This window comes from Alligator mississippiensis, chromosome 5, assembly GCF_030867095.1.
Source record: "Alligator mississippiensis isolate rAllMis1 chromosome 5, rAllMis1, whole genome shotgun sequence".
Classification (NCBI taxonomy): domain Eukaryota; kingdom Metazoa; phylum Chordata; order Crocodylia; family Alligatoridae; genus Alligator; species Alligator mississippiensis.
Genome location: NC_081828.1, coordinates 40,811,131 through 40,955,309, shown reverse-complemented (window position 1 = coordinate 40,955,309; position 144,179 = coordinate 40,811,131). Strand labels below are relative to the sequence as shown.

General features: G+C 46.3%; 2 protein-coding genes across 2 annotated transcripts; one reads left to right on the top strand and one right to left on the bottom strand.

Annotated features, from left to right (window-relative positions):
* Positions 1-8,828: 8,828 nt before the first annotated feature.
* RGS4 (regulator of G protein signaling 4) lies at positions 8,829-16,191 on the top strand. Its single transcript, XM_006276158.3, has 5 exons — positions 8,829-8,996; positions 12,311-12,418; positions 13,588-13,649; positions 14,895-15,061; positions 15,673-16,191. Exons 1-5 carry the CDS (start codon positions 8,953-8,955, stop codon positions 15,922-15,924), a joined length of 633 nt encoding a protein of 210 aa, XP_006276220.1. The 5' UTR covers positions 8,829-8,952; the 3' UTR covers positions 15,925-16,191.
* Positions 16,192-48,457: 32,266 nt separating this feature from the next.
* Positions 48,458-111,595, bottom strand: RGS5 (regulator of G protein signaling 5). Its single transcript, XM_006276157.4, has 5 exons — positions 111,466-111,595; positions 87,688-87,798; positions 63,735-63,796; positions 55,029-55,195; positions 48,458-53,562 (listed from the first exon to the last, which is right to left on the bottom strand). Exons 1-5 carry the CDS (start codon positions 111,507-111,509, stop codon positions 53,401-53,403), a joined length of 546 nt encoding a protein of 181 aa, XP_006276219.1. The 5' UTR covers positions 111,510-111,595; the 3' UTR covers positions 48,458-53,400.
* Between the last annotated feature and the right edge of the window lie 32,584 nt (positions 111,596-144,179).

Sequence of the window (144,179 nt, the reverse complement as noted above, 5' to 3'; positions counted from 1 at the left end):
CCTGTGGCAAAGGTGGAGGATTCTGTTACTTTCCTTGTACTGTGAGAAGGAGAATATTTGTACTGTTACATATGATTTGCATCTACATATAACTCTGCCTCACTAATGTTCCTTTTTGCAAAATCTGTGAATATCAAGGAAATAGCATGGGGATATAATTAGTACCAGCCAACATGGTTTTATGTGAAATAGGTCTTATCACAAACCAACCTGATTTCATTATTTGATGAGATAACAACTGTGTTTGATTAAGGTAACTGCATGGATGTATACACTTAGGCTGCTGGAAAACATCTAAGTAAAATGGTCATACAGAACAGTGTGGAAGGCTTTGTGAGCTGGGGTCATTCAAAAAATGTGTTTTAATATAGTCAAATATTATAAATCTGGGACCAAGGCATGCAGCCACACTGACAAAATGAGGGGCTATATCCTGAAGAAGTGCCTCTGAAAGAGATTTAGGGGTCATAGCAGATGAGGAACAACCTGAGCTCTCAAAGGGATGCTGCAGTGGAAAGGATAAATGTACTACTTGGCTGTATATCCTGAGTAGGAGTGGGGAGGTGGTTTTCCTCGGTATATGCCATTAATGGGACTGGTATTGGAGTATTGCTCAGATTTCTAGTACCTTTATTGGCAAATAGACACTGAAAAACTGGAAAGGGTGTCAAAAGAGCCACAGAAGTTATTTAAGGGATGGAGAAAATGCATTACCGAAAGAGTCATAAAGAACTTAAGCTGTTTAGTTCATCAGAAAGATGATTAAGATGAACAAGAAATACATTGTTTATAAATATAGATATTTCTAGGGATGTAAGTACTGGGAAAAAAAAAGAAAGGGGAGGGGAGGGGGCGGTGGAGGGAATGCTATTTAGTCTACTTAGCTAGCCAAACAGTAGGGTTTCTCCATTTCTGGTCCACAGGAAATGCTGTTGTTTTGAAATCTTGCTTGGAGTAAAACCCAGTTTTTCCAGAACTTCTGGCAAACCAGTATTTCCCTGCCACCCCCTCCCGCTGCCTGGTGGTCACTAGAATTGACATGTTTAATCAGGTTCACTGCTAACAGAAGCTCTGAACTGACACTATCAACAGTTTCACTGGGAAGCTGCAGTGTGCTCCCACAGTCCCCAGTTTAAGGCAGACCCACAAGGGTTTGGTGGTTCTGGAAGCTGTGGGGTCTGCATGGTAATTGGTAGTTGCTCTTGGTGGGGAGAGGTGGAGTCTGCCCTGAGGTTGGAGTTTAGCAGATTCCAACTTATAGTTTCATAGTTGTTAGGGGCTGGAAGGGACCTTACAGATCATTGAGTCCAGGCCCCCTGCACTTGGGCAGGAAAGACTGCTGGGATCACATGACCCCAGCAAGATGAACGTCAAGATGCTTTTTGAAGATCACCAGGGTGGATGACTACCACCTCTGGGAGAAACCTGTTCCAAAGCCTTGGTACTCAACATGTGAAGAAGTTTTTCCTTATGTCTACCCTGAAGCGATCCTCAATCAGCTTGTGCCCATTATTTCTTGTCCTCCCCTGGAGGGCTTTGGTGAATAGATGCTCCCCCAGGCCCTGATGTATGCTCTTGATATACTTCAGCCCCATAGTCCTTCCTTAGGCTCTGGAGAAGTCCGTCAAACCTGAGAGGTGTAGAACAAAACATTTCAGACTCAACCTTTTGGGCACATTTCAATGAAGCCTTTGTTTCACTGGCAAAGTTCTAGCCAGAACTAGAAATAAAAGACCTAGTGACTGCATGATGAAGCCAGGCAAATTCAAATGGGAAGTGAGGCATACTTTTCTAACAAGGACTGTTTTATAATTGGAGCAAAAGGCCAAGGATCTCCATCTCCCTCCATCCCCATCTCTGACATTCTCTATCCCTTGACACCTTCAGATCAAACTGTAAGACTTGCTAAAAGATATACATAGCCAAACATATATTTTTGGGCTCCATAAGGAGTTAACTAGGTGAAATTTAAAGGCTAGTGATAAATAGTATGTCAGACCTAATGTTAATGTTGCTGGCTGAACTTAAGATCTATGAATCTATGAAAATAAAGCAGAGCTCAAGGTAGAGTCCAAGTTATGAACAGGCTAAATACAAGTCTTAGGGCCTGAGCAAACAAACAAGTTACCAGGAGGTAAGCTAGGGCACTGACTTCCAGTTCAGTGAAAGTGGGCCAGTCTACCTGGCATTTACTACTGGATATGAGTGTATACACAGGCAGTTACCACAGAATAGATGACATGCTGTAAATCTGCATTCTAGGTTACCTCACAGTATTGTGCCCATGTGCCCAGACCCTCAGGAACTGAGCTATATTGCTTTTGGAGATGGATTACTGAGTGAAAAATCACACATGGTGGAATCTCTCCATGAGATTCTCTGTCCTGGGGTATCATAGTATCATAGTGCTTACGGTCAGAAGAAACCTAAACAGATTATCAGGTCCGAGCACCTGCCCCGGGGAGGAACAAGTGTGGGGTCATATCACCCCAGCCAAATATCTGTCCAGCCTTCTCTTAAAGACCCCCAAGGTAGGAGAGAGCACCACTTCACTTGGGAGCCCATTCCAGAGCCTGGCAGCCCTAACTGTAATGTAATGTCTCCTGATGTCCAGCCTGAACTTTCTCTCTAACAAATTGTGACCATTTGTGGGTCTGCAAGAGTAAGGACTAGAGGACCACAGTGACCTGTTCTGGCCTGAATCAGGGTTACAACTGGGTGTAGTGTGTGAACTGGGGACGACAGCAAGAGGGCAAGGCAGTGGTTGGGGCATGGCCTTGAAGCCAACAGAACTGTACCTGTACCAAATTGCACTGAAAAGGACTTACCAAATGCCAGCAAATGTCTTAAGCTGCACTTCTTGGAACTGGGGGCCATTCTGAGCAGAGACTCAATGTTAATTATATTCTCTGCATATGATGTCCCACTTGTTTTTGAGTCATTTGCTTTTTCCTTCTTGGCAGCATGCATCTGTGTCTGGCAGCAAATCTACCTATTCCCAATGTCCAGCCTTACTTTATGCCTCTTACCTGCTTTTAAATGACTGGTATGAAACTTTGCCCCTCAGGTCTGCATGGCTATTCCATAATTGGAGACTGTTTTTAGCTGCCCTGGTCCCATGCTCTCCAGACTGAGTTAATTCAGTGCGAGATCTCTACTACCCCTTTTTCGGCATTGTGTACCATGCACAAAGCCTGCCTGTTTTCAGCTCCTCCTGCCTCAGGAATGTGTGGCTACATCATGTATTAAGCATAGCTGTTCTCAGCTCCCTTGGCCTCAGTGCTTTGTGCTGGCCCAGACTGTTCTTAGTTCTTTGTGTCTCATGCTCTGTCCTACCTCCAACCACTGAGCTAGTCTGTTCTCAGCACCCCCTGATCCCTGTACTGGTTGCTTGCCCCTTTGGCAGTATTCCATGAGTATTCTCCATGGGGGATTTCAGAAAAGTCTTTAATTCCTTTGAGAAACATTTTCCCCTATGAGGAAGCCTTTGCAGAAACCCTCTGGCTTACTGTATGACAAATACGCAGATGCAGTATGGTTGGGAAATAATGGGCCAATCATATCTAAGAGGCCGGCACAGGGCAAGACCTTGCTGCAGGCTCACAGCATGACTATGATGTTTACTCCCTGATCTGAGTGAGTGTTTCCTTTGGACACACTAGGCCTCCCCCGTTTCTTCCTCCCATCTCTAGGAAAGCTTGAGTTCTCTTTTTGCTTAGCCCTCTCTTCTGCCTCCCTTATCAAGCAGGGCCAGCCCGTCCTATCCTGAGGAACCTGTGGACACAGGGGGCCCCGCAGCCAAGGGGCCGTGCCCCGCTCAAGCCCCTCTGCCTGTGCCAGGTTTAAAGGGCTCAGTGTAGGCAGGGAGCCCCTTCCCGGCCGAGCAGGGTAGGAGTTCCCAGCTCTGCTCCCACCCTAGCCCCAGGGAGGGAACCTAGGCATCCCCAGCACGTGCTACCCCCACCCTGTGCCCTCTGCAGCGCAGCCCATGTGTGCACAGCCCGGCCCTGACTATTTTATTTCAGTAAGTTTATATTGCAATTAACCACAATTTTGATTTTTCGGTGGATAGGGGCCCCAAAACTATATCTTGCAGGGAGCTCCAAAAGTTTGTGGGCTGGTCCTGTTATCTAGAAACATGTCTGGAGGCCTATACCAAGCTGAAAGCAGCTCAAGGGAACCAAGAGGCAGGGCAGCCTTCTCTTCTGAGCCAGAGATCACCTTTCTTGCTTAGCTCCCTGTGAGATGAACTTGGTTGGCACAGCCTAGTCTTTGCTCAGTCCTAGCCGGCAACACTGAGGGTTTGGCAGGCTATCACCACTTTAGCACAATCCTTTGGAAAGTGGCCATCCGGGAATACTCAGCTTTACAGACTGTCCCAGAGGAACTGCCTCTTTATTGAATCATTGTGTTGTAGAGTTGAAAGGGAATGCAGAGGTCATCTCATCCAATCCCTGGCACAACCGGATGTGTTTTTTTAATACAATCCCAGAGAAACGCTTATACTGCCTGCTCCTGTAAACCTCCAATGAAGAAGACTCCACAACTTCTCTGGGTAGCTTGTTCCATTGTCCTATAATTCTTACCATTAGGAGATCTTTTCTGAGACTGAATCTAAATTTGCTTTGCCACAGAAGTAGGACAGAAAGCAATGGATTTAAACTGCAGTAGTAAGGGAGAACAGTTGTTCTCCTTCCTCCTTATGGTTGCCTTCCAAGTGTTTGAATGCTGCTATCACATCCCCTTTTAATCACCTTTTCTCCAAACAGTTTTCCTAGGAGTTCTTTCCTTACCTTGCTAACTTTGCTTTGGGCTAGGAAGAGTGCCCCACAATAGGCCAGTGGGAAGAGGCTTGACAAGACCTCACAAACAAGACAGCCTGGAAAATCTCCCCCAGGTCAGGGTATCACCAGTGCCAGTGTGACATTGATAGGTCATTTGTTCAGTCTTAGACATCCACAGTCAAAGATGGAGCCACTAAAGGTCAAGAACATAAACACTGACCCAAGGGCAAAAGCTGCTCTGAGGTACGTTTAAACAGAAACTGAGATTTAGGAAATCAAGATGGGTCTCACATAGCTCTCTGCTTGTCCAACATCTGTTTATTTTTATCTCTACTAATCTCAGACAACCAAATAATGCCAAACAGCTTATCAAGCGGGCGTAGTTCTTGGGACTATTACATGTCCCCCTGGTTACCTTATTGCGTGCTTTCTGTTCCCAAGGAGATTCATGGGAATTATGAGTAAACAGTAGGGCTGTGTGAAGCTTCAGTCCCTGATTCTATTCGGTGGAGATTCAGCCCAGTTCGGTGGCTGAATCTCTGAATCTGAATCAAATCAGAGGACCCTTTAATCTCTCTGAATTGAATTGGAACCCTCCAAATTGATTCGGAGAGGTTCGGAGATTCAGATATAGAGACAGTTTTAAATGTTTTTTCTACACACCTCTAGGTAGCAGGAGCTCATGAACACCGTGATGCTGGGGTGCATGGAGCGTCCCACAGAAGTGCGGGGTGCTCCCCAGCACGCACGGCAGCAGACCCAGAAGTGGATCAGAAGCACTTCCAGTACACTTCTGGGTCTGCTGGGGAGAGTGCGGGGGGCCTCTCCAGCTCGGTGACTGGTGCCTCCTGGGTCTGGGGGGGCACCCGGGGTCCCCCTGCAGCCAATCACTGAGCCAGGGGAACACGGAGGAGGGGGCCCCCAGCATGCTCCCCAGCGGACCCAGAAGTAGACTGGAAGTAATTCCAGTCCTCTTCCAGGTTCACCGCCGAGCATGTGGAGAGCCCCCCACAACAAGCTCCTGTGGGATGCTCCATCCACCTCAGCACTGCAGCATTCACAAGCCACGCTGGTACCTTGAGATAAGTAGAAAAAACTTTTAAAGCTGTGTCTATGGCCAAATCACTGATTCTCTGAATCAGCATCGAATCTTCAGATTTGGATTTGGCCGAATTGAATCAGGGACAATGACCCAAATCAACCAATCTAACCACTGTCCCTGATTTGGGCCGAATCCGAATCGAATAGGGCCCACTTTGCACACCCCAGTAGACAGCCATTACACAAGACATAATCAACCCCCACTCTCAGCCTTCTTCTTTGGCAGTCCCTCACAGCCGAGGATGATTGTTTTCCATGATTGTCTTATCTGTGTGTCCAGAGATGGCTGATGAGGCCTATCTGGGATGGACAGACTCTACTGTAACTCAGACAGGTGTTTCCGTGTGGGGTGGGTGGTGCTGTATTTTTGATTTGGTCCATCACACGCTGTTTCTGCCACTCCCGCTTTTCCATCTCCTGTTGTTGTCATGAGGTTTCAAAGTACTGAGATCCCTGGAGTAGACTCATTCTCCATTTGGGGCGGTCCTGGGCGATAGTCTCCCCTGAGTTGATATTAATGTTGCATTTTTTTAAGTTGGCTTTGAGGACATCCCTGAGGCGCGTTCTCTGCCCTCTTCTTGAGTGTATGCTTTTGAGCATACTCTCAGCTAAGCCATGGCTCACACCAAAGCCAGGGTGAGCAAATATGCCAAAGGAAGAATGTATTGAACTAGGCTCATTCTCGAGGTGGGCCCTGGAGATAAGCAGGCTAGTGTTCTGGAGGGCTCTGCCAGGGGAGGGGAACCTCTATGCCACTATTTTTCTATAACCCTGCTCTGAAGAGAAAGGAGCTGAGTTCAGTTTCAACTTTACTTTAAGGTGCAGTATCCCGTCCTCCAGGCCCCATCAGCTCAGCCAGTTAGGCATTTTCTCCTTGCCTTTCCCATTCTGCTTTGTTCAGGTCTCCTCAGTGCCACTCAAATGGCTGCAACACCTCAGGCATTTCAGAAAATCCCAGCAGACACCTATCTGCATCTTCAGGCACCTAAATGTCTTTAACAAGTGGCTACTAGAGCTAACACAATGGTAACCTAAATGCATCTTCCCTGTATTCAGTGTTTTGGAGTTTGGCCCACTGCTGCCCCATGCTGGAAGAGCCGCTGCCACTGCTGCCATGTTCCCTGGGTGAGAGCCAGAGTTGCCACTGCCATGTGCCCCATGCTGGAGCTGGAGCTACTGCTGCTGACACATGCCCCAGGTGCTGCCATCCAAGAAGGGTGCTCTATAGTTCTTCTTGGTTCAGCTTCTCCCAGAAACAAGTGTCTAAGGCAATGTCATCTGAAGGCAGCAGTAGCACAGCAGCTTGGAGAAACAGTGCCTCCAGGTTGAACTGGTGCATGTTTCAGCACCCTTGAAAGGGTCTTAACTGGTGTTAAGAAATTCTATTTCCTTCAAACTTATTTCTTTCATGGGCCCCTGTTGAATTAAATCATTGCAGTCCTATAATACCATCCTAGGATTCACCTACTGGTCCAGATCAAGTCCATTTTTGCCCCCAAAACCACTTAATGTGAGCTCAGTATTATTTTTTTAATGATTATATTTCTCTATCTCATCTCATGCCTTTGTTCGTATTAAAAGAAAAGGGCTTAGACAGGCTTCCTTCCTTAGATAGCCTTGGCTTCTTTGTTACCCTGTCAGTGATTTATGAATACTGCCTACTCAACATGAAAATGAAGAATTATTTCAATCCTGCACATACTTGAAACAGTAGCCATGACGTTATCTTCCCTTTCTTGCATAAATATACACAAACATTTTTGCTTTCAGGTGTGAGCACATACATTTGAATATACCTTCATGGATGCAGCATTTCCTTGCAAGGTCTGTACTCAGTACTGGCATGGCACGTGGGGTTTGTTTTTTCAGTCTTCCCATAGACTCTCATCCCATTTTACTCAAGAAACACCTCATATTCTCTAGGGCAGGGGTGGCCAACTTGTGGTATGAGTGCTACAAGTGATACGAACAGCCTGTGTGTGTGATATGTGAAGGCTGGCAGGCAGGGAACAGGCAGCACAGTGGCAGATAGAGTGGGAAGCAAACAGCAGCTTGTTCAGGGAGCACTGGGCAGGGAGCAGAAAGCAGAGCAGCAGATCAGGTAAAGGAAAGCACCAGTCCAATGCCTCAGGAACAATGAGGGTCTAATTTTTGGCATGCCTGCCAAAAAGGTTGGCTCCCACTGCTCTATGGGGGTGTCTACATGAGATGCTATGGCACAGTAGCAACGAGCTATGGCACAGTAGCTCGTTACCACTGCACCATAGTGTTGCCAGGCATGAACCATGATGGCAATGGTATGGCAAAGTAGTAACAAGCTCATTGCTACTGCACCATAGTGTAAAAAAAAAAGTTTAAAAGTGCAGGGACGGTATTGCATAGTAATGCTGGTTACTGCGCACTGCCACCTATGTAGCCGTGGCCTATGTAATGTATTTCTTTATTTCCCCTGGGCCTCTAATTTTTGCAAGTTACTGTCTATGCTGATTCTCTGGGGACAGAAGACATTTATTCAGTCATCTAACTCAAAGATGTTGCCCACTGTTTAGATTTATCTTAAATGTAAGGGGAAAATGAAATTAAGTAACTCACAAATTTACTCTCCCTTTTCTCGGTCACCTTTTCCCAATCCTCCCTTCCCCTTTCCCTAATAGATTGAAAGAAACAGCCCATCTTATGCAAGGCAGGAAACTCACAATATTTTTTTTCCACTCTATCCAGAGATTCCAAATCTGCATGTCAACTGTGATCTGTCATTTCTGGTAAGGTTTTCTTTTTCATTGTATCTTTTTTGTCCTGATTCATACGTCAGTCTCTTCCTCTTTTCCTGTTGTGTAGGCAAGGAGGGGGTGGCTGCTGCTGCTGTGCTGATTTCTGACTGGCTGGAAAAATGATGCTGGACTCTTTGGTCTAGACTATAAAACAGACCCATGCTGGAGCCAGCAGGCTTAGAAAACAGAAGCACTGAGAATTCTAAGCAAATAGCGCAGCAGGTAAAAACCCGGACACAGCCTCAGCCTCCTCTTGTACTCTTTTCTGGAATTGGGACAAGAACTCCAATAGCAAAATGTGCAAGGGACTTGCTGCATTGCCGGCCACTTGCTTAAAAAGGTAGAGTCTATTACTGAGCATTTTTATTTTTTAAGTTTATAGTCGTGTTGATGTATTCGAGACTGTATCTAAACGGTATTTTACAAGTGTTTCAATCAGAAATAATCAAATTTGAATCTGTTTTTTCTCCAAGATGATATATAATTGATTGTTTAAGGATTTCTTTTTAGGCTAGAATTGGATTGCATCATGGTTCTTTGCCAACTATTGTGAATTCTGGACTAGCTCTAGCCATCAGCATAAATTGCCTCTGTGCATTTATGCATTTTTGCTCTCCTTTATTATATGTTACTGCAGGGTTGTGTCAGCCTCACCCTGTATAGCAGAAGAGAGATCTGTTTTCATATTGAAATTCAGGAATGACAATCTATGTGCATGGTATTTTAATGATATTTGTTTGATGTGTAGCATAATTCCTGAAATAAATGTCAAACTACTTTATGCATCTAGCAAAATAGGTCTGGTTTATAATCATAAAGGAAGGCATATAACAAGAAAATTAAACAGCTGGCAAAAGCAGAAACCAGATGGTTGTTTTGATGGGTGCTAGGGGGACAAGGGCTTCATAATGCAGTAAGGTGCAGTATTATGTAAAACTGAAGATGAGGGGATGGCTGTGACCTGGAACAGGAGGCATGGAAAGAAATGAAAGAGCAGGTTCACAGTTTTGCGGCCAGAGGCTGTCTCTGTTTTTCAGACCTTCCCTTGGGGAGAGGATTCTAACAGGCTTGTTTTACCAAACCTGTTAGTTAAACATTAGCCATTTGGTGCGCGTGAAGTAATGCCTTATGGTAGGGCAGGTAGCTGTCAATATGCATCACTCCCTACTTCCAGGGCATAGAACAAATGCCTTGTAAATCAGCCAAAAATATGGTTCAGAAATCAACTCCCTCCCTTCCCCATTTCCCTCTAATTCCTCGAAAGCTTTGGCCAGGTTTGCTGGATTCTAAATTACTTTGGGACATTACTGTCTGAGAGTCTGGATTCTTTTCTGCAGTGAGTTGCCTCAGTTTCTCATTCTGACTGAGAGTGGGACAAAAAAAAGAGGGTCAACTAAGCAGGCAGATTTTGCAGGTGGAAGAAAGGGGATGTCTCTTTAGTCCTCTTCACTGCTATAGGATGCAGGAATCTGTCTCCAGAGTGACAATCAATCCACCCTGGCCATAAGCAAATCCTTCTGGACGGTGTGTCTCAGAGCTTGAACAAAGCTGGGATATGGCAAGGAGAAAGAGACGCCTCATCTCATCCTTATGGAGAAGTCCTATAGAACATCCCAGAGTGATGGCCTCTCTAAATCTGTCCTTGGGTCATCTTAACATAATGCAGAGTTCTGTCCCTGTCACTGAAATCTATAAATGGTTTTCAGAGCTATAGAAAGGACAAAGCACTTTAACTTTAATAGCTTCTAGAAGGAAATTCACTTTAAACCTAAACATCTCTTGTACCCCACTGGTTTCAAACTTGTACTGCTCTCTGGGGCTGTGCCCAAAGGCCTTCTCTTCAGACTCACACTGCTAGGTCCTGCCCATGTCTTGTTACATCTTCTTGTACAAGTTCTTCCAGAGCAAATCTGGCCTCTCTGCCCACCCAACCGTACCTCTGGGCCAAGCAAGCCCTGACAATTTGCCACCTTCTTCTCTCTGGCTTCGATGATTTAAAGAAATCCACACATGCTAGGCACAGCATAACTCTGATGCTAGGCAAACAACCTTAACTCTGATTACAGGAGACTGAGTGTAAAGATATGCAACTTTTTTCTTTTCTTTTATCTTGCTGTCGCTATGCCAGCACGAAGTCTGCACAGCTTTTAAACAGAGGCATATGTCAATATGCAATAATTGGCATATATGCATATTGGCTCATTAAATAATTGATATGCAATGTTGCATCTGGAACTTGGCACCTTTAGGAGGTGTTCTCTGCAGTGCAGCTTAGCACACTGACTGTTGACTGGATCATGGCCCTAGCTGGGTATATAAGACATAGTAGGGCAGAGAACACAGTCAACTGGACAGGCAGTCCCTCTTTGTGCTAAGGAAGTGCATAAGGCAGTTTCTTCCTGGGATAGAGAGGCACATACATCCCAATACCTTGCCATAGCTCAGTCCTGTGTTGTTTCATGATGCATTTTTTAATGGGTTCAAGGACCAAAGAGTTTTCTGATGGTATTAATGCCCCATCATGAGGACTTCTTTTCTCAGACTCAAACAGAGGCAGCAATAATATGTGGCACTAATGAATGGCAGCTCATTAAGCAAGTGGGAGACGCACACAATCTCTCTTGGGGACCATGAATTGAATGAAAATATTGGTACCTCATTGCAGAACTGCACACTGAGCAGTGGGAATGGAATCACTTAAAGCAAGGAATCCATTTACTGTTCCCAACTTTACTCTGCCTGTTATTAGGTTGGTCTTGCTAACACAATTTTCCTGTTTTATTTCCACTCAAGTGTGCTCAGAGTCAGAATGTGAACATGACAGTGTATTTATTTGCTGAGAGACTCTCAGATCTATTTTTTTTTTTTTTTTGGTACATAAACTGAATCATCACTAACTGCCAGGGCTGTGAACTCAAAGCTGGGTCTGTTTATTTTGCTATGCACATCAATGTTAGTAGTAAGAAGCTAAATGCAGACCCATTTTGAGCTGCCAAAACCAATGGTAATTGCAGATATTCAGCTCAGATATCCTGCAGTTAGCTAATGATTATCTCAATGATGCAGGAGGCAGAATAGAATCCAATACCCCCTGTTATTCCTGAATTCACTACACAAAGATCAGTGATGGCCTTACAATTAGGGTCTGTACTAGACTATAGAACATAGGACTGGAAAGGGCCTTGGGAGCCATTTGAGTCCAGTTCCCTCCATTTGTAGGCAAATATTTACCCAGGGATTCCCTAACAATGCCATTTCAAACCAAAATTGCCATTTCAAACCCACACACACAACACGGTGCAAAGCCAGAAATACCAAGGGCACCTTATAACACGGCATAGCTAACAGCAGGGGAGACTATGGCACTGAATAGTGAGGATCAGATTCTAATTCACATATTAGGTACTTCTCCAACTGTACTGTTCCCCTAGCAGTGAAGTGAAACAGCAACAACTGATGTGTTGGTGAAAGTCCAGAGGCTCTTTAATTAATATCATGATTTCATTTTAATGGTATTGATCTAAAAAAAGTGAACTCTAAGCTTGAATTGGGCACATGTCAGTAATAGCTCGAACTGGTATAGTCTACACAAAAAACCTGTGCACAGACTCACAACAGTTGTCCTCACAAATGGTGTCTCTCTGCTTGTTTCAGTGCCAAGGATATGAAGCATCGTCTGGGTTTCTTGCTGCAGAAATCTGAGTCGTACGAGCAGGGTTCTTCTTCCCACAGCAAGAAGGAGAAAACATCTTCATCCCAGAGGTAAGAGCAGGGCATGCAGAGAAATATCAGGACTTGAGGTCAAGCATAATAGTTCTCACTTTCCTTTAGTTGAAGTTTGTTAGTGGACCCTGAAGTACAGGTAGTTGATTTAAAACATGTGTGAAAAAGGAAAGAACCCCATTATCTCCTATCACAGAGTAGGATCCCACAAGACAGAATGCACTTCAGTAGCCACCACAACAGATCTTTGAGTCAGGCACAGATGATGCTCCAAAGAGACAGGAAATGTGGAATCCTGCACTGGGATCAACCTACCCACCACCTCACGGCTTCTTAGTAACGGGCACCACAGGGACTGTATTCTTCCTCTGCAGAGACCAAAGGACACTCTCCAAGACAGGGCCTTGGCATAGGTGGACCATGGCATGTCCTAATATTTGACTAAATGGTGTATTGGCCCACAGCACAGAAGAGGAAAGTTACTGAGTTCTTCATTGAACTCTTTAAGAAATTTCACCAGCATCTCTCTTGCTGTCAAAGGAAAATCAATTATTTAGGACTCCCTGGCTTGATCCTAAGAATGATCCCTACTCTGTGTTTTAGAGTAAGGCAAAACTAATCCTTTACTCCAGCCCAAAGCCCAGAGCTATCTTCCTTGAGGGGGAAGACGAGGGCTGAAGAGGAAGGGGGTTTCAGCCCAAAGCTGGTAAGTGTTTACCCTGGGCAAAGGACAACAGTTTCCATAAATTAAATCACTGGATCCTATTTGTCCTGAGACATTTCCAAATGCAAGATGTCCAAACCTATTTCTCCCCAAGGCCTAGTGACTTGGGACATCTTCAGGCACAGCCTCTACAATTTTCAGGGACTCTGATGGGAAAGTCAAACATGATCTCTTTGGCTCTTTATCTAAATCAATTATACTTAGCCAGGGTGCTGGGGCCCCCTGGGGTGCCACCAGATCTGTTGAAGGGTGCTGTGAGGTGTGAGGAGATAAGCTAATTGGATAAGCAAGCCTCAGGCTTGTCTCTTCCTGGATGACCCCTAACCCCTACTGCCCAAGCCCCTGTGTATAGAGGTAAGCATTGTTATATATATAAATTGGATGTTGCACAACTCACAAAAGTTATGGAGGGGTGCCTTGAGTTCAAAAAGGTTAAGAGCCACTGCTCTAAACCCTCTTCCCATCTCTCTCTGTCTCATTTCAGGGTTAGTCAGGAGGAAGTCAAGAAGTGGGCTGACTCTTTGGAAAACCTGATCCATCATGACAGTAAGTAGATGGGACAACTCTGAAGGGAACACTGTTGGTATGGATTGTACAGGGTGCTATAGCATGTCCCTTTGACAGCTGGCAGCATGAACGAGTGGGTGCTGATGCAATGTATTAGCACTTCGGCCAACAGCATTTAAAGCTTTACCTCACTTTACTCAGCAGCAACAATGCTTGGTGGGTGGGGGACTATCACCTGCTACCCATGCCTTGCCCAGGCAGAGATGAGTAAGGCTAGGTAAGGGGAACTGCCATGGGGCTTGAAAAGACCTGCCCTGCATGCTGGGGTGATTTTCCAGAGAGCAGAGATTGGGCCTAGTACTGAGTAGTAAAACAGCCCCGATTTTCTTGGGAACTTTTAGGAGTAGACAAGATCCCATCTGCAGGCCTGTATGAGGAAACCTAAGGTACTCAGGCTGTCTTCTAGACAGCTAATAGATTTGCCTTCATTCCAGCCTTCATCCTCTCTGCTACTGCCCACATGTGTCTCAAATGTCCATCCTAATCATGCAAGAAAGTCAACCAGTGGGGCAAATCTGACTTTGATATAACTCCACCGAAGTCTTCTGCATCTCAGGATTGAGGCTGGCCCATGTATTTTTTTGTATTTTTTTACTTCTGTGAGTTTGTCTCCAGCTGTTAGCTCCCTGGTTGTTTTCCTGGGGCCAGTGCCAAAGTGCTCATTCTACCATGGCCTCTGAGACCTGTGACTGTGACTTGTGTAATTCCAGTTCCTGTGTAAATCACTTCTTGACACAAGATGCACTGAGCCTTCAGCCCATCCAGGGTTAGGCGGCAACGGAAGACAATCCAATAGGAGACTCTCTCCATTTTGGCTTCAGGCTATACTGAACCCCCTTGGGCCTGTATCATGTCAGCAAATAAATGTTCCCATGGCCTGAGACTCTGCAGAGTGTTAAGTGCCTGCTGAGCCAGCTGGGGATAGGCTATTTATTTGTATTCTCAGCTGTCCCAGAAAAAGCACAGTATGGGCTTTGAGGAGCTGGGCTGCTTGATCTCCCTTGGGAGCCCTTTTGCACATTAGCCTCCTTTTGTCATCCGTTTGATGACAGTGGAAATTTAATGAGGAAAGAGCCTGCCAGGCATATGCTGTCACTGCAGTCAAAGGAGTTGCAGTCACTGAACTGCATGGGAAGAGTCCTGTGATGGCTCCATTGCTTAGGTTCATCTAGATGCTCAACTGACAGCCAGGGAGACTCACTGCTGCTGTTTTCTTCTAACTAGGTGGGCTGGCTGCTTTCCGGGCTTTTCTGAAATCTGAGTACAGTGAAGAAAATATTGAATTCTGGGTGAGTTGTGAGGACTACAAGAAAACCAAGTCACCTGCCAAGCTCAGCACGAAGGCCAGGAAGATCTATGATGAGTTCATCTCTGTTCAGGCAACTAGAGAGGTATGTATAGCGTTCCCCTGGAGAAGTCCCTTGAATATGGGGGGGCAGGCCAGCACTGTCTTCAACTAGTAGAACATGCATGCTGCATTTCACTTCTTATCAGGGTGGGTACAATACATCTGCAACATGCCACTACAGCTGTGTGAAAGCTATGCAGGAGGGAAAGGAAGCCTGGCCCTCATTCACATGCCACTACTCCAAATCTTAAAACATGATCAGATGGACTGCAGGTTTCCAAGGCCCAGACATGCCCCATGCAATGGTAGGTGATCTATCCTGAGTGATAGACCAACCTGACGCTAATGAATAAAGTGTGTCCAGAAGGAAAGGAAACCACCCCTTCTTGACTCCTTGTTATGTGATCAGCTTCCCATTAGGCAGCTAATTCCACCTGGGGATAGAAATCCCCATTGAAATCCCACTCAGGTGGATTCTGACAATAATTCAAGAAAAAGATTTTGCCAAGAGGGTGGTTGCTTGAGGGGAAGCCAGCCCCATTGCCATGGCAAACTTAATACCATTGCCAAGGAGAGTCACACAGGGGACTCACCAGTTTCCTATACATTATCAACCAAGCCAGACACTGAATAACCCTTCCCTCTCTCCACTAGGTGAACTTAGATTCCTGTACCCGGGACAAGACAAGCTGCAACATCCAGGAACCCACACTGACCTGCTTTGATGAGGCTCAGAGGAAAATATTTATCCTCATGGAGAAGGATTCTTACCGCCGCTTCCTCAAATCTCCTTTCTATCTTGACTTGATTAGCCCAGCTGGCATGTCCTGCAGCACTGAGAGCCACAAAAGAACCAAGGCTCAATCCTTAGACTGTAACTCCAACCTGGTCTCTCAGTGTGCTTGACTGAGCAGCAAGCAGGGAGTAGGCAGTGCTCCCATGACTCTTACTGGGCATGCAAAGCACTCGTCAGCAAAGCACTCATTGGCATGAAGCAACACAGCTGTACTCAGTAGATGTCTAATGTCCTTCTTGTGTACCTACTATGTCATGCAACAGCCAGCATTTGTAACTCAAGAAGACTCAGTTTATGTATTGAAACCTGCTGGTCTTCTCAGCAGCCATCAATAGAAGAGGCATTTCTCTAACATGTAAAGCAGGGTTAAATTGTTATATATGTCTGTTGTGTTCTTTTCAATTTGTTGCCAGAACAGGTGGAACAGCACTGAAAGTTTAGGTATGTCAGTTTTGTTAATCAGCACTTTACTACAAAGGCACTTTGCCCTGTGTTGGTTTGACCAAGAATATGGGGTGGGAGGCAGGGAGGAAGCTACGTGGCAGGCCTGATCCAATCTTGTGCGCCATATCCAGGCACAAGCAGGTGAGAGAGTGAGTGACGGTATGGGGCTCACTGGCAGGAAACAGCGGAGATGTGGTCTCCTCACAGATGCCTTTAGAATCAGCAGGGGCAGAGACAGGAAAGGCTTGCTACAACCTTGAGACATCCAGACAGTCAGGCACTACCTGGGGTAGCAGAACTGACAGGACATTTGCATTACCACAAAGGCCTGTGCAGTGCCCAATGCTGGTGACCCCAGCACAATGGAGGAGGAGGGTTGCTTGTACTCTTGCAATGCCTTATTCTGAGGCTGTGTGTTCTTGGGCATACCTATGCACTATATCACCATAGCTTGTTTTATTAACTAGCCTGTTTTGCACAGCCTTCTGGTTAGAAAGGCTTTTTGCAGCTTCTGCTCAGAGCAGGGCAGGGGAAACATTACACTATGCAAATTGAATTCAGGGATTATTGCAACTGTGTTTCAAAGGGAAACCATCAGGATAAAGTTTGGCAGTTTAGCCCAGAGTGTCCCCACATCCTCAAGGTCACCACAACCAGAAGGGCATGGCCTGCTCTCTGCTGCTCCTACTGGTTTCCTCTGTGATCCTCACATAGTCCTGACCAGGAAGCTGGCCCAGCGTGGCTCCCTTGCAGAGGGGCTGAATCTCCCCTTGAACCCATTTCTGCGCATTTATGAAAGCCGCCTCCCCCAGGACCCACCTACTGGTATAATTAATCCTGAAAATTACCCGTTCCCCGGGGCTTTCTACCGTGTCCTAGAGCATTTAGCAGAGTCTGCAGTTGGTAATGGGGGGCCGCTACCCACAACCAACAAGGGGGAAAGGCCCAGCTCCTTGGAGCTCGAGGCCCACAGAAACATTTAAAAATATTCTTCTTAGTATTATTTAATGGGTTTGCATTTGAAACATCAATGTTGTTAAGGCTTCTAGGAGGTGCTATGTCAGTGTCTTTATTACTCCAGAACATTAAATTACCCAGCCTAGGGTAAAGCAGTAGATAGCTCAATTCAACCTACATGGTTGGACCTGGCCTTCAGCTAGAGTTAGGGGACTCCCTCTCACTTCTGTTGGGGTTACTAAGAGCCCCTGGTGCAACCGTACTTGGTAGCACCTGCCTCGACCTGCTTAGCTTCAGGCTCACCTGCCTTTCACATCGGTCGCAGCTTTTGTTTGCAATGTGTGGACTGCTCCTTCCCTTGGATGTTACCTTCTTCCCCCATCACTTAACCTTTGTGTAGCAGGCAGCCTCTCTCATAGTAGTAGACATTTCCTTTTGTGGCTCCCAGTTTAGGTGGTTTCTCCCACATCAGGGATTTTGTCACAGGTTGGAGATTGGTAGATAAGACTGTTCTGATCACACCGCTACCTATTTATTTATTTATTTATTTATTTCTACTTTAACTTATTGAGGCACATGCTGATCTGCTTGTTTATCTAATGGATGAAGATGCTTGCTAAAGACTGAAGCTCTGCACTTGACAAACATGTTGCTACCTGTGGGGGGGGTTTCCCCCCTAATACCTAGAATTCTTGGTCAATTCTGCAATGAACTGTATAAATACTTTAACAAGAGTGAATTGATTATAAATAAAACATGTTTGAAGTAGAAACATCATGCTAAAGTACCGTTCCATGAATAAGCCAAAGGAGAAAACAGTAGTTAATGAGGGTGTAATGCGCTGGCTACAAAACTCACACGTTAACATAACAACATGTTGTAGTATCTAGCAGGACCTCTGACAGTTGCACACAGCAGGACAAGGCACTTTTACTGATTGATTTCCCCTCAAAGTATTTATACAAAATGCCTTGGCTTGAAATGGTGCCACCTTTATATCAATTATGTTATCCCCAATATGATCCAATTTTCTTTTAATCTCCCTTCTTAAAGCTGAACAAGGCCAGTATATTTTTAGAGAGCTTTTCTAAAGATTAAACTAATGTCGAAATTAGAGCTCATTTCAAATTATTTTAAAGAGAAGCCAGATGCCTTTGTTTTTCATCAAACTGGGAGTTTGCATCCATGATTTTTGTTTAATATTTATAATACGATAGCAGCCCAAGATCTGGACTGAGATGGGTGTCATGCAAACACAGATATATTATATGTGGCTTTTGATGTAGAACTATTGAGAAAGGCTTGGGGGCAGGGAAAAGTCTCCTAAGTATCCTGTTCTTGAGTTTCCCATGAACCACTGTAGTGCGTTATCACTCAGAAACCCAAACATCTTGCACTTAAGGCACCTAGCCAACCTGACCTCTGTCCCCATAGTGACAAAATAAGCAGACAAACTCTCACCGCCCTCCCCATCCATCCAGCCAAACAATTCCACCTCATTAGCAGGAACAGAACCCAGAATTGCCTTCCGCTGGAATCAAGCGGTGATTGTGATTTCTCCAAGCTTTTGAAAAGTCCCGAACAACCTCCAGGAAGCAAAATGTGCTTCCAACACAGTGCAGAAGAGGAAAGCTTTTCCACTCATCATTAGCAGCCATCCCAGGAGTAGACATTCTTCAGGGTCCCCGGGGTAGACATCATGAATGAATCAAGGACACAAGAGTCCTTGGATCCTAAGCAAGCCTGTTTGTGGGCACATCCAAGCACAAACCATGACATGCTAGCACTGACCAGAAAACGATATCTTTGTGTGAAGTCCCATGCATTGTCTTACAGACTCAACACCTATGTTCAGGCCATAATTCCGGGGTGCACATTTCTTACCATGCCCTGCTAGGCTAGCAGAGGGTGTGAGGAAAATCTAAGTCAGGAGTGGGCAAAATATGGCCCGCCAAAGGATTTTATCTGGCCTGTGGAGGGTCCCTCAGCCCCGGCTGGCCTAGGAGTGGGGGTGGGGGTGGGGGAGCAGTCTGGGCCATGCCACGTGTTGCCAGTCCAGCCACCCCAGGGTGTGTGCCGGAGCAGGAGCAGCGCGCAGCCAGACTCTGCCTGGCTGCTGCTGCCAGTCTGTCCTGCACCTACTGCTGGAGGTGCCAGATGGAGAGGGCAGGCAGGGTTTGCAAGAACAAACTGAAAGATCCTGTTTTCAGCTGTTCATTATTGGTTATTGGAAAGTCCCAATTTTGACTGAATTACCTTATAACAGGAGGTTATCAATCTCTGCTGAGTTGGAATATATCAGGAAATTTATTAACAACTGGGAAAAACACAAAGCGTTTTTGAAGAGTTGTCCTTGGAAGATCAAGGGAACCACTAAGGCAAAACAAGAGTTAATCAGGAGATAACAACTATCAAGCCCCATATGGAAAATGTCTCTTCCTGTACATAAATGTGAGTTAATTATAAAGAAATGTTTACCATAGTAATTAATCAAAGATAGACATTTAACACAGTCAAATACTGGACACATAGGAGCTTGCTTAAAATCAGCATGGGTATAAAATAAGCTGCAAGTTACACTTCATTATTTCTTTTCAGGAAGTCCCAGCAGAAAACTTACATCCCCTTGCACTATGCGTTTGTCATTAATGGTTTGTAGTTTAATTTTTATGAGTAGATTTCTTGGAAATCTAATGCCCATTCCTGGACAGTTTGGCTGTAAGATTTATTGGAACGTCAATGACAAACACTCTCAGCCTAAACTCCAGCCAAGCCAAAAAGCTTTGGCTGGGAGTTTCCCCATGAATTCTGCTAGGATTTGGCTTTCTATTGTTGGCACAGCATGTATTAGACACTAGGTGTGCTGCAGTTCTCCTTGACCCCCGTCTCTCTCCACTCCTCAGGTGACACAATCTGAAGTCCCACACTTAAACCCTGGAAACCTCCCCTTTTGACTGCCTCAGGGTTCCTAATACCATGGCCCAACAGGCATTTAGCTACAACTCACAGCCACAGCCCAACATTTTGCACATACAAGTAGTTATGAATGACATGAGCTCCACAATGGGCAGCATGCTTTCTTCTTCCAGGGGTCTGGGTGCCCATATGCCCCCTTCTCTTGGATGTTACCTTCTTCCCCCATCACTTGATCTTTGTGTAGTAGGCAGCCTTTCTTATAGTAGTAGACATATCCTTTTGTGGCTCCCAGTTTAGGTGGTTTCAACCGTGTCAGGAATTGGCCGTGGGATTATGTACCTATGTATACAAACATTTGCCTATTGCCTATCCTTCTTCACCTGCAGCATGTGCTAATTTGTCAGGTTAGATCTATCCTTTCAACCACAATGTCCACATGAGTTATGGTCCTGGCATAACCCTTACCTAAAAGAGCAATTTCTTTCATGGAATGGCCAGGAACTCCAAAGGGGCTAGGTCCATGTACAAACAATATGATTCAAGGAGTTCCTAGAAGCAAGACTGACAGTCTTTGCCAACCTACCTTGGCAGACCTAGCCAAAGCTTTCAGATATGTATGGACTGTTATGCTTGTGTTATGACAATATTCTGCTCTGGTGGTGGTTGATCTGTTGATCATTTCTGAAAGAAGTCTAGACAGGAGGCGCATCATACCTCCATAGCACATGCTGGCCAAACCTCTCCAATGCTTCTCCAGCCTGGTCATATAATAGAGAAAAGGTTCACAAGGAGTGTTAGTGACAGGTGCGAGGTCACACAGCAGGTCAGTGGCAGAGTGCTGCATAGAGCACTAGGTACTGAGGCCCATGTATTGGCTAGTCTAGGTGATGCTGGGTTCATGACAAAGCTGTGGGACTATCAGGCCACTGGTAGCTTTCCTGTGCCTTCTTATCCTCCAAGTACCCTTATTTCACATGTGAGGCAGACTCCACCTGGATAATCTGTTCTATTTGCAACCAAATGAATTAACTGCTCCTAATGCTAAGTCACATATTTTCCTCTCTCAGCCTATTGGACCGATAATGGTATTTCATCAGGGAGAGCAAATGGAGCTACCTCAGCAAAAAACAAACACAATTGAATCATAGCTAAGAATGCTCAGGCCATGCATGCATGGTCCCCATGCAATGGCACTGGCTTTTACTAACGTGTATGTTTTTCTATTGGCAAAATGGAAACAGCTGCGATTTCTGCAGCTCCTGGGAGAATGTGATCCCAGCTGTTAATGCTGTCCTGACTCCCATGAGCTCCTCTGAACTCCTGCATGCCAATTATCTGGGCAGCATCTGGAACGGCTGGCCCCTAAGCATGTAAGCAGTGCTTCTCTCTGGGCTACAACCTGGGTGCAGCACTAAGCACAAGCTGAAATGATAAAATGGCCTTGAAGTTTAAGTGTGGCAGCTGGAAACTTCCATCAGAGCTCCAAGAAGCAAATGGGGGACTTTGCAGTTCACCCACCACGCTTTCATTTCTTTGTGTGTGAATATCCATTCATGATTGGTAAGGTCCCAGAAGACAACTAGGAACATCTCATTTCATGTCTTGGATGACTCAGGACAAAGAATATCACACTGACTCCTGCCTCCAGCCCAGAATTGCTGCTTGAGCTAAAGTGGATCTATGGAGGTAGCTACCCAAATCTACTGCTCCACAGATTTTTAATTAACAGAGACACCATCATATCCATAGGCAAGTTGATCCAATGTTTAATGCCATTCATTGTTAAGAAAAATACTGAACCTCACTTCTAGTCTGAATTTGTTGGCTTTAGCTTCCAGCCATTTGGTCTCATTCTGCCTTCATGACTCCAGAGCCCTCAGCTCTCAGAAATCTACTTTCCATGGAAGTGCCTATAGATTTGATAACCTAAATACACTAACCTTCTGCACCGGCTCATTGCAGGATGGGTTTCCCAGCTCTGATATCAGGGCTTTTGTTTCTATCCTTTGTGTTATGCTAAGATCCTTTTTGAAGTGTATTCAGCAGCAATGGTTTGATTAGTATTCCTGCAATGCCACTCTTTTACTTTTAATTTAGTAGCATCACCTCCTATATGCCTATATCCACAAATTACACTAACTCTCTTATCCACAGCATTACACAAGGAGTTCATGTTCAATTGATGGATGGGAGAGTCCTACACGTGACTGAATGAGCATGAGCTCTGCAGAGGAGGCCTTGGAGGGAATGGGGAGCAGGGTGGAGGAAACTGTTCTTGAATTGTTTGGTATTAAGACTTCATCATTTGCATATGAATAAGATGAGCCTCCTGGTTCTGTCCTGATCCCTGCCACATGCCAGGCTACAGCCAGAACTGGCTGGAGGGTGACAATTCTACTGGGCAGCAAATTAAGAAGTTCTGACCTCTGTTTTCAGTACACGCTGGGACAAGATCCAAAGCTTTCAAACATCTCTGCAAAACAGAATTGGGCTGAAATGTCTGCTTTTTCAATTGCAAAACCTGAGCTTTCTGAATGAGGCCTCTTTGACTGACCACAAAACCCATTTTTGACAAAAAGCCTGGTGGAAACCAATACATCTTCATGAAACCTTTTGGCTTCCACAATAGTATATTCTAGCTCACCCTCAGTCTAACCTTTAGTGAAGCCCACCCCCAGCACACCTCTTGCTCTTGTGGTCTCCCTCCCAGCACCTTTTAAGTCTTTCCAACATGGTTTCCGAGTCTCAGCTACTGTAAAAACAGCCAAGAATTTGCCCAGAGATGTCTCAATGCTCTCTGTGATATGTTGGCTCAAGAGAAGCCAGTGGCAAAATCCCCAGTGACTTCAATAACGCCACAGGTGCAGTCTGGGTGGGGGTATACATTAATCAATTATTTAACTGGTGCCAGTTCTCTTACTTGTACCCAAAATGCTGCTAGTGTAAAAGTAGTTGGGCCTGTATGGCAGCAGGCATGGAGTGAGAGTTCTGGGGCTCCCTGGTGCTTCACTTCCTCCCCGCAGATCTCTTCTTGCTATCACTATTTGGATTTCTGAACTTCCTTTCCAACTGGAGAAGGAAGTTGGTTAAAGCCACTTAGGGACAAGCTGACACAGGTTGTGCTAAGAGGAGGTTATGCTAATTTTTGTGGTGTGCAGTAGGAATGCTTTGTCATAACATGTCCCACACAACACATGGTGGGAAAAGATGTAAAGATATCAAATGGCTCCAGCTGCTGGTTGTCCTCGAATAACAGACAGCTTAGGATCCCTTGACAAGTCCTGCTGTACAGGCAACTCTCAGACAGAGCTGGGTGTATCACGTAGGGCACCAGAAATCAGTTGCTTGGCACTAAGTTTGGCTTGTACCTCAAGTTACTTTAGTGCATTGGAAAAGCTTGGCAGGTACTGCAATGGGAAGAAAGAGGGTAACAGCAGTGTTAGTTGCCCCAGCACTTGTCCCCACCATAATACCACCAGGGAAGGTCCTCCAAAGATGTAGAGGGGACTTTGGTCTCCAATAACTCGCTGGTATACAAACTCCTCAGCAGGCTGGTGGATAAGGAGGCCCAGGATAGTATTTCACTTGTTTTGCTACATGGACCTCTGTCTGACACACGGCTAGACTGAGATTAGCAAACTCATTGCACAGGGGCCACTGCCAGCATGCTGCTTCTTTGCGCGGCTCTCTACTGGGCTGAGATGGGTGGAATCATAGTTGCTCAGCTGTGTATCTTCCTCTCCAGTGCTGTAACAACTGTGGGAGCTGCTCATCCAGCTTGGCCATGAAACCGTGTGTGGGGGCAGAAACATCTGGCTTCTAACTCCGCTGGCATCACAAAATCCTGGGAAATTGCATTCTGCTGGCTGGTGGCAAACACCAAACGCTGCATAGTTATGGCTTTGGCACATGGCCCCTGGCAGCAGCAGCAATCAGTGCTATGTCTCTGCAACATTTCTATGAGAATTTAGCTGCACATAAAGAAGTAATTTGCTAGTTGCAGTGGTCACAGCAGTGACTGCAATGCAGTATCAATGCACCTGAGCTAGCTTTAAATTCCCTAGCTCAGACACAGCATGTAGTATAGCTATAGGAAGAAATAGAGAGCTCAGCAGGGGCTGTACACCCACCTGCTTGACCAAGAAGCTTAAATTACTCTAAACTGAGAGGCTGCTGCAGCCAGACTGTTTAAAGTCATCTCAGAGTCTCTCTATGCTTCCCTGCAGTCACTGCTGTGTAGATATACCCTTAGGGTAGCCAGGAAAATAAATCAATCATTCCTGTGCATATCACTCATTGGCAAGGGCACCCACATACACTCACATGTATACATGCACGTGACAAAGGAAAACAAACACTTGGGCCCCAAGGCAGAGGCGTGACCGGGCAGGTTTGTGTCCTGGGTGACCTCAGTGCACAGGGCAGCGTCTGCAGCTGGGCTGCTGGTGGCATGGCTGGCCAAGCCAGTAGCATGGCAGCTGCTATTTTGTGCCCCCATCTAAGTCAGTGCCTGGGGCTGGTGCCATTGTCCCCCACCTTAATTATGCTACAGGCCATTAATTTCAGGCACCTAAATAGGAGTTTGCTGCCTAAATACTCTTGTGGGTCTAGGCCTTTGTATAAAGGTGTTCCTGTGAAGGCTGGAGTTAGGGGAACCTCTGTGGCAGCACCAGATGCTAGAAAGAGCAGATGGATGCTGTCAGCCAACTCCTCCCTATTCTGGGCTGCTGCAAGAGCAATGATGTCTAACCAGACACAGCAGAGCTGCAATGCATCTTTGATTCACCAGGGAAGGTCAAGCTGGTTCTGCTTATTCCTTCAGCAGAGGCTTGGTCTTCCTTCAGTGGACAAGTTTCTCCTCTGCTAGCTCTAATAAAGTCATACTGGCTGCTTACCATCCAACCCCTCCTCCCCCATGCTTTGTGCTTTGCTAGAGGACTCAGCAAACACCTCCAGCAGCAATGTGTAGTCAGAGCAGAGTCCCCACACAATGCAATGCAGGCAGCAGTGAGGGACTCTTGAGTGCAGCCCTCATGGCTGAACAATGTTCCCCAGAGAACAGGAGCACAGTCACAGCTTACTGCATGGGTTTGTACAGAAGCCCACAGACCTCCCAGCCTCCTCCTGGGGAAAAAACCAAACAGCTCTGTAGTCTGTCCTACTGTACGCAGACTTGACTTTTACTTTAAAACTGCCACCAAGAGAAATTTAGATTTTTCATTTTAAAACATCATCCCCAGACAACCTCGCTCATGAAAGGCTTATAGAGGGCATTTGACTAAGTAGCACATTACTTTTTTGGTTAATAAACTTGACCACCATAAAATCAATATTAGAAGTACAACCCTTCTGCCAGGTACTGATTGGCTGTAAGAAGGGCTGGGTTCAATTTCTAGGCACTGTCAATTGTAATGGCACAACCCCCCCCACCCAGAAACTTAGGAAAATCAAATTACACTTTTTGCATGCTGAGAACACACATACCCCCACCCCCCGACCTATGCACAAATAATCAATTAACCATACAGGACTTTGTTGAGGGAAAGGCAAAAACAAAGTCAATAGAGACATTTGGAGGACCTGTACTCCAGCCAAACAGAGACAAGACAACACCAGAATTCTTTGAAAGTAGTTTGGACCCAGTCAGCTGTTATGGAGAGATTAGTAGGCAGTTAACACAGCCCACCCTTCATTATACCCCACTCACATTTTGTTGTTTCAGCTTGGAGCATTCCCTTCCACAACCCATGTCAGTCCCTTGCAGTGGTAGAATTTACAGTGTCCAAGCACTCTACAGCTTCTCCTTACTGTAAATACCAGCTGCTAGGTTGGAAGATCTTTACCAAAGGCCTCTGCTGATGCTTCAGTTTAGCTTTTTTTTCTTTCTCTTTTTTCCCCTTATTAACACTTTTCATTAAATTCTCATGGGCTCCTTCAACATACCATAGTAAACTGCAGTTCTGGTTAGGGAGACTTCTGGCCCTAAATATCTTGGGAATAATTCACTTAAACACCCTCTCTTATGGTGTTTTGTCCACCTTGAACTCCTAATCCTAAAGATGTTATGACAAAATTAGCTCAGGCTGGTCTATACAAACACAGTATTAACAGAAATGCACATCAGCTGAGGTATACATTACAAGCAAATGAGGCACATACTGACTTATAGCCAGCCAACATACAAAGAAGGCTTACATACACATGAAAAGAAGCTATATGACAGGTCTTAACAGTAATCATCTACAAAAGGGTGCATTTCTAGTGGGATCCCTCAGGGGGTGGTTTGTGGCCTAGTGCTATTTAATGCATATCAGTGAGTGACCTTGAAAAAAACATGACATCATCACTGGTATGCTGTGCAAGTGACTCAGACATCAGGAGAATGAGAAATAAGGAAGAAGACAAAGCACAGTTGTAGAACCATCTGGCTTACTTGGTGAGCTGAGGCCAGGAAGCAATGTATGGCAACATATCAAGCTGTAGGTATTTAGTGGCTCAGTAATTAGGTTGTTTCTTTCATGCTAGAAATGTGGGTTTGAACCCTATCCCTACCAGTCCCGATGTCCTAGTACCGTTTTTATTGGGAAGTTAGACTAGATGACCTCCTGAAGGCCCAACCAGCCCTATATTTTTTCTGTTTTCCTACATCTAGAAAGAAAGGAGACAGGTCAGATTTGTGGGACTGAGGACCCTATCCTAGGAAGCAGTGATTATGCCAAGGGCTTCAGGATCATTCTGAATGATTAGATCAACATGACTTCTCAGTGTATTTCTGTAGCTAAAAGGGCTGATGCCATCCCTGGATGTATATAAACCATGGGGATCTTAAGTAGGAGCAAGGAGGCTCTATTGCCTCTGCATTTGGGACAGATGTGAATGAATGCTCTCAGAACTCTGTGTCCAGCGTCGGTGGCCACAACTCAAGGAGGAGGCTGATAAACTGGGTTTTGAGAAGAGCCAGAAGAATGATCAGAGGACTGAAGAACATGCCTTTTAGAGTGAGACCTAAGGAGCTCCATCTGTTTAGCTTTAAACAAGACAAGCTTAAGGTGACTTCCCTAATCATTCCTTAGTCCTCTAATCATTCTTCTGACTTTTCTCAGAACCAAATTTATCAGTATCTTTCCTGAGCTGTGATCATCACAATCTATAAGCACATCCATGGGGATCAAGATGTTTATAATGGGTCTTTCAATCTAGCAAGCAAAAGTGTAACAAGACCCAATTTTTAAAACTGAAGCTAGACAAATTCAGGCTAGAAACACGGGGCAAATTTAATGAGTGGAACACCACTGGAATAATTTATTGGATTCTCTGTCACTGGACATTTTAAAATCAAGACAAGGCATTTATCTATCAGCTCCATTACAGTTCAAAGAGGAATCAATCCAGGGAAGTCCACTGGCCTGTGTTATACAAAAGGCCAGACCAGATGTTCGTAGTGATCCCTTCAGACTTTATAATCTACGTGATGCAGCCTCTTGCCAGGAAGCTATGACTTAGGCTAGGGGAGAATGGATATTCTAATACTGCTCTTGACATTGGCTTGATGTGTGACCTTGGGCAAATGCCCTGTTTTCTCTCTCTCTCTCTGCATCTGTTTCTCCATCTGCTGATTGCTGGCACTGATATTTGCTTACTGTGAGTCATAGTTAACCCAAGTGCATGAAATGCTGTGTCTATGGTAAGACTAGAATGGAGACCTCTGAACCTACAGCTACATGCAGATCTCACTAGGAGCAGCAGCAGGAACCACAATTACCTTTTACTTTTCTTATGATTCTTTTTCTTCCCCCAAAACCAACTCTGGTTCCCAACACTGGCTCCCATAAAGAGTCTAGGACCAGGCCTGGGCTCAAGGCATCTTAGGATGAGTGCAGTCACACTGCTGAGGAAATAAGCCCCTCCTACCCCTGTCTGCTCTGGGTGCATCAGTCCTGCAGAGGATACCGCAGAGGATGCCCTGGTCACTGCACTTGATACCTTAGTTCTGGTATGCTCAAGAGCAGTGGCTCAGGGGCACCCTTACCACCTTGTTTCTTGATGCTTGTGAAGAGGCAGGTGGGACTTATACCTTTAATAGTGTGACTGAACACCCAACCACCACAGCACAGCTGTACCCTGACAGAGCCGAGAGGCTAGGGATAAGGCTTGTGCCTAACAGTTTTGTTCCTCAGCTGACATGGGACACTTGCACTGAGAGTGAGCTCATTTGTGCAACAGAAGACTTATTGCAGATCCAGTCCCAGACTGGGAGAAGCTCCCCCAGGAACTTGGACCCTTTCAGATCTCAGCCCCACTATGCCGCTCGTAGAGCTACATGTGCTGGTCCCAATCAGCCTTCCCTACCCTAAACATAGGCCAGCAGCTGCACCATCAAGCAAATTAAGAGAAAAGCTCTGCCTAAATAAAACCTTCTACCACATGTACAAGCTTTGCCCAGGGGCAAAGATGAGAGAGGGAACAAAGCACGTGTGACAGATGATAGTTGTATCAATAACACTCGGATACTGCCATGAGAAGGGTGGGGGTGAGAGGCAGAGTGGAACAGCTGCTGGTTAAGCCACGTGAAGGGCCTAGGGTGACAAGTACTATTGAGTGACATAGAAGTACTCCTTGTTATTGTGGTGGCTATTGATTGACCACACTGGAGGCTAGGGCTGTCTGCAGCTGGGCTCGGCTTTTGGAACAGAACATATATTGCTGAGGGGGAAGCTCGTGTGTCTGGTCCCCTAGGAGCCAAGCATTGTGCTGACTGGACTTCTCTTCCACGTGTTCCACCATGACTGCCCAGTGAATAGCATTTACCAATGTAGAAGTATTTCTACATTTGTGGCAGGAGTTAAACCAGATGACCCTTCAGGCCCCTTTCAGCCTTCCAGTTCTGTGGAGCTAGGATTCTACGCTTCTGGGAAGATTGCTCTCATAGCTGACACATAGCAGACAGAGCCCGGGACCTCCAGAGCCATAACATATGAGCTAAAGCACTGTGAGCTAAAGCACCAGAACTCTACAACTGATGTTAGTAGAACTCATTTCCTTTGTGGACTGCTCCAGAACATAAGAACCTCCATTTACTGAGTCAGACCATAGATCCATGTAATCACTCTCCTGTGTCACACAGGGACAGACAGTGGATGCTGAAAGGGAGAGTGAACTAGTTATGATCAGGGTTTTTTTACGTTGTTCCTCTCTCACTTTCAGCCTTCACCGTTAGAGGTCTAGGAAGTTCCGATTCAGAAGCCATGCCCCTCACTCCCATGCTCAATAGCAACTGATGCCCCTTTTCTCCAAGAACGTGTCCAATCCCTTTTGGAATCTGACTAAACTGTCAGCTTCTACAACATCTGGTGGCCATGAGTTCCACACTTTAATGACACACGGTGTGAGGAAGAACTTCCTTTTGTCGGTTTTAAACCTACTACTTACTAGTTTCATTTTGTGACCCCTAGTTCTTATATTGTGAAGACTTGAGCTTCACATTCATCAGTGGGTTACTCTGCCACTAGTACTTGATGCAGTGAATCCTTTCTCTCATTTTATGGCTCTTTCCACTTTGCACTGAGATTACCTTTGCCCTATCAGAACAGGCTGCAATGGTACCTCCTGGAAAGCGTGCTACTGGCTGCCATAATTTCTTGGCCACATTCAGAATGCTGCCCAGGACCTCTAACCCCCTGCAGCGGTTGGATCTGGCTGTCTACAAGGGGTATATATAGCTAAGAATGCTGAAAGGCTTGGTTTCCCATGTGCAAATGTTGCCCTGTGGGGTTAGGCCAACTCTCAGGATCTCGATATTGTGCTGTTAGACAGGAGTGTGGGATACAATTGCACACATACAAACACACAAATCAATTAGGTGCACACATACACACTCTACCAGCTCAGGCACATACTCATCCAAACCAGCCTAGGCACGTGCATACCTATCACCAATTCAAGCACATACACTATAGACCCTGATCACTAATTCATATATCATGCACACAATGACATATATACACACACACACACTCACCAGTTCACACACATACAACCCACCTACACATACATATAGGTAAGTTCCTAACTTGCGTGGTACAGTGTGTATGTGTGTGCTTGGGGTACCTGGGATACTTGGGGGAAGGTTAAGGTGAGAGAGAGTGTTAAAGTGTAGGGAGTGAAAGTTGCCAGAACCGGGATTAGAACCGGTGGACTACAGAGAAGCTGGCTGAGGAATTGAGGCTTGGATTTACTTATGGTAGACTGGGGCTGGAAACTGAGGCAGACAGCTGAGCTATTGGGTGGGGAGGGCAGATAAGTGGTGGCAAGGAGGAGACAGCCAGGAAAGAAACTGAGGCAGAAACCTGGTTGCTCAGGGGAAAAGGAAAAGGCAGTGGAGATAAGACAGTGGCAAAGAAACAGGGGGTTTGGAGGCAGAGAGGAGCTCAGGACAGGTGTTGGAGGTGGCAGTGAGCCAGAAGCAGAGGAGGGAGAAATGAGACAGAAGTTAGAGGGGCGAGGAGCAGAGATTGGAGCAGGGCCAAACCATAGTAAAGCAAAATCCAACTTAGGGGCCCAAATAACAGTTTTATTAAACAGACAACACACTACACAGCCCCATGAAGTTATTGGTTCCCACACACACACACACACACACACACACACACAAGCACTCACAATGGCAGAAGGAGAAAGAGACTCAGTGGAAGGGTTGGAGTCCAGGTAGGGAAGAGAAGCAGATTCCAAGTCCTTGGTTGAAGAGGGGTTGGGGCGTGATAGCTACCTATCCAGGCTGGAAAGGGTCCTTGTCTAGTAGATGTTGTCCAGAGGGGGGTCGCCAGCAGGGCCTCTGGGTGGATAGGTGATGTGGCATGGTGCTGGTCCAGATGGAGAGGGTGTCCCACTGGGTCTGTCTTCACTGCCCCTTTTTATAGGGGCAGACCTTGTGTGACCCTAATGACAGGAGGCATGCCCAGGCAAGGGCCAGCCCCTGGTGTACTGAGCATGTGTGCTCCATGCAGGGATGTGTAGTTTCGGGTGTCTGTAATGGTGGTGGGGTACAACGGTAGAGTTGCTGGTTCTGCAGGGTCTTTTGTCTTTCAAATGCTGGGTGCTTGTCTCTGTTCCTGGGTGAGGTCCGTGTTTCCTGGATGAATCAATGCAAAGTGATGGCCTGGTCATTATAGGCCATTCAGTAGAGGCCTGCTACCATTGTATTTCAATCATTCCCAATCACTCTCATTCATCCGGGAACCAATTTACATGGGAGGGGTACAGTTGCAACGCAGGGGATGCCCGGGCAGAGGACACAAGATGGAGACTTGACATACAAAATGGAAACTTGACATGACTTTGGTTCACTTACAAACACAGGCCTAAACCATACAATATCCATATGAAACAATAAAAATCAATAAGAAAATGATAAACATACCATATACAACAGTAAAAATCAATACAAACCTAATAATAATACAATATAAAACAGTGGATATCCAAAACCAAAAACTTGCTACCAAAATAAAAATATTAAAGCTTGTCTTAAGTCTGAGCTTGCTTATGCTGGTCTATAGGGAATAGAGAGGGAGAGAAAGAAAAGCCAGAAATAATTGGGGGAGGGAAGGGAATGCATATCTATCATATATATATATATATATATATATATATATATACTAAAAAAGAAAAACTGGGGGTTTTGCTACACAAAAACTCTTCATCAGCTCTTCTGTTCTCAAAGCTGCTGGAGCTTGTAACAGCAAACATACACATGCAAACATGTATATACCTCTGTGTATATACGTACACTACACATGATACACTTTCACAGACACTTGACTTTTTGTTGTTTCCTTTTTTTTCCCTTTTTTTTTTCATTTTCCTTGCATGTAACACACACTGGTTTAAACCAGGAACCATCATGCTGTTCTTTGCCCATAGAAACCTGTCTTTAGAAATTGAAATGGAAAAAAAATATCATTGATTCCATTCCAGAGTCTTTTTGCTACCTAGCTCCCTATACTTGAGATACCAAACTATAACCCTGGACACATTATTACTGATGTCACAGATTAAAAAAATGAGAGGACACACTACATACCACTCTACACTAAGGTAATTAAGTTGAATTTGGCATTGAATTATTCACTGAAAAATCAGGGGTAAAACTACACCGGGGTAAGTTATACTGATGTAGGTGTTGAATGTCCACTTCTATCCCCAAATAATCTTTTGCTCAAGATAAATAGGCCATTCCCTACTACCACACTACACAATAGCAAGGGACAGTGATAGCTAGCTGTCTCCTGAAGGCAGTTACTCCTTGATAGTTGGACATCTATCTGTTCCAGATTTCAGTGTAATTTACATTGGTCTGCAATCACAACATAAGTTACATTGCTGTAACTTATATACACTTGTCTTTTGTCCAAGCTTTGAGACACTATGCACGGCCACATGAGCTCTGTGGGGATTCTGGGCCTCAGGTTCCTTTTGATTGGGTCCCATATGTCTGTGGACTCTTGGACTTGGTTCTGTCTGTGTGGAGTCAGAGTGGAGGGTTCATTGAGTTTCTTATATTCTCTCACTTCCATCTTTTAGCAGGGCTAGCATTCCAGATAGATGTCATGATGTGGTCCTATCCTTCTAGTTGCCTGAATTAGATCAGTATGAAAAGCCAGTGAGGGGGGTGCTCTTATCCCATGGTCCCCCTCAATCCAGCAGCTCTCCCCATGATTAGCAATGCCATAAATACAATCTCACTGTACCACAGCTGGTACAGATGGCCCATGGTAAGATTTCCCTTAACCCAGTCTGCTCACACAAGCTAAAAATATACTCTCCTTGTGGCATACTGCTTATTTTTAGCATTTTGAATAAACTAGTGGAAAATTTTCACAGATTTTTAGGATAGGTTTTGCAGGATTACTGGTTTTGTTTTTTATTTAATCTCCATTAAGCATTTGTTAATCCCCTCTAGGGACATAAGAGAAAGAAGACATTCTCTGGGAGATAGCTAGCAATAACATTAGCCCAGAAAGTCTTTTTTAATAAATTTAGAGAGCAGAGCTTTAAATATTAAGTACATTAACAAGGGGATGAAAGATAGCAGAGATTTGCTCCCTAGTTGGAATCTCAAACTATTATAACTGGGAGAATAACCAATTAGGAAGTGTGAACAATATCACCCTGGTGAATGGAGATAATCTGTTATTTTAATTTCTGTGAAAGTGATGGGATTTTTGTGGTTCTCCATCAGTTGGTTTCTGGGACACTTTGGAAAGACAAGTATCTTGACACTTCAGATAGCAGAGAGGTAGTTAGCTGTGTTAGTCTGAAATCAGGCAGAAGGCAGGGCAGATATGTGTCTTAGTCTAAGGTGCATATCTACCTTGACTTCAAGCAGTGTCACTAGAAGTGAATGCCAGGTTTTGAGAGTTTGGAATGTTTCATTCAGTTGCATTTTAGCCACATGTTGCAACGTTGTTGATGCAAACGGTTCAAGAGTTATCAGACAGATCCAGGAGTATCATTAATTATGGCAGCAAACCATGAAGGCCGTAAAGATCAAGTCATCTTATTTAACTTTCAGAAGAGAGGATCATTGCTGTAATAAAAACTTTATCTTGTGATTACCCAGAATCCTGTGGGACAGTCCAACCCTGGCTGCACCCCACAGACTGCAATCCTCCCCTGTCCTTGTTTTTACAGTCCATTCTTGTTGAACTTACTTCCCTGCCCCATGGCGCACAGTAGGCCTGTGCGAGTAGGCAGGTATTCAATTCAGCTTTGAATTCAGCCACTTCAGATGTCGACCATCTGATCTGGAGCTCCGGATTGCTTTGCCACTTTGATCTGGCCGAAGTGGATCCGAAACATCGGAGCCGCCTCGGAGATCCAGCCATAGGGTATAATGGGGGATCAATGAAATATCTATAACTTTGTTATTTTATCTCTGATTTGGGTGAAACATGCAGGGGCACTAGCCTCTGCTGAGAACATGAAGTCTGCCAAGATTCAAGAAGATAGATATAGGGGTTTGGGGGGAACTGCACCCTAAATTCTTGAAAGCAAAACTCATGTCACATGTATGTGTTACACCACAGCAGGGTGAAAACTGCAGGGATGGTAGCCCCTGCTGAGGCCACAAAGCCTGCCAAGTTTCAAGAAGTTAGGTTCAGGGGCTTGGGGGAAACTGCACCTCAAGCTGCTGACAGGCAAAACTTATGACATAGATGACCCTGTGTGTGTTAAGGCGCAGTGGGCTGAAAACTGCAGGGGTAGCAGCCCCTGCTGAGGCCATGAAGCCTGCCAGCTGTGTGTGTCTCTCGCTGGGGGAGTCTGCCTTCTGGGGCTCTGCACCTCAAGCTGCTGACAGGCAAAACTCGTGATGTGGGTGGGTGACATTGTGTGTGTGTTAAGGTGCGCCCTTCCTGGCGCTGGGACCTCTGCACAACATGGCAGTGTGCGCCAGTGAAGCCTCCTCCTCCCCTACAGCCTCACGCCTGGTCCACCACTTTATGTGACAACAGGTAAAATAACTTAGCTGCCTCAACACCAGTAGCATCACCAGCAGCATCAAAGGTACCCAAACAGAACTGTAACAGAGCCTTTTTTTTAATAAAGGAATTGACAGCAAGAAGTAAAGATGTTGTGTTGTGTTGTGTTGTGTTGTGTTGTGTTGGACATATGATGTTTCTCTGGTGTGTGATGCCTTATCTTGTGTTTTTATGTCTATATGTGTATTATGAAAAAAAGGAGTACTTAAAAAAATGTATCTTTGGAAGTTTTAGGGTTGAAAACCCCTTTGTCAGGCTGAGGAAGTACTTGCAGTTGGTCCTGGATGGAAGGAATAGTAAAGAAGCCAGAGGCTGGCCTGGCCCACAACACAGGCAAGAAAGCCAATCAGTGAAAATGGAAATAGAGGCATTGGGGGAGGCGGGGGGGAGGGTCAGGCTAGGGTGGGGGGTGCAGATAAAAGTGCAGTGCAGATTTAGCAGCGCAGGTAAAAGTGCAGAGGTGCCTGGGGTGTCAGATGTCTGGCAGGTCACAGTCTGCCAGAACTCCATTGTGTATATTGAGTCCATGAGTTTCTGTACCTACTACCTAGGAGGCTGATGAAGTGCAGTTCATAGGCCCAGCTCTGAAAAGTTGTTTGTACATTCAAACAAGCACCTAACCTCATCACCAGAACTGAAGCCAACTTCCTACAGCCAACTTCCTGCCTGGGGCCTCCTCCTTCCCCATAGCCGCAAACCTATACCTGCATGTTCATCCTGGCAGGAGAATGAGCTCAGCAGGGACATGTTCTCCCCTGCTGGCTGGTGATGCAGTTAGTGCCCCCTCCAGCTGAGAGCGGGGCATTACTCGGCTTTTCAAAAGCTCAAAAAAGGAAATTGGTGCAGACGAAGTGAGGAGGGTGGCACTCAGTCTGTCTGCAGGTGGAGCTTGGGGACCCCCAGCAGGGGGAGTTTCACTTTTAGGAACACGAGCTACTCCACCAAAGCAGGATCCAAGCAGGTGCAGTGGGGTGTCACAACATCCCCAGCAATGCTGAACACCCTCTCACTTGGAACACTTGTCGGTGGACAGGACAGGTGTTGCCAGGCAACCGTGGCCAGATCCTGCCACATCTGGCTGCGGCTTCCCCAGTAGGCCAAGGGGTCACGGTCCAGTGGCTCCACATCCTCAGTGAGATAGGTAGCTACCGAAGCCCCGGCGCTACCTGCCCGAGGCTGGGGTCTGGTGCATTTGGACCCCAGCATCGAAGCCATGCCCATGGCCCACATTGGCAGTGGCTGGCATGGAGGAGACTAGCTGGTGCTGGTGCCGGTGCTGGAAGTGCTGGCACAGGAAAGTGGATCCCTCTCTTGCACATCCCCTTGCCTCTGCACTTCAGCCTCCCTGACTTTGTTGACAAGCACCTGCATCCAGTGATCAAGGGTTTTGGTACTGCCAGTGCACATGCTCCCCTTCACCCTTGGGACACATATGCCCACCATCATGTGGACCATACTGGACCGCAAGGGATCCAGCCGTCTCCTGATGCCCTCCTTCAGCCACCTCACCAGTGCCTGCCCATCTGGTGACAGCAGCCTGCCCTAGCCAGGAATATTGATCCCCTGGAACTTCTCCATTTGGTTCTCCAGTTCCCTCACTATGGGGATCACCTGGCTGAGGAGGGCATTGCCAGTGCTAAGGGTCTTGGTGGCCTCAAGGAAGGGCTTGAGGACCAGCAAGATCTGGGAGATGGTACCCCACTCAGCTCTGTTCATGGGGGCACTGATCCCAATCTCCTGAAGCAAGGCCATCTCATGGATGGCCTTCTGTTGCTCCATAAACCTTTCAAGCATCAGGTATGTGAAGTTCCACCAAGTTTCCACATCCTGCATGATTTTGTGCTGCGGGATGCTCAGCTCTACTTGTTTCTCCCTCAGCATCTTGCCTGCCTTGATGCTGCGGTGGAAGTAGCCCGCCATCTTCCTGCATTTTGAAATCAGCTGGCTTGTAGCGGTAGTGGTAGTGGCGCCATCACCGGCAGCCCTGTCCCCCTCCAAGGCATCCCTCACTATTAGGTGCAGCCTGTGTGCCACACAGCGGATGCCAACAAAGTTGGCATCATGGACAGCCTTTACCATATTGGCTCCATTGTCAGTGACCATGAACCCACGGGTGAGCTTGCCCTGCCCAACAAGCTGCCCCTGCACCATGTGGTTCAAGGGCCCCATGATCTCCTTTGGCGTGTGGGACTCATTCAGTACGTTGGCTTGCAGTAGAGCCCACCGATGGCCTGACTGATCACTCCAGTGCCCCATGGGGGAGAGGTAGCCATGATCGCCACCCTGGCTGCTCCAGATGTTGGAGGTGAAGTGCTACCTACGGCCCTGCCTTGCACAGCTCCTCCCTCAAGTACTCCCTGCATGCCTCATATAGGGAGGGCACTACCGCCCTGCTAAAGATGGTGTGTGTGGGCACTTTGTAAAATGGGGCCAGAAGTGCTATGAACCGCCTGAACCCTGGCCGCTAAACTAGGGAGAAGGGCTGGCTATCCAGAGCAAGCATCTCCCCAGTGATCTGGGTGATCTTGCTCACCTTGGGAATGCACCCCCCTTTCTGTCCACCTTTCCCCCACTGGTCCAGGGTGGTCTGCCTCTGCTTTGGGGGGAAGGGGGCTTTGGAGCGAGTGGGGGACTTCCCTTTCAGCACACTTGCACTGGTGCCAGGCTGAGCAGGAAGAAGGGCAAGGGGGTGTAGCCTCCTCAGATGCAGCAGCATTGCCGTGATGGAAAAGTGTCTCACATCTTTGCCATGGCTGATGTGCCTTTGGCAGCACTGGCAGATGGCAAACCTGGGATCATCTGCCAGCTCAAAATGCTCCCAAATTATGCTACTCACCTGCTTTTGGTTTCAGGCTGAGGATCCTATCTTATCCCACTCTTCAGCAGGCTGAGGCTCAACAGCAGGAGGAGATGCCTCAGCTGAGCCACTTACCTCCACAGCCTCAGCCTCCTCCAAGGTGCTGCTTTCCAGAGGAGACCTGGGTCTAGGGGAAATTTGAGGGGTGTGGAGTACAAACTCTGATTTCCAATCAATCCCCAGAATTGCTTGAGCCAGTGTGCTCAGCATCCCTGGTTCCAGCTCCTCCTCTGGCAATGGGAGGCTTATGCTGAGAGATGACATTGGGGTGGAGAAGACAGTGATTCCACTGCTGGTGCCTAGTTCTGGACTGAGGGGAGGTGATGCAGGTTCAGGGATGTCAGGTGCAGACACTGCTCCCACCTCCTTGCATCCACTGGCAGCACTGATGTCATGGCTGCTTGTGAAGAGAATGTGTCTGTGTTGGGGGGGACTTGCAGCTCTAGCTCTACCCCTACCCCCTCTCCCTCCTCTGCCAGAAGACCTGGCACCTGCCTTTCCAGCATGCTTCATATTAATCTTTCTTGTGCTGCAAAAGGTCTGTGTGTGTGTCACTCCTTTTGTGTTGTGTGTTTTATTCCTTCTGTTGCGTGCATGCACTGGATTCTTCTTTGATTGTTTGCTTCAGTGTTAATAGCTATGTAAAAATTGTGTGCTGTTTGTCTGTCTGTCTTCTTCTCCTATGAATATCTGATTTTTCTTCTTTATATTGTGTATGTGTGTGTGCAATCTGTGTGCCTCCCTGCACAGTGATGGATCACACTGGCAGGGAAAACACAGCTTTCTTTTTTCAAAGTTTGCAAAAAAAAAAGAAGAGCAAATATAAATTGAAAGAAATGAATTGAATAGTACTAAGAGATGCTAAGCTAAGCTAAGCTAAGTTAAATCCTACCCAATCCTTTCTAACAACAAAAAGGAGCAGGCAAGTTCAACTACTGAGTAAAATAACCAAGCTGAGATGCTTGAGTCTGCTAGAGTACCTTTCTCACGCAGTTTCCGAGAGGGAACAAGCTAGCAAAAGGCACAGCATGCCTCCAAACAGAGGCTTTGATGCTGCTTCAAAGTCCCCCCCCTCAGATGCTGTCATTGGAAAGGCAGCCAGAGAGAAATCCTTCTCACTGGCCACCTCCACGTGTCAGTCTTCCCCTTCCCACTCCCCCTCCCTCCCCCATTCCTCCTTCCTCTTCTAACTTTCACTTTCAGCATCTGAAGTGTCCAAAGCATCTGAAGATTTTCTGAAGCACTTTGGAAGCTCCGAACCACTTCAGACAGCTTAAATGAGCCTGCACTTCGCTCTGGGCATGCTGCTTTGGACGCCAAAGTGGCCAAAGCGGCCCCAGATCTGAAGCGGGATGTGAAGCCTCGCAGAGCCCTAGCACACAGCCTGTATGTTAGGAACCTTTTATAGTTGCTGATGGTGGTGTCATTCTCAAAGTGGTGCATTTCCCTTTGCAAATATGTGCCAAGAAGTCTGTGCTGTGTTGCTTCACACTAGCTGTGATTGATGATATTGGTGTTTGTCCCTCGTGGTCCCATCCTCTGAACAGTTGGCAAACTGAATTGATTGTGTTGTCTGAGACGAGATGATTAGTATTATGGATGAAAGGGCTGCTCCTCTTCCCATTTCCCTGCAAGAGCCTCCTTCTCTGCCCTAGTGCAAGAGGAAGGTAATCTGGACGGCTATGGTGGAATAAACTATTCTCAAATAGTTCCCAAGCTCTGTGTCCCCAAACTCATAGAGTTATTCTGACTGCTTGTGCTGGTCAGCTTCCCTATATAGACAAGGCATTTTTCTCCCCATGGCCTAGACCATGGGGAGACCATGGGGTTGTCAAGCTTAGCTGCTGGGGGTACATGACTCCACGTCCAGCCGCCTGGGGGTACAATGATCGAAAAAGTTTGAAAACCCTTGCCCTAGAGATTTTTCTCAACCCATAATCTGCTGTGTCCTTCTCCTTCCTTTCCTTTTGCTAACAGGTGAACACTGTAGACCATAGTAGGCCTTAAGCGGTTTCAATTATAGGTTAGTATAGTTACTTGTATCTGCTTGAACTATAGCTTCGCTAAGAGGAGAACAGGCAAAGGAAATGCTCAGGTGAGAGAAGGCTGCAAAGTGTGAACCATTTTAGAAAGCTTGAGTGAAATGGATGGAACAAAAACAAGGGAAGGGTTGCCAGGTCACCTTAAAATATACTTCGTGGTTTGATAACAGAGGAGCATTATTTTAAATAAGATAATTCTTATACAGGGAATAAGAATAAGCAAGCAAATATTTAAAAAACCACCCTCTTGGCTAAGCAGGGAAATTGCAGCCCTCCTACAGAAAAAGAAAGAGGCATACAAACAATTTAAGCTTGGGACAACCTCTAAGGAAGACTACTTGACAATGGCTCGCACTTGTAGAGAACAGATTAGGCAAGCTAAGGCAGAAACTGAACTAAAACTAGCTACAAGAATCAAGGACAACAAGAAGTCCTTCTTAGGTACATAGGGAGTAAAAGGAAAACTAATGGGAGTGTGGGGCCGCTGCTCAGTGCCTCAAGATACCTGGTCAGTACCACTCAGGAAAAAATGGAACTCCTAAATGACTACTTTGCTTTGGTCTTTCACAAGACCAAGGGGAACAACATGCCAGGTAAGGCACAGAACAATCAGGGCAGGATTGACATCGTTCCCACCATTGCCATAGAACTGGCGTATGATCAATTAAAGAAATTAGACGTATATAAATCAGCATGAACTCCACCCAAGAGTGCTGCAGGAGTTGGCCGAAGTAATCGCAGAGCCCCTGGCAAAGGTCTTTCAAAAATCATGGGTCTCTGGAGAAATCCCAGAGGACTAGAAGAGGGCCAATGTTGTGCCCATCTTCAAGAAGGGGAAGCATGAAGAGTTGGGAAACTATAGGGCAATTAGCTTAACTTCTATTCCAGGGAAAATCCTAGAAATATTCATCAAAGAGACTATATGTGACAAAATTGAAGAAGACATGACACTGAATGACAGCCAGCATGGCTCGTCATGGGCAGGTCTTGTCTGACCAACCTCACTTCTTTCTATGATCAGGTGACTCATCACCTGGATGAGAGAAAAGTGGTGGACATCATATACCTCAACTTCCAGAAAGCCTTTGACCTCGTAGACGCAATCATCTACCCTAGAGGTCTTCAAGAGAAGACTGGACGGTCACCTGGTTGGGGTCACTTGATACCAGATGTCTTTCCTGCTCATGCAGGGGCTGGACCCAATGATCCTTCAGGGTCCCTTCCAGCCCTATGATTCTCTGATTCTCTGATTCTATTAATTAGCGTGCCACCTATTAGGAACTCTTTTTTTTTTTTTTTTAACCTTATTAAGGTTTTTTTACTATAAATTTTAGCCGAACCACAGAGTATAAAACCTGGGTCCACTATGGAGTGTTTGCTCATTAGGTCTTGCTGAATTGCCCACTTGCAAGCGTACCTAGTTTGTGCTATTGAGAGACTTGGTTTTGAAACCTAAATAAGAAAGTCCTTTCCCTAATACGATGGTCACTTGTTAGAGACTTTTCAAGACTTGAGGACTTAGAAAAGTTAAGATTATTTTCCTTTCAAATACCAATAAAATTGTTATGCTTTTAGATAAATGCACATTTGATAAATTTTATTAATTTATTTGATAAGCCGTATCTGTACTGTTTTGGTCATTTATATCTTCTGCCTTTTGTTTTTAGATTTACTATTAAAATGTTGATATTCTTATATTGGGAGTATTTAATTTGGTGGGACTGGCTCTTCAAACCTTCCTTGGTTCTCAGAATCCAACTGAGGATCAACAAAACCTGGACAGGCTCTCTAATGTGCCTGTCTCCAGGCCTTCCAGGGGCTCAGAAACTGTTTAGCTTCCACCTTTAGCAAAATGCATGCTAATATCTAGGTGCTGTGCAGCATCAGAGCCCTTATTTGACTTAGGCAGATGGACAACATTTGAGCCAGCTGCTAATAGCTCACAAAAATCAAGGCAAACCATAGGTAACACAAACACATATATGTACTCATCTCCAGGAGAGAGCCATTAATTCAGCAAACAGATGGACAGATAAATCAGCCATAGGGAGCTGAAACACCTACTCATTTCATACTACACAACTGAGAATTGGTTAATTAACCCACTGTTGCTTGAACTGCCTTCCAAAATAAAGGGCATGTTTCCATATAGAGTTGGGTCATTTCAGGCTCATGGGTGTGAGCCCTATGGAAATTCAACTATAGCACTCAAACTTGGACAAGAAATAGGTGGCAGAAGTCATAATGGGAACACTGCCCATGCTGATTGACCAGCTGGGGTGCATCAGATGGGCAATGCCTATTTACATCCTGATTGGTTGAGAGGAGATGTAGATTTAGGCTAGGGACAGACATTCAAAAAGCCTGAGCCTGAATTGATTCAATTGTTGCAGGTTAGTCTAACCTGGCTAGGCTGAACCAGTTTGTAACTGAACAGACATTCTCTCTGGACTGAGGAAATTCAGGCATATGCCTGCAGTGGCTCAGACTAGAAGCCTGGGGGTCCTAGAGCAGCCCTCCCTTTGCTTCCCCAACACTGAGCTGAGCAGGGGCATGGCCAGGCCCTGGCAGGATGCTCTGATTAGAGAGGTCTGCCTGCACCATCCCAGGCTTTTCCCTGCTGGCTGCTTAAGTGGTGGGAGTGTTGCCAGACCCCAGCCCCCTGCTAGCATTCTGAGGCAAGAGGTGTGCGTGTGTGCAGTACATGCATCTGCTGATGATACGGAGCTTTTCAATCTCCTTCCCTGCTTCTTTATACTGTCTGCAGCAAACTGACAGACAAGCAAGGCAGCAGGGGGCTGATAACAGGGCTTATTACCTCATCAGCAAAACAATGGTCTATCTCCATTAGTTCAAATTCTTAAACAGATTAACAGCTGACCTGTTGATTAGCTCCAAAAAGCCCTGAGTGGTCACTGTTCTGTCTGCCTGTCCCAGTAAAATTGGAGACACGCACACAGAGACACCTCTCAGCATTATCTAGCACACCACATGCCTAGGGTCTGTGGGGCTGGGGGAGATGGGAGGGAGGGAGGTATTCCTGCTTGAGCGGGGAGAGAGGGGCAGGCCCTGCTGTACCTGCAGTCTCTGCCGAGCTCCAGCCAGGGAGCAAAGGCAAGAGGCCAGCTCTGCTGTGGAGCAGAGAGCCCCCACCCAGCCCAGAGTGCATGCTGGGATGCTGGGGGAGTCTGGTTTATTTTAAACCAGGACGGGGTCTGGGACAGATATTGCATAAACTGGTTTGAGCCAGATCACTTAAGTCTGATACTACATTCAACCAGGGTTATCTCAAACTGGTTTCAGCCATTTTCAAACTGGTTTATGTGTCCTAAACGTCTGTTCTGTTACAGGTTTAAACCAGTTTCCGATCACTTAAACCAGCTTATGTGTAATGTCTGTCCCTACCAGCCATATGGAAATTCATAGCACTTAGGATTGGACAAGAAATAGGTGGCTGAGGCCATAATGGGAACACTGCCCATGCTGGCTGACCAGCTGGAGTGCATCAGATGGGCAATGCCTGTATACATCCTGATTTGTTGAGAGGAGATGTAGATTTAGTGGCAGTGACAACAACCCACTGGGATCTGTGCTTCCCCTCCTGTGACAACTGACAATACAATTTGGAGAGACAGCTCTCCTGCAAGGGTTCCTTGCATAGCCATCTTGCTGTTGGGACCCCTGGGCACTGGAAAGAAGCAGAGCCTCTTATATACACTGTGTGTGCTGATGCCCTCTGCTGAAATGTTTTGTGCTCACATCCAATAGGGGTGCTCATTACATGATTTGCATAGCCGCCCTACTTCTCAGCTGGGTATTTTCTTTGATTTTAATCTCAACCAGCTCTCATTCACTCAAGATTTGCAGAGTGTCATATAGAAACAGTTCTCTGGAAATTGACAGTAGGGGGAGGGAGTTCATCTCCTTACTTGTTGCAACCCTGGGAAACTGCTAATTTTATCATTTCAGCTGAAGGACCCCTATCCTTTGTCCTGCCCCACTCCACAGAAATGGTAATTTGTATAAAGGTCTGGGACCCTTCCTGGAACTTTCCCAAAAACCTTCTCTGAGTGTCCAGCTTAAGGTGGGAAGCTAAACCAGGTGCATTTCACTTGGCTGCATGTATAGTTGCAAACTCTTTGCAGAGCTCTAATAACTTTACGGCTAGCATGGAAAGCATAGCTGCAACAAGCTGCTTATCTCACCCTAACAAAACTAGAATCCCTTTCAGGAACTGTTCACTATTTGCTGTGGCTCCACCATACGCCAAGATGTCTTGTTCAGAGCTCACAGAAAGGAGGTCTCCCTTTCAGGATCCTGACCCTCTGTAGGGAGGGGGTCGATGACTCTGCTTGCAAAGTTTTTATATCAGAACCATCTGTGGCCAGCTCAGATGAAGTTTCATGATTACTCCTCACAGCAGCTATAGAGAACTTGGCAGATCCACTGCAGAATGGGACGTGTCTCATGTAGTGGAACATTTCAGATCTCATCTAGCTGAAAGCAGGTAGGCCACACCTCACCCCTTCTCCCATTACAATAGGTGGTCAGGCGGTGGTGCTGCAGGCAGGAGCTGGAAAAGGGTGGAAGGGCTAATGCATTCTACGTGGAGGCTCTTAAAGCCTCTAGATCATGGGTGGGTAACCTGCAGTACATGCGTCACAGGTGGCAGAGGCAGCCTGTGTGTGTGACATGCAACCATCTGGGGGAGGGATCAGGTAGCACAGCAGCATATACCACAGGAAGCAGAAAACATGAGTAGCAGATTGGGCATGGGAAGGAGATCAGAGTGGCACTCAGGAAGGGTGCAGGGGTAATTTGTGCTATGCCTGCCAAAAGGATTGACCCCTACTGCTCTAGTTTAGTCCTAGACTGTTCTTTCACATCCAGATCAATTTGTCATGCAGAGAGAGCAACAGGTGGAATAAGTCTGCTGTTCACTTGACATGTGCCTTACTGCTGTCCTAGCACATGTGCTCATATTTTACTACTCGGCTGAGTGGCCTGGAGTGCTTTCAGCTGGCTCACAGCTGAGTGAAGGATACAACTGCCAGAGATCTGTGGCAGATGTGGTGGAAGATCTGCGAGGGGGGGCTAGACCACAATAATACCTGAGCTGGGATTGGATTGAGACTGTTTTAGTGCTGTGAATGCCATGCTGTAGCAGCCCCTGCAGGGGTGATTGAGTATGACTGGCTTTTGACACTTCTCTGGGCCAGGATCCAAATATCTTGAATCCTATTTTGGCTGACCATATGGAAATTCAAGAAAGCCAGGACATCATCTGGGAAATCCAGGACACTGCCCACCCCCTGTGCTCTCATAAGTCAGCAGGGGTGGGGCTGTGTGCTGGGCTGCCCGCCTAGTAGGCGCTTTGCACTGCTCCGACTCCTGGCCAGACCCCTGTGCCCCTGTGTTTCTGGGACGCCCGTTATCATTTCCAAAAACTGGCTGGGACCAGCCTCTGAAACCTAGGACTGTCCCAGCTAAAATGGGACATATGGTCATGTTAACCATATTGGGCAGCTCTCTTTCCCACTGTTGGCTCCACTGACATCACTGGGGCAGCATAGGACTGATAGGAGTTCAGAGATCAGACTCTGGTCCTTAAGCAGCTGCAGAGAGCATGCATTTTTCCCTGTCTTTGTAGGAAAGCAAAGCAGGTGCTGACAGTCTTGGCACCCATCAGTGCTATCAGAGGGGAGTCTGGATGAGCCAAAGGAGACACATGGTGACCATTAAATACAGTACTCTCAACTGTTACATCACACACTTATCTGAATGCACCATCAAGAACTCAGAATAGAGTCCTACAGGGCTAGGAGGAATTCTGTGTCTTCATAGAATCATAGAATTTAAGGGCTGGAAGGAACCTCAAAAGATCATTGAATCTAACCACCCTGTTCTGGACAGATATATTGCTGAGATCAAATGACCCTAGCAAGGTGTCTGTCCAGTCTTCTCTTGAAGACTTCCGAGGTTGGGAGCTGCACCAGCTTCTTGGAAAGTCTATTTCAGATTCTGGTCACCCTTACTGTAAAGCAGTTCTTCCTTATATTCAACCTGAAGACATCCTTTAACAGTTTATGGCCATTGCTCCTTTTCCACCCCTGGGGCACTCTAGTGAACAGTTTTTCTCCTGGCTCCTGAAATTCACCCCTTACATACTTATAGGCAGCCATGAAGTCCCCTCTCAGTCTTTTCTTCCCCAGGCTGAACAGTCCTAGATCCCTTAGTCTTTCCTTGTAAACTTTGTCCTCCAGGCCCTTAATTATTCTTGTGGCCCTTCTCTGAACTCTTTCAAGATCCTCCACATCTTTTTTGAAGTGCAGTGGCCAGAACTAGACACAGAACTCCAGCTGGGGTCTCACCAGCACCAACAGAGTAGAAGTATCACTTCCTTAGCCCTGCTCACAATGCATCGGCCAATGCATTCCAGTACGCTATTAATTCTGTTGACTATAGCATCACACTGGCGGCTCATGTTCATCCTGTGATCAGCCATAATCCTGAGGTCACTTTCAGTCATTGTGCTAGCCAGGACATCTCCTAACTTATATTCATGTCACTGGTTACTTCTCCTCAGATGAAGCATTTGGCATTTATCCTTATTGAACTTCATCCAGGTCTGTCCACCCACCTTTCCAGCTTGTCCAGATCTGCTTGGATCCATATCCCATCCCCTAGCATGACCATTTTTCCCCATAACTTAGCATTGTCTGCCTTCCTGCATCATTGTGTGGCTTCTACCGATTCTAGCATGCAGCAGGTGGGCCCAGCAGGATCCAAAGTGTGAGGGGTACAACCAGGGCATAGGTGGTCAGGGCTTCCTCCTACGGGGTCACTGTCCAGGTAGGTGATCAGGAGCAAAAAAGGTCCAGATTATAGTCAAAAGTCAGGGGATCGGTAGTAGACAGGTCAGGAAGCCAAAGTCTCTCAGGGACAGAAACACAGGTCCTGGGTAGAGCTATAAGCCAGAGAAGTCAGAAACAGGAAGAATGGATCCAGACTGGAGCCACTAGCCAGGGGGCCCAGAGCAGGTAACTGTAGCTCCATGGGGCTAGGATATGGGTGATCACCAAACTAAACCTGTGAGTCAGCAGCTGGTTATTAAAAGACAGAGATCTGGACCGTAGTCAGGAGCAAAGGGGTCAGAAGGCAGGAACCAGAAACCAGTGGGAAGAAACAAGGTACAAGGATGAAGCCTGGAAGCTAACAAACACAACCTAGTGAACAGGAAGCAAGGTATAAAGATCCAAAAGCCCCAGTTAGATCAAAGCCTTTGCTCTGTTGGGCACTGAGAGATCTGTTGCTTATAAGCAGGCAGCCACATCCATGGAAGCAACTGGGGCTAGCTGGAAGTAGTGGGGCTATTGGCATCCAGGCTCACGCAGGTAAGCAGGACTAGCTGGAGAAACTTACCCTGCCTGATGCTCTGACTCCTGCCACAGATGAGGTTAGAGGATGGTTCATTGGAGAGGAAGGTGGAAATACAGGGGTGTGTGTGTGTGTGTGTGTGTGTGTGTGTGTGTGTGTGTGTGTGTGTGTGTGTGTGTGTGAAAGGAGAGGTTTTTTCTTCTTGCATCTACATAAAATGTGCATGGATTGAACTCACTTCAACAAGCATTGCAGAGCACTCTGTATCAGTAACCCCTTCCCCATCTGTACTGATCAGTTCCTCAGTGCTTGTGTCACTGGCCAAATGGATGTGAGGATTTTACATTTGATTCTCCATTATTCATAAAAAATATCAAATAGTATTAAACTAAAATCTGATCCTTCTTGCAGCACCTCTTGACAATGAGGATTCCTTAGGAATAATTTCATTTTGAAAAATATTATTTAGCTAGTATTTAATTCTGTCTTTTAGTTCTTTTGAGTGCCTCTATTATTAGATGTTCTACTGTTTTGCCTGGGATTGAAGTCCCTCTAATAACTCAGTACTTACCTATGTTGTATTTTTAAATGTTAGCTTTCTTCTGGATCCCTAGAATATCCCCAGTTTTCTAAGATCCAGCTCCAAAAATTAACCTAAATGGTCCAGACATCCTAGGCTAACTCTTTAAGAAGTCTTGGGTGAAAGTTATGTGCACCCAATGATCTAAACATTTACATGTGCCATTTATCACCCACTTCCTAGGTGCTTAGCTGTGGCTCAGGAGATATGTTCCTGACCTCATGTTCTCCTACCTCCATTCCTTTTAGCATCTGCGGTTCTTGTGGATGGCTACTTTTTAGTCACCTTGGCAGCTCTTGAACAGATTTGTCTTTTGCAGTGGGCCCAAAGACCTGCTTTCAGAGTTGAACATCCTTCGTTGTCCCTGTGTGGTTGGTGTGCAGCAGCTCCATTTGTTTATCAAATTTGCCCAACAGTCAAGACCTTCATTTAGGGAAAGGTTCTCTGGCCCTTTGTAGGCCCATTCATGAAATGGCAAAGTACTGTCAGCTGAGACCCAAGCAGAAGATCCAGTGAGTGATCCTGCTCATTGCTGCAGCAGCAGGAGAATCTTCTGACCCACAAGAAGATCCCTTCTTAGTATCAGATGCGGCAAGAACCTTGTGACTAAGATTCAAAGACCATTGGTAAATTTGGTCCAAGACCCTGTCTCCAGCTCTGGCCAATATCTGATACTGAAGAGAAAAGCAAGCATCCCCAAGACTCATTCAGCCAACAGGGAAGTGGGAAAATATTCCTTCCTGACCTTGGCTGGTGACTAGTTGAGGCCCTGAAGCAAGATGTGACCCTTATCACCTTGTTGACATTCTCCTTTCTTACCATACTCTTATTCATTTACCTTTTTCAAGTCTCAGGAAATGCAGTGTTGAAACTAAGAAGGACACCAGACCTCAGTCATAAAGAGAACAGGTAAATAAATAGTCCATTAACATATCAGTGGTAATACATTTATGTACTGGTTATATTGAATGTTACATGCGCGTTGCTAACAGAGCAAAACCTGGACTTGCTCTTTAATGCACAGTGGCCCAGGTTACACCTGCCCTGCAATCAAAATACTTCTCTTGGTAAGCACATGGGAGAACTGAAGCTTAAAAGTAGCAGGCCAAGTCTGGGAACTAATCAATTCCCTACAGAGCCAAGCCTTTAACAGTTAAGTTTAAGGACAAAATGTGTCAAGGACAAAAACAGTTTTTTGGATCTTGGAGAAGCGTTTCGCTCAAAGGTATTAGGTTTAAGTTCTTTAGTGCATGGAAGGAAGTGCTAATGATTCTTTTATGGTCTTCATTAGTCTCCAAGATACATGGTGGTATTTTAAAAGCCAGCCCAGGATAGTTACTAGCACTGCCATGATGGAATCAGTCACAGGATGTAACACAATGTAGTATTCAAGGGGTGCAAGAGTGCATGTCCCTGGACCAACTGGACACAACAAAAAACCACAAAGAGGGGATGGAAAACAATAGGAATGAGAGCGTGACACCCCCCCACACCCTCCCTCCCCAACGAAACGACTGTTGAACTTTAGTAATTCTATTGTCAGTAATCTGGAACCACTGGCCTCAAATGAAACCAGTGTACACAACCCATGACATTTCAGGGAGATGTAACTGGCCACTGCACAATCCTTAATGTAACACACCGTTATTATTATCTTTTCTAACACTAACAGACATGGTGCCTATAAAGAAAATGTTATGTAATAACACAGTGTAAAGGAACAGATATTGAGGGGAAAAAAGGAAGGAGAGTGCTTTTTGTGATGTTCATAGAGATACACTTTCATTATCATGCTTGGGAAAGGCGTATTTTTAGCTCAACCAAATACTTAAAGTCACCCTACATCTATTCATTGCCCATGCCCATGACAGACAATGGGCAACTGTCAAAAATGAACAATCAGGTTGTTAAGAGTTCAAATGATATGTTCTGATTCACTCACTATCCACTACAGTGAAACTGATACTGTAAATATAGGTATAAAATATGTATATAGGAATACAGGAATATATAATGTGTCTATTGTTAAACTACATATAACATTTAATAATGTATGAGTATATGAAATATTTGTTATCAGTATCAGAAACATGACACAAAGTATTAGTCCCATAGCAGATGTTTCTCATGTTTCAGGATTCTTAGCTCACTCATCCGAGGAGTTCATGATCAGGTTTCTGGTGGTTTGCATGCCAGAGTAATTAATCAAGTGAAAATTCTACACAAACACAACTCTTAAAGAGATCCCCAGTGCTTCTTAGGTCAAATGATATAGTTAAATCAGGACTCATTTTAAAATATGTATCTGAAGAGAAATGGAAGCCCAGGAATAGAATCAGAGAGTTTTCTCATAGACCAGATGTCAAGACAGATTCAAAACCAACCTGAATACTGACTACCCTTATACCACTGCAGGTTGTGAGATCACAAATCATGGTATGATTTGAGCAGGTTGTGATGAAATTCAGTGATGTGTAGGCTATCAACTACATTCCAACATTAGGTCACACAACACATCCCTTTACTGTCCTCATGCTATCAAAGATATATTTATTTTGGGTACATAGAAATTGTATTTGACCCAGGCAAAGAAATCTATGAAATCTACACTAAATTGATCTAACACCACTTCCTTTTTCATCTCTTTGTGACAAAATATTTAGCAGAAGTCGCAGATTCGTTGGAATCTGACAGGGCCATGCCATGAGCGCTTCTGTTATGGCTTATCTAGCACTACTTATGACACTAGATTTAGATGAAACTGGCCCACTGGCTGCATGTTTATCCTATAGTCTAACTGCTGAACAAGTTTCTTCTCTCTTGGTCTTACTCAGTTCTATCCTTGGCCCATTTCCCATCAAATCCAGCCAGCAAAAAGCTAGATATTTTCTCGGCTAAACTTTCCATTTCTCAAGAAGGGGCAGGAAGAATTTGCTTGAGTCCCCTGCTATTGTTTGGTATTGTCATTGTGCCACATCCCAGGTTGACTCACAGAAGGGGTTATTTTCTCACACAGGAAAAATAATAAGCACGCTAGTGTCCCCTCTATTAAGACTCCAACTTTCCCAGGCAATTTGCTAAGGGAAAGAAAAATAAATGGATGAACCCAGTACATTCTGTTTTTTGTTGTTGTTGTTTTTTGTTTTTCTGGAAAGAACAGTCCAGTTCTTACTGTTGCACATGTATTTTTATTCTGTCACCATGGAAACAGCAGGCAAATATTTGGGGTGGGTGGGTGTTTGATCAGTTTAGACACATTTTGAAAAGGTTTGCAGACTCATTGTTTATTTGGCTGCTTTGACACACAGTCCATCATGATTTGGCTGTCTAGCTTCGGAATCTCGGTGTGGGTGGCCAGTTTGAACAGACTGCTGAGACTTTAACAGCTGATCTTTTCAATGTATACCCTGGATTGTCAGCTGTGGAAACTGATCTAGTGAATAGACTTACTACAACTACTGGCATCACAGGCTTCCCCTATGTTGCACATGCCAACCAAGACTTGGGAAACCACCCCTTGAAGTTTGCTGTCAAAAGCCAAAGGTCATTGGCTTTTCTACCAATGGGACTAATTACTGTCAGTTATGCTGGCATCAAGCACTGATCAACTTGATCCTGGGCTGAGATCCCAGACATTCTTTCAAGTCAGCTACCAAACAACCTTTAGATGGTGATTGACTTCTGGTCATTACAAAGTTGGCTTAGATTTAAATCAATGGCATAAATGAAAAATGATATTGCATGTTAACTGTGATGTACAATCATCCTTGACTGCAAGGAACTGCCAAAGACTTCTAAAAAGAAATAAAAGTTTGGCACCCTTCAGGAGCAGTCCCACATATCCTACTACTCCCCCTCCCTCCCCTCAGACAGGAGCTCAGACAGCAATAAGAATATGCAGATATTTTACAGACAGGACATGAAGACTGGAGAAATGGAAATGGGTTGTACAAAATTAGGCAGTGTTTTCTGTCTGTTGAAGAACACATGGTTTTATTTCTCATCTTTCCAATACTTTCTTTCTGTTATGGTCAGCTCTTGGCAACTGACCCCAACAGTTTCAATTAGCAATTTTTTGACAAGTTCTTCCTCTTCTAATCAATTTTCTCACCCTTTGGTTTGTGCAGAAATATCACTTTGGCATGCTTACTACAGAGAGAAATGAATGGAACAGAATGTTACCACCAAGATATCCACAATGAAGAGTTCAAACACACCTCTAAACACCTCAGTAGCATTGTTTAAGGCTGTGCATAGGCATTGTGGGCATTTCTATGCCACAGAAAAGATAAATTCAGTTAATCTAATGCAGGCATTTGGATTGGATAGACATCAGGGTTGCTGAACAATCACAGTGTTTGGAATACACCAGTCTTGCTTTATCCATTTTGCTGTCTCCAGCTCAAAATAAGAATTATTTTTTTTACAGTCAAGCTGAAGCAAAGAAAGTGTTTTGAAGGTCCTATTATTCACATTGGCTTGGCTCTCACCTTGTGATTTGCTAAGTTTTGCACTACAGTTTGCAAAGAGCAATCTTGAAGCTTATACTTGGCCTCCATTTGCAGTACAAATGTAATCATATTTTGTTACCAGTTTCTCACGGTCATCTGTCCAAACAGAGGCTCTTTCTACAAGGGAATCTTGTGTCAATTGGGTTGGCATGTCTACACCTAGCAGGCTGTCTCGCCATGAGCGTATCAGGGCATGCTGAGAAAATCGTACCTTACCTCCACTAAGGACCATATGTTCAGAAGCCACGCACAAAGAGGATCCTCAGCAACTAATGGGGCAATGTTACTTCTTCGAAAGCATGGAGGAAGGAGGGAGCACCAGCCAGACCAGTTGTATGGAACGCAGCTGAGAATCCACCTTGCAAACTAACAGCGGGTCTCACAAGCTATAGGAAGACAGCCTGTGGCAGCCTTGATCATGGGCAATAGTGATTCATAGGTGCTATCATGGTTACTAGCCATATATTAACCATGTTTTTGCAATCACAAAATACTCTTAGAGTCAATCATGTCACCAAATGGTTACAAAGTGGATTACAGTGTGTTGCTCAGACAGGTCAAGCAAATGTGTCAGAAGCCCCTTGGAAGCTTTCATTCAGCCTTCAACCTCACACCCTTTTAGAGACAGACTTTCCCAGTACTACAAAGTGTGAGCACTCATAGGAGTATCACTACAGTGATGTATGCCTTCACTAGAGAAGACACGTAGCATCTTAAATAGACTCTTACAATCTTTCATGCCATTTTGTTTGTGCAATTCAATCAGTTGTTCACAATAAGGGCATAAAATCAGTGACACCTGGCAGGCAACTGAGGAGAAGAGAACTGACTTAGTCTGGGAGGCTTGGGAATATGATTTGGCTGGGATAAGTATCTGAAGTGTGGATATTTTCCTGAAGCTCATCTGAGTTCATCTGGATTCAGGTTTCTCAGATCAAGGCAGTGGATAAGAAGAGTTTCAGAGTCACTGGTTGATCTTTAAACACAGTCACTCTGAACACCCTGCTCATCTAATTGATTTTATGCAAATTGGGTATATCTTCCAGGGTCCTAGGTGGCTATTGATGGAGCCTCAGTACCCTCCAGTCTAAAAAAAATGGGTAAAATTATCAGGTATTTTCATAATAGGGATATTGGTAGAGGAGCAGAGAAAGAAAGAGACTGGGAAAAAAAACAAAGGAGACATTGAATACACTGAAGTGACTCCAAAACAACATGAGAGAAATTTAGCAACATGCCTGAATATTTTCTTAGGTTGATATTGCTAAGTAAAAGCTGCTAAAGAATAAAGGTAGGGTTATTGGGAAGGAGCAGTAGCATTGCTTACAGGAAGTGTCTTATGCCTTGCACAGCCAGACTACACTGTTACTTGATTAACTCCTGATAAAACTCAGACCGCACAAATCTGGGCAGGGAGTCCTTCTCCATCAGGGCAAAAATCCTCTTCTGAGCCACATCAAAGCTGCTCATTGATGGCTCCACCAAGTTCTTCATGGTTATACCTTTGGTGAAATGGTCAATATTCACCTGTGATGGGGGAAACAACAGGAAAGTTAAACAGGATGGTAGCTTGGCCTTGTGGGTCTAGGGGCTGGCTGCGTAATTCCATTCCCCCACAACCATGCAAAGCTTATGTCAAGTGATAAAAGCCAGGTTAATTTAACATTATGAAGCCTGTTAATGATGACTCCACCATTCAGGCCAAATTTCATTTTGCAGCTACTGCAGGGTTCACCTCTTTGATCTGTTTGAGGAAGACAGTGCATCTTCCCCAAATCGAAAAAACGTACTCTTTGGCACGGAGTACATTTTCTGAGGATGTACCTATACATCCATTAAATATTTTATGAATTTAATAAAAAAGTTGGGACCTTCAAAAAACTTGCTTCTGGGTCAGTCTTTATTTTGTCCCAAACAACCTTAATAACGGAATAACACAGACGCTTAACATTCTCTATACTGTCAACTTCTTCAAAATCTTGTACACAGGGCCTGCCTGAAGAAATTGAATTGGTATCAGTGACTGATTCATCTAACTGTTATGAGAACATGGGTGACAGACAGGCAGAGGTAACTTAAGTGGGTCTGTTGTGACATCAGTAGTGACTCAACTTATCATCACCCTATCTCCACAGCTATGGGCTATACTGGCTTAGGAGGGAGGAGGGAGACTGGGCACATCTCTCAAGAATCCTCACTGACAGATCACTGAGCTCATCTATCACTACCACTCCTGCCCATTTTATCTGCTTCTTCCGTCAGCGGGAGTTAAGTGGTAGAGGATACCAGCAGAAAAGAACTTTGTGTTGTTGGGTAGAGAAGGGGATAATGGTCAAGTGATGCAAAGAGGAAAGATGAGCTAGGAAAGGAGTTTGGCAGCAGCCTTTTGGATAGCCATAAGTGCATGTTTGTGGCAATGATGGAAAGAAGGAGGCAATTTCCACTAGCCACCCCTCCTCTTTCAAAACAGGTGTGTCTGGGATCTGCCCAAGTTTTTGCTCATTTGTAGGACAAGAGCCAACATGGCTTTTGATTCAGTGAAGCATAGGCGCCCTTGAATTAATGCCATCGACTCTCACTCCAGAGGTATTTATAGATGTTCTTGGGGTGTGGGAGAAGGTTGGGGGGGCGGGATGGACACACTGTAATTAGCAAGCCACATAAATTAAAAGCACCTGAGCGTCAAATTTATCAGCGTCCCTGTGCTGAAAAATGGTGGCAGGGCACTTTGAACTAAAGCTAATCGAACCAGCTTTAGTTCAAAGCACTTCACTGCTTTTTTTCAGCATGGGAATGCTGATACATGTGATGCAGGAGGCTGTTGGAGCATGTTAATTTCCATGCCCCAGCAGACTCGATTAACTGAGTCTGCTCTGATGTGCTGGATTTACAGCACATCAGAGCAGCCTCGCTGCACATCTATAGAAGCCCCAGGAGTCCAAGATCCTCACCTTGACAATCCCATGTAAAAACCTCCCTCCTCCCAGACTGACCTCTTTGGGCGCCTCAATCTGGATGAACTCCTCGTAAATTTTCTTGGCCTTCTCAGCCATCTTGGCAGGTGACCTGGTTCTCTTATAATCCTCACATGCAATCCAGAACTCAATGTTCTCCTCACTGAACTCAGATCTCAGGAAGCTCCTGAAGCTGGCAAGGCCATCTACACAGGGAAAGAAGTAAGAAGACCTTTTCCAAATGCATTCCTGTCTTTTGGGAATCAGTGGGGAGAAAGAATTTGGGGGTGGAGTAGGGAGGGTAGTCTGTGAGTGAAAGAGTAAACAGGAGTCCTAGGTATTTGCTTCAACACGGGGCAGAGGTTGAGGGAGGACCATATCACCATGTCATATTACATTAGGGGCCAAACAATGCATTGCACAATGCACCCACTTCAGCTGTGATGCTGTGGGTGATCATTGAATCAGGAGCCAGGAGAAGGTTAAAGTCCTCTGACCATTAAATGCAACAACAGATGCCACCTCACAAAGTAGCTTTTCTTCCACCAGTCACATTTGGCAGCTCAACAGGTGAGAATTACTTGGCTTGCACAGCTGGATTTGAAATGATTGTATCTGTGATGATGATAGCTCATCTGGATGTATTAATCCATGGGGAGATTTCACATGTGAACCCAGATCCTAACTGGCATATCTCACTTGATCTAGCCCATGGATATACTGAAATGGCTTTTAAGTAGGTTTAGAGGAAGAAATATGAATATATTAATGAACTGGGGAGAGGGCAGAGAGGGCATGTGTTTATTTGCCTGACTCAGAGGGAGAGGCAGTATTATGTCTGACAGGGTATGGAATGGGGGTGAGTGAGTGTGACTTTATGGACAGGGAAGGAATATGCAGGTGAGTTTCATGGAAGAGGTAGGACATTATGATGGTGATGGGGAGAGCACTGGGAGATTGGGAATAAGGAGAAGCAGAGGTTGGGAAGGGGACAGAGAGAGAGGTTGAGAGAGGCTGAGAACATAGGACAGACAGTGAAAACTTGGGGAAGGAGGAAAAACCACATTGGGGAAAAGAGGGATGAAGAGCGGGAGAGCTCAGTTGTACACAGCATTTGGACATGAGTTCAAGGGCAGACTGAAACACCTAGAACATGATAAGAAACATGGCAGAAGAGGAATACATGGAGCAATGGAAGTGAAACAAGGGAAGAAAGCAAGAAGCAAAAAAGCCTGAAGTAGAAAAGTTTTTCTATGATAGAAGTGGCCCTCAGCCTGGCTGCATTTCTGCCTAAAAGGGCAGGGATTCTCCCTCATTTATGCTGTACAGTGCCCAGCACAATGGGGCTTCTTTCCTGATGGGCTGCTTCACAGTTTGCTGTTAGTTGTAGTGAGTGCAGAGGGTGCAAGAAATAACCACACAAGGACTGTGTGTTTTCAGAGGGGCAGGGTGGAAGGTCCTAAGGAGTCTTTCTCAAGTCCCATAGCTGGCAGTGCTATTGTTCTGACCCTTTTCCCTTGTAGCATCTCCACATTTTTTTTTTCAGTACTTTGGTCCTGGCACTTGAAATCCTGCCACTTTTGGATAGTGCCCTTGTGGGGGTCACTGTTTAGTCTAGCCACATATGGGATTATTTTACTTTTTCCTTGCCAATTCTTCTGCTATCTGGGTCAATTTGACACTCTCTAGCTGCATGCTGGGCATTAGAAGAAGGCCTAGGGTTGCTGCAGCAAGGAATTAAGTAAACAAACTCCTGCTGGAAACATTAACATCCATGCCTTTTATTTTTAACTGCAATGCCCAGTGCTGTGTCTACAGGCAACTGGATTGACAGATATCTGGATGCTAGAAATGTATTTTGGGATGCTGCAGGAAGCAGGGGTCACAGTCAGTGCACTGTGTTGGGAAGCATACTCATCTGGTCAAGGGCTGAGGCATTTCCTCCATGGTTTTTTCTCCTGCCCAACAACTGGCCCCATTGCTGCCTTAACTGTAATTACTTCTGTGCAGAACATCCTGTGTGAATATTTAAAATGTAAAATCCTTGAAAAAGAGAAAGTTCCACATCACTGGGTACATTGACATGAGATGAGATGCATCCATCCAGAAAAAGCACAGACCAACTGCAGATGCTTCCTCAGCCTGATGAAGGGTGTTTGTGCCCAGAAACTTGCAATGAAGAATTTTTTCCAACTGTTTGAGTTGGTTTAAAAGATATCAGATTTACCCAAAGAACCTTGTCTGAGATGCTTTACTGCACATTAGACTAATCTAATGTGCAGTAAAGCATAACTGTCTACACATATGCAGCAATTACTGTGCAGTAGATTAATTTAACATGCTGTTTTCTAGATAGATACCGGTACTAGAAAAATGGAGAATTAACTAATGTCTTGTACTGCACATGTAATCACTGACTGGGAGCAATTTGCTTCTGGTCAGCCTAGGCAGCAGGAGGCCACAGGGGGTGGGGAGAGCTGTCCTGGCTCACAGGACGTTGCCTGGCAGCCATGTGAAGATCGAGACCTGCCCTGATCTCCATGTGGCTGGGAGAATTGTCTTGACTGCCAGGCAGCTGCCTCCCCATCATGTGCAGATCAGGATGGGTCCCAATCTCCACATGGCTGCCAGGCATCTGCCTGGCAGCTGGGACAGCTCTCCCAGCCAGGACAGCTCCCTCCCGCCACTTTCCCTCCAGGCTTGAAACCAGCCTGATCTCCTTCTGACTGGGACAGAGCTGCCTACCAAGCCAGAACAGCTCCTCTGCCCTCTGGAGCTCAGGGCTAAGCCCCGTCCCCTGCCAGCCCAGGGCTGGCACCTGGGGGACCATGGAGCTCCTTCTGGCTGCTGCAGTCAGGAAGAGCAGGGCATCAGCTGCCCTGGACTGGGCTATTCCTGTCAGGTTCAATTTGCTCCCAATGGGGGCGTGTGTGTAGACATGTGGCAGGGAGCAAGGTAATAACCCTGAATTTTCTGTCTAGGAAATTCAGGAGCATTAATTGCATGTGTAGACATGCCCATGGTAAAGAAAGAATGGCTAGCTTGTGTGTGACATTATAGCATTCACAGCTATTAAAAGCAGAAAGGCCATATTGCTCATCACAAGTGGAGACTCAAGACGGTCCCCGGAGTCCCTCATGTCTGAACGAGAGAGTGCTAAGTGAGGTGTTTCAGTCTCCTCTCCCCTTCCTGCTCCTGGCCCTCAATAGCCTGCATAGCTTCTTGCTCTCATCTTACTTCACTCTCACACCCTCCCCCACTTCATAGCTATGAGCAGGAGGCCCACAGAGAATGGCCTGGACACACAGGAACTAGGAGCCAGGCAACGCCATGCCAGCTGTGTGCTGCCGGATGCCTCTGAGCTCCAAGTAAGAGTGCTGGCCACTTCCAACAGACCATGGGAGATGCTTCCTTCACTGTGGGGGAATGAGAGCACCTTCTGAGCACCTTTTGGGAGCTCTGCTCTTCTGCATACAGCACAGAGCAGTGTAGCGGAGTGAAAGGCTTCTGTAAGGCAGAGCAGAGACTTTCTACAGCTTCCTTAACTCCATGTACCAGTCACCTACACAGTCTGGTACATTGTGTTAGATGAGCTCACAGCCTTGGGGTTAAGAGGCTGCAGAGTAGGGGCATGCCATTCCTTATCCACATATCTGGCACCCTTTTTTACAGGGCTTTGAACAAAGCAACTTCTAATCTCAAACACCAGTTGTGAGCATCTCACAGCAGAGAGCAAGGACTCGCACCTTCTTGGAAGAATGTCAGTTCCCATTACAGCTATATTAATTCACTGACTGCTACATTATCTCCAAGAGGTCTTTGCTCCTGAGAGAAAGGCCAGGATGTCTGTGTTTATTCAGGGTAATGAGGGACCCAGGCAACTTTCATAGAGCTGGCAGGATGCAGGAGCCAGGGGCCAGGAGCACAAAGGAGAGGGGAGGCGAGGGAAGGCTAGCTATCAGTATCTACCAGTCTCCTCCCAAGCTACAATACCATTGCAGTCAGCATGAGCTACAATCTGGTAGCCTTGACCAATCTGGCCTGGAGACTTAAGGATATTGGTTAGCTCCCTTCTGACAAGTGATCTATCTTCTGGCCTGGCACACAAAGAATTCAGGGTAACATGTGTGGGTGCACTGGAATAACTGATCTTAAAGCAGTCACTGGAAGCACTGGCCAACACAGTCCCTAGTGTCAATGGGCCTGCTGGAGACATCACTACTTGTTCCCACCAAGAGATGCAGCAATTGATGGGGCACAGAGGCTGTGCATGCCTGCATGTGTTTGTGTGTATCAGTGTGTAGAAAGCATCTGACTGTGAGTGAGCCTACATGAGAGTGAGTACATGACTCTGATGGCAGCTCCTACCACATTGCCCCAGAGACAGTTCCTCTTTTCCCTCACCCGTATGACTTCTAGCTGCAAGTCCCAGGATCCCGGTTAGAGATGCAGATGCAACCTGATGGAGGTTTTACCAGCAAACCTCATCCCGCTCAGCCACAGAAAGAGGCCTTGAACTCCTCAAGAGAGCATCTGTAAAAACCACTATCATCCATAAGTTGCAAATTTGTTTTCAAGACAAGAAAAAGGAAAAGGTGTAAGTTTAGTTCCTGGCTGTGGAGCGACTCAGCCAGGCCCCAGCACTTCACAGCTGTCTGTGTCTTTAACACAAGTCAGAAGCTAGAAAAGGCCGACAGAAACCCCTGAGAAAGGCTAACAGTGATTCTGCTAGAAGAATGCCCGCCCTGCCCCAGATGGGCCTGTCTACCCTGACTGGAGGAAAACAAGTGCTAATTTGTGAGCAACAGCCAGGGCTTGCCTGCAAGCAGCGAAAACAGTTTGAAATCTGGAAAGTAGCCAGCGGAAGAAAGAGGCAACATAACATTTATAGTCAAGGGCACATGTGTATGATAAAAAAACAGAGTTTGGGCCAGATTAATGGATACCAGCTCGCAGGGCTGGGGAAAGAGGAGCCAAACGTTGTAAAGAATCAGTGACCCATGCTTCAAACTTTTCCTCTCCTTCCATCCAGATAATGTTCTGGACCTGAACTTGGCTTTACACACACTGTATTGAAATGCGTGGCCCCATTTTAGTCAAGGAGAGTAGGGTTGGGGCTGGAGTCCTTCCCCACCAACCCCAACCCTTCTCTTGGGTGTGTAGGATTTCTTCTGCATTTGTAGATATAAATGTGAACTATACATTTATAGATTCATAGATTCATAGATGCTAGGGTCGGAAGGGACCTCAATAGATCATCGAGTCCGACCCCCTGCATAGGCAGGAAAGAGTGCTGGGTCTAGATGGCCCCAGCTAGATACTCATCTAACCTCCTCTTGAAGACCCCCAGGGTAGGGGAGAGCACCACCTCCCTTGGGAGCCCGTTCCAGACCTTGGCCACTCTAACTGTGAAGAAGTTCTTCCTAATGTCCAATCTAAGTCTGCTCTCTGCTAGCTTGTGGCCACTATTTCTTGTAACCCCCGGGGGCGCCTTGGTGAATAAATACTCACCTATTCCCTTCTGTGCCCCCGTGATGAACTTATAGGCAGCCACAAGGTCACCTCTCAACCTTCTCTTGCGGAGGCTGAAAAGGTCCAGTTTCTCTAGTCTCTCCTCGTAGGGCTTGGTCTGCAGGCCCTTAACCATATGAGTGGCCCTTCTCTGGACCCTCTCCAGGTTATCCGCATCCTTCTTGAAGTGTGGTGCCCAGAATTGCACGCAGTACTCCAACTGCGGTCTGACCAGTGCCTGATAGAGGGGAAGTATCACCTCCTTGGACCTATTTGTCATGCATCTGCTGATGCACGATAAAGTGCCATTGGCTTTTTTGATGGCTTCGTCACACTGCCGACTCATGTTCATCTTGGAGTCCACTAGGACTCCAAGATCCCTTTCCACTTCCGTGCCACCCAGCAGGTCATTCCCTAGGCTGTAGGTGTGCTGGACATTTTTCCTCCCTAGGTGCAGCACTTTGCATTTCTCCTTGTTGAACTGCATTCTGTTGTTTTCTGCCCATTTGTCCAACCTGTCCAGGTCTGCCTGCAGCTGTTCCCTGCCCTCCGGCATGTCCACTTCTCCCCATAGCTTTGTGTCATCTGCAAACTTGGACAGAGTACATTTCACTCCCTCGTCCAAGTCACTGATGAAGACATTAAAGAGTATCTGTCCAAGGACCAAACCCTGCGGGACCCCACTGCCCACACCCTTCCAGGTCGAAACTGACCCATCCACCATGACTCTTTGGGTGCAACCCTCCAGCCAATTCGCCACCCACCGGACTGTGTAGTCATCCAAGTCACAGCCTCTTAACTTGTTCACCAGTATGGTGTGGGATACCATATCGAAGGCCTTCCTGAAGTCCAAGTATACGACATCCACCCCTCCTCATGTGTCCAGGTGTTTTGTAACCTGGTCATAAAAAGAGACTAGATTGGTCAGGCACGATCTGCCTGCCACGAACCCGTGCTGGTTTCCCCTCAGCATAATTTGTCCTGCTGGGCTCTCACAAATGTGAGCCTTGATAATTTTTTCAAAGACTTTGCCAAGGATGGAGGTTAGACTGACTGGCCTATAGTTGCCCGGGTCCTCCTTCCTCCCCTTCTTGAAAATGGGGACCACATTGGCCCTTTTCCAGTCCTCCGGAACTTGGCCCGTGCGCCACAAGTGTTCAAATATTCCCGCCAGTGCCTGTGCAATGATGTCGGCCAGTGCCTTCAGCACCCTCGGATGGAGCTCATCCGGGCCTACCAACTTAAAGGCATCCAGTTCTTCCAAGTGACTCTGCACCATCTCAGGGTCTATGCATGGAAGTCTGGCGCCTTGCTGTAGTAATATTTAGTAGTAATATCAAGGGGGTGACATTGTTTCTCTGGTGTAATGGGGATAACAGCTGAAGAGTATTATCAAAGAGAGGCATTGCTGAACAAGGGGCTAGGAATATGGAAGCTGAAAGATATTACAAATAAAACAATAAGCAATGATTATAGATTGATAGACTAAAAGACAAAAAGGACCATAGAGATCATCTAGTCTGACTTCCTGCAAAACACAGGCCATAAGACTTCCCTGAAGCACTGACAGTTCCTGTCTGGTTAGAGATCTGGGTGGAAGTAATCTCCATATGAAAGAGTCATTTCGTTCAGGTGATTACAGGGCCTGGTAAGAAGGTTAAAAGCACCAATTTGTTAAATTAGTCTTTACCACAGAAGCTGTTGTGAGACCCACCTCAGACTTGCTCCTTCCAGGTAAAAAGGACGTGAGATGCTGACAGAAACTGTGTACAGAGAAAAGGAAGTCTGGGAGTGAGGAGATGGTACGTGCCCAAGTGTGCATTGGGAAAGTAAGGTGCTTGGAGTTCTAGAAACTTTTACCATCTACTACAAAGAAGTTTGCTTTCCCAGAGATCAGCTTTGGCACTGAAATTTTGGGTTGGCTGGAATCCCGCCCCCCCCCCCCCCCCACTTTGGCAACATGTTGGCAAAAATGAGAGCTTGAGAGACTTTCCTTGTTTTAAGAGCTGGAAAATGGGCTGGTGCTTGAAATACAAGGCAACAAGCTGAAGGAGGTATATAGACTGGAGGTCTGAGGGAGTTACTGTGCAAAGGAGGGCATGAACTGCTCTCACATGCAGGAAGGATGCTATGAGCTGTGCTTTTGTGTTACCTGTCTCTAAGTGCAATTTCTTTATTCAGGTAGAGTCTTCAGCAGCCCTCTGGACAACATGTTCTCCTCAAAGCCAACAAGTATTGAGGTGCATTAAGATAGGTAGTAAGTAGTTCAAAGTCAAATGGAGCAGTTGATTTTTTTTTTCCTTAGACACTCCAGTCTGTGGGTAGTGATACAGGCTGCAAAGGATGTTGGGTCAGTAGGAGAAGGGGCAGGTGATTTGGTATTCATCTCTGAGAAGTAGGGCTGAGGAAAGGAAGGGCAGCAGGCTCCATATGCAGACCCAGAAGGGCCTAGGGCTAAGCTGCAAGAATTGGGGATCTGCAGCTGGGGAGAGCTGTCCACAGCCAAATCAGCACACTTGAAGACTCAGATGCCTCCTGACTTACATAGGCCACGTGTGGAACTCACTGGGATTCTGACTCATGAAACCCTGCATTAATCATCCTGAAGAAATGGGATGGGGAGGGAAAACAGTGTGAAAGCAGGGCTCTGGAGCCCACACCTCCTGCTGCTGTCTCAGCAGGAACCATTTGCAATTCATGGGCTGCTTTGCACCTGCTGCGCTAGAGGGGCCGGTGCACCATGAGTCATTAATGAACGTCCTCTATCCCATGAATATTCATGTCTATTTACACATTTGTTACATTTGCTATTTCCTTCTCCCAACCTTCCTTAGCACTGTGGTGCCAAGGAGCTCAATACTGGTAAAGACTTGAGGAGAAACTTGATGCACACCTCTTACAGCCAAGGACACGCCTTCCTTTTGCAAAGGACACAATTGCAGCAACCATCCTATTCAGGGGGAGTTTGCCTGATTTCAGATCACAGCCAGCAAATTGCTTCTGTTTTCTGACTGGAAGAGAATGCTGGGTTGGGGCTGGGAGTGAACAAAGAGCATGTAGACAGCCCCCTCCCTCTGCTGTGCCTTGCCACCTTTTCCCTTTCTTCCCTCTCCCTGCCTGCCCCGAGGTAGGTAGTGTGTTCTGCAGCCTGTGGTTGTTCAAGGTTTCATCGTGGGTGTCATCAGTTTAGATAACTGGGAAACAATCTGCATGGTTGGGACAGTGTGAGCTTACAAGCATTCTGCAGCAGCTTCTCCAGGGAGTCACGCCACTGTAAAGCCTCCTCTGGCGATAGCCTGAAGGGAAGGAAAACAACAGATCACTGGCCTGTCACAGCACCTTTTCCTTCAAACACAAACAAGGAAATCTCAGTATTGAGAATGTCATCCCTGTGCCTTCTCATTAGGATGATCTGGGAGATCTTCAGAGATATCACCATCCTCTGCATTTCCTCTTCCCCTCAGAAACTTGATAAAAACATATGAAGTACTCTACTGAGTGAAACCAACAGGCCATCTAGCAGAACATCCTGGTCTCTAACACTGGCAGGAGTAGATGCTGTAGAAGAAGAGCATACAAACAAGGTATATGTAGAGTGTTCTATCCCCTGTCGTACCAGCCCTGGTGTCCACCATTATTGGTTTAGGGATACCAGGCAATACATGCCTAAATGGTCTGTTTAATATCTATTAATGGATCTATCCTCCATGAATTTGTCTAGTCCCTTTCTGAGCCTGGCTACTCTATTTGCCTCAATAACCTCCTGTTGCAATGTGTTCCACAAGTTAACTATGCACTGTGTAAAAAAGTATTTTCTCTTGTTAGATTTAAAACGGTCTCCTGCTAATTTCAGTGGGTGGCTCCTAGTTCTAGTATTTTGAGACTTAGTAAATAACAATCCCCTTTTTACTTTGTCTTCATCCTTCATGATCTCCTAGGCTAGGGACAGACATTCAAAAAGTAGGGCTGTGCGAAGCTTCGGGTGGTGATTCAATTTGGAGGAGATTCAGCCCAATTTGGTGGCCGAATCTCAAAATCTGAATGAATCAGGGGACCGATTAAAAGGTCCGGTCCAAATCGATTCAAAGTTCTCCAAATCTTTGGCAAAGATTAGGAGAACTTTGATGATTCGGACAGTCCCCAGTGGCTGCAGCAGGGAGCTGCAACCACACAGAACTGGTAAGTACTAGAGGTGGAGGAGGGGGGAGCGGGGAGGGGACCATGGGGGGACCCCTGCCAGCCCCCCAACACCCTGCACTCCCCTAGCCCCCGGCTGCTCCCCCACCCCTCCCATGGCTGCCTCCACTTGACCCAGCTCGGTACTTTAAAAAAAGCCCCAGTGCTCACCAGGTGCTGCCGGGCAGGGGGGCGATTCCCATTGCTCCCCGCTGCCCCATGCTGCCTGAGGGGCTCTGCACGAGCCCCTGTGACCCCCCCCCCCATGCTTCTCCAGCCCCCCCACGGGTGCCCTGCCTGCCAGGGCTCCGGCCCTTTAAAAAAAAAAGGCCAAGAAAAACACTGAGACTCACTGTTCCTAGTGCAGCCTCCGGGCTTTGGGAGCTCGTGGAGAGCCCCCCATGTGGCAGGGGGCAGCAGGGATCACCCCTTCTGGCAGAAGCAGTGAGTCTCAGGGTTTCTTCAGATTTTTTTTTTTCTTAAAGGGCCAGAGGTGGCCCATGCAGGGCACCCATGAGAGGGTGTGGGCTGTTGCTGAATCTCTGAATCAGATTCGGCCGAATTGAATCAGGACAGTGATTCAAATCACTGAATCAAATCACTGTTCCCTGAATCGGCCGAGTCCAAATCTGAAGCAAACGCTAGCTGCTTCTCACAGGCCTATCAAAAAGCCTGAGCCTGAATTGCTTCAATCTTTACAGGTTAGTCTAACCTGGCTAGGCTAAATCAATTTTGTAACCGGACAGACATCCCAGAAATGCCAGCACATGCCTGCAGTGGCTCAGGCTAGAAGCTGGGGAGTGCTAGAGAAGCCCTCCCTTCCCTTGCACACTACTGAGCTGAGGGAGAGGGGGCATGGCCAGGCCCTGGCTGGACACTGATTAGGGAACTGATAACAGTATTTTCAAAGTGGTTTATGTGCACCGAACATCTGTTCTGTTACAGGTTTAAACCAGTTTCTGATCACTTAAACCAATTTATGTGTAATGTCTGTTCCTAGCTCTAGACCTCCATCACCTTCCTCCTCAGTTTCCTCCTTTCCAAACTGGGAAATCCTAGCCTTTTTAGTTTCTACTGTTATGGCAATTGCTCCATACCCCTGATCATCTTGGCTGCTCTCCTCTGCACCTTTTCTTCTACATCCTTTTGAGATACAGAAACCAGAACTGAACACGGCATTCAAAATGTGGATGCACCATGGATTTGTATAATGACACAGTGACATTTTTCCCTTTGTTTTTCAATTCCCTTTTTACTGATGCCCAACATTTTATTACCTTTTTTGGTCATCGCTGCACATGGAGCTGATGTCATTAGAGAACTTTACAATGTTTCCAAGGTCTCTTTCCTGAGTCATAACAGCTAGTCCAGTACCCAGCACTAAGTATGTAAAATTGAGATAAAGTACATTGGGAAAAATAATCTTGTATATGTTGACACTGAAGTTCATGCATCATTTTTTTACCCTGTCACTTAGCTTTGTGAGATCTTTCCACAGCCCCTCCCCATCAGCCTGATACTTAACTACCCAGAACAACCATGCCTAAAATCATGCAAAGTGTCAGTGACAGATATAGGTTAAAGAGCCCAGAAGTCTAAATGAAATAGTCTTCACTAACCCTATTACACTAGAAGATCATACAAAATGAGCCCCCAAGACCTGGAATAGACTTCCTCCTGAAATAGTGCAAGCACCTACTCTGGACTCTTTTAATGCCTATCTTGTTGGGATCTTTTGAAACTAGCTGACATCCTGCCCCTGGGGCAGAGGGCTGGACTCAACGATCTTCTGAGGTCCTTTCCAGCCCTAATGTCTATGAAATCTATGAAATATGACATACCCTTTGGTACCACTGGGGTTTCACATTTGAAGAGATTCGTTCCTTCCCCCACGTCTATAAATGAAGGAAAAATCAGCACAGTAGGCTGGAAGATCTGTACAGCAAATACATTGTGCTGCACAGGGAACAGCCTGTAGAACATAGGATGGGTTAATTTCCTGGAAACAAAGAAACTGGAGCCAAGTTACACTGACCTGGACTGGAGTATATCTAATCCTATCCCTCTGGTACACACTTCTGCCCGGTCCATGGCAGCTCTGTGAAGAACCAGCATCTCAGAGTCACTGGCCTTGTGTTAACTGGCACAGATAGGAGAGCATTCTCCATTTGCTACTGCACAGTGATAGATCTGCCATCAAACAGATCTTACAAACAGGTTATCCAGCCTATATCTGATTTTTTTTACTGTCCACTCAACCCTGATGTGTGGTATGTGCGGCCGTGTCTAGGGCTTTGCCCTGCTCTGGTAAGGGAATGAACTCTGGGGTACACAGCGTCATCAGAGCATTGGGGATAGCTGGGCTCTACAAGCTCTTTCCTATGCTGGGGCTGTTCTAAGAAGCGCACTTGCTTAGAGTGAAATGGCAGCAGCAGCTTGGAGCAGTTCAGCAGATTTAGCATGATGGAGTGAATCCTGCTTCTTGAGCATGCTCCATAGGTCAGAATCAATCTGCCAGGGCAGAGCAAGGGGCAAGGATCAAGGTGGAAGCTTCCACCATCCCTGGGCATGCCTATGCCATAGTGGCAGCCTGCTCTGGCCACAATCGTTCCCTGTCTACCTGTTCCTGCCAACATGCTTCAAGTGCAGAAACATGCCAGTCAGGCTGTTCAGAGACATCCCTCTGCATTTGCAGTGGGATACATTGAAGAAGCTGCACTGATGTACTTCTGGGTTTGGAGGCATGTGTGTGGGAGTGAACAGATGAGATGTGTTTAGGAACAGCCATGATGCAGACAAGGCCTGAGGCTGCCGTGCTCAGGGTGCAGATGAGAACATAGGAATCTAGCACCAGAATGGACCTCCTAGACCACTGAATCCAGTCGTCTGAAGGTCACTGTTAACTCAAGAAATCCCCAAATTATCACTTCAAACCCTCTTTTATGATTACATGGAACACCAAAGGCACCCCTACAAAATGTTGTAGGTAACAGCAGGGCTGATAAGGATACTGCTAATGCCCTGCCACTGCAATGACAAGGAAGTAGTTATTCATATATGTTCAGAAGATCCTAGGAAAAGGAATATGTTCCATGCTACAGAGGAAATTGCAAAACTCTACAACCCATGTTAATGTGGCCTTTAAGAAAAATTCTTTCACAATTTCAAATTCAGCAATGGATATGATTGAGTGGGAGGGCAAAACCCTCTGTCCAGGAACTTCTGGGTTTTCTAATACTGGCAGGTGCATCAGAGCACTTCATTGAAAAATAAAAAGGAATGGCATTAGCTTTAGCCAACATCCTAATACCTTAGAGGAAGGTGATTTCCAACCCCTGTTCTCTTCTTCTGCCCCACCAAGAAGCCAGTAGCCTTCATGAAGGGGAAAAATTCCTTCCTGGTCCAAACAGGTGATTTCAAAAGCCCTTAGGCACAGGATTAAAAAATGCCTTCCACGCTACAAGAAATCATTTTATACTCCAAACTGGAGAATCTGTTCCCTCTGAGGGCCACGTGAAGTGATTGCAATGGCCCCTCTGAGTGGTAGCCCTGCAGAACAGTTGTAATGCAGGCAAGCCTCAGCCATGCTCTCTTTTACCCTTTGGCCTTCCCCAGAGTTTCCCAACATATCCCCGGACCCTCTAGAGATGGGAGGGAACTCCCAGAGTTGGAGGGATTGTTCCCAACTTTGTTGCCTGGTCACAGCACAACATGCTATAGACACTTTTCCTCCCCTGTGCACAAACAGAACTGGAAAGTAGACAAGCAGGTTGCAGATGTGAGCACAAGAGGGAAACACAAGGGATGGGCTCATAAGCAAGCACTGATGGGACAATTTAGGAGCTTGTTTGAATTACAAACCCAGCTTGATTTCTTGCTTTTTCTGTTACAAGTGGAATGGGCAGCACTGCCTGTGGTTAAACCTATTTGACATCTCCTGTTGGGAGACCCTCTCCCTAGTTAGGTAGAACTTTGCCACACTTCTATGCCCCAGACAGATCCCCAAGCCTGGATTTTGTAGAAGAAAATTTGAATTCAAACACTTTGGTAGATATGACAACCAAAAAAGAAGGGTGGGAAGGCATTCTATTTTACTTGCATGAAAAAAATTCTCCCCACAAGTTCATGTAGAAGCTCTACTATAGACTTGGAACTTGACATGGGTCATAGATGTGATTTTGGCTCTTCATGAGAATATCTTCTAAAATTTGAAGTTTGCTTATTGTATTAGAGATGCATAAGAATTTGGCAGTTAAATCCTCCAGGGCACAAGTCAAACAGTCCAATGCCATGAAGCTCCTTTATGAGAGTGGAAACATTGCAAGCACCCAGCCTCATTGTATAATAGAGCTTCCTTTAGCATAACATGGGTAATCAGAGACAGGAGATAAAGACAGGTAGAGACAGAAGCACAGCCAGGGCCTCAGGACAACACTAGTTCTGTTCAGCTGTGTTATTATAACAGAAAATAAGAGAAAGCTCCCAATGTTTCTTTAAAGATCAGTTAAATCCAGGAGCACAGACAAGGTTGCACATTAATCAAGTTATAGTAAATGGAACATAAGGGAACCAGATAGAAATCTATATAAAATGGTTGTTATAAAGCACTGAAAACTGATAAGGAAAGATAATAGAGCTCAGGAAAACATGTAAGGCTGACAACCAAATACAATATGGAGGAGTATGCTGGAGACAACTGAAAAAAATAATAGACTAGACCCCTTATTACATGAAGGTGGTAAAATTGATCATGAGGCAGAAGAGGCAGAAGTGCTTAATAAATCATTCTATTTTTTACTTGGAAAGTGACAGGATGACGTGTGCACATCCTGTAAGGATGATGAAGTATGCCCCAATCCATTATAAACCTAGGAGAATGTTAAACAACATCTGTTAGAGGTAAACATTTTTACAACACCAAGCATGGACAACTTGCTCTTAAGTATCCTAAAACAGCTAGCTGAAGAAATCACTCGCCCAACGATTTTTGATAGATCTTGCAGTATCACTGACATTCCAGAAGGGTGGAAGATGGATGACACTGCATCAATATTTCAAAAGACATGTGGTGTGACCTGCCTGATTATACACCAGTCAGCTGGACATCAATCCCAGCCACAATAATGGAAAAGCTGATATACGATTCAACAAGTAAAGAATGAAAGGATGAGGCTATAATTAATGCTAATCAATGTTGTTTTATGGGAAAGAAATCCTGTCAAAGAAATGTGATTTCATTTTTTATGAGAGCACAGATTTGTTTCATAAGGATAACTGTGTCAATATAATGGCTTCTTGTAAATCATTTAAATTAGTGTCACATGACATTCTCATTAGAAAAAATAACTCTATGTCATCAGTAAAATATATTAAATGGATGAAGAATGGAATGACATATCTCTGTAAGTCAATATGGGAATCAGGAAGTTTATGCTTCTAGTAGAGTCCCACAGGGATCAGTAGAAGGCCCAATACTATTGCTTCCACAAGTCAACTGGAAGTAAATGTAAAAATCACTACTGATAAAATTGACAGGTGAAACAACAAGCAGCAGAGTTATAAGTAGTTATGAAGTCTGGGCAGTCATAACACGCATCTGGTTTACTTGTCAATCCATAGTCTTATGACTTGTAGGGGGGGAGGGGAAGAGGGGGGTTGTTTGTTGGTTCATGTGTTTGGCACATTAGGGAGAATTAGATCATGTCATCAGAATAGTACAAGCCAGTCCCATGCAAAAATGCATTCTAATAAATCAAAATGCAAAGTTCTACAACTAGGGAGTAATCCAGCCATATATACAGATTTTTGGGGGGGGAGAGAGGGGGGGAGCAGGAAATGTATCTGGGAAAGCAATGACTCCAAAAATTCTCTAGGGTTAGAGGAAGAAGGAACTCAGTATATGCAATAGGGCTGTACGAAGCTTCGGACGCTGATTCAATTCGGAGGAGATTCAGCCGGATTCGGCAGCCAAATCTTTGAATCCAAAATGAATCAGGAGACCAGTAAAAAGGTCTGAATTGATTTGAAGCTTTCCGAATCAATTTGGAAAAGATTTGGAGAGCTTTGCTGCCACAGGGAGCTGGACCCGGCTCCGTGCCAGTAAGTAGGGGGTGGGGGGGCTGAAGAAGGGGGAAGGGACCATAGGGGGAACCCCACCAGGACCCATCCCGTTCCTGCTCCCCCAGCCCCCTGAGCACCCCCACAACCCCCACCTGCTCTCCCAGCCCCGCCATGGCTGCCCCGCCCACCCCAACTCTTAAAAAAAAAAAACCCAACACTCACTGGCTGCTGCAGCAGCCTTGGGGCTTCTGGGGGCTCGTAGCAGAGCCCCCCATGCAGCACGGGGAAATGTGGGGGCAGCAGGGATTGCCCCCCATCTGGCAGGAGTCCATGAGTGCGGGGCTTTAAAAAAAATTTTTTTTTAAAGAGCTGGGAGCTAGGGTGGGCAGAGCAGCCATGGGTTGGGGGGCGTAGGGGGAGGGCTGGGAGAGCAGGGGAGTGGGTCGTGGGGCTTGTGGCAGAGCCCCCCATGCAGCAGGGGGCAGCGGGGATCACCCCCCCTAGCCTAGCAGCAGCCAGTGAGTCAAGGCTTTTTTTTTTGTTTTTAAAGAGCCAGGAGCTGGGGCTGGGTGAGGCAGCCATTGACAAGGCTGGGAGAGCAAGTAGGGAGATGGGACCTGTCTGATTCGGAGATTCTGCCAATTTGGCAGCAGCCAAATCTCTGAATCAGATTCAGCCAAATCGATTCGGAACAGTGATTTGAATCAGCGAATCGAATCACTGTGCCCCAAATTGGCTGAATCCGAAGTCAATACTAGCTACTTCGCATAGGCCTAATATGAAAGGCTGTGGCAAAAGAGGCAAATTGAATGGTTGGGTATATAAACAGGGGAACAGCAAATAGAGAAGTAATTTAATTCTGCATACAGCATTGGCAGACTATTGTGTCCATGTCTTATGCTCACATTTAAGAAAAGGAGTTTTTAAAAATGGAGTGGATGCAGAAAGGAACCACAACAATGGTGAAAAAGCTGAACAAAAATGCTTTCCATTGACTGAAATTAAGAGTTCAGTCTGTTTGGCTAACCTGAAAAGAATTGAGAGGTGATTTGATTCTGTGTGTAGGAATCTTCAAGGGAAGAAAAGAAGTCTACACAGAAAAAGCGAGAGCAAGATCCAGTGACAGGGAGTTGAAGTTAGACTAAATCAAACAAGCAATAAGGCACATGTAATCATTTTTTGGTTAAAAATGGTGATGTGGTTAACTACTAGACAAACTACCAAAAGAGGTGGGGTTTCTGCCTTGCTTAATCACTTCAGATCAAGATCTTTCTGGAGCATATGCTTTAGGCATATCCAAGTCATTGGAATTACAGCAGGAGTCATTGAATGAGTCCTCTGGTCTGTCTTCTGCAAAAAGACAGATTAAATGATTGAATGGTCACTTCTGGTTTTAAAATCTCTGAAATGATACCTGCAGGATTCTTGAAGGTAGTCACCCAAGGAATATCTATGTGGCACCACAAACGGTTCTTATGGTGTTATGTTTATAATGCAATGCTGTGTAGACAGGTACTTGCATAAGCTCTGAATGTTCCAGTTTGGGAACTAGAAAAAAAAAGGGGAGCTGCATTAGCCTAGCACTGCACTCAGGCTAATAAAACCTACTTCTCAGCAAACCTAATTAGGCTGGGCATAGCACCATACTAACATGACTATACTGCTTCCAGTTCCAGAGCTAAATACATACAGACTGAGAGCAGGTATCTCTGCAGGGCACAGTCTTGAACCCCAGAGATATATCCTTACTGAAAGAGTTAAGATCTATGAGTGCATTAACATGGCATTTCCAGATTTGATCATTTATTTAATGATTAATACTAACTAAGATTTTCCTGTATTTATGTTTGGGTTGTCGATATCATCAGCCCTGGAATGTGTTTTCCCTGAATTCCTGAAGTGCACTCTCACCCAGAGTTCCCTTTTAGCATCATTTTGTTTGTTTTTTAATTTCAGAATCAAAAATAGAAGCATCCCTAATTTTTCCACTGTATGCAAAAACAGGAGCTGGTGTACTGGCACTGGAATGAATAGCTTCCACCTCTGACCTTTCCCCAGCTTCCTGCTGCATGTATTCATTCATGCATCTGATTTATCAGAGGGTCCCATGTCTTCCAACTCCCTCCAGACCAGAACATATGTGTTTGGTGGAGAGAGGGTGTTGGGAGGGGAAGTGGGGGTTGGAGAAGAGGGCAGAGTTGAAGAATTTTGTTCTTAAACTCTGCCTTGCCTGCGGTTGGGGATCAGCTCTCCTGCACTCCCACAGTCCAGCTCTTTAATTCCCATGCCCTATTTCAGCATAGGACAGGGGGTCTGACTGACTCTCTTGCCAGTGAAAATTGATAGGCCTTTTCTTAAAAAGCAGAGTGTCTATTACATTTGATTCTTTTGTAAGCCTTTAGGGAGTTTCAGAGTGGAAGCCTGATGAGTTCCTGGTGATGAGTCGTACTGAAAGGTGAGGGGGACAAGGGACACCATTTGCTCCTATGGGCTTGTGCAGGTGGAAGAATAAATTGTGCCAGCCAGCAACTTTTCATAAATCCAGAGATGTCAAGCCCAGAAGGGACCATTAGATCACCTAGTCCAAGGGTGGCCAACCTGCGGCACACATTCCGTAACTGGCATGGGCTGCCTCTGTGTGTGACACACGGCAGATCAGAGCGGGGACAGAGAGCACAGGGAAGGAGGCAGCAGATAGGGCAGAGAGCAGATCAGGAGTTTGGGCAGAGAGCACAGGGAAGGAGGCAGAAAGCAGTGTGGCAGATTGGGTAGGGAGCATAGTGTAGGAACAGAAAGCAGAGCAGCAGTTTGGACAGAGGGAGGGGATCAGAGTAGTACTTGGGAAGGGTGCAGGGCTAATCTGTGGCAATTCTGCCAAAAAGTTTGGCCTCCATTGATCTAATCTAGCCTCCTACATAACCCAGGACACTATGTTTTCTCCAGATAACCCTATATTAAGACTTATCACTTTAGTTACACTAAAGCCTTTCTGTTACTGCATGAGACCTCTGCAGCAAGTGGGAATTAAATAGATTAGATATGCCCTGATGATTCAACAAGTGATATATGCTCCATGCTTCAGAGTAAGATGAAAACCTCCACATGCCCCTGTCAATCCAACCTGGAGGAGAAATCCTTTTGAAGTCCCCAGATCTGGTAGTTACTTTGACTATGACCCTTTGGAGAAGGCACACCAGCTAGACATTTGAGAGACAGGATCTTCTGTGCTTTATCAGCATGCATGTTCACTCTGCCCAGTGTCCCACATTCAACTGTGGCCAATCATTGATTCCTCAGAAGAAGATGGAAGGATTTAACATCTTCCACCAACATAACATATGGACATAGAACAAAGACTCTGATGTAGATCGTGCTGAAGGTCAACAGTTCATTCAGACTAGATGGCCCATTGGGTTTGCATGGTTGAGAATCACAAAAGAGGGCTGACTGGCCTCATGTTTGGCAGTCTCTAACATGCCAGTCCAAACAGGTTCATGTCATCAGCCACGTCAATTAACAGCAAATATCAGTCTATGCTCAGAATGAAGCGTGAACTCATGCCTCTTGAAGTGAAGCAAGATACCTAACCTGCCCCATCATGTCATCCATATCACATTAGAACCAATCATACTGATTTACTTTGAAGTGGGGTGGAACAGGAATCACTGCAACCACCCCTTATAAATGCAGCTGCCTGTAGGCTGCAGCATGGCTGTTGGTAGAGCAACCATCCTATTTGGCAGCTTAGGGCAGAAATAGAAGGATATCACACCGCTGGCAATGAAAGCATGGAGAGGCAGGGTGGGATTACCATGCATAAAACAAATGCCTGAACAAATGCTTAACATTTTCCCAAAGAGCAGTGTGCTTTTCTACAGCCAAAATTGTGTTCATAGACATTCAAAAAATTATTTCATGGCATCAGGCTGGAGTAGAAACTAGGATAGGACACACATTGGGCATAATTCGCTTTCACGTCACATGCTCGAAGAGAGTTGTCCAGCTGTATAGCTTCCAGTTTTGGCACTTACACATGGCTTGTGATCCTACTTCCCACTTGCTGTGGACGTATGAACCTCCATATAGCTACTGAGACTACACAGCAGGCTGTGCTCTGTCTTGGTGGGTACATGGCTCTATGCACTCTACTGGGGTCAGTGTATAAGTTACAAAACTGAATCCAGCAAAAAAACATGAATAATGGAAATTAGACAGAGAAAGAGGCTGTTTCCACACATTAGCCAATAGCCTGGTGATTAGGGCACTCCTTCAGAAAGCAGGAGACCTAGGTTCTAGCCTCCTTCCTACTTACCCCCAAGAACTGAAATCAACCCTAACTTGCCAGCACAGTCCTCTAACAATTGGGCCACAGGTTACACATGATTTAGCCCTCCAGGAGAACTCCCATTCGGGCACACAAAGTGAAATACAATCCTGCCCATCAGCCCTATACACCAGAAAAGAGATGGGGAGGGTCAAGCAAAGAGCCTCTGGTGTAGCACTTCCTTATCTATGCCATTGACACAATGCGGGAGTGCCTGTGTACAGGACATTCTGGCACCTCTGGTCCACAGCACTCCAGAAGCACAGCATTCAATTTGTTCTTGATGGTTTGTTAAAAAGAGACTAATGGCCTATAACAGCAGGACATCATGACCAAAATTAAATCTTGAAAGGCCCATCTGCAGAATCTGTCCAGGGTTTAATTTAAATCAGATTGATTGAAGGACTTAAAACCAAGCAGGAGTCATCCCTCCTCCCATCTCAAAAAAGGCTATAAATTTTCCTTCCAGAAATCAGAAGCTAATGCTGTTCACTGTGTTCTGATTCCAGGAACTGATTTGCCTTTGGTACAGATGGAAGTCTATGTTCTTCTGAGATAAGGCTAAGTGTGATTAGTATCACACAGCTGCAGGCACCCGAGTCTACTAGACTTTGTTCCTGGCTCAAAAAGTAAATGTAAAGTGGATAATGCTACATTAATAAATACTGACTCATGAATTATGAGTGCCCCTGGCTGTTGTGGGGGCATAGCAGTGGCAGAAGCGTGGTGGCGGTAAGTGGGAACTCCCACAGATGCCAACAGCGCTGTCAGTGACGGAGGGGGGAGTGGCAAGTGCTACCCAGGGGTCGGTGACCACCTGCAGATGCCACTGGCAACGGTGGCCAGCAAGGATCACTGACCACCCGCAGACGCCACTGGTGGTGTTGGCAGTGAGGGGGAGGGGGTGGTTGGTGAGCGGCGAGGGGGTGCGCTGCTGGAGCGTCGCCCCTGTACTGAGTATTGTTTTCCTTGAAGTGTCTGGGTTCCTTCATTGGTGCCTAGGCATCTTGATATGAACCTCATTCTCCCTGTTCAGCTCCCTGAAAAACCTGTTAATGGGTCAACCTTTGCAATGAGCCTTCATAGCCTCATTCAAAGACTAAGTCACAAAAAGTGACAAGGAGGAGGAGGATCCATCTGCCTTTTGCATGAAAAGTTTTTCAGAGGTTGAAGCAGGGTGAAACAGGATTGCATCTCTGTGCCTAAGTACCACTTTGCTGCCTTACAGGTGGAATCAGATGTGGGCCTTGGTTTCCTCAGAAGACACGGAGATCCTCCCTGACAGAACTCTGACCTTCAGATGCTTCATCACTGCTTCAGAGTATGCGAGGAACAACATTCTTCTCACAATGTTCCCAATGCATTCAGAGATGCGGTGCTTCCTAGAAACAGCCAATTTCTTCATTATATGTTTTCCATTAGTAAAAAGTGTCAGGAAGCCAGAGATCAAAACTTAACAGTACTTTAAATCAGTATGTTAATTAAGTAAAAATAACTGCATTGAATCACAGGTGAAGTCCTGAAGAGCAGGCCTTCTCATTAATGGAGAATGAATATGTCAAGTATCTTTTAACAGGGAAAAAGTACCAGTAGAATCATGGTGAAGTAAGGCTGGAAGGGACCATAGGTTATCTAATCTGACCCCCTGCCTGAAGCAGGATCATCCCTATCAAAACTATGCTATACAAATCCATAATTTAATTTCTTAGTAAAATACTGTCAACTATGACACAACACAAAACATAACACTCTAACCTGCTGCAGGTAAAGCAGGAGGACCATGGCAGCCAACATCCTGCTTCTGGAAAAGGTTGTTAATATAAGCTCAAGAGATCCTAGATAGATGGCCATGCAGAAGGAGGCAAAACCCCCCAGAATCCATACCAATCTGACCGAGATGTAAAATTCCTTCCTGACTCCAAATATGGCAATTGTTCTGCCCCTGGAGGGACAAGACCCTCTAGCCAGGAACCTCGGACTTTAAGTCCCAGCAGGAGCACTGGCACAGTCAAAACCCCCAGCCTGGACTGCAGCCACCACCCAATGCCTCCAAGAAAGGCTTAGGAACAAACAACCCACTGGAACACATAGCAGAAAGGAGGGTTGGTGGGGAAGAGACATGCAGTTTCCTCCCAGCCCCATGTGGCTACAAGCAGAGTCTAGAAGCATGGGAAATACCCACTGCAGAACATAGGCATAGCTATGCTGATATCATCCCTGACCAGTGGCTGTCTAATCTCTTCTTGAACACCTCCAGTGATGGAGTCCTCAACTTCCCTAGGTAGTCTATTCCACTGCCTCACTGTTCGAACACTGAAGAAATTCCTCCTGATTTCTAATCTAAACCTATTTTGCTGTAAATTCAAGCCACTGGTCCACATCCTACTCTTTGCAGCAAGAGAGAAAATGTGTTCTCCACGGCTGTGTGAAGCTTCGGGTCCCTGATTCGATTTGGTAGAGATTCGGCCTGATTTGGTGGCCGAGTGTCTGAATCTGAATCAGGGTACCCTTTAATCTCTCCGAATCAATTCAGAATCCTCCAAATGGATTCAGAGAGATTCAGACATAGATACAGCTTTACATGATTTTTCTACATACTTCTAGGTAGCAGGGGCCCGTGAGCACTGTGATGCTGGACCAGAAGCGTTGGGGGCTCCCCAGTGCACTCAGCAGCAGAGCTGGAAGTGGACCAGAAGCACTTCCTGGTCCACCGGGGAGCATGCAGAGGGAACCCCCACACCCTCCTTGCTCAGTGACTGGTGCCTCCTGAGTCTGGGGTGGCACCCGGGGTCCTCCTGTGGCCAATTGCCGAGCTGGGGGGGGGCACAGGGAGGCCCACCAGCATGCTCCCTGGCAGACCCAGAAGTGGACTGGAAGTATCCACTTCTGGATTCACTGCCAAGCACACTGGAGAGCCCCTTGCACTGCTGTGGGACACTGCATCTGCTCCAGCACTGCAGCAATCACAAGCCATGCTGCTACCTCAAGTTATGTAGAAAAAACTTCTAAAGCTGTGCCTGTTCCAAATCGCTAGTTCACTGAATCAGCATTGAATCTTCAGATTTGGATTCAGCCGAATAGAATCAGCGACAGTGATCCGAATCAACGGATTGAATCACTGTCCCTGATTCGGGCCAAATCTGACTCGAATAGTGCTCATTTTGCACAGCTCTAGCGTTCTCCCTCTTCTTTATGGCAGCCCTTCAGCAATGTTCCCTCTAAGGAGTAGCGGTCCGTGAGCGCACCACTTCGGTCCGTGAGCCCACTGCTTTGGTCCCACCTCCCTCTTTCGGTGCGGCGTGGGACACTTACTGAAGATAAGCTCCTCACTCTTCACTTGGGGCAGGCAGCAGGGCCTTGGAGGCTGGGTGACAGGGGCTGGAGTTCGGGGGGGGCAGAGCCTGGGGGGTGGGGGCTGGAGGGCTGGAGCCTGGCAGGCTGGAGCCTGGGGGGTGGGGGCTGGAGGGCTGAAGCCTGGGCCTGGAGCCTGCCTGCCCCAAGTGAGGCCCCGCTGGGGGCTGCGCAGGCTCTGCAGGCTCTGGGAAACTGGTCCACTCCCCTGCATCGCCTCGGGGAGTGAGGAGGTATGTGGCATCTGGACTGGGGAGTGGAGCACTTCCCAGAGCCCACAGATCAGTTCCCCAGGGCCAGCGGAGCCCGCACCAGCCCCTCTCCAGCCTCCATCCCTGCCTTGCCTCACCTCAGGGAGGAGCTGCTGCCTGCCCTGAGTGAGGCTCTTCCAGCTCTGGGGAACCTCTCCGCAGGCTCCGGGAAGTGCTACACTCCTTGGCCCTGACTCCACATGCCTCCTCGCTCCCCTAGGCGATGCAGGGGAGCAGAGCAGTTCCCCAGAGCCGGCGGAGCCTGCGCCAGCCCCCACTTCTGCCTCCGCCTAGGGGAGGAGCTTACCTTTACTAAGCGTCCCACACTGCAGCCCAGCTCCATTGCCAGTGGGTGTGCGGCCTGAAAAAGTTTGTGCGCAGCCAAACTTTTACTCATGCACAGCTGCACATGCGCACACCTTAGAGGGAACCTTGTCCTTCAGGTATTTGAAGGCTGCTATCATGGCTACCCTTAAATGCCTTTTTGTCGAGCTGAACATTAGGGCTGTGCGAAATGGCACCATTCCATTTCGACTTGCGTTTCGATGGAACAGCGTTTTGTTTCGAATTTCATTTTGATTCAAAATTGCCGTTCCGTTTTGTTTCGTCGGAACAGTGCCCATAGGCTATAATGGGGAAACTCAAAACAGCCTATAACTTTGTCTTTTCTGGCCTGATTTCGATGAAACTTGCAGAAATAGTAGCCCCTTCTGAGGGCATGAAGTCTGCCAAGTTTGAAGGAGCTAGATGCAGGGATTTCAGGGAAACTGCACCTCAAAATCTTGAAAGCAAAAAATTCATGTCACATGTATGTGTTAGGCCACAGCGGGGTCAAAACCGCAGGCATGCTAGCCCCTGCTGAGGCAACAAAGCCTGCCAAGTTTCAAGGAGATAGGTGCAGGGGTTTGGGGGAATCTGCACCTCAAGCTGTGGACAAGCAAAACTCGTGATATGGGTGACCCTGTGCGTGTTAAGGTGCGCCCTCACTCAACTGACACCAAGGCAGAAAGCAGGGCAGTTCAAACTATGCTGCCTTTTTTGCAGGTTTTCCATCCCACCCCCAGAGCCCTGGGATTGGAAGAGACCTCAGGAAAGGATGACAGTCACTGGCCAGCTACATAGTCAATAATGAGAGCGCTCCTTCCCCTCCCGCCCCTTCCCCTTCCCCCAGCCTCTCCTTACTTCAGTTTCTGTTTCCCTGCAGGCAAGCCCAGCTTGAGCTTTGAAACTCAAAACATTTCAACAATTTTGAAATGTTTCAACTTGCTTCATTTCAGTTCAAGGCTGTTTTGAAGCTCTCTGTTTCATTTTGATTTTGCTGTTTCAAGCTCAAAACGAGACGAAACAGCATCGAAATGAAACTGCCGGTGAAATTTCGCACAGCCCTACTGAACATGCCTAGTTCCTTCAGCCTCTCCTTTTATGACTTGCTTTCCAAGCCCATTTTCATCTTTGTTGTTCATATTGCAGAAAGAATCACGTTCTTCTCAGAGGACCACCAGGCATGGCAGTAAATACTTTCAGAATATACTTGAGAGAATTGCTACATCCTTTAATGACCTCCTTTTAGATGCTTAACAATGAAAAGGTTGTAATCAATAAAAACAATAGTAAAATGTTACATTTATAATCACACTTGCCATCAGGAAAGCTCCTAAAGTACTTTGTAGATTTTTGGTAAAGCAAGCTGCAAGGGCAGCACCAGTTAAGGTTGCCTGAATGTTTTTATCTGTAGGTCCTGTTTTTAAATTCCTAATATTTTATTTTCTTAAGCTTTCTTATTTGGGGCTAACATTTACAAAGTCTAGTTTGAAACTATGAGAATGGAGAAAAACACAAAACTGACCCCCCCCCCCCCCCCCAAGCCTTTAGTTGTGATTTTTGGAACAGTGTTAATGTTGACATACAAAAATGAAGTTTCCCAGGGAAGAGAGATCTCTTTCCATGTTTGGGTGAATATTAATTGCGACTTGGCTGAAATACAGGCTTTTGAAAATTACGCTTCAGTCAGCTGACTGTTTATAATTTTTTGAACGTTTGCTAATTGTCAAATTATGTCCTTTTAAGTTTCTCTATAATAAAGGGAGATCACACTGACAAAGGACAATCTCTTGCTACAAGAGGGAAGTTTTCCAGACCTCGCCTCTTTCTTGTAGCTTTTTTCCTCACCTCTTCCCTACCCTCCAATTTTATGGTGCTGCTGTTGGAGTGTAGACAATAGTACTGGACTCAGTATCTTGCTACCCCATGTGAGGTGTAAGCAGAGAAGCTAAAGATGTCTTGTCAGGCTTGAGAGGCAAAAGTCCAAATCTTATTTTATCCACATGTCAAAGAACAGCCCCCCGAGTTGCCTCAGATGAAAGCGATCAGTTGAGAAGTGGAGTTAGAGGACACTGGATAGGATATTAGCTGCATCTCTTCCTTGTAAACCACTGGATGCAGGAACCAGCATGCTTTAACACAGTGGCCTGAAGTAAATCCAAGACATTTTTTTTTTTTTTTTTTGAGTATCGTAAGCACCTTCATACCCCTGCTTGATATTCCTATTTGAAAAAAGACTGAAAGTGCCATCCAAGTCACAGCACTGCACAGGGAAGAGTTATATGCAGCTGGTTTCAACCAAGAACCTTAAGTCGCTTTCAGAATCAATTGTTCAGGACACAATCCCCATTTCATTCACTACATAACAGAAAATGCATACTTTTCCTTGCTGAATGACTGAAATGCATGTCCTTCAAATAACCCCACCCTAACAGAGGGTTCAGATTCTTCTGTTTCTCACCTGTTCCCATAATTATATTACCTGCAGATTTAACCCGGTTCATGTTCTCTTCCAGGACGTTGATAGGAGATACTGGGTGTGTCCATGTGAGATGCTTTACTGCATAGTGTCACTGTCTACACGTGCTGACCCTTACTGTGCAGTAATTTCCTCTACTCAGCAGTTCATTTGCTACTTGCATTTGCAGGTAGCAAATTAACTGCCAAGTAATGACTCCACAGGAAGGCACGTGTAGATGGCTGACCAGGAGCAAGTTTGTTCCTGGTCAGCCAGATAGCAGGTGGCAGGAGATTGCTCCCTGCCCCTGGGAACTGTCTGCTGCCAGGGAAGGCTTTGCCACCAGAGCCCAGGCAGGGACAATGTCCTCCTGCCCAAGCAGCAACTCCCAGCCCCAGCTTTGCGACTGGGGGCTGCAGAGTGGGCTCCCAGCCCCCTCTGTGATGATGATTGAGATTGCGATCACACGGTGGGGGCTGAGAGCTCGCTGCGTGAGGAAGGTCAGACTGTGACAGTTCCAGGCCAGCCCAAGGCTGTGCAGGGAAGTCTGCACATGCAGCCTGGAGTTGGCTGGTGACTGTCCCATTTTGGTAACCCCACCTAGCCAGGGGCTTATTGCTAGCTGCCTCACTCATGTATTGGGGCAGAGGGCTGGAACCTGGCCCTTCCCTGCAGCTCTTTCCAAGCCCCCTGCCCCTGACTGGGGAGCTGGGGCTGGGAGCTCCCTGCTGCTGGGGCAAAGGGACATTGTCCCCACCTGGCCTCTCGGGGTAGAATCCACGTTGGCAGCAGGCAGCTTCTGGGGGCAGGGACCAATCTCCCAGCTGTCTCCTGGCCCCATGCTCCCTGTCAGCTCCTGAGCTAGCACCCTGGCTTCTGCAGGGGGCCAGTGCAGGGCCAGAAGGGGTGGGAGCAGACGGCTGCCAGGAGCAGCAAATCCACTCTTGAATTTCCACACACATAGATGCCTGCCTGAGATAGCTTCTATCAACTGAATTTGAAACCTCATCAAAAAATAAGCCAAGTTTCCTTGGAGGGTTTCTTTTTCACATGACCATGTTGACTGGTATTACTTTTGCTGCCATAGATTAATTCTTCACTCAGTACAACCCATATTAGCCTTTCAATTAGCCTTTTTACTAGAATTGGTGTCATGGTAACCAGTCCCAAATAACTAGGGTAACCATAAGGAAATCTGGAACAGTCTCACCTCGTCCCCCCCGCCCAAGTCAGTGGCACTGCTGCAGGCAGTGGCAGAGGCCAGTGGGCAGGGGTGTGGGTGCAGTCTAGCCAGGAGGTGGAGCTGCCTGGTACACCATGCCACTCTGCTGGACTGTGCCCCATGCCCCTGTGATTCTGGAACTCTCATTTTAATTTTGACCAACAGGCTGGGAGTGGCCTTCAAAATCCAAGACTGTCCCAGCCAAACCAGGACATATGGTCACCCTGAGAAGAATTCATCTCATACAAGCTAGGCCTGTGCGAAGTGGCTAGTATTCACTTCAGATTCGGCCAATTCAGGGGACAGTGATTCAATTCGGCAATTCAAATCACTGTCCTGATTCAATTCAGCTGAATCTCCAAATCAGCCAGGCCAGGTCCATCCCCTGCCCCTCTCCCAGCCCAGCAATGGCCGCCCCGCCTGCCCCAGTGCCCGGCACTTGGGGGGAAAAAAAGCCCTGGCTCAGCAGGTGCTGCTGGGTAGCGGGGGGCGATCCCTGCTGCCCCAGGCTGCGTAGGGGCTCTGCACGAGCCCCTGAATCCCCCAGCCCCCTCATGGGTGCCCCACACGGGCCAGCTCCAGCCTTTTAAGAAAAAAAAAAACCTGAAGAGACCCCGGGACTCATGGTTCCTGCTGGCAGGGGGTGATCCCCACTGCCCTGCGCCATGTGGTGGCTCTGCATGAGCCCCCGAAGCCCCAAGGCTGCACCAGGAGTGGTGAGTCCCAGAGCTTTTCTTGGCTTTTTTTTCCTTAAAGGGCCAGAGCCCCAGCAATTGGGGCACTCATGTGGGGCTGGAGGAGTAGGGGGGGTTGAGGGGGCTCGTGCAGAGCCCCCCTTGCAGCGTGGGGCAGTGGGAGGCAGTCGGGATCACCCCCTGCCCAGCAGCACCCGGTTGGCTTTTTTTTTAAAGTACCAAGCTGGGGCAGGCGGGGGTTGGGGGGGGGCTGGCAGGCAGGGGTCCCCCTATGGTCCCCTTCTCTCTCCTTCAGCCCCCTCTTCCTTGCCCCTAGTACTTACCAGCTCGGAGTGGCTGCAGCTCCCTGCTGCAGCCACCGGGGACTGCCCGAATCATCAAAGCTCTCTGAATCTTTGCCGAAGATTCGGAGAGCTTTGAATCAATTTGGACCTTTAAACTGGTCCCCTGATTCAGTTCAGATTTGGAGATTCAGCCACCGAATCTGGCCGAATCTCCTCCAAATTGAATCACCACCCGAAGCTTCACACAGCTCTAATACCAGCTAACTCTTTCCTCCAGTGCTCTGTAAATTCCCCGCTACAATGCTGCTTTTCTTATAATGGCCTCATTGTACATTACACTTAGGATGTGTTTTATTTAGATCATAGCAAACATTTCTATGAGTTAGAAAGTTTTCCAAGCAGCTGTATGGTAGTACTTACTACTATCTAAATAAAACACGTCTTATGCATTGGAACCATTGAAGACTCCTATGAGTTGCGGTGTGCAGCAGTGTGACTGACAAACAGATGTTTCTTGGTCCCAGCTCCTGCACTACATCAGAGTCTTGAATGTGCTCCCTACTTGCTGCTCTTCACTGCACTGACCATATTAGCTTTGTGGAGCAGTTGGACATTAGCTCAGTCTGTTAGGTAATAAAATCTGGAGATACTCCTTGCTAGAAGTCTTAATTTCACTACACAAAGATGGCATTAGCACATGTTCTAGTGTTTAAATGTGCAGATGCTAGTCTTAAGTGCAGTTAACACATCCTAAATGTAACATGTGACAAAGCCCTTAGGGTTATAAGATTGAAGGAGAAGACTGCAGGGAAGGGAGAAACGAAGGTGAGAAAGGAGGGAAAAGGAAGGGAGGAGTGTTCTGGACTTAATTCAGCAGCATAAAACCAGGTGCTGTGCTGCAGAGAACACTATGCTGCAGGAAACAGGGGAGGGATCTTATCAAAGGGCACCATGCTCAGGGACTGGGGCAGGGGACTTTGAAGAGGTCTCTATGCTGTAGGGAGTGCAACAGAGAGTTATACGTCCTTAGGACTTTATCCAGTTTGGCAAAATAGGTATCTAGTTTGAACTTAATTGGAATTTGGGCACCCAGGTTGTAAAATGCAATCCAAACCCCTCTGCTCTGATAGCCACCAAAAGTGTTAAGGTGCCTAAAATCAGATGTCACCCAAATTTTGGACAGTAAAGATACCAAGGGGACTGAAACATGGGCTTTTGTGCATGTGTGGAGGTGTCCCAGTCTGAACAGTTAGGTACTAAACTCTTGCTTAAGGTGTACAATGATCCAGATATAATGGCAGGGAAACAATCCCGTAGAACATTCCTGATACATGCTAACAGTGCAAAGGGCAGCAGCTACAGTCACGGTCACTCAAAACTGTCACAGCAGTGGTGGCACCAGCCACTGTTTACCTAATGGTCTAGTGGTAAGAATACACAACCATAAATGGGAAAACCTTGGGTCTTAGGCTCTCCTCCGCCAGAAGGGATTCAAATGTGCATCTTCCAACTTCCCACTAGAATGCTTTAACCACCGCACTATAGTCTGGACACCTTTGACCTTCCTCGTTATTAAAGCTGGGCCACTGTGCAGTGTTGAATATAAAAGCCATGGGACAAGAAGGAGAACAAAGGCAAGGGAGCTCAATTTTTTAGTTGAGGGTACTCAACTGGAAAGCTGGGTATTCCAGTGTCTGGTTTCCACTGCTAGCATAATTTCTATTTTTAAGCAATGAGCATTTAATGTTTAAAGGATGAACAGTCCTAGGAGCCAGCACCAGAACTCAGGACTTCCATCTCCCACCACAAAGTTACTGAACTAGGTTCCTACTTTCTGGCACTACTTATGGTCAACAAGTGTCTTGCATTCTTGACTGTGCTGTCAAGGGAGGTGGGAGATGTGGGTTTGAATCTGCTTAGTCTGGGGATGGTCCAAAGTCCAGGTGTCCTTCTACTTAGAGCAACACTCTAAACACTAGGTTATCATGCAAAAGCACTCTGCCAACTTGCTCAGATCCCTGCTCTCAGAAGAGGACCTTCATATCTAAAGAGAAGCCTTGAATGTGCAACCCTGCAGGTGATGCCTCAACTCCAAAGAGGGTCAGGGATCAAAAATACCCTTCTGCTTACTGTTTCCTACTGGCTAGCTCTTGATACCTCCCCAGTCATCATCTATGGCTTCTCAGGGGCAATTCATTCCCCCATAGGTTATACAGCAAGGTAAGGCACCTAATCTCTTCCCCTTTGAATAATCCATTTTTTAAGCATGTGAAAGCCTAAATTGGAGATGCCTGTGGGGGTTGTTTGGATTTTGCCTTTTGTTCTCTTCCATTGGAGTAGGCAGCTAGGTGCTGCCCTAAGATAAAAACAAGCCATAAAAAGTTCAGCCAAAACCATAAATAGGAGGGAAGTGACAAGTGATAACCAGGGAGGATCAGAGTGGAAATGCATTCCCATCCATAAATGTCACCATTTTCACTGGGCCGAGAATACTTTCTTTATTATATGCCACTGAGAAAAAACGACCTTTTCAGGTCTCCACGTCACTAGTAACATATCACACCATTCAGTAAAGTACTCTAGATGGGGGCAAAAGGTGTGAAGAAAGTAGCCACATTTCAGGATAGGGAGCAAAGGGCACTACCATGCATTTGAAACAACAGAAAGAACATGGCTGGGCAGAATGTAACTATCCAAAATAGAGCTAGGTCAGAAAAGTCTGTTCATAGACTCAACTGATTTTAAAATTCAATTCAAAACACAGATTCACAGGAGTTTAGGGCTGGAAGGGACCTTGTGAGATCATTAGGTCCAGACCCCCTGCTCTGGGCAGGAACGACTGCTGGAGTCAAATAACCCCAGCAAGGTGTGTGTCCAGTCTCCTTTTGAAGATCTCCAGGGTAGCAGCCTGCACCCCTCCCCTCACCCACTGGGGGATCTATGCCAGAGTCTGGTCCCATAAACTGTGAAGATGTTTTTCCTTATATCCAGTCTAAAACCTTCTTCTAGGAGTTTATGACCGTTGCTCCTGGTTTTCCCTTGGGGCGCTTTGGTGAATAGCTGTTCGCCTAGCTCCTGATGCTGTCGTCTGATATATTTGTGAGCTGCCACAAAATCCCCCCCAAGTCTTTTCTTTTCTAGGCTGAACAGTCCCATATCTGTTAGCCTTTTCTTGTAAGGCTTGCTCTTCAGGCTTCTAATCATATGAGTGGCTCTTCTCTGGACTCTCTCAAGCTTCTCTACATCCTTCTTGAACTGTGGTGCCCAGAACTGGATGCAGTATTCCAGCTGCAGCCTTACCAATGCCGAGTAGAGCGAGAGCATAACTTCCTTAGTTTTGCTTGAGATGCATCCATTAATGCATGCCAGTGTATTGTTTGCTCTGCTAACTGTAGCTTTACGCTGGTGGTTCATTCATTTTATGGTCAATTATGACCCGCAAGTCCCTTTCGGACATGGTGCTATCTAGCGTAGCACCACCGAGCCTGTAAATTTGTCGTGGATTTTTCCTCCCCAGATGAACACTTTATACTTCTCACTGTTGAACAGCATCTGGTTCTGGTCTGCCCATTTAACTAATTTTTCTAGGTCTGCCTGGATGGTCAGTGTACCCTGATGCGTGGCTGCACTTCCCCAAAGCTTAGTGTCATTGGCAAACTTTGCCAATGTACTTCTCACCCCCACATCCAGATCATTCATGTAGATGTTGAAAAACACTGGTCCAAGTACCGAACCTTGGGGGGCCCCACTGTTTACCTTCTGCCAGGTCGACATAGATCTCTCTATTAGTACTCTCTGGGTCTGACCCCACAGCCAGTTTCCTACCCATCTGACTGTTGAATTGTTGAGCCTGTAGTCCCCTCGTTTTACCTGGAGAGCCTCATGGGACATGAAGACAAAAATAAAAGAAAAAGATGTCCCACTCCTACAGCTGATGCTGACAAAGCAAGTGACCTGCCATAATGATCTCACTTCCCAATAGCATTCCATGGGTTCTACTGACCCACTTGGTGTAGCCAGCATCTCAACATGGGGAAAGACTTACTTTTGGGCCTTGGCTGGTTTTTCTGGCTTCTCTGGGTATGGGATGATAAAGTCAATTGCTGAGTCAGGTTTCTGGAGGAGTGTGCCCAACTTGGTCTTGATCTCCTTTGCTCTAGAGGAGGGGGAAAAAAAAGAGAGTGAGCATACATAAAACAGAGCAGAAACCTTCCAACTGAGAGGGACTTCCCCCTCTATGGGCTGAGATCCCTGGCCAGACTATATTCTTATTTGCTTTTAAAAGAAAATCTGAACATGTGAAGTCAGACTTAAGCCGAAAATAGTTACAGAGAAAAATAAAATAAAATAATTTAGTTAAATCTCCAATTTTCTATCAAAACACCATTTTGATAGACAATGTTCAGCTGGTCCTCAGTGTGTAGCATCATGTACAGCTGAAGGTTTGGGAAGGGGTAAAGGCGGGTGCTTGGTGTATTGTGATAGAGGTGTGCATTCTAGCCCTGATGGCCATTGTGCACGGCCTTGAAAGCAGGTGCAAAGATGGAGGGAGATGAAAGGAGAGAGTGAAGAGCATATTCAGAGACTGAAACCCAAAGACACAGGACTCAGATCAGTTATACAAGTGTGAAAACTTGTAAGAAAGGGGAAGTGTGAGTGTAATATGACGTTTCAGTGTAGGAGCCATATTAATTCACCAGTTACAACCCCAGGGTCTTCCTTTGACTTGCTCTTTCTTACCAAAAACATAGACCAGAGAATTTGTGACTGCGAATGGTTTATTAGTTAAATGAGACACTTAAAGTTTGGTTTGTCCAGGTTTAAAAGAATGAGGCATATGCCTTCATCCTAAAGTCATACCTTGCATCACTTAATCCAAGATTTATGATGGACTCCTGTTACACTGGTAATGTTCTCTTTGGTATTATCCTACACAATTGCTTTTGGTACTAAACAGAACTCTGCATCTGTCCTACTGGTTCTTCTCAGTTTGCCAGTTAAGTGATTCAACTGCCAGTAGCAATTCATATAAACATAACATTAATTTTAGAATGTAAGGAATCGGACAGTTTTAACTACTAAAAAATTCATTTTGGAACAGAAGCCCTCTTTGACAACTGATGTATTTAGTCAAAACCCCTTATTCATACACACCTATGCACCAATACTATGCCAACATAATATGCAGTGATGATTTAAATCCATTTGACTTTCTTTGGGGTTTTGCCTGCCCTACAGGCTTTTATGGAACACCAACCAAATGTCAAACAGAGCTTGTCTTCCACACTTAGATTGGTTCCAGATTCTTATCTGAGCAGCTGTCAGTTTCTTCTGATTCTGAGGCCTATGCCAATTCTTGAAGCCCAAAGTGCTGTTAAAATTATCTATTGGCATAGCATGGTTCCAATTATTAATGACGCATAAGCATTTACTATACATAACACCGCTGCTGACTTTCTGAGAAGGAGTAGGTTTAAAATAACTCTGTGGGAAAGGGGGAAGCTCTCCGGCCAGAGCACTGTCTTCTTGTCCCAAGAAATTCCATCCAGGTTTTGCCAAGGTATAACAAACAAGGGCTGTCTAACTGGTGGCCTGTGAGGGGTTATTTTACAGCCCCTAGGCTCTCACCTGGCTGCTGTTCCCCCCATTACTCCAGCTGTGGCAGCAGCAGTTAGAGGCTCTGGACTTCCCCTCGCTCTGGCTTCTGCTTCTTGCTCCATCCTAGGGGTGAGGCAGCTTGACACACTCCATGGTGCTTGGGAAACCCATGGCATGGGGTGCCAGTAGGGTGGGTGCAGTGGAGGAGTCTGCAGCCAGGGAGTTGAAGGTGTGGCTGGGGCACATGTGCCCATGTACCTGGTGCAGTGGGTGGAGGGATGACACCCACAAGCCTGGTACAACAAGGAAGTGCTTGTGTACTCTGTGTAGTGGGGGAGTACCCAGGGGTCCCATGGCCTACACTGGTGTGGTCCCTGTAGCATGTGGCCCCCAGCCACTAAGTTGGACAGCCCTGCCATAAACCACTGATCATCATCATTCCCTGTCTCTCTAGCTTCCCATGTTTAAACTGTGCACCATAATAACAGTGCCACGATTCTAAAGAGCCAAGATACTGTCAGCAGAGATGACAAAGCAGTAGAAGCAACTCTACTTGCTGTCCAAGGAAATGTCAGAAATAATTGCTTCTGGGGAGATAGTTGGCCTGGGCTTCCTTCGGCTAGCCTCCTGGCCCCAACAGCTCGTGTTCCCCCCTTCCAGGGTAACAGACTACCCTAGTGAATGCATGAGTTCATATGGAAGCAGTGTGGGCTATGGTTTAAACTCTAAGCCCTGCTGAAATCATAAGAAGGACGGAGTCATTCGCATTCATGAGTTAAAATTAGCTTTAAAATGGTGCCCATCAGTCTCACCCTGCACCAACTCTTTCCTCAGTCCATAGGCTTCTTACCTTGTGTCTACCAGCAGCAGCCATTTGCTATGCACCCCACTGAGAGTAATCAACTGTCATGGCTGCAGCCAGGGCTACACGGCAGCGTGCATAGTTCTCTTGGTCGTGGACGGGAAAGGTGCGAGTTCCATTTGTGAGCTGGCTGACACTATATATGTAGACACAGCTATACCAGATGACCTACATTTTTGCCAGTAGAGCTTATTTTGCTTGGGATGAGCCATTAGCCAAAACAAACTATGCTGATACAAAGGGCGGCTCTGCCTTATAACAGTGTCCATACTAGGAAACCTCTCCTGGTATAGATTACTGGTGTTGCTATGCCAGCAAATGCTGCTGGTATAGACCTGGCCTAGATCAGAAGGGAGAGTTAAGCCCCAAAAAGGCCTCTTGGCTCCTTCAGCTAGAGGGTGAGGCCCTTGTTCATCTTCAGGGTGGTCTGTGTGTGACACTATCCAGCAAGAGGCCACACATCAACTTGCAGGGCTACTTAAGAGTTTTCTTTAAAAAGAAAAAAAACAGATTATATCAAAATAGATTCCATAACATACCTCCTCTGCTTGCTTCTCCAGCATCCTAGAAGTTTCTCCCCTGTCTTTAGTTACTAACAAAAAGAAGAAAATCCTATATCCCGAGAAAACAAGTCCCTTCTCTGACCCTTTGTGCAAATCTGAAGACTTTGGATTTTTCAAAACCACTAATCAGTGCTCATGAGTTCTCTCAAAAGACCATATCTGAAATTGGCAGACAAGGTTCCTTGGGTGAATTTGATATCTTTTATTAGACCAACCCAAATAGTTGGAGAATAGTTATTAAGCAAGCTTTCGGGTTCAAAAACCCTTCGTCAGGCTAAGGAAGCTTCAGCAGTTGGTGTGTGCTCTTCCTGGATGGAATGAAAAGTAAAGAAGCCAGGGGCTGGGCTGGGGAGTCAGTTGCCAGGCAGATTGTAATGTATCAAAAATCCAATGTCTATGTTTAGTCCATGATCTCTAATATCTAGGAGGTTGAGGAAATGGAGCTCATAGGCTCGTCTCTGGGAAGTGTTGTATAAATTTCCCTTGAGGATCAGGACTGAGAGATTGGAGAGAGAGTGGCCCTCCTGTGAGAAATGTGCCCCCACCGGTTATTGGGTATGTCTGTCTTTGATGGATTTCCGGTGTGCGTTCATTCTGGTGCGCACTTGGTGTTTGGTCTCTCCTACATATTTTCCATCAGGGCATTTGGTGCATTGGATGAGGTATATTACATTTCTGGAGGTGCAGCTGTAAGATCCTGGGATGCTGATGGCTCTGTTGTGGGGTGTAGTAATAGTGGGGGTGGTGGAGATGTGTTAGCAGGTTTTGCATTCCTTGTCATGGCACGGTCTGGATCCTTTTGGTGTGTTCTGGGCTTGAGGAAGTTTGCTTCTGGTGATGAGGTTGGCGAGGTTCGGTGCTTGTCTGAAGGCTAGGATGGGTGGCTCTGGGAAAATATGTAGGAGAGACCAAACAACAACTGCGCACTAGAATGAACGCACACCGGAAATCCATCAAAGACAGAAATACCCAATAACCAGTGGGGGCACATTTCTCACAGGAGGGCCACTCTCTCTCCAATCTCTCAGTCCTGATCCTCAAGGGAAATTTATACAACACTTCCCAGAGACGAGCCTATGAGATCCATTTCATCAACCTCCTGGATACTAGAGATCATGGACTAAACATAGACATTGGATTTTTGATACATTATAATCCGCCTGGCAACTGACTCCCCAGCCCAGCCCAGCCCAGCCCAGCCCAGCCCCTGGCTTCTTTACTTTTCATTCCATCCAGGAAGAGCACACACCAACTGCTGAAACTTCCTTAGCCTGACGAAGGGTTTTTGAACCCGAAAGCTTGCTTAATAACTATTCTCCAACTATTTGGGTTGGTCTAATAAAAGATATCAATTCACCCAAGGAACCTTGTCTGCCTATGTCCTTAGACCAACACGGCTACAACCTAAACCCCTGCATATCTGATATTGAGCTTTACATCCAATTGGAACCCTTAGATTGTGTCTTTATCATATGCACACTGAGAACATAAATACGTTTGCGAAGTCCAGCACTCAAAAACAAGGAAATGGCAGTTAGTTTCCAATGTCACCTAATTCAGGCCTCCTGCACATATCTGCAGTGACAGTGTTGCAGTACAGCATTCTACATTATATTTTTCCCTTGGACCTCTGCTTCACTCTGCAGCAGCTGTGTGATACTCATTGGGTAGATAGCTAGTCAATCAGCTCCTCACTGTTATTGTGCTGTCTTTCACCTCCTAGAATACCCACAATTCACCCCCCCCAGTTTTGAAAACACCATTATTCATTTTGACACTGGCTTTTGTGCAACACATCACTATAGTGACTGAGTGCTTCACAAACGTTAGCAAATTTATAGCACTGTGTGAGGCTTCGGACTGTGCTTCAGATCCACAGAAGCTTTGGATGCTTTGGCATCCAAAGCATCGTGTCCAGATCGAAGTGCTGGCTTCTTTAGGTTTTCTGAAGCAGCTCGAAGCTTCCGAACTGCTTCGGAAAAGCTTCGGAGCTGCCTCAGAGATCTGGCCGTAGGGTATAATGGGGAATCAATAAATTATCTATAACTTTGTTGTTTTTTGTCTGATTTGGATTAAACTTGCAGGGGTGGTAGCCTCTGCTGAGAGCATGAAGCTTGCCAAGATTTGAGAAGATTGGTGCAGGGGTTTGGGGGAAACTGTACCTCAGGCTGCAGACAGGCAAAACTCGTGACATAGATGACCCCGTGTGTGTTAAGGCAGCAGGCTGAAAACTGAAGGCTTGGTGGCCCCTGCCGAGGCCACAAAGCCTGCCAGGTTTCAAGGAGATAGGTGCAGGGGTTTGGGGGGAACCACAAAACTCATGACATGGGTGCTTGTGCAACTGACTGTCTCTGTCTTGGGGCAGTTTATTGTCTGTATTGATTATTTCCTCTCCTTAGTCTGTGGTTTTGTAGGTGTTAATTAGGTGTTAACAAGTTAATTAGCAAGGATTAACACCTACAAAACCACAGACTAAGGAGAGGAAATAATCAATACAGACAATAAACTGTCCCAAGACAGAGACAGTCAGCTGCACAAGCACCCATGTCACGAGTTTTGCCTGTCAGCAGGTAGAGGTGCAGGGCCCCACAGGCCCATCACATTCCCCTGGATGGGGGTGCTCAGGCTACCATGGGCCCATCACGCTCCCATGGATGGGGGGCCCCAGAACCCCCCTGCACTTATCTCCCTGACAGCTGGCAGGCTTCGTGGCCACAGAAGGGGCCACCATCCCTGAAGCTTTCACTCTGCTGCACCTTAACACACACAATGTCACCCATGTCATGAGTTCTGCTTGTCCGCAGCTTGAGGTGCCGTTCCCCCCAAGCCTCTGCACCTATCTCCTTGACAGCTGGCAGGCTTCGTGGCCTCAGCAGGGGCCACCACCCTTGCAGTTTTCAGCCTGCTGCACCTTAACACACACAGGGTCTTTTATGTCATGAGTTTTGCCTGTCAGCAGCTAGGGGTGCAGTTCCCCCCAAACCCCTGCACCAATCTTCTTGAAACTTAGCAGACTTTGTGGCCTCACCAGGGGCTACCGCTGCTGCAAGTTTCATCCAAAGCAGACAAAAACAACAAAGTTTTAGCTATTTCATTGATTCCCCATTATACCCTATAGCCGGATGTCTGAGGCGGCTCCAAAACTTTGGAGCTGCTTCAGCCGGATCGGAGTGGGAATGTGGTCCGAAGCTCCAGATTGTATCGCTGGCATCCGAAGTGGCTGGATCTGAAGCCGGATTGAATAGCTGCCTACTCGCACAGGCCTACTAGTTTGCTTTCATTACACCCCCTGCGATCTGCGTTGGTATAATTATTTTATTGTGTGGATGGCAAACAAAAAGAGAGAGTTTAGGGTTAAAAGTCTGTACTATTTTTGGGTGCCCAATTTGAGATGTCTAGGACCTGATTTTTCACAGTAATTGGCATTATCTCTTTCCATCTCCCTCTCTGCTTAGAAATGCACATCTCTGTCTATAATTTTATATCTGATTAGGCCCCTGCAATGATACAAATAAAAAGTCGTCATTGGTATTATTGTACCTTTCAGCCTGGTGCCTTTTCTCACTAAAATGTATCAGGTTCAATCTCTAGGGCTTCCTAATAACTTAATAATACCAACTCCCACCTAGAAACATGGGTAAACTAGAGTACATCCTCTGGCTATTAGAATAAGACAAACCGCCCTCTAATAAGCACTGGCTTAAACATACAGGACTGTAATAAGAGAAAGCTGGAAAAACCACCATTAGTAAAACAGCATTGGAGAACCTTGATAACAGACCAAAGATCTTCGGAAACAGTTCTGCCTTGGTCTTCCTCTTACAGTAGCAAGTCGTTAATGAGGCAGCTAGCCATTCACTCCTCCATTCGTTACTTCCCAAACACAGTTTGGAGTCCGGGTTCAGACAAGTTTGGGTTTCAAGGCCTCTCATACATATGAAAGGGCACAATTCCAGGGGTTCTGCAATTCATTCCAGCTGAAGAAACAGCTTCCAAGTGGAGAAGCCCTCAGCAGAGCCATTTATCATGGCTGTCCACTTGGTCTGAAGGCCTCAAGTCAACCTTTGCCCCAACTACTACTGTTGCTCTATTCATCTTCATTGCTGCTCCTCTGGTCATTGCAGAATCTCCCATGACCACAGTGTTTTCTCCCTGTGAGCAGCCTAAAGGCAGCCTTTCTAGAATTGCAGCTGTTCATCACAATATGCCATCTCAATGCATTTTCTATAGGATGATAGGTCTTTCAGAGAAGAATAAGTTGTGTACAAGACCTTACCATCATAACAAACACTTTTACATGACATCTTTCCTTTCTCATTCTTTCACAGTATGCATGTAAAGGATCCCAACTACAATAAGAAAATATGCCTAGATTAAACTAATCTCCGTTTCACTGATCTTATCATGGCAGTGCAGGTTACAGTGCCTACTGACCCCAACAACTGTAGGCCTAGTTCACAGAGCCCACCTTTTTTCAAAATAGGACTTAGAGTTTTATCCACCTCCAGACTCCAACCCGTATTGTCAGAAAGAACTCTGATGGCCACGCACAGCCACGGAATGAATAGAAACTCACTCTAACAAGCAAATTACATGCAGACGATGCATGCATTGCCTTCCAAGCATGTGTCATGCAAAATGGCCCCCAGATTATTTAATCCTAGTAACCACTGTATAAGACTTCTACAAAACTCCTTAGAAGTATAAGGACTCTTCTGCAGAAGGCATGGACTCTTTCCAACTTAACCACCCTCCACACCCCTGTTTTGTTATGTTTTGTTTTGTTTTTTACTGCTACAGCGTTTTATCTTTCCCTGGTTTTTTGTACAGAGGAAGAATAAATCAATAGAGGAGAGTCATACAGCAATAGAGAGGACCATAGGATCCCAGGTCTCCTGGCTCCTGCTGTTTCCTCAGCACGAGGTTGCGAGGCAGCGTCTTACCCTGGAGCTACTACCTGTCGCCACTTTCCAGTTGTTGGAAGCAGCTAATGTGTGTCATGGAGTGCAAAGCATTCTGGGAATAATGAAGTTCACTGCTGCTGTGGGGAGGAAAATTGACCCTCTCTCTTCTGCCAAAATCAGCAATTTTGTGTTGCTGCCTGGGCATTGCCTTTAGTGAAAAAAATAAATAAATAAATAAAATGGGTTGAAAGTCCCCCCCTAACAGAAGCAAACTCCACTGCCAGTCTAGAGAATGACAATTCCCAGAACACCTAGCACTGGCTGCTGCTCACTGCTGTTCTTGTGCTTGCAAGCCAGAAGGTACAGGGGAGGCGGGGGAGACAGGTCTGCCTAAGGTTCATTTTTTCCACACTATGCTTCTGCCAGGCTTCATTTCTTTAAAACAGCATTAAACCCCTTAATCCTAGTACTTGCTTAAACATAAACAAAGCACTAATTAGTCCACTGGGGATATGACCACTAGAGAAAACACATCTTGGAGGAACTTTGATCAAAGAAATGTTTACAAGGGTTGAGAAATGGAGGGATGACACATTCAAAAAGAAGCCTGGTCTCAGCTTTGCTGGTGTGGTCCCTGCCCCTACTGGCTTTTCTGTGCCTCACATTTGATAGTCATTGCATAAAATAGATAAACAAGTTTGACACTTTTGTGCCTCATTTTATGTCCCCAAAGCAAGGTTCAGGATAGTTAAAAATCAATGATTTTTTTTAATGGATTTTTTAATTTAGATCAGATTTTTAATTATCTTAATAACCCCCTCCTCCCCCCAATGATTAAATAAAGAAAACTTTATCTTTATATATGTTAAAGCTCAACAATATCATCATGGAACTTCTAATTATATATTATTTGAGATAATATATTCATGTAACCTTTTAAAAAAAGTTTTATAAACAGGTCACAACAGGCCATGGACTATTTTAGGGGCCCAGACTTATGGGGTTCCCAGAGGGTCCTTTATAGCTTACTAAAGATGAAAGAAAACCACTGTACCCAATGGGACTCAGTGTTCAGCCTAGAAGATCCCATTAAGCATCTCTGTGATACTTAGTTTCAGTTCTCAAGCTGTGGATTTGTGTTTCCAGAGATAACATCCTTGTTAATAGCAGCATATGGGAATGAGAGATAACAGACCTGATTACCTACCTATCAGCCCTTTTGTCTCTTCACAAGTTTGTGTACACAGAGTCAAGCCCTTACCTCTCTCTAAAAGTGCAGTTTCAAGAAGTTAAATTAATAAAGGACAAGAATACACATTTTGTAGAAGACAATGATTAAACGGAAGCTTCCTGACAAGTGATTTAAATCAATTTGATTTAAACCAAATCCACCCTGCCAAGCTCCCTCTCTCTCTAAGGCAGCAAACATCTCAGTGATGCACTTTTCCTCTAGCTTGTGTTCCTCCTCCATGTCCCACACATCTTGCCCTCCTAGCTGCCCTATGAGCCAGCTTCAAGATGAAGGCTGGGACATGTTTTGGTGCAGGGATGTCAAGCTTATCTAGCCCCCTAGACCAGATTCAAAGCACAGGGCTCTTCACTGGCCAGAGCACAAACTAGAAGGGCAAGTGGCATCACAGAGCTCATGGGAGTTAATGCAGCTATTGTTCGCCCTCTCCCACCACTAGCTCCACACCCTAGATTGTGGGGCAGGGTCAGGTAAGAGCTCCATGGGCCACTTCTGATCTGGGCAATGCCTACCCAGCACCAGGTGATTAGAGCACTTTGCTGGGGAGTAAGGAGCTCAGGTTCAAGCCCCCTCTAGTTAAGGGGAAGCCTAGAACCCAACTCTCCCACTCCCTCAGCAAGTGCCCTAACCACTAGACTACTGAGCTAATAGGCAAGTGTGTGCTCCTTCTCTGGTATCCAACAGTCACTAGTCATGGTATTTCTGTTACTAAAGTTTCGTGACTTACCTGGTGGTATGAACATACATGGGCAGTTCTACTCTACCCTGCAGCCTAGCTGACTAAGCACGCCCAGAAAAGTACAAGGTCAGTACAGCTTTACCAGTGTAAATAGCACCCAACTATCAGGATCCTATTTGCAGTTATGTAGCTCTGCCAGTGCCACTTAGGGAGATTTTATATTTCTTCAGTGTAATTTTGTACCTTTAGATGTGGCTGCAAGGTGAAACAGAAGCCAAGGAACTGCCAAACCCCATTCCAGACCCTGAACGTAGGCAGGCAGGATTCCTCACAGGATAAAGGGAGCTCACCACAGGTGTGTATGTGGGATGGGAAAGGGCTTTTTAAAAGAACCTGTTGATTTTGAACTGCAACTCTTCTCTTTTCTATTGCAAATATATGCCAAGTAAACATAGATTGGCAGCGACCCATATGGATTCCTGTGGTGGTTGAGGAAGGGAGGGCACGAGAAGCATCTGCAGGGAAACGGGAGTGGCAGAGAAGGGTACTTTTGCACTGGGGTTGATGCATCTTCTTCCTGTTATTTTTGTTTTACCCTCCCCTATGAAACTCAAGCAGAGGGGAGATGACAGGCTTTGCTTTTTCCTCATCACCACCCCTTCCTCCCCCTCAAGAAAAACCCTGACAGCTTTATCAATATGGCTGTCACCTTACCTCTTGTTTCTACTTAGCTTGCTTCTCAGATGAGTCTCCCTTTCACAGGCAGGCCTCCCTCATCTACTGAAATCTGCTATGAGCTCTCTGCTCCTCTCCCATCAGGGTTTCTTGTTTTACAAGAGGAAAACAGCCTGGCCCATGAGTAGCCACATGAGAACCTCTGGCAAGCTGGCAAAAACTGAGCCCAGGCTCCATTAGTTTGGTAGAAACCCTTGTGTCATAGGAGTCTGGGACAGAAGTTTCATAAACTGGTTTGACCCAAATCAGTTAAGTCTGATAACTAAATTCAACCAGAATGATTTAAGATGAATACATCTTAAACAAGTTTCCGCCATTTTGAAGCTGGTTTAAGTGCACTGAACTTCTGTTCTGTTACAGGTTTAAATCAGTTTCTGATTACTTAAATTGGTTTGTGTGTCACTTCTGTCCTTAGCCTAAGTGTCCAGCGAGAGCTCTCAAGATAGAAGCCATTAGCAATGCTGCTGCCTCCCAATGCCACAGGCTGCTGGTCCCCACCTCAAAACTCAGAGGGGCCTATTCCTGGATCTTATGCCTATTCCTGGATGCCTTGAGGCATTAGCCAAGGTGCTTTCTGAGAGGTCTTTGCTGAGGACCCAGCAGGCCTTGCCTGCTGTGCTGGGATACAGGTGTCATCACTGAAAGAAAACAGTGGTCACCTTTGGCTTGCTGCTCTGTAGGAGACATTTTTGGTATTGCCTCTCTGCTCTCACAGACCGACCACATCCAAGGCCTGGGGGTTTGGAATGTACTCAGGAAATATGATGTTGCTCTACCAAGGCTACACTTGGAGACATTTGCAACTCTATTCTCCTCGGTGTGTGAAAATATAAACACAGCTCTGGCAGTTGACCACTTCTCATCCTTCTTACTGTCAGATCAGAAGAGCAAACATCTTCCACATTCATGTAGCCCTTTTCAGAAACCAACTCCTCCCTCATTTGTACCAAGAAGCTGATGAATCATCTCTAGCCACCTCAGAGTTACTGCTGACAATTTGCTACTCTGAGAAGTACAAGAGGACCTCCTCCCCCCGACAACTTCTTCTAGTCCCCCACAGTCATCCCCCCGCTCCTAGGGACTACCTGGCAGTGCTGGCCCTAGCTTCAGAATAACTTTAAACCTATATTTATTTGAGCCGATGCCAGCACCAGCACTGGGATAACAGTGGTAAAAATACTGATTCAAGGTAAGCTGGTATCAACCACGTATAGAGAGAGATCATTGTGAAAACTCTGGGCTATTCTTCTTTCCCTCCCCTGATGCATTCTGAAGCTATGAAAAACATTGTTCAGATCCCTTTATTTTAACATATGCTGGGGTTTGTTTCAGAAGCTGATATGCAGAGAGGCTAGACTTTCAGAGGGGTCTGGGATTACTATGGTCTCAGATTCATATCCCTTGTATTGTTTCCAGATTCACACAAAGCAGACAGAGCTTAACAGTGAGTCAAAATAAAAGGACGGGAAGAAAGGGTTGTTTTTTAGAACTGGGATATATGGTCTGATGTGGTGCCTGAGGGCACCATCACAGCTTGTTTGGGATCTGCTGCATAATCCACGCATAAATAATCTCATTCCAAATATATGACAATAAAATAGTCCCTGTGGGAAGGCTGCCAAGTCATCCCTGAGAAAAAGTATCCACATCTTTTTTGTTGGCTAAGCAGACTGTGAACCAGGGCTACTGCTGTTGTAACCTCAGCTACGTACACCACTCATCCACAGTGTCATGGTGTTGTACGTGTCCCTCTCCTGCTGGGCAGTCCAGAGAGGAGACCCACTTCCTTTTGTTGATCATAAAGGGGGTCCCTCCTGCTTTCAGGCCCTGATGTCAATACAAAATGGGTGCTGCTACATTTATGACAGCTGTTGTATGGCTTCAAAAACACTAAGCAAGAGCACTGTTAAAAGACTCAAGCCCTCAAAATTTAGCAACTGCTAGAATTAAGCATGGCCTTGATTTGGGTCACCTTGATTTAACTTATGGTGCCTATGATTATGATAGTCTTCAATTACAGGGAACAAATCAAGGCTTGGTAGCAAGTGAGGTTGTGGTCAGTAAAAAATCTGCCTCTAGGAAAGGGGTGCAGCAATGTAGGCAGGAGCTTGGAGCCAAGAGAATAGTCTAGTCTTTGTTAAGTGGAAGCCCCAAGATGTGGTCCTTCCATAACCCTAAACTTTCCAGGTGCTGCTGAGTAATGATGTCAAATAAAACATTCACAGGTGATGACTGCTACTGCATCTAATTGGGGTATGCTTCAAAAGCCTGGGAAAGGTTTGGAAAAGGTGTGCAAAAATTATCTGGATTTTAGATCACCTGCCTCAGCAGCCAAATGCCAAAGCCAGTCCCTCAGTTTAGCTTATCATAGCAAAGGTTGGAAGGTGACCCAGCCAGCCTATAATACCTATACTAAATGGGGGTTTCTGAGAGAAGAGGGTTGTTTGGCCGATTAGCCAAAAGGTATGTCTGTACAACAGCAAGTTGACTGCAGCGCATGCTGGCATACCTTTGGTTGGAACCTAGATAGCATCAATTACATTAGTAGTGAAGACATGGCCTGATGCCCAGGCTATCTGTGGGACTAATACTCAGGATGCTGGAAAACCCATGCTTTTGTACCAGCATGGCTATTGTGACCCATGTTAGGGTGAAGTTACATGTTACTCTTAGAGCATGCTAAGTCTCTGGAATATAAAGTGGTGTTAAAGTTAGAACCTGCTGTGAGCAGTCGCATGTTAAGGGTTAATACCATTTCTTGCTTGCACAGCTCCGACTTCCCATCAAAGGTGAGAAGTGGGTGTATTAGGAGCCAAGATACCTGGCCTCTATTTCTGATTTGGGGTTGGGGGGGGGCTGGGAGTGGTGCATCCTGGGATGCTGGAGGACTGCAAATTGCTCATTTTATCTCCGTGGAACAGACTGAAATTACCCTAACACAAGCTAGATAGCACAGCCCAGAGTTAACCCTGTAGTCATGTAACTCTGAGACGCTCAGAGGGCACTTAAGCATATTAAAGCTTTTTAACATGTTTACACTTGTGTTTTAAGCGCCCTTAGTACAGGGCGAGTTCCATGTAACTTCACCTGTTGCTAAATCATGCTAACACAGATTATAATCTCACTCTCATTCTATTATGTAGACACAATCAGAAGGCAGACCTAAGAGTGTTTATCATTTTACAGTTGTCACTGCAAGTATCTAGAGCTAGTCAGAGCTGGAGGAAGGAGCACAACACCGAATTAAAAGGCCTTTGTTAAATGACCGTGAGTGAGTCACTATCCTTCTCTCTCAGTTTCACAGGAATGTGTGTGGATTGATGAGTTGATTTAGTACTTATTTTTCATCTGCTAGAGCCTACTGGGGGACGTGGGGTACGGAGGGAAGCAATTCAAACTACATGACCATCAGCTCCATGGAGGTCACTGGGAAATCCTGGACCCTTTAAGGCTTTTCTGTCTTTCTGTTAAGACCTCTCCTCTCTGGCTGACCCATTGTAGGGACTGCTGCAACCTGGGAGCCTCCATGTGATCACAGCATACCTTTTGGAAAGAGCCAGGCTAGGGCCACCAGCCCAGTTGCCATGAGGATACTCCTCCATAGCAGCCAAGAGCAGAAATTGCATTCGTATATGAATGATGATGTATTACTGGAAAATCCCACATCAACAGTCATTCCCACTCCTTCCCCTAGAGCTTCTAAGCAGGCTTTCACCACTCCCAGATTCCCATTTCACAAAGTCCGCTGCCATCACACGCCTCTCCAACCTATGCTGTTCTCTCTCAGGACTGTTCTTTCCCATCAGCTGGAAAATCAGGCCTGATATGTTCAACACCTTGGCCCTTATTCCCTGGTTTCCTTTTCACTGCATATAAGCAGGTTTATACAGAAGGAAGCAGGCAGGACTCATTTACTTCATTAGAATCCAAGATAACAATATCTAGCAAAGGGAGCCCAATAGTTCACTTCAGCTTTACAGGTGACCCGAAGAGCACTTTATTGGCAGTATTTCCTGTGACGTGTGAACTTCTTCAGTAAAAGGAAACAAGATTCTTTGGGTGAATCTGATATCTTTTATTAGACCAACTTAAATAGTTGGAAAACAATTATTAAGCAAGCTTTCGTATTCAAAAACCCTTCATCAGGCTAAGGAAGTTTCTGTAGTTGGTATGCACTCTTCCTGGATGGAATGAAAAGTAAAGAAGCCAGAGGCTGTGCTGGTATGCATATAAGACAGGTAGTCAGTGAAAATGTAGATTGAGGAGTCAATGGGTGAGAGACAGGCTGGGGAGTGGGGGGGGAGAGAGAGAAGGGGGATGAAAGTGGAGAGATACTTGGGGAATCAGATGTCAGGCAGGTTATAATGTGTCATAAATCCAATGTCTATATTTAGTCCATACCAGCCCAGCCTCTGGCTTCTTTACTTTTCATTCCATCCAGGAAGAGCACACACCAACTGCAGAAACTTCCTTAGCCTGATGAAGGGTTTTTGAACCCGAAAGCTTGCTTAATAATTGTTTTCCAACTATTTAAGTTGGTCTAATAAAAGATATCAGATTCACCCAAAGAACCTTGTCTGCCTATGTCCTTAGACCAACACGGCTACAACCTACACCTCAGTAAAAGGAGAGCACTTCCAGGTATCTGGCTATCCATTTGGCCAAGAGCCTGCCTTCCCTGTTAAGTAGCAGGTCTTTACACGTAGATACACCACAGAACACTTCATTCTTTCAGCATCCAGTTTTGTTTATTGGCCTGTTCCAATCATCTGTGTCTTGTATACTAGCTCAGTGCATTGTTCTTTCATCTGCTAAGCACCGGACACATTTTGGCAAAGCAGGACTCAGCTCCCAACAGCTGTTTAGGGAGTTTTCATTGCACCATGGATCTTTTGGTTATTCCTTCAGTTTCTGTGTATGTGCATGTATGCATGCATGTGTGGGCAAAGGTACTGATATGGCCATATGGATGTGCATGCAAACTTCTGAAGTTGGCAGCATGAAGTGAGTCCAGGGTTGTCAGGAACCATGCTGAGGTTTAGATGCGGGGTATTCATGGTCCAAAACGAGCAGCAGATGAAAGAATTAAATTACTAGTAGCATATATTGCACTTATTTGGCATTCAGTACTATGCAAAATTTCAGCTGCTAGAAGTTTGAGTGCAGGTTAGACCAACATTGGCCTGATGCTTTAGACAGGGCTGACCCTGCCCTGTCCTAGATGATCTCCTAAGGTCTCTTCCAGCTTTATTCCTCTATGATTTTATGTCATAACTGACCCAAAACATGGGAGGAAGGGTAGGTAGTAGGAGCCTGCCAAGGAATTGGCCTAAATTGAAACAGAAGATATTATCTAGGAAATGGAGCTACACAAAGGAAGAGCTTGAAAAATTGAACCCATCAGATCTATAGAGCATTCAAGAGCGCGATGCCCTAGCTCAGGGGTTTTCAACCTTTTTTGATCAGTGTACCCCCGGCGGCTGGATACGGGCGGGGGGGAAGGCTGGCGTGCGGCCATATGTAGTACTTCCCCTGCTTCCTCCCACCCCCCATGTCTGGCCAGGTGGGTGGCGCCTGAATGGCATCATGAGATGCTGCATGGCAGCACTCCATCGCCACCTGCCCACGTGTACCCCCTAGGGCTTTCTCAAGTACCCCTGGGGGTATGCATACCCCCAGTTGACAACCCCTGCCCTAGACAGTGCAGCACATCACTGCATTGTATCCCCCCACTCTTTTTTTTATAAGCCAGCACAGGAAAAAGTAGTCTGGGTGTGTTTAAAAGGTCCCTAACCCAGGCAGACAGGTCATTTGGGGGCCCTCATTAGGTTGCAGAACTTGGCCCTCCTGCAGAATTCTCTAGTCATATTAGTTATCAGTTCTGCAGCCCTCACCCCACCCAGCTCTCTGGTATATACACAAGAAATCCTGGGTTTCTTAAAGTGACCCCTATATTCCTAACTTTTCAGGAGCTGGGGGTGGGGGGGAGGGGGGTGTCAGGCTTTCCTCATGGGTTTCCTCAGAGAACAACAGCAGATGCAGGGGCAGTTTCCAATTATTTGCACTTCCAACAACACTACAGACATGACCTCAAGAAATCATGTTCTGAAATGAAAGGATGAGTCCCCTTACTTCCGTTGACTTGGGTATCTGGCTTAGAGCCATCATATGTGACAAACTACAGTCAGCCTAAGGAAGCAAAAAAAAAGTTGCAGCCCCAGCTAGATCCTACCCCCTGGTTACAGCAAAACTGCATGTGATCAATAGCTCTTTTTCTCCAAAAGTCTGTGATGTAGATCACTCTTCATTCTGGAGTGAAGCCATTCTTCATTTGATATCAGGAAGCACTTTGGAATGGAAAACTGAGCCAAATGTTTGAAGACTGTTTCCAAGTTGGCCGTATGCAAAAAGCAGAATTTTCTGGTGATCCAAGATGCCAGCCTCTATAGCTAGGGACAGAAGTTGCACAGAAACTGGTTTAAGTGAATAGAAACTGGTTTAAACCTGTAACAGAACAGAAGTTGTGTGCACATAACCCAGTTTCAAAATGCCTGAAACTGGTTTAAGATAAACCTGGTTAAATATAGTATTAGACTTAACTGATTTTGGTCAAACCAGTTTATAAAACTTCTGTCCCAGACCCCTTCCTGGTTCAAGTTAAAATCATAGTCCCCCAGTATCCCAGCATGCTTTCCAGCCCTGGGCTGGGCTGGGCTGGGCTGGGCTGAGCTGTCTGCTCCAGCAGAGAAGGGTTGTGGGGAGGGTGTGGGAAAGCAGGGACTGCCCCCTCCTCCCCCCCAGGCAAACTCTGGCTGGGGTCTGGGGCCAGGGAGGGGGGGTTAAACTCCCCTTCCCCCAAGTACAGAGCTGCCCTGCCCTGCTAAAACTTACTGCTGGCTGCGACTGTGGACTACAAGTCCCAGAAGCACTTGGAAGCAGGGAGAAGAAGTGAAACGCAAGCCTGCAGAGTCCTACTGTTGTCATTGTGGACTGCAAATCCCAAAGACCTTGGGAACAGCATGAAGAGGAAGCAAACACAGAGTCTGTGCTGGCTATATGTCAGAGAGCCATGCTCTAGCACCTCCTGGCTTCTGGCCTGAGCTGCTGCAGGCATGTCGCTGCATTTCTCGAAACAAAAGTAAATGTCTGTCCAGTTGTTTTCTTAATCTTTGCAGCTCAGACTAACCTGCAAAGACTGAATCAATTCAGCCTTAGGCTTTTTGACTGTCTGTACTTAGCCTGCGACAGGCCTTTTTTGCATGATCCATCAAGATTGCATGCCGAGGAGAGAATCCTTCAGGTCATGATGCATTTTCCTTTCAGAGATTTCTTGCTTCCACTGAAACCCTTGACATTCAACTCACTGGCCTTGATCTGGATGGATCAAACACCAGAAAACAGGCTTTGCATTCCTCTATCTGCTGTTTTGGTCCTTCAGCATGCCAGATTTAAGAAGCAATGCTGGGAACTGGCTGACACAGGGTCCAGAGCCTAGGATATGACATGGAGCCTTTCCTGAAGAAAGCTGGCATAGGGTGACTGACAGCCTTCATCCTTGGGAACTTTTCATCCATTTTCTTCTGGACAAATGTCCCTCTTGCACTAAAGTTACAATGACAACCAGTGCTGACTGGCATTCCTGGTGGCAGCCTCAGAAGAGGTAGGGATTGACTAGGCCTCAGATGCGTGTCAGCTGGGTCAGAATTGTGCCAACCTAACTCAGAGGGAAAAAGATGTAAAGGAAAACTAACATCCTATCAGGAAACAGCCCACCCAGTGCAACAAGGCATTTAACATGTGACAACTTCCATTTTACTCCCATTGTTGAAAGAAAAGTTGGTTAAAAATATTATTTCATTCTCACAAGGCCCCTGGCTCTTCTCATCATTTATTTGTTCATTTGGGTTTGCAACAAGTGGGAAAGGTTTCTATCCCTAGCTCTAAATTACTATTGAACATTTGCGGATGACACAAAGCTATTTGCGGATGACACAAAGCTACGGGGAGAAGTGGACACGCCGGAGGGCAGGGAACAGCTGCAAGCAGACCTGGACAGGTTGGACAAATGGGCAGAAAACAACAGAATGCAGTTCAACGAGGAGAAATGCAAAGTGCCGCACCTCGGGAGGAAAAATGTCCAGCACACCTACAGCCTAGGGAATGACCTGCTGTGTGGCACAGAAGTGGAAAGGGATCTTGGAGTCCTAGTGGACTCCAAGATGAACATGAGCCGGCAGTGTGACGAAGCCATCAGAAAAGCCAATGGCACTTTATCGTGCATCAGCAGATGCATGACGAATAGATCCAAAGAGGTGATACTTCCCCTCTATCGGGCACTGGTCAGACCGCAGTTGGAGTACTGCGTGCAATTCTGGGCACCGCACTTCAAGAAGGATGCGGATAACCTGGAGAGGGTACAGAGAAGGGCCACCCGTATGGTTAAGGACTTGCAGGCCAAGCCCTATGAGGAGAGACTGGGGCATGTGGACCTCTTCAGCCTCCGCAAGAGAAGGTTGAGAGGCAACCTTGTGGCTGCCTATAAGCTCATCACGGGGGCACAGAAGGAAATTGGTGAGGTTTTATTCACCAAGGCGCCCCCGGGGGTCACAAGAAATAATGGCCACAAGCTAGCAGAGAGCAGGTTTAGATTAGACATTAGGAAGAATTTCTTCACAGTTAGAGTGGCCAAGGTCTGGAATGGGCTCCCAAGGGAGGTGGTGCTCTCCCCTACCCTGGGGGTCTTCAAGAGGAGGTTGGATATGCATCTAGCTGGAGTCATCTAGACCCAGCACTCTTTCCTGCCTATGCAGGAGGTCAGACTCGATGATCTATTGAGGTCCCTTCCGACCCTAACATCTATGAATCTATAGAACTAGATGTCAGAAGCACAGGGTCCACCCCCCGCAAGCCCAGTAATACTTCCCCCAGAAAGTCTAGAGCAGAAGAACATTTCCCATCCCCTCTGCACACTTCTCCAGCAGCATCTCCCTCCACATTGGCATGATTAGATTGGAGCTGGAAGATCTGGACTGCTTTGGGCCTAGGAGTAGATACTATGTGAGGCCCAGTTTTAACTGGGACTAGCAGGAAATCTTCTGTATGCCATGTACCATCTGCTCCTACCCCAGCAACCCCTATTCCAGGAGGATACACATCTGAGCCTTTTTCTTTTTACCCTCTCCACCACTATAGTAAAGAGTAATTTCTTTTCAGTGGGAGGAACTCAACCTGGACCCCTGGCAGGGACCGCCTGGGTTAACTTGTCTGGGTTTCCTGGACTATATCTCCTGCTCACCTGCAAGCTAGCAAGGGCACACTAAGCCCACCATGACCAGTGAAGTATTACTATGCTAAGGGAGACTCAAAAAAATCAACCACTGGCTGAGGGAGAGCCATACCCACTGAAACCCCAATTGGACAGGTTTCAAAAGGAATATCCAAAAGGTCCTTACGGCTCTTCTTCCCCTCCCCCCACCCCCCATCAGAGCCCTAATCACAACTATAGTGACTCTCCTGCAAATACACAGACAGGGGGTGGGGGGGAAATAGAGGAGGGGTACCCTTTTATAGATCATTTCAGTGGCCTCTCCAAAACTGAGATCTTCAGGTCTTCCCCAAAGCTGTGTCCCCCTTACAAAACCCTCTGCATTTTACAGAGTCAGCTAGACCCTCTCATCGCAGTCTACTTAATTCCTCTCAGTTCACTGCAATGGGATGTGGGTGGGTCCCCAAGCTAGCTCAACATGCCTTAGGCCTGACCTTTGCAGAAGTGATGAACAGAAGTAGTTTCCAAGCCCTGTGTGACTTAAAAGCTGAAGGCCCAATGGAAGTTTGTTGGGCTTAAGTCCTTATGTACCTGACAATTTTATAAAGTGGGATTCAGGAGCTTTTGAAAATTTTAGTCCCAAACTAATGAGCAATTTTCAGAGAGTCACTACTCATATGAACCAAAGGCTCTTTCCACTACTCCTCAGTGGGCACATCTATGAGAGACATTTACTCCACACAGTTGACTAATTAACTGCACAATAAACATCTCAGCATCTACATGTGCACCCCTATTAGGATGCACAAAACTAATAAACTCTGCAGCAGGGTAGTACTTGTGTTTACAAAAGTTAGTACAACCACTACCCTTCTGCAGAGTTTTCGTGCACAGCAGGACAAGTATGGATGCTGCCACAGCTGCCTGGGGCATGAGGATGCTTTCAGTGCAGGGGCTGTCTGCCCCATGCTGTGAAGTGAGAAACAAATAGGGAATACGGACTAAGATATATTTGTGTCTACAAAGCCACCAGGACTCTTGCCTTCCTCATCTTGTTTCTTCTCTCCCTCCCCATCTGCTTGCCTCTGGTTTAAGAAACAGACTGACCTAGGCAGCTAAGACTGCATTTTTTTTGCACCACTGTGACCTGAGAGGAGGCTAAAACTAATGTCTTATCTGGGTGGTTTAAAAAAATAGTACAAGTCTAAACTAAAGAAAAGTTCTTCAGGGCTTGAAGCAGCTCATCCATGTAGTAGGCCTCTTTCTCCAATAGAGGAGCTGCTGGTAAGAGTCACCATTAGAAACAGAAGCTTCTTTTCTGTCTTAGCTACCTTGCTCTCCCCCTCTTTTTACCCATACGCCATGTTTTGTCTTCAAAGACATCAGCTCAGGCTCCAACAGCAGTGGCTCCAGTCCATCTCAGTTAGAATTTCTCTTTTCCCCAAAAAAGCTTATTAAAATGCATTTCAAAGGCTGTCAGACACTGTTTTCCTTATAAAATGACTCTGCCATAAACCAGAAGAAGGAATTTGAGCTATGGTTAAACTCAAAGCCTTACTTAAAACTTTATAAATGTTAAAGTTTCAAACTATTTCTCTCTTTTTTTTTTTTAATGCCTCTTTAATAGAAGGTTAAGAGGAACGTTAGAGGCATTTGTTTGCTGTGGGACCAAGTCAGCCAAGGCCTCTGTATTTATTTCTTGAGCTTTGGTATCTCTTTAGTGACAGGATCATGTTAATGCTGTTCATTCTCCACGCCCATTAGCTCACTGAAATTAATACAATATATTCAAGCTGAACAAGGAAAGGCTCTCCCATCCTGCAAAGTTTTCCTGGTTTGCACCAGGACAAAAACCAAAGAACTTTTCAAATTAAAAAAAGCAGAGAGAGAATGACTAGAAGAGCCAGTAACTTGGTAGCGTGGACTCTTGACCAGGATATGAGAACCTGGACAAATCAAGGTGCAAGAGCATGGAAGTCCATGCTCTGAATCAGCCAGCGTAGAAACTTCAGTCTTGGTCTCCAGCCTGACCTCTGGGTGACTGGCTGTTCCACAGATGCAAGCATCTCTCTCTTTGTTTTTTGACACAGAAGAAGCCTTTCTGGTTGAAGCAGTACTTCTATTCCCATAAGGAGCTTCTGTTTCTTGCTATTGACATTCTCCAACAAAATTATTTTCCTAACCACCTGTAATGTGGAGTGCTGATTAGCATAGCAAAACTGGCTAATTAACCACAAAAATGCAAGGAGGAAATGGAGAAAGCTGACTTCTTTCATCAACTCTGCTCAGGGGTCTGGAAAGAAATGGTTGCGGAAGGGGGGGAATTTTTTTTTTTAAAGGCGAAATGACTTAGGAGCACAAGTGCTTTTGAAAGGAAATGGGACATCTGCCCTTAAGTCATTGTTTTAAAAAAATCTCACTTGCCACATTCAAGTTAGCCATCGTTCAGCTAAGGACCAACAAGTCCATCACAGTGCTTCTCTGTAAAAGTGTTTGCTCTCTAGCTTCAGGGAGCAAGCTGAAAAATTCTACCACAAGCACTTCTCAAAGCAAGTGGTGCACTGCAATAGGTTGAAATGAGAGATCAGAAATATGCAAGCATTAAAAAGCTTTGTTAGATTAGCCATATCCAAGCACAGCAATATTTCCTTGGGGGCCCAAATCCTCAGAGGAGCTAAACTAACCCAGCTCCAGGTCCATGCCAGGGAAATAAGCTTGGAAAGATATGGATGGTGGGTCAGGAGCATGTCTGACACCCTGCCCAACACCAGCTGCAGATACACCACATAGTTACCTGCCTCTTGGCCACCTGAAACTGAGCACAGCACTGGGCATGCACCAGAAAGTAGCTACATGACTTTTTTTTTTTTTTTTTTTTTACAAGAATGGGAAGTGAGTGTGTAGGGCATGTTTTCATGGTGGTGCTCCCTACCACTGTCCTATAAACATAGTGGTAGGGAGGCACTTTGACAAAAGAATTGCTTGGTTTGTTTTGGGATCTCCTGCTGTCTTGTTACCAGTGGGTTGTTTTCACATGATCTCCACTGAAGGCATAGGTCCTAGGAAAGGGGAAGTAAGTGCTTCCTTTGCCCACCTATACCCCTCCCCATGTGGCTGAATTTTTGCAGAAGCGACCAGGTACTTTGTACCAACAACTTGAGTGAGTGCTGAGGGGGAGGAAAGGGTCCTGATTCTGGGTCCAGCCATTTGCTCACTGAGGGAAGTCCACTGCCTGGGCACCATGGGGGACTTGCATGAAAAATGTACCAGTGGTCTGGACCAAGAGCAATTTGCTGAAGCAGGAGGAAGCAGGGGAAGAATTGTGGCTTGAAGGGATGCTCCTGTGGCTACCAGCCTCCAAGGCTTCCCTCAGGGTCCTAAACTTTCCTTCACTCAGTTTTGGGCCGAGTCAGGATCCAGCCCCTCAGTTTCAGATGGCACAGATCTCTCAGCCATCTCTCACTGCAGTGTTTTCAAAGAGAGTGAAAACAGCTGGTGATGGTACTTATTCATCAACACATGGGCAAAATACAGTTAGAGTTATAGCAGAACAATCCCTTCCCCTTCTCAGCCTTTCTGCCAATACCCATGTTACAATGCCAAGGACTGCTGCCCACTACTACAGCCTGCACTTCTGACCTGTCCTCTTATAATCACTAGTACACTGATAAATCCACTGCCACAAAGATACAAGCACCAGGCAGGGGGCCAGAGCATTTTCATTCATAGCCCACATCCCAGGAAATGCAGCCTACAGCTGCGGTCTGAAGAGAAACCTGCCTTTCCCATCTGCAACAGAGCATCATACAGACTCCCAGCACCTGCCCTCAAACAACAGTCCTCTGATCACTGGGCTATGATGAATCTTGTTGTGCCCTCATGTCCCAACCCTGCTTCAGTTTCTTAAACCATCTTGCTCCTAAACCAACCATCATTGCTGTTTGCAACCAACCCCCCTTTGTTCTCACCTCTCCAGACATGTGTGTGGTAAGGCTGCTAATCCTTTGCACATTTTGGCGAGTTGTTATTTCCTCAGCTTTGAGCAGACTGTGGGAGGAAGCAGAACCAAGCAACTCCAGCTTTGTCTGTGATGCTGTTTTCCCCCAGCATATATAGAGGCTCTGCTCTGGACCCCAGCCAGCCGCTGGGCCAATCACATCCCACAGGGTAATTCCAGGCTCCAGAGCAGACACAGGACAGCAGCAGACTTTTGAGAATGTAAAGCTGAGCAGTTCTGGCTTTTGTTTTATTTTCTCTAAAAGTAGCCCAAGGTGGTTCATTTGTTTCACTAGGCTGAGATCAAGCCAGAAGAGCCAGAGTATCATTTCTGGAATAAAGATGCACCCATGAGACTATTCCCTCTGTTAAAATACGGAGGTTCAAAACTGAGGTGGCTGGACCTAGTTTGAAATCTTTCACTGAAGTGTTTTTTTTTCAGTGAAAAGTAATTAAAAAAACAAAAACAAAAGAAAAATGTTTGGAAAAAGTAACCCGAGTATCAAAATGCTATTTTTTGTGTCTTTGAAAAGGGCAAATCATCCTCTGGTTTTGCTTGTTTCCAAAAAAAGACCTTATAAAAAAGGAATTGTTTGGACAAAAAAATACTTGAGTTTTTAAAATACTGCAATCAGAAGGAAATACTTCAGTTTTATCAAAATAAAGCTTTTTTCAGGATTTAGTTTCACAGGAAATTTGATTCATTTCTTTGTTTTTCCATTAAAAAATAAATTCAAAAGCACAGATTTTTCTGCAAAACATGAAAACAACCTTGTGCCCAGATCTTGCAGTGACATGCCAGAGACCTCTCAATCATGTTCTTGCCTACAAGTCATTTTCTTTAGGTGACTTTCCCCCGATAGCCCTTGCAGCTCACAAGCTACAGACTGCTGGGTTATTCAGATGAAGTTTACATGCTGGTCAGCACAGTACAAGCTCCTCTAAATCCATCTTATTCATTCCAGCAGGGGCCACCTAGACAAGGGATCTCTCTGGCAAAATAGCAGATTTAGGACCTAGTACACTGCAAAAGAAATAAAGGGTTTGTGATATGGATCTTTGTCCACAAAAGACTGAATCGGGTCCACTGCACCTCCTTATTACACATTAGCATTTTTTAAAGCAGTGCCCAGGACCCTTATGTACATCCAAGAGAGCATTAGGAGGAGAGTTGATCACTGTCCACGTCTTTGCATAAAGTGGAGGTATCACATAGCAGGGGGCTCTTCTACCTTGCAAAGGAAAGCACTGGATAGACTTGTGTTAATCTGAAAGCCATTGAATAGATCATTAAAAGAAAGAAGTGTTACTGCCCATTACTAACATCAGAGAACCTACCAGCTGACTGAGCTGAGGAAAAAGGGGTTTGTGGTTTAAGAGCTGGCATCATGAGACAGATGCACAGTTCATCCTGGCAGTCACTACATGCTTGAGACTATCCAAAGAATGTGCCAATTGGCTAGGCACAAATGCTCAATGTTGAGCATACATGGACCAGTGTGAGGGTTGCTGAGAGTAGTGACTAGGAAGCTGTATAGCCTCATGTCATCCAAACCCAGCCCTGCAAGAAGATCAGAACAGACTTGTTGACTTTTACTGACAGAAACTACATGGTCTCAGTAGATGACTGCTCCAGTTTTCAGTGGAGATAATGTGAAAGAGACAAGGAAACTGAAGGAGCATTTTATCAGATCTGTCATAGCTGGCATGCAATGCTGAGGCAAGGGGCCATAGTGTGTCACAGCAGAACTCAACTGACCCAGTGCTAAACAGGAACTTGAGCACAGAACCGCTCCTCCTGGGTGCTCAGAAAACAGTAGGAAGGCAGGGTCAGAAGCAGGGACAAGCAAGAGATTGATGGACAACAGCAGGGTAGACATGAGGGGATCCCCACCTGAAAATGCTGGACCATTCCAATACGTCCTTTCAGGAAGTAGGTGGGAGGAGCCCCATGTAAATTACCCCCTGGGACTTTGCTCCTTTTGAGGAATACCCTGTTGCAGCTCAGCAGAGGAATAATGACAGGGGAAAGAAGCAGATAAAAGAACACCAAGCCAGGCTTGCAGCCTGATGCAACAGAGGTGCTGAGGACACAGAACTACTTGGCAGAGATGAGTGGGTCTGGGTCCAGTGGGCTATTATACTAGCAACAGCCTGATCCAGGGAGTCAGCAAGCGTTGGTCAAAAGAGAAACAGAAGCAAACATTATTAAAAAAAAAAGACAGAGACATGCGTGGATCTTGAAGGGAGGAGCAGAAATCAGCAGGAAGGAAGAATTTAGCAGAGCGTCCTGAAAGCCAATCTAGGTAAGCATGGCTACAATGAACAAATAAGGACAAAACAGGTAGTGCCGGATTTAGGCATAAGCTACTTAAGCTACATTTTAGGGCCTCTAAATAAGAAATAAAAACCTGACTCAATATCATGTTTTATAATAATCAGTTGGTAAATAAAGGAGATAAAGGAGATACGGGAAAACGACTCTCTAAATATGGACATTTCTGTTCTATGACAAAAATATACATATATTGGATTATTTTTATCATATGGGGCCTCTTAAGATGGACATAGTTTAGGGCCTCAGCATGTCATAATCTGACACTGAAAATAGGGCACCATACCCTAAACTCTCCAAAATCATGAGTTTTCCCTACCCCAAAACTTGAGATAAACCAATAATGTACTGTAAAGTCTTTTTATTTGCCTTGTAGTGTTTGAACCCATAGGGTGTGTTCAGACAAGCATGGATGTGTGGTATGTGGTGCTGCAGACCCACCTGCAGCACCACACACCGCACATGCAGGTGTTCCTTGAGCTGCTGCATTGCAGCACTGGGGGGGGGGGGGAGGGGGGGAGGTGAGGGGTTGGGTTTCTTGACTCCAGGAGACCCCAGGGTCAAAAAACCCACACCAAAAAAAGTGGGGCAGTGCACATGGTGGCAGTGTACACTGCTCAAAACTGGTGCTTGGCTGGCCAGAGTCATGCTCCAGCTGCTGGCCAGGCTCCATGCTGCTGGAGCACTGTGGCTGCTGGTCCCCAAGGGCCCCAAGTCCCCAGGTAAGGCTTCTGGGGCCAGCACAGTTGCTGGCCCTAGCCCCTCCTACCTTACCCGGGGTAGCCTGCTGCATGGCAGAGCACATGTGGCATGGGCATTCCCCAGGGACAAGTAGGAGCAGCTCAAGGTGTGCTGCTGCTACTTGTCCCTGGGGAAACACATGTTCCTGCTCATGGGGACATGCCCATAAGGTTCACTTTTTCTCCACAGCCAGATATACTACAAATAGATTTAAAAATACAATCCAAGAGCCTATGTGGGTGCATCCAGATCAGTGCGCACGTGCAGTTTGCAGCACTGCAGATCCATCTGCGGCACTGCAAATCGCACATGCCACACATACAGGCATTTCCCATGTTGCTAATTTGTGGCAGAGATCCTGGTGTCAAAAAACTCATGCTAGAATAAAGCAGAGTGACACACATGGTGATCATGTGTGCCACCCAAAACTGGAGACTGGCCAACCAGAGCCATGTTCTGGCTGCCAGCCAGGCTCTGCATGCAAGGATAGCCACTGCTGAAGCCCTGAGAGGATCCCAGGACCCCAGGTACGGCTGCTGGGAGCAGCCCAGGTGCTGACCCCAGCCTCCTGTACCCAGCCCAAGGCAACTTGCCTTGTGCTAGTGTGCGTGTGCAAGTGCATTCCCCATGGACAACTAGCAGTGGCAAAAATAGCAGTGCCACTGCTATTTGTCCCCAGGGGATGTGCCCCATGAGTCCAGGAGCTGTGGATTTAAGGAACTAAAGTGACAGAAGTTACATGACCAGTGGTATCCTGAGATTTGACCACACATTAAGAATATGTTGCTTTCAAGTTTAACTTTCCATTCTTAAGCAAAGCCTTCTTACTACAAGGCCCATTGCTGCTATCTCTGACACCAAACTGCTCTGATGCATTGACACTTTTCAATTATTTCATTCCCCAGTTTCCCTTAAAATACACCAATACAGCTGTCTACAGCCCAGATAGAATGGGAAAAGAACCCTTTTACAGTCTTTTCTCCATTTTGTCGCTATATTTCTCTCAGTCTATAATAGAGATATCTCATTAAGCTGACCTTTGAGGCACCAGTACCAATAAGTTTCTGATTCTTATTGTTTCTCTAGCTTTGGTTTATACTGTTGAAAATTACATGGCCCAAATGTTGAAAATACAAGGATTAAAGATGTTCTTTTTTAAAGAAAAACAGAGGAAGACAAGAAAAGATTCCAAACTCCTCTTTCTCTCATTGGTTGTTTTAACCTTTCCACGGTTTTTGGGTGTCAATATGAATTCCCAAAGGACGTCTCAGTCTTCACTGGGTGATGCTTTGGAGAAGTTCCGTTCCAACACAAAGCATTTTAACATAAATATCTACATGGAAAACACACACAAACTACATTGAAAGCATTGCTCAGGCTCCAGAATTAAGTACTCAGTAGTTAACAGATGGTGTGCAACTTTCACTCAGTCTTCCTGTGCCTCTTGGTCTCTCTGACTGGTTTGAAAACATGGGAACAATCCCAAGGCCTGTGCCCAAACTGGAGTTGTTCTAGCTTAAGGAAGGACTGCTGACATGTCTTTTTCTTTTGATTCTCTGGCTATGCCCAAAGGGTATCTGGAGTTCAGGATTAGTGATGCTTCTCAGCCATGCCAACAACTGCTGGATGCAGCTGAGCAGGCAGTCAGTGACTGCAGGGAGAATGGACTTGTATCTCCTCATGCCCACTGTCTTAACTGCAAGGGCAGTATTTCTCCTCAGTGCAACTGCTATTCATAGATTTCATACATATCGTAGACGTTCGCAGATGACACTAGGATGTGGGGGGAAGTGGGTACACTAGTAGGAAGGAACAGGCTGCAAGCGGATCTAGACAGGTTACAGGGGTGGGCTGATGAGAACAGGATGGGTTTCAACACTGACGAGTGCAGGGTAATGCACCTGGGGAGGAAGAACCAGCAGCACACCTACATGCTGGGGAACTCCCTTCTCGCCAGTGTCGAGACAGAAAAGGATCTTGGAGTCATCATTGATGCCACAATGAACATGGGCCGACAAAGTGGGGACGAAGTCAGGAAGGCCAACCACACCTTGTCGTGCATCCACAGATGCATCTCAAGCAGGTCCAAGGAGGTGATCCCCCCCTCTATGCAACACTGGTCAGGCTGCAGCTGAAGTATTGTGTCCAGTTCTGGGTGCCACACTTCAGGAGAGATGTGGACAGTATGGAGAGGGTCCAGAGGAGGGCCACCCGCATGGTCAGGTGTCAGCAAGGCAGGCCCTATGAGGAGAGGCTGAGGAACCTGAACCTGTTCACCCTCCAAAACAGAAGGCTGAGAGGGGATCCAGTGGCAGTCTACAAAGTAGTCAAGGGGGACCAACAGGCATTGGGAGAGTCCCTGTTCCCCCGAGCACTCCCGGGAGTTACAAGAAACAATGGACACAAGCTAGCGGAGGGTAGTTTCAGGCTAGACATTAGGAGGCACTACTTCACTGTCAGGGTGGCTAGGACCTGGAACCAACTTCCAAAAGAAGTGGTGCTGGCTCCTACCCTTGGGGTCTTTAAAAAAAGGCTGGACAGACATCTGGCTGGGGTCGTTTGACCCCAGTACTATTTCCTGCCACGGCAGGGGGTCGGACTAGATGTTCTCTGACCCTACCAACTATGAAACTATGAAACATTAGGGGCTGGAAGGGACCTCTTGAGCTCATTGAGTCCAGCCCCGCTGTCAGAGGCAAGAAGTCTGCAGGGATCAAATGATCCCAGCACGATAAACATCCAAACACCTTTTGAATGATTCCAGAGCAGGTGCTTGCACCACCTCTGGGGGGAGTCTGTTCCAGACCTTGGACACTCGGACTGTAAAGAATTTTTTCCTTATATCGAGTCTGAATCTGCATTCTAGAAGTTTGTGGCTGTTAGACCTAGTTATCCCTTGGGGAGCCCTGGTGAATAAACCCTGGCTTTTTGTGACAGAGCAAGACTCCGAGCCCACTGAACCAGCCCTCCCCTTGGCCCAGGTTTAGGTGTTGAGCCATGTTGGAGGAATAAGCAGTCAGATGAGGGTAGGTTAGATAACCCTGGTGTACCTACTAAGACCTGAATATGGATTAGTAGAAGGCAGGCCTGGCTGTGATACAGAGTGTGTATTACACAGGTACAAAAGACACATGAAAGGACTTAGAAGCATTCAAGGATTTATTTGTTCAGTTGAAAGGATGCCTGCAAGCTTTAGACAGAGGTCTAGCACTGTCCACTGTTATCTCTTGACCCCATCTGTGGCTAGCAGAGCTGGAAGGGCTGGCTTCCAAGGCTGGAAAAAAACTGTTTTAACTGTTCCCCCAAAAGAGAAGTCACCCATCATCAAGCATGGAGTACTGTCTGCATGGACTCAGACAGCAGTCAGATCCTCAGTCTTGTGCAGAAGTTCAGGGAACAAGTAATTATTTGCAGGGCATGGACTGAAGGAGGTTAGCAAGGCTGCCCCAAATTTAGCAGCCTGTCATCTGGTTCCCATGGAACCACAGAAAACGTGACAGGCTGAACGAGCACAGTGCCCCCCCTTCTTCAGATCACCAGTTCAAGTCCCAGCCATCCTGATTTAGCCCTTTTCCCTGCCCAGGGAGACCAACTGAGAGTCACACAGGCTCCTTTGATGAGTCTCATCCTTAAGCAGCAGCATTCCTTCATAGGAAGAGCATCAGGCAATATACAAGGCCAATGTGGAAGGCCTGGATCCCTGCAGGGCACAGAAGGCTGCTGCATCCGAGGATGCATGGCATAGGAGAGCTTGGATGTGGTCAGCACAAGACCAAGAGCAAAGCTGCAAAGACATGCAGAAACTGGTTTGGATCAAAACCTCAGTGCTGTCTAATCCAAATGTACAGACTGGTGTTGACAGCCCAGCTTTTCCACAGCAATCATGACTGCACAGCATCTCCCTCCCAGCTGGGAGAAGGACTATGAGTCAGCCATGCAGCTAATGACAGCAGTTCACTTTGGGGTCAGGCGTTCAGATCTGAACCCTGTGACTAGGCCTGTGTGAGCAGGCAGCTATTTGAGCCAGCTTCGGATCCAGCCACTTCGGATGCCAGCGATCTGATCTGGAGCTCCAGACCAGGTTCCCACTTCGATTTGGCCAAAGTGGCTCCGAAGCTTTGGAGCCACCTCCGAGATCCAGCCATAGGGTATAATGGGAAATCAATGAAATATCTATAACTTTGTTTTTTGTCTGATTTGGATGAAACTTGCAGGGGTGGTAGACTCTGCTGAGAGCATGAAGCATGCCAAGTTTCAAGAAGACCAGTGAAGTTTCTGGGAAACTGCACCCCAAATTCTTGAAAGCAAAACTCACGTCATGTATACGGGTTAAGACACAGTGGGGTGAAAACTGCAGGGGTTGAAGCCTGCAAGCTGTCAAGGAGATAGGTGCAGGGGTTCTGGGGTCTGGGGCCCTGCACCTCTAGCTGCTGACAGGCAAAACTCATGACATGGGTGCTTGTGCAACTATCTGTCTTGGGGCAGTTGATTGTCTGTGTAACAGCGCCGCAGCTGCGACGCGGTTACTAAAAGAGAGGTAACAGCTGCCGGGAATGAAGACAGCCAGGAAATTGATGAATAACCCCGGGCAGTCAATACGAAGACTGAAAAGGGGAATAAAAAAGGGAGGAAACTTACCAAGGGTGCCTTCGGGCACGCACGCGATGAGAGAAATGAAAAGGGACCCCTACGGCGACGGAGCCCGTGAGAGTCCAGGAGATAAGGACACACACCCATGCGACGAGGGTAATTGTGGGGAGTGATACACCTGTCCACGGATCACGTCCTACCTTGAAAAGACAAGCCTCTGCGGTGAGTGAGGAACTGAGCGGCGGCGCGGAACCCCCCCACCCCCAGCGTGAGGATTCCCAGAGCCGGGAGGGGGGGGAGAAGAAGAGTAAAGTAAGAGGCACAGAGGAAGAGGGCGAAGGAGCCCCGACCCTGCCTTGCAGTCCCTATAACCCGGATCCGGCACCAGAGGGTGGAGGGAAGAAAAAAAAAAAAAGAGAAAGAGAAAAGTGAAGTGACGAAGCTGTGCTTTGCAAGCTGGCATGAGCCGCAGACAGGGAATCCCGGGGTCGGTGGTGATCAGCCGCTAACGAGGCAATTAGCGGCTGATCACTGAGTAAGAGGCCAACAAGTAATCCTGCTTTGATCCTTGAAGACAGGCGGGGAGAACCCCGCGGCGAGCACTCGGGAGGAGGGTCATCCCTGGGGGCAAAAGCCAGGCAATGTTAAATAAAGCACTACCGGTGAAGATCTGACCTGAGTGTCTTCTTTACCGGGGCACCGGTTTCTAACAACTGTTCCTTTTCCCCCCCACTAATTGTGCTAGATCAAGTCGTGGCAGGCGGGAATTGGGGGGAGTTACCTGAAAACTGGATACCCAGGACGGGCACACGCTCACAGTGGTGCATTGGCCAGGAAGCTAGCAACAGACGGACCCGGAGGCCATGGAGACGCAAGTACCTACGACCTGGCAGCAGGCTCATCCCCTTACCTTACACCTCCTACAGGGCCAGCAGACTCAATTGGAGGAAATGGTGAGACTTCGGGCACAAGAGGCGGAGGCCCGGATACAATTGTGGTCGAGACAACAAGGCCTCTGCGAAAAACTCGCCGAGCATCAAACATTCAAGCCAAGAAAAGGAGGTATGACCGGACTTCCCCGAATGACCAAGGAAGATGATGTGGAGGCCTACCTCGAGGCCTTTGAGCGAGCCACAACGGCGGCGAAGTGGGATCCAGGGAGCTGGGCTGCTAAGTTGGGCCCCCTTCTGATTGGTCCGGCACAGGCAGCCTATCGTGGCCTTAACCGACTAGAGGCCCGGGACTATGCCAGGGTGAAAGCAGCAATACTGTACCAAATGGAGGTTTCCCCGGAAACCTATCAGAGCAGATTTAGGGCCAGGAAGGGACCCGAATTGAGCTGGCCCCTACTCTTAGTGCAGACACCCCGGGACCTCGCAGCATGATGGCTACAACCCGAAGAACGCACGGTAAAGGAGCTAGTGGACCAGATAGTGCTGGAACAATTCTTAACGGACCTGACAGGTAACACCCAAAGGTGGGTTCGACATCATCAACCGAAGACAGTGGAGGAGGCACTTCAGCTGGCAGAAGACTATACAGTAGCTGAAGGAGGAGAGAACTCCAAGAGAGAGAGAGAGGGGGAGGACTGCCCGCCTCCCATAAAGCAACCAGCCTAGCAGTACCTTTTAGAAGGGGGGAAATGACCCGCAAGGAGAATCGCCCAGGGAATACACCAGAGGTGACCTGCTACCGATGCGGGGAAAGGGGCCACATCTCACGGTTTTGCCCCCGAACGACCCATGAGGCAGCTCCCCGGGTGGAGGGACACGACAAAAAAATGGACTGTAGTTTCGGGCGGCATCAAGAAATTGGACAGAAGAACAAACCCATGGTCGAGGTCCATGTGGGCAATACCATTATTCCGGCAATAATCGACACGGGATGCTCCCAGTCTATGATCCGTGAGGATTTGGTACCTCCACATTTAGGGACCCTGAGTACACCCATGTCCATGGTATGCATGCACGGGACAGTATATACCTACCCAAGGAGGAGGCTGGAGCTCTCCGTGTTGGGGAGAACAGAGGAGATGTTGGTGGGGCTGGCTAAAACACTCCCCCCTGCCCGATGCTGCTAGGGTTGGATTGGCCTCACCTGAGATGTGGTCTGCCAAAAGATGACAGATAGCTCGGAGATCCGGGAGAGGAAGCCCCAGGAACTGTATTTTGGGGACGAGGAGGAAGAATTAGAAATCAACCAGCTGACAGAAGAGGGGAATTTTCATCAAGAACAACAACAAGAACCCTTGTTTCAGAATCTATGGAAGACCCAGGAGGAAGAAGCTACGAGAGGAGCTGGACCCGTACTGAGACCCCCCTGAAACCCATGATATGAGGTAAGGAGGGGTCTGTTCCATAGAGTGGAGGATTTGGAAGAGGGAGGCGAGAGAGCACAGGTCCTGGTACCCCGAAGATACTGGAGGGCTTACTGCGGGTCGCCCATACCTTACCCATGGGAGGGCATCTGGCGCGCGATAAGACAGAGGCCCGTCTCAAATGGCAGGTTTACTGGCCCGGAATTTTTAAGATGACCAAGAAGTTTTGTGCTGAGTGTCCTGAATGTCAGAAGACAGGGGGGTAAGACCAGCACGGGTACCACTGATCCCCATGCCCTTGATTGCCCGGCCCTTTGATCAGATAGCCTTAGATATTGCGGGGCCTTTCCCGTGCAGCAAGATGGCTACCAATTCATCCTAGTAATCATAGATTATGTGACAAGGTTCCCGGAGGCGATCCCCCTAAGGTCCGTGACGGCCCCCGCTATAGTAACTGCCCTGCTATGATGGATAGCCTGGGTAGGAATTCCCCGCAAAATCCTAACCAATCAAGGGAAGAATTTTATGTTGAAAATCTTAAAGGGAGTGTGCAAAGTCTTGAGAATAGACCAGTTATGCACCTCAGTATATCACCCCCAAACAGATGGGCTCGTCGAACGGTTTAACCGTACACTTAAAGGGATGATTAAAGCCTGCATCAAGGGGGACGCCCAGGAGTGAGACGCACTTTTACTCCTGTTGCTATTTGCAATAAGGGAGGCCCCTCAAGCCTCCACGGGGTTTGCCCCATTTGAGCTAGTCTATGGACACAGCCCTCGGGGCTTGCTCGACCTAGTGTATGAAGGGTGGACTCAAGCACAGGGGGAGGAACCTCAAACCCAGGTAACAGGAGAGTTCCGAGAAAGATTGCAGAAAGCGGTGGAGATTGCCCAGAGACATCTTGGCGAGAGTCAAGAAAGGCAACGGCAACAGTATGACGCAAGAGCCGTGGACCGGGGATTACAAATAGGAGATTGGGTGGTAGTACTACTGCCCGACAGTACCCATAAATTGACGGCTCGATGGCAAGGACCATTCCAAGTGACAAGATGAACGGGGCCGGTGAATTATGAGGTGCTACATACCCACCCTATGCGCCGGAAACAAATATACCACATCAATCTCCTTAGGAAATGGCAAGGAAGGGAAGGTTGGTTAGTAAGACAGGAGGAAGAGGAAGAAGAAGAGGCTACGACGGTAAGGCGCTTAACGGGAACAACAGAGGTGCCCCATGTAGACGACCAATTAGATCTTGGCCGACAGGCCGAGGTGAAGGCCCTAATCAGGGAGTTTCAAGATGTGTTCCAGGAGACACTGGGGGAAGCAAAGGGGGTTTGCCATTCCATTGTTACCCCTCCGGGAAAAATAATAAGGGATCACTGGCAGAGATTACCATGCCACCTATGGCCCGTGGTCCACCGGGAGATCCAGCAAATGCAGCAAAGAGGAATAATTGAAGAGTTCCAAAGCCCCTGGAGAAGCCCAATAGTAGTGGTACCCAAGCCAGATGGATCTATCCGACTATGCGTGGATTATCGAAGGCTAAACGAAGTAGCAAGATTTGATGCCTTCCCGATGCCCCAGGTGGACGATATGCTTGAGAAAATCAGACAGGCACGATTTATATCCACCTTGGACCTTACAAAGGGTTATTGGCAGATCCTCATGGTGGAAGGGGACAAGGAGAAGACAGTGTTTGGGACCCCATGGGGGCTGTTTCAATTTAGAAGAATGCCCTTCAGACTACATGGAGCAGCGGCATCCTTTCAACCACTCATGGAACAAATCTTGGCCCCACATCAGGGGTACGCCGCTGCTTACCTCGATGATATTATTATATTCTCCCCCAGCTGGGAGATGCACTGTAAACATCTTAGACAAGTACTAAACATCCTACATCGGGCGGGACTGACGGCAAATCCGCGAAAATGTGCGTTGGGAAAACGTGAAACCCAATACCTGGGGTTCATGGTGGGCCAGGGAACCATAAAGCCCATAACAGAAAAAGTAGAAGCCATAAGATGACAGCCTCTCCCTAAAACGTTAAAACAACTTAGATCATTTCTGGGATTCGTCAATTATCGGCGATTCATCCCAGACTTCTCAGAGAAGGCCGGACGATGCAGCCCGATAACCTGGAACCCAGGGGCTATACAAACCTTTGACAAATTAAAAGCCGCCTTTGGCCAACACCCCGTCCTATACAGCCCAGATTTTGAGAAGACCTTCTACCTTCAAACCGATGCCTCGGCAGTTGCACTAGGAGCGATATTGTTCCAAAAAGATCAAGAAATAGAGCAGCCGGTAGCTTTTGCCAGCCGGAAGCTTAAACCAGCAGAGACACGATACCCTACCATAGAAAGGGAGTGCCTGGTGGTTCGCTGGGCCATAGATTTGTTTCAATATTATTTGTTAGGACGAAAATTTGTGCTTATCACAGATCACGCCCCCCTGCGGTGGTTAAGAACCGCCAAATTAAATAATGCTAGACTTATGAGATGGTCATTAGCCTTACAACCGTTCTTTTTTTCAGTGGAACGCCGAGCCGGAAGAAGAAACGGAAATGTAGACCTCCTATCACGTCCAGGAGACGGTCGGGAGGAAAAATACAACAATACCAACGGGACATCAGGAAAACATACACCAAGCACGAATCTTCATGACAACGAATCCAGGAAACAGGTGAACTGCTTAACTAAAAGGGGGAGGTGTGTAACAGCGCCGCAGCTGCGACGCGGTTACTAAAAGAGAGGTAACAGCTGCCGGGAATGAAGACAGCCAGGAAATTGATGAATAACCCCGGGCAGTCAATACGAAGCCTGAAAAGGGGAATAAAAAGGAGAGGAAACTTACCAAGGGTGCCTTCGGGCACGCACGCGACGAGAGAAACGAAAAGGGACCCCTACAGCGATGTAGTCCGTGAGCGTCCAGGAGATAAGGACGCACACCCATGCGACGAGGGTAATTGTGGGGAGTGATACACCTGTCCACGGATCACGTCCTACCTTGAAAAGACAAGCCTCTGCGGTGAGTGAGGAACTGAGCGGCGGCGCGGAACCCCCCCACCCCCAGCGTGAGGATTCCCAGAGCCGGGAGGGGGGGGAGAAGAAGAGTAAAGTAAGAGGCACAGAGGAAGAGGGCGAAGGAGCCCCGACCCTGCCTTGCAGTCCCTATAACCCGGATCCGGCACCAGAGGGTGGAGGGAAGAAAAAAAAAAGAAAAAGAGAAAAGTGAAGCGACAAAGCCGTGCTCCGCTAGCCGGCACGAGCCACAGCCGGTGAATCCCGGGGTCAACAGCAATCAGTCGCTAACAAGGCAATTAGCGGCTGATCACTGAGTAAGAGGCCAACAAGTAATCCTGCTTTGATCCTTGAAGACAGGCGGGGAGAACCCCGCGGCGAGCACTCGGGAGGAGGGTCATCCCTGGGGGCAAAAGCCAGGCAATGTTAAATAAAGCACTACCGGTGAAGATCTGACCTGAGTGTTTTCTTTACTGGGGCACCAGTTTCTAACAACTGTTCCTTCCCCCTCACTAATTGTGCTAGATCAAGTCATGGCAGATGGGAATTGGCGGGAGTTACCTGAAAACCGGATACCCAGGACGGGCACACACTCACAGTCTGTATTGATTATTTCCTCTCCTTAGTTTGTTGTTTTGTAGGTGTTAATCATTGATCGTTGTCTCATTAACAAGACAGAGACAGTTGCACAAGCACCCATGTCATGAGTTTTGCCTGTCAGCAGCGAGAGGTGCAGGGCCCCAGAACCCAGAAGCCCTGCACCAATCTCCTCGACAGCTGGCAGGCTTTGTGGCCACAGGAGGGGCTACCATCCCTGCAGCTTTCACCCTGCTGCACCTTAACACATACAGTGTCGCCTGTGTCACGAGTTTTGTTTGTCCACAGCTTGAGGTGCAGATTCCCCCAAACCCCTGCACCAATCTCCTTGAAACTTGGAAGGCTTTGTGGCCTGAGCAGGGGCCACCACACCTCTAGTTTTCACCCTCCCTGTGGTGTAACACACGCTTGACATGAGTTTTGCTTTCAGAGATTTGGGGTGCAGTTCCCCCCAAACCCCTACACCTATCTTCTTGAAACTTGGCAAGCATTGTGGCCTCACCAGGGTCCACCATCCCTGCAAGTTCCATTCAAATCAGACAAAAAACAACAAAATTATAGATATTTCATTGGTTCCCCAGTATACCCTGTGGCCAGATCTCCGAGGCGGCTCCGAAGCTTTTCTGAAGCAGTTCGGAAGCTCCTAACTGCTTTGGAAAGCCTAAAGAAACCAGTGCTTCAATCCGGACATGCTGCTTCGGACGCTAAAGTTAGTCCGAAGCTTCTCTGGATCCGAAGCATGGTCCGAAGCCTCGCACAGCTCTACCTGTGACAGATATTCACATACCACTGCCACAGGACTTATACCGTTTCTCACAACATTAACAAGAGGATGTGAGTCTCCAGAGGTTTCTCTCACTCAGGGTCTTACTCAACTTGCAGGGTTCAGTCTAACTTGCCAGACAAGAGGCATCCTTTATAGTGGTGACAGTTCAAATGCACAACATATTGACATTAGTATAACCTGCTTTTACATGGGTGGAGTGAACACACAATGGAAACTCTGCTCCAGGGTAATTTTACCCCTCAGAAAGTCAGGAGGAGCTGTACACCAGTGCACAGACATGTGTCTCAGCTGTAGTTTATTTCATCCCCTAGTAAGCATTTGCTCAATGCAAACAAGCTATGGCTAGCTCCCTGCCACCTACAGATGAGGCACTGTAATTGTGTTTAGAACGAGGCAGTCATCTGTCTGCTTCATGTATAAAGCAATGGTAGTTATGCTAGTATCATGCCATCTCCCCAGAGGAAGAGAACAACCTACAAAGTAAGGGAAACTCAGCCTGCAACCAGATTGGCCACAAAAGAAAGACTATTATGCATACAAGGTGAACCAGGGAACAGCATCCCCAAGACCTTGGGATAGTCCCTCAGGCTCCTCTGATGGTTCCCTGGGTATCTGAAAAGGTAAAAGGACAATAGTTAGTATGGGAGATGCAGCTCCATGTTGGGGCTTTAACCAGTTGAACAATGACAAGAGCATCCCAGCAGAACAAGGTGTCACTGAAAGGGTTGGGTAGCCCTATACTATAGATGAATATTAGCAGATAGTGCAGAAGAGTGAGTCCCAGAGCCAGCTCCTTGGTCCCCATCTCTCACACTTAACAGTCATGTTCCTCTCCTGCTTTATCTTGTTGGAAAAATGAATTTTAAAGTGTTGCAGCCATCTTTCTATGACAGCAAATCCCTTTACAATTTCAGCTGATGGTGCCTGCAACTCTGAAGGAGTGTGGGGAAGGGGTTAAAAACTGATAGGTTGAGACAGATTTCAAAGGGACTTAGGTGTTTAAGATGCTGAGAGGTACCTACCGACATTTCCAAAAGTGCCTAAACCTCACTGAAATCACTGAGAGCTGGGCACCTATCTGCCTTTGGCACTAGATGCTGGTCTGTATCTTGAGGGCCTAAATATTTTGGAAAATTTGACCAAGTGACTCCATTAACAAAGGCTCAGGGACGGAGCTGGGAACAGAAGCAGTTGTCCTTGCTCCCAGGCTGTTGTCTGTCATCGTTAATCAGAATTTCCAGACAAAATCAATTTAATGCATAGTCAGGACTTTCATTTCAGCACAAGAATATTACAGCTAAAAACCACAAATGAGCCAGAAATTGGAAATGGTCCTTTACAATTCTCTGGAGGACTCTGTTCAGATTCCTATTAGCTTAGAATTGAAGCCATGAGCAGAGAAACTTGTACAGAAAGTGGCAAATGCAGCTATACTAGGGTAATTCACACAGTAGGAAGCTATTATTTGCCTCACTGGTAGTCTTGTGTAAATGGTTAGCCCAGGATGGATGCAGACAGATGGAACCTTTCATTAGCAGAGGCTTATCCCCATTTTTTCCTTTGGGGAAAGTTACTAGAGGCAGATCTTGAGAGCAGCAAAAAGGTGCAGATCAACAGCAAATTCACCACCTCTGTTTCAGATTTGGAGCATGCAGAGTAGAACTCAGCAGATAGGGGTTTTTTTTCAGCGGCCTAAGTATACATTCCCTTTGAGCATTAGAAGTAGTTAATTTTCCCAGGAGATGGGGACACCAAACCTGGGGATCTCCTAGACTACATGGCCACAATTTGCTACCACCATGTTTCCTAGGACTTTGATGAAGCACAGCCAAGCTATTTTGAAGACAAGCCATTTCTGCTGGGGAGGGGGGGTGCTCTTTCTTTTTTGTTGACATCTTTTCCTTCAGTTTTAAGTGGGGCTGGCCAGAGAACAAGAGGTCTAGCAAAAAATTTCAAAGGTTCAAAAAAGTGCTCATTCTGCCTCAAAATGTGAAAAACACCTTTAGGAAGGTTTTGAGACATAGACACTTATGTAGATTAAAAGGAAAGCAAACTGCCTAATGATTAGGTGAAGTTCTGAGAGTCCACTTGCTCAGCTCTGTTAGTATTTATTGCTTTCCTGTTGCTCTTTCTGCTATGTGATTAGTCACTTAGGTCACATGACATCATTTTGCTCCTTGACTAGAGTGGCTTCCAAAGCAAGAAAGAGAGTTCCAGATAATTGTGTGAATGCACCTGCTGTTGGTGAAGCTATGTACAACACTGCTAAATGGAACAGCTGACTATTGCAAGGTAGTTCCTAGTACAAAACAAACATACATCTTGTTAAGTGTTTGCAGCTGTGCCTAGTAACCTGGTACTTAGTAGAAGGACCAATTACATTCTGGTATGCAACAAAGACATCTATGGATAATGCAAAGTCTGTTCCAGGTTTGTGGGGCTAAGTGACAGACAATCAGAAAGCCCAAGGCTGAATGGATTAAATCTTTGCAGGTTAGCTTAAGCTGCATAGATTGAACCAATAAGCAAGTGAACAGACATTCACTTTTGATTCTGGAAATGCAGCCACATGCCTACAGTGACCCAGGCCAGAAGCTGGGGGACACTAGAGCATGCCTCTGTGCTACACTAGACAAGACAGCCTGGGTCAAGGCCAGCCTGCCCATCCTGCAAGGGGAGGTTAGCAGGGGAGGTAAAAAGCATGCTGGGATGTGAGTTAACCTGGATCTGGAGGGGATCTGGGACAGAAGTTCAATAAACTGATTTAACCTAAATCAGTTAAGTCTGATACAACATCCATCCAGGTTTATCTTAAACCACTTTTGGCCATTTTGAAAGCGGTTTAGAATTTCTGTTGTGTTACAGATTTTAACTGGTATCTGATCCCTTATGCTTGTTTATGTGCAACTGCTGTCCCTAGCCTGGCAGTGTTAAGTTGTAGGGGCTGAGGGATTCCTTTGATCATACACACTGAGACTAAGATGTCATTTGTTGGCTGTGGGGGCAGGAGGCTGAAAGCCTGGAGAGGCAGTTCAGCATGGAACCCTTGTCTAAAGGAGAGTGATAAGATTTCTTGGGCACAGAGCTAGCTGGAGTAGCAGATGTGGAGATTTCTGAACAGGGAACCCACCTGGAGGCATTTGTTTCTACTGCATTCAGGGAAACAGGATCACGTTTGGAAATGTTATAGACAAATAAGATTGCAACAAGATAGGCCTGACTGGTGTTATCAATTTGCATCCTAATAGAATGCCCTGTAGTTCCCAAGCATTAGCTCAGTGCTCTGGTGAATTACAAAAAACCCCCCAAAACAAATGACAGCAGTGCTCTTTATTTCCATGCCTTTTCTTGAAAGCAAATGTTTTACTCACTGACATTTTTAAGGCACTAAAAAGTGTCAGAGATGCCATCAGAGCACAACTGGGGTGGGATGGGGAGAGGTAGAGTGGATTCTTTCAGAAAATTAGTTGTGTGAATGCAGGGGACTGGACTTCATGGCCTGGGAGGCCCCTTTCAGTCCTGTGTTCTTAATTATAATGAAGTATGTCTTGTCCAGAGATCTTGGAACGCTTTACAAGCGAGATCAGTTTTGTTAACCCAATATGTCAGGCTGGGAAAGGGTAGACCTATAGAGATGGGCTACCTTGCACAAACTAGTGGCATTAACCAGTGAGGTAACCAGTGAGTTACCTTGACCATAAACCAGTGGCAGACCTGGGAGTAGCCTGGTTTAGTGCCCTAAGTTATCTCCTGAGGCCTGGTCTTGTGCTTTACCTATGAAGCTGCACTGCTTCTGGAAGCAGTGTTAAACCACAATATATTCTGTGCCCTCTGATCCCATAACAAACCCTATCCACTCTCCTTATCCTCTGTGGACAGCAGCCTGAGGAAAGATCTCTGTGCTCTGGCCTGTGGGGATGGCCTGGTGAGGAATGAAGGATGGGGCAGGGCAGAGGTACTGAGCAGTTCTCACAGCACACAGTGATGTGGAGGGCAGCTAGGCCATGGGAGCTGCATGGGAAACCCCCTGTTTCCTTCAGCCTGGCTGAGGAGCTGCTTGGCGTAGATTTGTTTTTCCTTGTTAATCTCTAGCAATCAAGGAAGCATTAGAAATCCCAGAGGAGCCTTTGTCTGTGGGATGAGGCTGCTCATGTGAATGTTCTCTGACAGACTCCAGCAGCACTGGGCTTCCTGTGCCTCAGCTGATGTCAATTCTAGACAGCCTCTCCCTGGCTTCAAAGTGCCAAGCTTTTGTGCACCAAGGAGAGACATCCCCCTTCACAACCCTCCCCCCCACCCCAGCCCCATTAAACCTGACTTGAGGTTGCAAAGCACTTGCCTCTGAAAGGCTCATCAGATGCAGGTGATGAATACAATGAGGACTGTTTGCCTGTGCTGCAGCCCTGCCGTAGTTCACTTACAGATAGAAGAGGATATAGTCAGATCTAAGCTACTACCTTAAGGATGAGATGAGGCTGGGGAACTCCATGAATTGCCATAAAACCTGTGGCAAAGGCAAACACATTGTGCTTTGTAGTAGCCAAGTGATCAGCTTGGTCCAAACTACCACCAGTTTCTACCAGGAGCAAAGAGGGGAAAATGGATTTACAGGGCCCTCTGTGCCAGAGACAGCACCTCAAATCACCCATGCATTATATACTGAGGCAGTAAGGGAGCTGCTGATAGTTATACATCACACTCAGGCCTTCAGCTGATTGTGGATGGGGCTGAAGTTTAAACCCATTGTAAAAAGCTAATTTGAGCTTAGCAGTCCATTGGGGCATCATGGTTAAGGCATACTAGTTCCTGTAGCCAGTGACACACAAGGGGGTCATCTGACTAGCACTGCCTCCTGCTACCTTTGATTCTCTGGCCCAAACAGCTGGAGATGTTAACACAAGCTCAGAGCAGGGCTTGTGCTTACACCTCTGGAGCCACTGCAAGACACCTTAACTCAGGGGTGGGCAAAATGTGGCTCGCGGGCCGAATGCAGCCCACCAGGCCATTCTATCTGGTCCACGGGCCCCCCCCTTTAGAAAATTAATATTTATCAGCCCCTGGCTGCCTGTCATGTGGCCCTTGATGGCTTGCCAAAACTCGGTAAGCAGCCCTCCACCCAAAATAATTGCCTGCCCCTGCTAACTACTCTACCATTGCATCATACATATTTATGGGCTTTGCAGGAATTGCTTTGCATTTATATCAGCATAATGGCAATGAGAATCTGCCTAAGAGGGAGTAGTGGGGTCACAGGGAGTCCTATTAGCATCATTCATATGCCACAGATGTAGGAGATGATGTAAGCCAAGACTGAGACTCTAAAAGCAGTGCTGACAGGAACTGACCTCTTCCTTGCCATCTTTGATAACCTGATCACTGTAGATGCCAAGAACCGAGAAGCAATACTCATTGCCTAACTGCATCCCTGTGCGCTAAATTAAGAACAGATTTAATTTATTAGAAAATGTTAAAGTTCAGGTGACAAGGCTCAAGGCAGAAGGAAATGTGGAAGACCCAGGTGAGAGGCTACATAGTAGAGGGTGGGAACATAACTAAGTTGTATATAAAACATGCAGCTGCTAAAAGCTCAGAAGACAACTGATCTTTGTGGAAAAAGACAAGGAGAGATTGTGAATCTTTCAGTTTGTAAAGAAACTTTGAGAAAGAGCTAAAGAAGGTAGCTGCTGAGAATCCTTTTCTTGAATGCTTTCCTTGGAAGCAATTAGATCTTGCAAAGAAATCCCAAGGGAGTCAAATTCTTTCATTTAGAATGCTCCATGTACTCAGCCCAGAGGCTTTGAGGGACTAGAGTACATCCCAGAGGGGGCACCAGCAGTCTGTGAACATCTGGGAAAAGGTCTGTTATTTTGGGAATACAGTGACCAAATTGGAATGGCGTTAAGGAGAAAGCAGCAAGCAAAAACAGCTAGGAACCAGTTTTGATCAGGTTTGGTGTTGGGACTGCCCTTTTAAGCCTTTTAACCATTGGTACAATGTTTTAGCCCTCTAAAATTCCCTTAACTTTCCATGGCTTAATAAAAATTAACAGAAATGGACTAAACATTTCCCAATTCTTTTAAAACTCTTGCATGCAAGTTATGTGGACCTGGTGATTTAAAAATGTTTAACTTGTTAAGTGCTGTTTAATATCCTCATACAGTACTCTGGGAAGAAAAGCAATTTCATCATCATTCTAATATTATAAAAGCCTTTGTCTGTCTATCTGTCCGTAACGCTCCGGGTCAACTGTGCATACATTGCCCGCAGGGCAGGTGGCGACTGGCTGGCCCAGACCATTATAGGCAGACAGACAGGCAGGAAGAGGCGGAGGTGGAGGAGATTGGGGGCCAGGGAGTGGGCCACGTGGTCAGGGGTGCAGTGCGCTGCCTGTCATGGGGCATGGCTGTATGGCGCGCTGACTTCAACAGGGTGCTGCCTACTGCTGGGCGCAGCGCACTCCCTGCCACGGGACTCTCCCTGCTGCAGGGCATGGCTACGGGGGGTGCTGCTGTGCAGCTCAGCACACCATGCTGTGCCGGCTCTCCTCTCCACTGCCTTTCATTCCCTGCTGCCTGTTGTTAGGAGGTGCAGCATGGCACACCCGCAGACCATAGACAGCAGGGAGCGGGAGGTGGTGGGGAGGGAGAGAAGGGGAGTGGGCATGCAGTGCAGCCCTGTGGCAGCACGCCCTGCCCCACCCCACTGTGCCACCCCCCTGACCACCTCTGCCCAGGAAGGGGGAGAGGGTGGGGAGGGGTGGGGTGGTTGCATGCGGCCAAACACCGAGCAGGGGCAGCGTGGGGTGGTGACTATGGCCACTGCATGCAAGCTTCCTCTGCCCCTTCCTGGGAGGCGGCATGGAGTAGAGTGGTGGGAGGGGGAGGGGTGCACAGGGTCAGATGTGGGAGGAGTTGTGGGAGTGGGGCACGTGCCCTGCTTTGGCTCCCCTGTGCCGAGCCCTGGGACAAGCTACTGGGCTCTGACTGCCTGACAACCCGGCCCAGCCGGGGCCCCGTTCATGGTGACCTGGCTGGGCTAGGTCGTGGGACAATCAGAGCCTGGCGGTTCCTTCAGAGGCGTGGCGCAGGGGGGCAGGGAAATGGGCCTGGACACAAACTGGCGGGTGGGAGAGGGGAAACGAGTCCAGAACCTAAACGGGGTGGAGGGGAATGGGCCTGGACCCAAAGGCCGTGGGGCGGGGAGGAAACTGGATGCGGGCCTGTGTCCCTGTTCGCCCATCATCCCTGACAGGCAGTTTGCTAGTGCTATGATAAAGATAGCCAAGCAATCAGCTATGTGCCATTTAGCTTCTTGTCTCATATGCAACTTAAATGCTGTCTGTGTCATTATTGATATTTTTACAATTTCCATCTAGTCATGGACCTTTATTAGAGTTAGGAATTCTCTTATTCTCAATATATTTAAAAAACAAAAAAGACCTCCCAATTGTTGTAACCCTACTGGCCATGGATTTTTCATTTATATCTTTACCTTCTCTTATAATGTGCCCACATTTCTTAAGTTCTAATTTACATTACTTACTACAAACCTCCATTTTTTCATATTACAAATTGATGTGTAGGCTGCAAGCACAATATGGCAACACTGACACTAAGTTTGAATTGTCATTCATCAGTTCAAAATTAAGGTACCATGTAAGGTTATAAGTGCATCTTATATCTGAATGGAAAATTACTGCTTGTGCAAGAGCAACAGGGAGGGATCACAGAGCATCACAGTAGTGAACCCCAGAGCATCTTCGGAGCCTGATCAAGTCTTAGGACTCGCTCTGACACCAGCACTGCATAAGCTTGTTCTAGTTAGTAGGGGTTTAGGTTGTAGCCGTGTTGGTCTAAGGACATAGGCAGACAAGGTTCCTTGGGTGAATTTGATATCTTTTATTAGTCCAACCCAAATGGTTGGAGAATAGTTATTAAGCAAGCTTTCGGGTTCAAAAACCCTTCGTCAGGCTAAGGAAGCTTCAGCAGTTGGTGTGTGCTCTTCCTGGATGGAATGAAAAGTAAAGAAGCCAGGGGCTGGGCTGGGCTGGGCTGGGGAGTCAGTTGCCAGGCAGATTGTAATGTATCAAAAATCCAATGTCTATGTTTAGTCCCTGATCTCTAGTATCCAGCAGGTTGATGAAATGGAGCTCATAGGGTCGTCTCTGGGAAGTGCTGTGTAAGTTTCCCTTGAGGATCAGGACTGAGAGATTGGAGAGAGAGTGGCCCTCCTGTGAGAAATGTGCCCCCACCGGTAATTGGGTGTTTCTGTCTTCAACGGATTTCCGGTGTGCGTTCATTCTGGTGTGCAGTTGTTGTCTGGTCTGTCCTACATATCTTCCATCAGGGCATTTGGTGCATTGGATGAGGTATATTACATTTCTGGAGGTGCAGCTGTAAGATCCTGGGATGCTGATGGCTCTGTTGTGGGGTGTAGTAATAGTGGAGGTGGTGGAGATGTGGGGGCAGGTTTTGCATTTCTTGTCATGGCACGATCTGGATCCTTTTGGTGTGTTCTGGGCTCGAGGAAGTTTGCTTCTGGTGATGCGGTTGGCGAGGTTCGGTGCTTGTCTGAAGGCTAGGATGGGTGGCTCTGGGAAGATCTTTTTAAGAATAGGGTCTCTTTCTAATATGGGTTGCAATTTTTTGAGGATTTTCCATACAGGTTCAAGGGATGGGTGATACATCATAACCAGCGGTGTGCAATTTGTGGGTGTTTTTCTTCTGTACTGCAGCAGTTCTTCACGTGGTATCCGGGTGGCTCTTTCAAACGTGCGATCTACCTCTCTGGATGAGTGTCCTTGCTGGGTGAAAGCCTTTTTAAGATTGGTGAGGTGGCGATCCCGGGTGTTCTCTTCAGTACAGATGCGGTGATATCTGAGGGCTTGGCTGTATATCACAGCTTTTTTGGTGTGTTTCGGGTGATTGCTGGTTCTATGCAGATATGTATGTTGGTCTGTGGGTTTCTTGTATACTGTGGTCTGTATTTTACCCTTCTGGATACTGATCATTGTGTCTAAAAAGGGGATGTTGGTGCTGGAGTATTCTAAAGAAAGTCGGATGGAGGGATGATGACTGTTGAATTTCTGGTGGAACTCAATCAGAGATTGCAGGTTCTCACTCCAAATGTTGAAGATGTCATCGATGTATCGTAAGTACAGCAAGGGTTTGATGGTGCAGTTCTTGAGGAAGTCTTCTTCCAGGTGGCTCATAAAAAGGTTGGCATACTGTGGGGCCATTTTAGTGCCCATAGCTGTTCCCATCATCTGGAGGAAGTGTTGATTATTAAAAGTGAAATTGTTGTGTGTGAGGATGAAGTGTATAAGCTCAGTAATATCTTTGGGTCTGTATTCTGGGTTGTAATCTTGTTCCTGTAGATATGTAAGGCAGGCTTGGATGCCATCCTGGTGTGGGATGTTGGTATATAGGCTGGTAACGTCCATGGTGGCTAGGAGTGTGTTGCTGGGAAGGTGGTCTATGTTTTTAAGTTTCTGTAGAAAGTCTGTAGTGTCTTGTATAAAACTTGCTCTGTGGGTGACAAGCGGTTTTAGGATGGATTCAACAAAACCTGATATTTCCTCAGTTAGGGTCCCATGGTTGGATATGATAGGTCTGCCAGGGTTCCCTTGTTTGTGGATTTTAGGGAGCATGTAAAAAGTCCCTGGGTTAGGTAGCGGGGGGATCAAGGTCTGTAGTTTTTCTTGTAATCTCAGTGGAAATGATTTGATGGTATTGTTGAGTTTTTTGGTGAAAAGGGGAGTAGGATCCTCTTGTAGTTCTTTGTAGTAGGTGGTGTCAGAGAGCTGTCTCTTGGCTTCCTTTATGTAATCCTCACGGTTTAGGATGACTATGGCTCCTCCTTTATCTGCTGGTTTTATTACTATGTGGTGGTTAGATCTTAGAGATTCTATGGCCTTTTTCTCTGGTAGAGAGAGGTTGTTGTGGTGGCGCGTGTTGCTGATTATTTCATTGTTCATTCTTTCCCTGAAGCAGTCAATGTAGCAGTCAAGGTTAGGGTTTCGTCCACTGCGAGGTGTCCAATCTGATGGTTTTTTGGGCTTTTTGGCATTGATCCTTTCCTGAATGTTGTCAGAGGATGAGTTGTTGTTGGGAGTGGGTTCAGTTTGGTCGTGGAAATATTCTTTGAGGCGCAGGCGTCGGAAGAATTCTTCTAGTTCTCCACATTGAAGTATTTTATTAGGGTATTTTTCTGGACAGAAATTTAGGCCTTTAGAAAGGACAGATTTTTCAGTTTTGGTAAGCGTGTGTGTGGAGAGATTGATAATATTTGTGGGTTGGTTGCTGCTTGCAGTTTCATCAAGTCTGAGGTTGGAAGGTCGTAAGGTGTTGGTGTTGTTCCTCTGATGGTTGTTTTGTGGTTGGGGAGCTTGTTCTTGGAGTAATTTGTTCCATTTCTTCTTTTTATGTAGGATGAATGCTGTAGAAAGTTTTTCGTAGTCTCTTTGTATCTACTGTATATTGTCAGGGAACATGCATGGATTTCTATCTTTTAAGTTGTTGTAGTGTATGACGATTTCCTTCCTGAGTTGGTCTCTTTTGGAGTAGAGTAGGTGAAGTAGATGATTTCTAATTTTCTCTGAAGTTCTTCTGCGTAGCTGTGCAGCATATTTGGAGTTGTGTGTAGTAGTCAGGGGATTGTAGATGTTTAGTCCTCGGGGAATGAAGTTGTGTTTCTTGCAAAGGCTTAGAAAATATATGTCGCTGTTGAGTCTGGCTTCTTTCTTTTTCATGTTGTACAGTTTCCATTTCAGACGGCTGAATTCAATATCTTCCATGTTGCAGGGGTTTAGGTTGTAGCCGTGTTGGTCTAAGGATATAGGCAGACAAGGTTCCTTGGGTGAATTTGATATCTTTTATTAGACCAACCCAAATGGTTGGAGAATATTTATTAAGCAAGCTTTTGGGTTCAAAAACCCTTCGTCAGGCTAAGGAAGCTTCAGCAGTTGGTGTGTGCTCTTCCTGGATGGAATGAAAAGTAAACAAGCCAGGGGCTGGGCTGGGGAGTCAGTTGCCAGGCAGTTCTAGTTAGTTGCTAGTTAGTTAGTTAGTTGTTCTAGTTAGTTGCTAGTTAGTTAGTTAGTTGTTCTAGTTAGTTGCACTGTTTGTTTGCATATTCAATAAATTCAGTGCCTTGAACAGAGTGAGTTTCTGTGCCTGTATCATGAATCCCCTTCACCCGCTACCTCAAGTAAATCTTTGGGCAACAGATTTGGCATCCCTGGGTGGGCACAAAAAGAAAAGAGATACAGGCCTATTGAATTTACTGAACCATGGAGTTTTTAAGAGTCGCAACCTTGCTTGGCAGGCAAATTTGAGGAACTGTATAGGACTCTTGGGATTCTGGGATAGAATTCTTCTTGGGTAAAATGGCAAAGGAAGAGAACCAGAAAACTTTTGAGGAGTTTGTATTCAGTAAGAGTGTACCTTTAGTATAGTCAGCGGGAGCCTTTAAGGGACCTAATGCCTACTCATAATGTGTGAATAATGAATGAAATGGGCAGTGTAAGAAAAGAAGCCCAAGCTGGATGGAAAGGCTGAGAAATGAGTGGCATTGTAGGGTCTCTTAATGGTATGTAGGGAATTGACTGACCAGCTGAATAAGGTAGCCAATAAGGTTCAGGAACTGGAAGGAGAAAAGAAAAAACTCTATGGGAGAGAATAGAGAATTTAAGAGAATTCAAGCCAATGGGCTCCAGGGAGATGTACTGAAAAGTGCAGTTGAAATTACAAGCTTAGAGAATAAGCTTGGAGAGGAACAGGGAAAGAATGATCAGTTGAGTAGTGAACAGGAACAGTAGAAGAAAAGGGCACAAGATGCTCAAGGGGCAGTGAGGGCAGTCCTGCAAGACTCCCAAAATAAATCTGGTCCTGATCATAATGAATGTAGAGTTAATGTTAATGAACATAAATATAACAAGTAATAATAAAGTAAAAAGAGTGTGGCTTAATTATAGACCAACAAACCAATCATTTGGAGTTAACTCACTGTATTCATGTGGAACATGCAATCCACACCATGGATAATGGTAGAATACCTAAAACCCTGGGATCTGACCCCAGCAACAGACCCCAACTATCCCTATATAATTTAAAGGAACCATATGCACAAAATTTTGGGTACCCTGTATACCACTAAAGTAAATTGTGCTATCCCTTTAGAATGCTTTAGTAGCATCTGTTAACCAAAGGTGGGCCCCCTTTGTAACACCCTTTCTAGGAAGATGGGAAACATGGATAAATTCATGGAAACAATCACAAAACCAGAGAAAAAGGGCATGTCTACACGAGACGCTAACTGTTCAGTAGCCTAATAACTCTACAAAGTAACATGCCGGGCAAAAATCATACTATAATGCTACTGCTCAGTAAGCATCACTAAAAACCTGTGTGTTTGTGCTACTGCACAATAGTGTGAGTTACTGTGCATTGATTTAGTACTTGGTTAACTACAGTACAGTACAGTAACTACAGTGCATTAGTGTAGACACACCCAAAGCGATTTAGGAGCCATTGGAAGGTATTGGAATAGGGGTTGAGGTTTTAAATGCTATATATCAGTATGTTCTAGCATACAAATGGGTAGAAATCTAAAGGAATTATACATTATACATACCATTAATAAATTAATTGCTAGAAGGCTTAGGAATGTTGGAATGGCTACAGGCACAGATAGCAGAAGGACTGTTTAATCTTATACTGGACGCTGTATCTGCTCTGATAGCCTTAGGGCAGGGGTGGGCAAAATGGCAGATCCGGCCAGTGGCCAGACTCCATTTCTCAGTAGGGTGGCCACTCATCCAGTTTTATAGAGGACAGTCCGGTTTTCTGGTCCTCTGTCCTCTATTGATATGAAATTGGACTCCTTTATGTCCTCTATTTTTTACTGCTCGGCACCCCCTCTCCCCCTGCCACCAACACTGCCATGGCTACCCGTAGGAACTCCCTGCTTGCCACTGCCATGCATCCACTGCTGACACCAGTGTCGCTGCCTGCAGGAGATTGCCATGCCCCCCAGTCTTGGGAGGCACGTAATGTTCATGGTGGTGGGGACAGTTGCACTAAATGTAACTGTCCTCTATTCTTGTGGTACCTCGATGGCCACCCTACTTCACAGCAGCCCCTGCCCTCATCACTGAAGCTGGTTTCCATGGAGATCCCAGCAGCGGTGGTGCCATGACAGCATGGGGCCAGGGTTTCCATGGAGACCAGTGCCAGCAGCACTGGCAGGGTGTGCAGCTGAGTGGGGATTTGCTCCAGGGCTGGGATCTTGAGGTTGTAACAGCATGGGCTGAAGCCAGTGCAGTTGTAATCTGCTGCCTGTACACCCTGCCTGGAGGGTGTGGGCAATGGATCGCTCTGGACTATGCTGTCACCATTGCAAGATCGAGGCCCCAGAGCAGCACCCCACCCAGCTGTATGCCCTGCCAGTGCAGCTGGGGCCGGTCTCCATGGAAATCCTGGCTCCACACTGTCACAGCCCTGCTGCTGCTGCTTGAGTTTTCATGGAAATCAGCTGCAGCGCAGCAGGCAGGGGATGCTGGGAAATGGAGTCCACTGTGGGCCTGATCTGGCCCATAGGCCAGACTTTGCCCACCCCGGCCTTAGGGGAAGGGCAAGAAAATACATCTCTGGTGCTAGCATGTGTTAGGCATAAGCCTAGTTACAAACTGTGATTGCTGACATTATCCAATAAGGGTATGGGTGTATCTTATCCACAGAATTAAGTAAAATAGCATGGGATAATACCACTGAAGCAGAAAGATGACTTGAAGTTGGTGGACATTAAATGATTTTACATGTAAGGATGAAACTAAAACCATTATTGCCTATGTGGTAACTGTGGAATGGGGTGAAGAATGGAGGGCGTACCCTATTGTAGCTTTGGGAACAATTGTAAATAATGTATTAATGATGCTTGAAGACTACTGGTTCTGGTCTGAACAAAACAAATTAGGACACTGAGAAACTTTAAATGCAGAGGTGTGTGTTGTTGAGCAGGGACTAGGTTTTATTTGTGAAGGAATACAGGTAACTACTGCTTAACGCTGTTTCACTTAGCGCTATTTCACTATAATGCTTGTTTTGGATTGATACCCAATTCCACTTAGTTCTCAGCAAGTTTCATTATAACGCTCATGGGCATTGAGCAGGTAGTGTACACCAGTGCCACAGCCCATTGGCAGCATGCAGTTTTATTGTGCAATTTAGTCTGCCCATGCTATATAGCTGCCAGCACCCTGGCCAGGCACGGCAGGGCTATGACTCGATATGGAGGGGTGGGTGGCAATGGCATGGAGCCGGCTGAGCTGGCCCTGAGCTACCAGGAGCTCACGTCATTGCTACTGGGTGCCCTGGTAACAAATTATATTTATTTACATTAGTTTTTATGGGAAAATTGGTTTTGCTTAACACTATTCCACTTAATGCTTGGTTTTTCGGGAACCTATTAAGAGCACTAAGCGGGGGTTGCCTGTATTCCTAGACTTCTCTGATGAGTGTATAACCCATGGAAATAAGTGCCACTTCCAGTTAAGTGAACCTAAAATAGTAAATAATACTGTAATTGTATATAAAGGATTGGGAGCATTCTATTTTAGAACAGTATGTGAAAATGTTATTTTCCATGTCTATGCCTGTATTGTGAATCTCATTCACCCACTACCTAAAGTAAATTTTTGGGTAGTAGTTGTATCAGATCTTTGCATTGCTGGTTTCACTCCTCTTTTTAATTACAGACTTTTTTCCCCAAACAAAACGACATGGTTCTGTGACCTAAGTGATACAGAACTGAGTTCTTGCCCAGGTTTTTTAAACATCTTAATCTGTTTAGTTTGGTCCACTGGAAATAAATGCACAAAACGCAAATGATAGAATTGATACTCAAGTTCAGTGAGAGACAGTCACAGGAACCCAACATTAAGGGAATGTCTAAACTGGCACTGGCACTGAGATGTGATGTGTCTGCCCTGTGCACACTATCCTCCAAACTGGAAGTTGGGTAGGTGGCTTAGTACAGTACTGTACATCTACCAGTATCCTTTCCTTTGAGGCAAGGCTTATTGAAACATGTTATGCTGCACTTAGCTGGCTCTGCTACTTCTGGTTTGGGAATCAGTGTGTTCAGAACAGATGTGGCATGCTTCAGCATGACCTCCATAGCACTGTGCTGGGGTGCTAGAGACATGCTGTGAAAGGCTACCAACTGCCTGATGTTAACCTTAAAACTCAATTCGTGGATGCAGAATAAGTCCTTGAGATACAGCCACAACACTATTTTCCTACAAGAATTGACACCACTTAGAGTTTAAAATAGTAGAATGGAAAGTCCTTGGTGTACTTGGCTTGAGAAGCAGCCTTCAAATGCAGATGATCCAGTGGGAGACAAGTTGTTTACAGAACATGATACAAGAGAGAATTAGAAGAGTTTCTTAATGGACTGCAATGCATTAAGGGTATGATGCACAGTGCTGATAGAGATCACCAGATATACATGCCTCAGCTGCAGTCTTATTGACCCTGAGAGTCTTTTCCAGATGGCAAATTAGATGTTATTGAGCAAATAAGAGGCAGATTGAGAAGGCAGTTGCTGCAATAAAGCCTTACAAACTAAGCATTTTGTGTAGATTGGGAATGTATAATAGATCCACCAAATGGGAGCCCTCTTTGGTGAAAACAGCAGAGCTGATCATACCTGGACTTCAACCTGAGGAAATATATTTCCATGGTGGATGAAAGCCACTGGTTTGGGAAGGTCTGACTTGGTAATGAAAAAGGCAAAACTCTGCCTCATTTAGCTCTCTCTTCAGCTGTTTCAGTAGGAATAAAAGTGCTATTTAGGGCCTGGCTCTATAACTGGTCTCTGAGGATATATCTATACACCATGAGACAGTGTGAAGGTGCAACCCCATGAAAATACAACCTACCCGGTTGTTTCCATTTCACCTGTGCTTATTATCATGAATATGCACTTCTTTTATTAATTTAACTTAGTTAAATCAGTGTAACTCCCTGTGTAGATGCTATTAGTGGCATGCAAAATGGGCCCTATAAGATTTGGATTCAGATTTGGCCTGAATCAGGGACAGTGATTCAATCCATTGATTTGGATCACTGTCCCTGATTCAATTTGGCCAAATCTGAATCTGATGATATGATGCTGATTCAGCAAATCAGCGATTCAGACACAAGTACAGCTTTAAAAGCTCCAGCTTAATTAGAGCTAGAGTATAGTCAGTCACATTAATATCATGTGTAGACACACCCATTAATCTGTCAATACTCAAATGGCTTTGCTGGTTTAGCTACATTGGTAAAGCTTTGCTGAGAAATCCTCAAAGTGGAGATGCAGGCTATAACTGAAACAAGTGTAGCTGAATGAGTTCTTTGAAGGTGCAGACAGAAGTGCAGCTCCCTGCTGTAACTCAAAACGCTTTTCAGGAACTGTTCTGAGTTACAACAATCTCCTGGAACAAACAGAAGTTCACTGTTGGTTCCAGGGGGGGAAGGGAATCTAGCTGCTGACTGGGAGCCTGCAGCTGGTTTCCCCTGCTCCCTGCTAGGCTGCGAAGTTTTCAGAGTGGGAGCGGGGCAAGGGAGTAGAGGGACCTCGTTTTGGGGATTCCCCAGCCAGCACTGGAGGGTAGGATGGGTGAATTGGAGTCCCCCCAAACTCAGGGGGGTTCCAATAAACCTGCCCCATCCTCCAGCAGGGGCTGAAACCCCCCCAGACTGAACTCCCTCTGCTCCCTTCCCTCCTTCTATTCTGAAAGCAGCTTGAGGCTGGCAGGCAACACAAACAGAAGTTACAGAAGATGCTCTGTTTTGAAATGTCTTCATCTGACCCTTCATTGCATGGGGGGTCAGATTTTCATCCGATTGGCCATTTTTAAGCTGTCTACAGCTGTGCACTTGTGTTTCGTCACAGCTATAAACTGGTTTCTGTGGCCAGACTGGGTGAAAATTGTCACTTTTGTCTGCCCTGAAGTCATTGAGCTGGTATAAATGCATTGGTGATAGGGGGTTGGAAACAACAGAGTTGCATCAAGGGAGAGAGATTATTTTTATGCTCCTCACCACTATTCCAGCCAAGTTTTATAAGGTAGACTATGCCTAGAAGAGTGACCTTGCACCATTTCAACTATTTCAGTGTAAAATTCTACCCTAAGAGGCATGTGAGAGGGAGTCTAGCATGTAACTTACCCTCTATCTTCTTCAAGCCTCAATCCTTAGATTCTGAGCTGTTGTCTTCACACTCCCAGATCCCGTCCATCACTGTGGTCATCAATGTATTTTCTACATGTTGCATGACCTCACTCATGTATCACCTCTGAATCTGCTTTCCTATTCTGCCTAAGAGAAAGAAAGGCTTAGTCCACACTACAGTTTTGCTGGCCTAACTCCATTTCTGCTGGCAACATTTTGAGTGTAGCCATCTTGAGAACTCCTCTTTGGTGGCCAAGTCCTCCTTTTTGCCATCAGGGTTATTTCATCTCTGCTGAACAAAGTAGTCTTCTGTTACTACCTGGCAGCCAGAAGGCACATGCAGACATGCCCTCATCTTCTACCCATTGCTTCAGTCCCTTGAGCAGTTGATGCCTTTTTAGGGTGGATGTTATTGTGCGGTGGCACAGCCCTGTGGAGCTGCTAGATGCTCCTGGGTGTTCACATGCTGTGGTGCCTGGGAAATGTCAGCTGTTGTCTACTACCAGACCTTCTGCCAGCAGAACGAGGTGTGACAACAACACCTCCGTTATCTGCACAAGAGAACATGAGTTACTATTCAGACGTATCATCTCTGTCCTTGGCACACAGGATTGACTGTCCCTTTCTTGCACCTGGATGCAGGGAGAAGGGAGTCCATCATTTGGCTCCATATAGAGGACAGGGTCTAAATACATGCTGCCCAATCAGAAGGTGCAACACAAACCCTGGTAATTGTATGAGATATGGAAGGTTCTGGGCAAAGGAGAAAAAAACCCATAGGGAATGGGAGGAAAGTGCTGTTTCCTGCTCCCCAACATCCCATCCTCACTGCAGAAGGAGAAAACAAATGCATATGAGGGTGAGGCTTTCTTTTGCTAGTGATTTATGGCTGTCTCTGGAGTGCAACCTGCTCAGGTCAGGACAGCACAGACCCAAAGGACAAAACAGCAGAAGTGACATGAAACAGCTGGTTTACTGACTCCTAAACTGGCTAATTTGATTATCTGGAGGCCTGGTCTATGATAAAGTCATGTTTAATTTGAAGAGCAGGGATTCAGAAAACCTCACGCTCCACCT

Excerpts from the sequence above, each read along its gene's own strand:
- RGS4 (XM_006276158.3), top strand. The coding sequence starts at position 8,953 with ATGTGCAAGGGACTTGCTGCATTGCCGGCCACTTGCTTAAAAAG. Across the intron at positions 8,997-12,310 it reads CCGGCCACTTGCTTAAAAAG|TGCCAAGGATATGAAGCATC; the intron begins GTAGAGTCTATT and ends TGCTTGTTTCAG. Across the intron at positions 15,062-15,672 it reads CTGTTCAGGCAACTAGAGAG|GTGAACTTAGATTCCTGTAC; the intron begins GTATGTATAGCG and ends TCTCTCCACTAG.
- RGS5 (XM_006276157.4), bottom strand. The coding sequence starts at position 111,509 with ATGTGCAAAGGATTAGCAGCCTTACCACACACATGTCTGGAGAG. Across the intron at positions 55,196-63,734 it reads GAAGCTGCTGCAGAATGCTT|ATGGCCTTGCCAGCTTCAGG; the intron begins GTAAGCTCACAC and ends TTCCCTGTGTAG. Across the intron at positions 53,563-55,028 it reads AGATTGAGGCGCCCAAAGAG|GTGAATATTGACCATTTCAC; the intron begins GTCAGTCTGGGA and ends CCCCCATCACAG.